Source organism: Ptychodera flava, chromosome 5 (assembly GCF_041260155.1).
Source record: "Ptychodera flava strain L36383 chromosome 5, AS_Pfla_20210202, whole genome shotgun sequence".
Classification (NCBI taxonomy): Eukaryota; Metazoa; Hemichordata; class Enteropneusta; family Ptychoderidae; genus Ptychodera; species Ptychodera flava.
In genome coordinates this window covers 47,840,629-47,984,628 of record NC_091932.1, presented here as the reverse complement: position 1 = coordinate 47,984,628, position 144,000 = coordinate 47,840,629, and the positions used below count along the sequence as shown (strand labels likewise).

The 144,000-nt window shown below is 36.8% G+C and overlaps 6 protein-coding genes and 2 long non-coding RNA genes across 15 annotated transcripts in view; 5 read left to right on the top strand and 3 right to left on the bottom strand.

Moving 5' to 3' along the window:
- Positions 1-15,235, top strand: part of LOC139133790 (uncharacterized) — a 24,551-nt gene extending 9,316 nt beyond the window's left edge. Inside the window, exons 8-24 of the mRNA XM_070700555.1 lie at positions 1,052-1,108; positions 1,485-1,598; positions 2,258-2,329; positions 2,704-2,789; positions 3,247-3,322; positions 3,598-3,654; positions 3,929-3,970; positions 5,074-5,123; positions 5,391-5,419; positions 5,740-5,826; positions 6,053-6,315; positions 7,402-7,645; positions 8,150-8,241; positions 13,263-13,422; positions 14,030-14,187; positions 14,628-14,811; positions 15,051-15,235. Of these exons, the coding sequence (XP_070556656.1) occupies positions 1,052-1,108; positions 1,485-1,598; positions 2,258-2,329; positions 2,704-2,789; positions 3,247-3,322; positions 3,598-3,654; positions 3,929-3,970; positions 5,074-5,123; positions 5,391-5,419; positions 5,740-5,826; positions 6,053-6,315; positions 7,402-7,645; positions 8,150-8,241; positions 13,263-13,422; positions 14,030-14,187; positions 14,628-14,811; positions 15,051-15,235 (1,956 nt within the window). The remainder of the gene's footprint in view (positions 1-1,051; positions 1,109-1,484; positions 1,599-2,257; positions 2,330-2,703; positions 2,790-3,246; positions 3,323-3,597; positions 3,655-3,928; positions 3,971-5,073; positions 5,124-5,390; positions 5,420-5,739; positions 5,827-6,052; positions 6,316-7,401; positions 7,646-8,149; positions 8,242-13,262; positions 13,423-14,029; positions 14,188-14,627; positions 14,812-15,050) is intronic.
- Positions 15,236-28,528: 13,293 nt separating this feature from the next.
- On the top strand, positions 28,529-44,649 carry LOC139134163 (ornithine decarboxylase-like). 3 transcript variants are annotated; one of them, XM_070701086.1, is made up of 13 exons: positions 28,529-28,726; positions 30,412-30,548; positions 30,839-31,010; positions 32,099-32,195; positions 32,776-32,889; positions 38,953-39,244; positions 39,820-39,954; positions 40,546-40,711; positions 41,079-41,256; positions 41,794-41,927; positions 42,347-42,473; positions 42,780-42,867; positions 43,601-44,649. In XM_070701086.1, the coding sequence occupies exons 6-13, from the start codon at positions 39,087-39,089 to the stop codon at positions 43,788-43,790; spliced, it is 1,176 nt and encodes a 391-aa protein (XP_070557187.1). In that variant the 5' UTR covers positions 28,529-28,726; positions 30,412-30,548; positions 30,839-31,010; positions 32,099-32,195; positions 32,776-32,889; positions 38,953-39,086; the 3' UTR covers positions 43,791-44,649. The 3 variants fall into 3 exon arrangements, with proteins under 3 accessions (XP_070557187.1, XP_070557185.1, XP_070557186.1); XM_070701084.1 differs by having other exon boundaries at positions 28,530-28,726; positions 32,776-32,852; positions 39,072-39,244; XM_070701085.1 differs by lacking the exons at positions 38,953-39,244; positions 39,820-39,954; positions 40,546-40,711; ... (3 more) ...; positions 42,780-42,867; positions 43,601-44,649 and adding an exon at positions 35,045-36,319 and having other exon boundaries at positions 28,557-28,726; positions 32,776-34,832.
- Positions 44,650-47,789: 3,140 nt separating this feature from the next.
- On the bottom strand, positions 47,790-65,631 carry LOC139134162 (KH domain-containing, RNA-binding, signal transduction-associated protein 2-like). 2 transcript variants are annotated; one of them, XR_011552744.1, is made up of 11 exons: positions 65,424-65,578; positions 60,906-61,030; positions 59,249-59,365; positions 57,902-58,048; positions 57,259-57,768; positions 56,783-56,853; positions 56,534-56,607; positions 55,694-55,828; positions 49,959-50,070; positions 49,403-49,493; positions 47,790-48,862 (listed from the first exon to the last, which is right to left on the bottom strand). XR_011552744.1 is itself a non-coding variant. In XM_070701083.1 (8 exons), exons 1-8 carry the CDS (start codon positions 65,518-65,520, stop codon positions 55,695-55,697), a joined length of 1,275 nt encoding a protein of 424 aa, XP_070557184.1. In that variant the 5' UTR covers positions 65,521-65,631; the 3' UTR covers positions 53,528-55,694. The 2 variants fall into 2 exon arrangements, 1 of the variants encoding a protein (XP_070557184.1); XM_070701083.1 differs by lacking the exons at positions 47,790-48,862; positions 49,403-49,493; positions 49,959-50,070 and having other exon boundaries at positions 53,528-55,828; positions 65,424-65,631.
- Positions 65,632-73,547: 7,916 nt separating this feature from the next.
- On the top strand, positions 73,548-83,406 carry LOC139134160 (KH domain-containing, RNA-binding, signal transduction-associated protein 2-like). Of its 2 annotated transcripts, XM_070701081.1 has the most exons (8): positions 73,548-73,796; positions 75,572-75,696; positions 75,914-76,030; positions 79,862-80,008; positions 80,534-80,926; positions 81,399-81,469; positions 81,648-81,721; positions 82,200-83,406. In XM_070701081.1, exons 1-8 carry the CDS (start codon positions 73,700-73,702, stop codon positions 82,322-82,324), a joined length of 1,149 nt encoding a protein of 382 aa, XP_070557182.1. In that variant the 5' UTR covers positions 73,548-73,699; the 3' UTR covers positions 82,325-83,406. The 2 variants fall into 2 exon arrangements, with proteins under 2 accessions (XP_070557182.1, XP_070557183.1); XM_070701082.1 differs by lacking the exon at positions 79,862-80,008 and having other exon boundaries at positions 73,564-73,796.
- A 2,352-nt stretch (positions 83,407-85,758) lies between these two features.
- On the top strand, positions 85,759-90,389 carry LOC139134161 (uncharacterized). The gene is made up of 3 exons (XR_011552742.1): positions 85,759-85,961; positions 86,524-86,653; positions 88,264-90,389. It is a non-coding gene; the product is annotated as an uncharacterized lncRNA (long non-coding RNA).
- A 1,388-nt stretch (positions 90,390-91,777) lies between these two features.
- LOC139133788 (tripartite motif-containing protein 2-like) lies at positions 91,778-93,940 on the bottom strand. Its single transcript, XM_070700554.1, has one exon. The coding sequence runs from the start codon at positions 93,938-93,940 to the stop codon at positions 91,778-91,780; it is 2,163 nt and encodes a 720-aa protein (XP_070556655.1).
- Positions 93,941-96,927: 2,987 nt separating this feature from the next.
- On the top strand, positions 96,928-134,731 carry LOC139134158 (uncharacterized). 4 transcript variants are annotated; one of them, XR_011552739.1, is made up of 5 exons: positions 96,928-97,160; positions 119,231-119,480; positions 123,014-123,083; positions 132,443-132,551; positions 134,246-134,731. It is a non-coding gene; the product is annotated as an uncharacterized lncRNA (long non-coding RNA). The 4 variants fall into 4 exon arrangements; XR_011552738.1 differs by lacking the exon at positions 96,928-97,160 and adding an exon at positions 105,765-105,974; XR_011552741.1 differs by lacking the exon at positions 96,928-97,160 and adding an exon at positions 105,765-105,974 and having other exon boundaries at positions 132,443-132,575.
- Positions 134,732-140,558: 5,827 nt separating this feature from the next.
- Positions 140,559-144,000, bottom strand: part of LOC139132641 (neurotrophin-3-like) — a 9,751-nt gene continuing 6,309 nt past the window's right edge. Inside the window, exons 4-6 of the mRNA XM_070698911.1 lie at positions 143,328-143,575; positions 142,384-142,568; positions 140,559-141,422 (exon numbers count right to left, since the gene is read on the bottom strand). Of these exons, the coding sequence (XP_070555012.1) occupies positions 141,278-141,422; positions 142,384-142,568; positions 143,328-143,575 (578 nt within the window). The 3' untranslated portion in view covers positions 140,559-141,277. The remainder of the gene's footprint in view (positions 141,423-142,383; positions 142,569-143,327; positions 143,576-144,000) is intronic.

The window sequence follows — 144,000 nt, the reverse complement described above, 5'->3', positions numbered from 1 at the left end:
GTATCCATGTATGTGTGTATATGTCTAATTGTCTGTCTCTTTATGTGATATCTGATACCTTGTCATACTTGGTCTTTAGTAACTTAGGCCATGCACATTTAGCTGTTACAGTATTGATTTTATGCTAATATTGACTGCTTTTTACTTGTAACTTAAGTAAGCTAATTGTGTGTTAACAAAAATCTAGTTTTTAAGTCCACGGAGCTAGGCTGCTTGCAGAACAAACCTGCCCCGAAGTCACTTTGCATTGCTGACGAAGACAATCTTAGTATCCGCTATCTAGCTACCCATCTTTCTTGCACACAGCACTTGATCTCAGCCTTGCTTCAAGCTCCTGGTCCAGATTCATTCATTCTAGGCCATCAGACTGTCTGCCACACAACCCCATCTCCTCCTTGGCTCCACTAGTCTGCTTCCCATTGTGGACACGCGTCCATACCCCCACTGGAGAAGATGGTCTCCACTGGCCCGGCGGAACCACTTTCACTTTTGGCTTTCCAAAGGTCTGCAAACCCAACTTTGCAACGCAAACCTTTGCCCCACAAGCAGAATGTCTGAGACCCAATTTTTGTCAAAGAAATTGTGTTCTCTGAAACCAATAGTCTGATTGCTTTAAAGTTTGTTTTACATGAACCTTAAAATTTGCATATTTGTATTTTGGGATAAATTTTTGCCATTGTTGGTCAAAAAAATCTTTTTGAACTGTTATCCAATTACTTTTAAATTAGATGTGCAGGTCATTATGAGGTGAAGCATCTCATATTTGATTAAATATAAAATTGATTTGCTGTGGAATTTCCTTAGTAACCATTCTGTCTGAATGCAATGTCATGTGTGTACTGGTATTGAGTATTTCTGTTAAATAGGAGCATGGTGTCATTTGCACCATTTTCTTATGACTATCACAATGTACAGCTGGTTTGAGCTGCAAACTAATTTCACAGAAATGCATTGAGCATATCATTGTCCATTTATTACTGCTTTACCAATTTAGTTCTTGTTTTCATTGGCTATTCAGTTCATGTATGTCTGGTTTCATGTTCTTTTCCAGATTATCAATTTATATATGGAATGCCTTAAAAAAATGATTTTTAATGGAAGTGAAAAGGTAAGTTTTGTGCTCTTTATTATCCTCAACCTTGCAGAATCATTGCAGTGTTATCAGCTAGATTTTTTATGTACATGGTAGCTAAGTTGCCAATATTACGTAGAACAACATAGTCAGGCTGGTTGGTTAAAAAGCATATTAGTTGCTAAATTGAAATTTTCTGTATTTATTTGAGAAAATTTATTTCTTGCCAGAATTAGTGAGGTTTGACTGGCAACAACTTGAAAGTCGTAACTGTGTGGTTCCTAACTTTAATTCCAAACATCTAGAACATAGTTATATCAAGTATCTGTAATAGTAGGATATATTGTTTATTTTCCATTTCAATTTGTGTTTTTGTAGCATTTCCGGCTGAATCAGCTTATTTTTCACACAGGTACCGGTATCTACCAGTTTGTGTATTGCTACAACATTTTTCTTGGCTTCAATTGCTTCCTTAATAAAATCCAATGAAATGAAAACACGAAGATACACAAAACATATGCGGAAGGTATAGTTGTTTTTCTTTTTAAGATTTTACGTACTTGCAAGGCAAACCTTGGAAGTTTTATTTTCCACTTTTTTGAACATTGACATGTATTGTATTCAACAAACATATCTTGATCCCAAACTTTGATGAATAAAGTTGATACTGATTTGTCACACCTTTATGTCTTTCATGGCAGATAAATGCTTATATGATCAAAATTTGTTGCAAATCTCATCTAATTCTCTGCAGTAAACAATGTTCTCATTGTTTATCTGTTTTTTTTCAAAAATCATTGATTTTGCAAATGATCATGAAATATGCAAGTCACATCCACCAAAAACTTATCAGTTCTTTCCATTATCTAAGAAAAACCACGCACGAAATTTGATTCTGATCTTATTAGTAGTTCTTGAGATATCAGGCCCACTGACAGACAGACATGTGACATTGCTTCGACATTAGCTCACGTGTGTGAACATGTGAGCTAAGAAAGGAGTCTCGTTCAAACAGTGAATGTCTTACATGTATTCTTCTATGGCATACATTCTGAGTTCATGATAATGAAGACAAAAATATCTTATTCGTGTACAGATCTGGGTGAACTGACTGTCAACTGTCTGACATTTCTCAAGGAAACTTTTTTCTCTTTACCTTTAGACTATCTGAATTATGTCTTCCAGGTGCCTGGACTGTTTGCCTTGGACAAAATGGTCGTTCCAGCACATGTAGATGGAGACCACTGGATTTTCGTGGTATCATTTGTCTTTCAAACTTTACGACAGTGACTTACCAAAAACCTATCAAAGTCAGACACTTGAAGAAATCAAGATATAAGGAATATTGTTATTTTTTAAAATTAACCTGAAACAGTATATGTATATTCCTTGCCTAACAAGCTGACAAGAAACTTTCTACTGAACAGAATATACTGATCTGTTTATACTTTTGGTGCTACAATAATTTTTCATATTGTTGCTTTAAAATGTTATCAACTATCAGTTAGCACATGGGCTTGATCTAGTATTTCACATATTAAACATAGCTGTTTTATACATTACAATTACTGTAAATGGTGAAATTAACATTTTTCTCCTTAATTTTAACATTAAAAGCTTTTTCTTCTCAGGTGATTGACAGTAAGGCAAAGACAATTAGTTTCTATGATTCACTAGATACATCGCCAAAGTATCCATTGATAGAAGAACAACTGAGGTACATCATCTTTACTACCGTATTTATTGGTCACATGATCATGAGCAAACTAAGCTTTTCTTGTGATAATAACAAATGTTTGTGCATGAATATAATGTTATATGAACAGGTGGAACAAAGAACAATATATTATCACTTAGCTGTCACATACTCAGCATTCATCTACTCTACACTAAGTTAATATGCATGTAAGGGGAGGCAGCCAAGTGTACATCACATATATTCTCTTAATCCACAGGAATCTCAAAATTTCATTCAGATTTCTGATCATTGCTTCTGACCCGTTCCATCACACTTCCGTCACTTGACCTAGTGATTTGAGATTGCATCATTGATTTTGTCAGTGTTTTTTTATTGGTTTTTAGGTATTATTTGACATATGGCAATTTGCTTGCCTTGTATAACAAAGATTAATGGAATTGATTTGATGTCATATTGTTGATATATTCATGTACAGGGACTTCATCAAAGAAGAGTGCAACTTTATCAAGCTTCCATATAATAGAGAAGAATGGAGTGTGGAATATGTGAAGGTGGTATGAAATTTATAAATCATTTTATTTTGCAACTGAAAATAATGCAGGCAATACATAGACACTATCAATAGTTGACTCTTTACTGTCATTTTGAAGATCAGCTTTTCCTCACACATGTTTTTTTTTTTTAAAAAGTGTAGACTACAGGTGACCATTTGTTTTCATAATGTATTTGATTTGGGAAATAATAACATTGGGTTAATTGACTGCCTGCAGACTAAGCAAAAATTCTGTAATTATACATTTCAAAAATAATATTTTTTGTTTAATAGGGTGTTCTGAAACAAGCAAGATCTAATCAGACAAGCTGTGGTCCATACATGTTGAAGGTATTTTTATTGAATTTCAAAATATGGTTTACAATCATTTAGTCAATGATAATTACAGTATAACTGTGAAGATAGACTACACATTGTGACTTGGACACGAAGTTAGCATCTAAATGGGATTTAATTTTTCCTTCACTCTTTCATTTTGAAAACATCCATGTCATTACAACTTAACCATACAACATCACAAAATCACACAGCTGACACATATACCCGATGCATTCCAATAAAACAGAAATCAGCAGAGACTGTAATCAATTACACTTTTTTTCAGAATATGAAGAATTTGCTAAGTGGCTCTGGGTTTATACACAAGGTATTCTGCTTTAATATGTTCCTGCCAGACAGTAATAACTGTATTACTTCCCCATCAGCCAAGTCAGTAAAAAGTGGTATTGAGCCAAAACATGACGTATTTTCACCCGCTTGGCTTGGTATGTTATAGCATCTTTTGTCCAAAAAAATTAAGTTTACAGTATTATGTTTTCAACAGCCTTCAAATGTACAGTATTATGTTAAAATAAATCATATGGGATACGTTGTGTTTCATTAATTTTATTCATCTTGTCCTGGTGGTGAAATATGGACTTGGCAGGAAAAGGGTTAATATGTCAATCCTTTCAAAATAATAGAAAGCCATCGCTTAATTGAACATATGTAAGCAATAAAGCACACCCAGCAATGGTATACCATGTTGATTTTATTCCGCACTAACCGCATGCATGCCTTCATTGCTCTGGGCTTAAATATACCATCAGTCCTTTATACTGTCTACCCAAATATCAAATTATTACGTCTCATTCAGAATGAGCAACACAATTACTCATGAAACAACACACTGAAAATATCATGCCAATTACTGAACTGATTGCACGAGGTCCCTTAACATGCAAGGGTTTGAATTTAAAATCCATCGTTTAACTAAATGAATACAATGTATCAGCGTACCTGAGAGAGCTTGCAACTTCACTCTTATGGATGCACTCTTGGCGGCCATCAAGTTTTGAATTTCAAATATTTCAAAGTGTCAAGTAATTTATTTTGCTGGTTCCGATCTTACATGATGACCCCCTTATTCTTATTGTTGACTTGATAAGAGGATGGTTGACAGTTTCATTTAGGAAAGTTTGAGTAAAAGTTTAAGTCTTTCCTTATTGAGACATACATACGTTAAGAGTATTTTTATGTGCTCAAAAATCTAAGTTCTATATTCATTGCAATGATTTCGAAACTTTTCTGTGGTCACATTTCAGTAAGTATTATTAATTATTGCATTAATTTGTTTTGATCCTCTGCTTTGAGAAAACTACAAACAGAAAGTGGGATTCAGGGACTGACTAAACATATCTTGGATCCCAGTAAAGATGAGCTCCTTTAAAGGAAACTTGTTTCACATGTTATTCCCTAATTGTTTTTCAGGGAGATGGTGATTGTATCAGGGATGAACTACTGAATGATATCAAGAAAAAGTTTGTATATTAAGATTTGTTTATTGAGAACATAAGAGGATAAGACCTTGATACTGTAGAGGTGTATAACAAGACAGTTCAGTTAACAAAAGAGATGCTTCGGACAGTTGTCGAACAATATGGGCATCACATCCTATTCAAAGGGGAAGAGTGCATTGTTGATTTTATCGTAAACATACTCGGATCACACATATGTTGTTTGTATTTGCAGTACTGCTAAATTATCTACTTGTTTGTTAAAGTATTTTCCTCTTTTTGAATTTACAGCACTACTAAAGCATCTACCTTGAAGAAAGGTACAGTTATTTTTGCTTTTTGAATTGTGTTAATTTTCACGTCATTCTTTGATTTGGTCTATAACAGTACAAAATTAATGCATCCAAATCAGCTTAATATTCGAAAGTACAAGATACTGATGAAAGAGGTGAAAGTTGAAATATTTGTGTCATGGTGACATTTCTTTGTCTTTCAAAAATTGATTAGATCTATGAAATAATTGAAAACAATCTCCTTTGATGTTAGGTAGGATTTTTCTCTTAAAATGTGTTTTGTAAATTTCTGTTATTTGATAATTTTTTAAGTGTATTATTAACATGCATCTCTGTTCATTTCTCAGACCAACATGTCAAACAATATGATGGTGTGTACAAAGCATGCAAGCTTCTTGGACTGACCACCGATCGGGATAAATTCTCCAGTGAAGGTAATCTACAATACTGTCAGTCAAATTGATGCTCCTTTCAAGAAATGCTTGATTAGAGCATGTATAAAGTAGTCAATATGTATATCTGCTTGCATGGTTCTGTTCAATAATTTGAAATCCACTCACTATTGCTAAATTAATGTAATTGCTTTTCACATTATGGACAACATTGGTGATTGACAACAGATATGACTGATGTGTCAATCTATGACTGTTTAAATTTAAGGGTATCATGACATCATGGAAGCTTTAAAGATCATACGAGAAGACAACTGTGATAAGTCAGAACGAGAAGCCCTGTACGAGAAGCTCGAAAGATCAAATTTACAGAGAACCATACCAGAAACACCTAGTGATGGGAACTGTCTCTTCCATGCGATAGCACATCAAATATCTATAACAAGGAACATACCCTGTGGTATTTTGGATCATTTTATTATGAGGCAACTCATAATACAATATATGGAAGATAATAAAGAGAAATTGAAGGTAATCTTTTGTGTCCAAGTTGTTAAAACTATATCTGACAACTTTTTAAGCATCTTTACTGTGTACATAAATCAGGATTAAAGATTCTACACCCCATGCAGATTCAAAGCTAAATTGTAAATTTGTTCAAATACCGGTATGCCAATGATACGGTACTTGTTGTTCTCCTCTTTAAAGAATGCAAACTTACTGACATGTATTTCAAGCATATTCTGACTTTTGAAAATTGGTGCAAATTAAGATTACGTAAATGAATGTGGGTAAAATCAAGCAATTAATAACAGAAACAAATATGAAGTTGATGGGCAGACAGTTTGCACTGTTGTTTTAAATATCTTGGATCACAAATTGACAATAGATTGAATTGTAATGTTCATACTGACTATATATTTCTTGAGAAAGATACACTGTAAGGGCTTTGATCTTAGTGTATTCTTAAAAGGTCTAAGAGCCTAGTAGAAAATGTGCATGTACTTACTTTTTTATTACTATTTGCTATGGCAGTTGAAGCATTGACAACAGATCCCAAGTCAATTAAATTGTATGGAGGGGAAAATAATCATGAAAAACAAAACTAACACAGTGAACTTTACAGAAATTTCATAGTCAAAAGAGGCCACTTAATAGGTAACTGGTCATGTCATCATGGTGCAGAAAGAAGAAAACACATCCAGTTATAAGGAACATAGAGACAATTATGTAAAATAAGTGAATTTTTTTCTTTATAGTACATCAGGCTAAAGAAAACTGTCTATTTCACATGAATATTTCTGGTCAGTTATGTATTGAAAAATAGTGTGTGGTAATGTGCATTTCATATTTTTGGTATTATTTTTCCCTACCTTGATGTTAAAAGCTCTTATAAAGGCTGTTCATTCTATGTGAAGAATTAGTACATTCTAAATTGCAGGAGTATCAAACTTCACTAGGTAACTAAAAGGTGACACCACAAAGTGCACAATCTTGTGCACTCTCATTTCTGCTCTCAAAGATTTTTTGTCCAGTGTATCTACTATATGAACAAATACTACTCCAGTAATATGATGATATTGGATATTTGAAATTCTTGTTTTTTTTGTTAAATAGGACCTTGTTACTGCTGACTTATTGGATATGGGTCTCACATGGAATGAATACATTGCAAATATGAAAAAGGTTGGAGAGTGGGGGGACCAAGTAGTTCTTGCTGTGTCAGCTATCATGCTACAGTGCAACATTGTGATTGTTGCCCCTAATTTCACAAGGACAATAGCAGCAGAAAGAAAAGAAAACCAACCACTGTATATTGGGTATATCCCAAATCTCCATTTCATGTCTTTGGAACACAAAGGTGACTAGAACTTTTTTCGCCATATAAACTTCCCAGAATATGTTCTCTGCTTAACATTATCTCTTGTCTTGCTATTACTTAACTGGTTTCTTTTTTATACACACTCCATTAGTATGTAACACTCCATTCAACCTGTTGTACATGGTAACTAAGACTTGGTTCAAGTCTGTGATTTGTGAATGTTTGAGTGTTATAAACGTGACGATTTGTGTTCTGTTTTAATTTGAAATGCATGAGTGGGGTAAAGGCTATACAGGGGAGTTTCTCCCGGAATCCAGCGGAAACAAATGACTGCGCATACTCAAAGGTAACGCGTTCAATTGCTAGGAAAACCTGGCCTGGGCTTCCAAATGCCAAATAGGTTTGTATGAAAAAAGGAGAGACACATGGGAAACAACTGCAAATTATTTTATTTTTAGAAATTCACGGACTTGAACCAAGTCTAATGATAACTTACAAAGTTACATACTGATTGTTTGATTATGCTCTTTTTAACTTAAACAGACAAGATTGAAGAAGCTGTGGAGGTTGAAGATGCTACTGAGGATGAAAAACCTGTTGAGTTTAATGAAGAGGTACATGTTCCACTTGTGCCGGTATGTTGTTGATTGTGTACAGTTGACCATTTATTACCAAGTTTGAGTTTTATAACTATAAACGTACATATTTTGTTTTATTCATTTGAAATTTTTATGGTACCATACTGGACAGACAAACAGATAGACATACATACATGCATACATTTATTTTTACAGATTTTAACCTCCAACAGCTGACCAACTTTTCAATATCAGCTTGTTTAACTTAATACTACTTCTTATAATAATATAAACAAGAGTTAATTACATTCTAATTAAAGTAAACAAGACTTGCTTATCAAGATTAACGTCATAAAAAAACAGCATATCTGTCAGGTTATAAGGAATCATCAGCTGGATATCTTTATCAGTATTTTCCAAGCACATTTTAACTTTCATATTAACATTGCAAGTAAGTTCTGTTGAATAAGTTGAGCCTGTAGGTACTCAGAGAAAGCACACAGAAGAGATGAATGTTTGCAACTTAAGAAGTTCAAGGTCATCAAAAGCATTATAAGGAATCATGTAACACTTTCATTGCACTTACACAGATTGCATATTGCACATGAGGAATCTTACAGCCCAGCTTTACCATAAAAACCCTATCATTTTACCACTCTTATAATTGACCACTCTATTTTTTTCCTCAAAAAGTAATTTTATTTTATCCTTACCAAGTCAACCATAAATGGAAATTGGAACTTTCTCTATCTCTATTTATTTAACCAATCTATCATGACAAACTATTATGAGAAATTTCTTTTAGATAACATACAGAGAACAATACATGATGGTACAGAATATGTCAAAGTTGGGATTCAGGAAAGTTGCCTTTACATGTTTTAATCCTCCAAGATGGTAAGCATTTCACTATGAACTGTCAAAAAAATTGAACTTTCAAATAATACTATACTAAAATTATTTTGGCTTTGTTGATTTCCTAATTAATTCAACTATTATTTTTTTCTGGGTGAATTGATAGGGTTTATACAGTACAAGATTTACATAAAACGCAAATCAAATTCAGTTAAAACATCAATTACGTACTGGTTAACATTGCATTCCTATAAAAAGCACCTCAGCCTGGAACAACACAATCATAATCTGGTCATTCACACAGGCAGTACTTGACTTTGAATAAAATACCTACTACATTTCACCTATGTAACAAATTTGAAGGCATTGGCAAAAAGACTGTACCACAAAATTTGCAAATTTCAGCTTGAGTTCACAGAGTCATCTTCAGGTCTCTCCTAGGAACTTGCACACCCAATTAGAAAGTAATGACATACAGAGTTTGAAAGAAGATTTTTTTAACCAAAATGGCAAAAATTGTCCAAAAATACAAATGTGCAAATTTTGCCATAATTTTGATGAATTCTATTTTGGGTTATCACAAGGCACCTGCACACCAAATTTTAAAGCGATCTGACCATTGGTTTAAGAGAAAAAGATTTTATATTCAAATGACAAAAAAGAAAGAAAAAAAATTCATTAAAAATAGAAAGCATCAAATATTGACATCAAATCTATATGTTTAAATGAGTTGGGCCTAAGGTACCTACAACCCATATATGACAATGATCAGATGAGTAGTTCCCGAGTTATTAATTTTTGACCATTTTCGCTGTTTTTTCTACCCCATTTACATATCTATGAGACAAAAAAGTTCATTTTAAGCACATCTACACCATGTATGGTATCATTAAACCTAAAATCAGCTTAATGTGTGCGGCGGTTCATGAGTTTTTGCGTTGGACAGACATACATACATACATCCATCTTACCATACATATATACATACATATATAAACATTCAAACATACATACATACATACATACATACATACATACATACATACATACATACATACATACATGCATACATACATACATCCATACATACACACATACATCCATAAATACATACATGTATATACATACATACATACATACATCCATACATCTATCCATCCATCCATACATACATCAATCGATCCATCCATACATCCATTAATCCATCCATCCATCCATCCATCCATCCATCCATCCATCCATCCATCCATCCATCCATCCATCCATCCATCCATCCATCCATACATACATACATACATCCATCCATACATCCATCCATCCATCCATCCATCCATACATACATACATACATATATACATTGTTACATACATACATACATCAATACATACACAGATACATCCATACATACATACATACATACATCCATCCATCCATCCATACATCCATCCATCCATCCATCCATCCATCCATCCATACATACATACATACATCCATCCATCCATCCATCTATACATACATACATACATACATACATACATACATACATACATACATACATACATACATACATACATACATACATATATACATACATGCATACATACATACATCCATACATACACACATACATCCATAAATACATACATACATACATACATACATCCATACATCTATCCATCCATCCATACATACATCAATCGTTCCATCCATACCTACATACCGGTACATACATACATACATACATACATACATACATACATACATACATACATACATACATACATACATACATACACAGATACATCCATACATACATCCATTCATCCATCCATCCATTTATACATACATACATATATACATACATGCATACATACATACATCCATCCATCCGTCCATACATCCATCCATCCATCCATACATACATACATACATACATACATCTATCCATCCATCCATCCATCCATCCATCCATTTATACATACATACATACATACATACATACATACATACATGCATACATACATACATCCATACATACACACATACATCCATAAATACATACATACATCCATCCATCCATCTATATACATACATACATACATACACACATACATCCATCCATACACACATACATCCATCCATCCATCAATACATACATACATACATCCATCCATACATCTATCCATCCATCCATAAATACATCAATCAATCCATCCATACATCCATCCATCCATCCATCCATCCATCCATCCATCCATCCATACATACATACATACATACATCCATCCATACATACATACATACATACATGCATACCATCCATCCATCCATCCATCCATCCATCCATCCATCCATCCATACATACATACATCCGTCCATACATCCATACATCCATCCATCCATCCATACATACATAAATACATACATACATACATCTATCCATACATACACACATACATGCATACATACATCCATCCATCCATCCATACATCCATCCATCCATCCATCCATCCATCCATCCATCCATCCATCCATCCATCCATCCATCCATCCATCCATCCATACATACATCTGTCCATACATCCATCCATCCATCCATCCATACATACATACATACATCCATCCATACATCTATCTATCCATCCATATATCAATCCCCCCCATCCATACTTACATACATCCATCCATCCATCCATCCGTCCATCCATCCATCCATACATACACACATCCATCCATCCATCCATACATACATACATAATTAATTTCAATATTGTAAAGTTATTTTCTTGCTAGCTGTCACTACATGACGTTCCTCAATAAGAATAAGGACATATTCTCAACAACTTGCGTGTAGTTTCCTTTGTTTGACCGTCTTTTGTTGCGGCCAGCGGGTCCGCTTGGGATTGTACCACTTTCATGGAATACAAGAAGTGGGATAAATCAGCAATTGAAAAAACTCACCTCAAATTTTGTAAGAACATTTTACAGTGTAATAGACAAGCTTGTAATGCCGCTGTGAGGGGTGAACTAGGACAATTCCCACTTCTACTTGAGATCAAACTTAATATTGTTAAACACTGGCTTCATATCGTACAACTGCCACATTATAATCTTGCTAAAGAAGCTTTTCTCGAGCAAATGATAAACAACACTAACAATATATCCTGGTTTAACTATTTAAGTGCTTTAATTTAAGACAATTGAATGGACTTTCTCCTTGATGAAGCTCCATCACCTAAACACCGCAAAGTTATAACTGGATTAATGAAAACAAATTTAACAAACAATTATGGAGTCTTTTGGAAAAATTTGATCACTGATGAAAATAGTAAACTAAGAATGTATGCCAAAATAAAACGTAATTTTAGATTAGAACCCTACTTAACACAGTTACAAGGTGAGAAAAGAAAATTACTCACCAAACTTCGCATTAGCAATCATGATCTAGCAATTGAAAAAGGGAGACACACTGTTCCAAAAACCCCAATTACTGAAAGATACTGCAATCAGTGTAACACCAACAGTATTGAAGATATAACACACTTTTTATTAGTCTGTCAGAAATGCAAAGTCCAAAAAAAGAACTTTTTCAGTAAAATCAATTTCCTAAATGACGATACTGAAAATCAGCTTATTTCTCTACTAACAAAACAAGAGTTGTCTTTTAATGAACAACTTGCAGATTATATTTTTACTTTATATAACCAAAGAAATACCTAGTTATATTTGTTATTAGCTACTATTATTATACTGTATTACTTTTTCTCTATTGAAGAAAAATTTAACTTTTTTTTGTATCACACTTTTATTGCCACAAATGTGATGTAAATCCTATAATTACAAGCAAGCAATAAAAATAATAATATTATTACATACATTATACAGACAGACATCTCACATATAGAGTTTTTTCAACCATATAACCTCCCAATTGCCATATACCAGTATGTATGGCAAATGGGAAGTAAAAATGGCATTTTGGCAAATTCTGACAATTTGCCCTTTGGCCTCCATACCAGTGATACTACTGCCTTCATTGGGATACTGATCTATTGCTTTAAAGAGGCAATAGCTGCAATTGAGGATGAATTTTTGTGCTTCACAGACAGCTAGAACAAAAATGTTAACAAAATCAGCAGTTACAGCTGCAGTCACTTCAATTGTTATTTACATACACACCTTTTGTGTGCCCAATTTAAAAGAAGAATTTATATGGCTTTCAGGCTATGTCATGTCTACCAGCAGAGATTATTACAATAATAATAAACTATGCCTGCGAAGGTAAAGAACAAAATGCAGTAAAATTGAGATGTGTATGCAAACAATGGAAGGAACTTATAACACCAGTCTACCTTGAGAAACTTCACATGCAAGTGATGATGAGTAAGTGTTCTCCAATTTTTTCCAAATTTTGTTGGGTAAGTTCCTGTACTACTCGCCTTGAAATGTTTTAAAAATCCACTGTTATGAACACTCGCATTGTGTACCTGTAAGTTGCAATATCCCATTATTGTATTTTAGTCTGGCCCATATCAACAATGTATTTCATACATAATATTTAGTGCATCACGTCAACGTAGCTGTAACATTTAAATTTTATAATATTCATTGTTATACAAACATGTTTTGACTTTCATCATGCTGCAATGTACTCTAGATACATGTGTTTACATTGATCGTAGGGGCCCCTTGCAACCTTTGAGGAGTGTTCTGACCACCACCTCCCTGTAATTGATACATGTACCAAAACTTTACTGTACACTGCTGTTATACTGTAACAGCTGTGTCATCATTGCTGTATCTGTGGAGTATATTTATATTATGGGTCCACACAGATACTGTATGACATGTAATTTTTCAGTTTTGACCATTTTTACCCATGGGTTTATTTTTGAGTTATTTGTAGAATTATATCTTATCTCAGAGAATGCACATACTATATATATATTCTTATCCTCACGGTGATTATGAAATTTTAATCATTTGTCAGAACCACTGGAACAGTTAGAACAGATTATGAACCTTGCAGATATTAGAGAAAAGGCAGGACAAGTTTCACACAACTATGATTTTGAATATCATGAGACACGATGTTTTACATTAGAGGAAGTTAAGCAACAACTAAGCAATAGAACAGATGTAGATACGGTAGGCATTGTCATATCATGATTGATTTCATAAATTCCATTTTGGAAGATCATTAATGTCACAAGGAATTCTCTCAAATAAAATTTTGTTCATTTAACATTTCTTGGCTTAAATGAGTAAGTTACTCTGATCTTGTTAGATTTGATAAGCTGCACAAAATTATTAAGTTACAGCTATTGTTGGTTTAACCTGTTGGTACCACAATGGTTTTTTGTTGTTGTTTGTGAATTAATTGGAAGTATGGAAAGAACTGAGAAGACAATTGCCCCTGTATAGTACCATACTGTGACTGAAAGCAACAATGCAAAGCCTGCACATGCTTTGAGTGTGTAATATGTACCATGCCTCTTATGGTCTTCACATGCAACTAAGTACAACTGTCCTCTACCTATGATATATCAAACACTTCAATTAAAGTCTCATTTGTTTTGTTTTTTTAGGCTGGTAACCAAGCTTGTGAAGACCAAACATTTCTTCATGTGGACAGCAGAAATCTCTGTTTTGTTTACTTTCTTCACCTCAAGGGAATAGAGATTGAAGTAGACAGATCTGGCCAATTCTTTATATTCTCAGAAGAATACATGAAATCATTTGATAGATATAAGGAGTGTATTTTCCATTCTTGTACAGGGTTTTACATGACGCGCATTTCTGCGTCCTTTACGCATAAAACCGGACGCAGGACCCCTCAAAAACTAAACCACGCGTCCCTTGGGACGCAGCAATATCTGTTGCTGGTGTACACCTCGCGAAGCTGCTGAACACGTAAAACACATCCCAGTAAACCTTACCGACCCCGTACTTTAATGGAATGCTCCATAGTGCATTGGCCTCCACTGTTAAAACACATGTTTATGCATCAGGGCGGGTCGTGTCAAAACAGGCCGATCTGCGAAAGTTTTTCGGCGGCCGCAGCAACCAGCACCATGCAGGTTTGGTCGAGGCCGAAACGGCAGCTACGCCATGCGATACTGATAATCAGGTCCCCCGACCAAGTCAGCAAAATTACGAACATTCAACAGAAGTTGACTCAATAGATTTACTATAAATGGCTTCGATATTCTGAAGAGCGAAACGTCATGGAGTGCGGTGTATTTTTGAAAGCAAATGTTACATGCCCGTTCATGGAAGGTTTTTGTAATTTTCAACATTCAACTCTCACTCGTCATCAGGACTCGAAAAGTCGTCTCACAAGCGTTAAAATCCTAAGCATGAGGACCGGCAGTTGCAGGGTAAGAGCACAGTTACGAGTGGAGTGATACGTAGCGGTAAGAGTAACGAACTCGAGGCGTACGCTGCACAATTACGTACTGTTTACCTGATCGCTAAACGTGACCTTCCATGCGATGTATTCACTGACATCATTCATCTGCAGAATCTGAACGGCCGGCTTAGACATTGAATATTACAAACGTCCTCAGATAGTTATGGAGTTTGAAGAGTGTATTCAACGTGCGATCGAGAAGTCCCTGATTGATAGCATACATGCAAGTGACGTCATCGGTATAATGTTGGATGAGACTTGTGTTGTGACATTTCATTCATAAGAAACTTGCAATATATGTTCGATATATTCAGAATGGCGAGGCGAATGTTTCTTTCCTCTGTAACCAGTAAATTACAGATGCCACTGCTGCAGAGATCGAAAACGCCTTGATTGAATTTTTGACTAGGAAAGAAATCTGTGACGAGCCGTGAACAAAATATATGGACTAGGAACAGACGGGGCGGCCGTAATGACCGGCCGTTTGAACGGGTTGGGTGCAAAATTAAAAGCCAGAAATCCCAACCTTGTTCAAGTGCATTGTGTTGCACATCGATTGAATCTTGCTGCTTCCAAGCAGGCAGAGATATTGAATATTGCAAAGAATATCATAATATAATCATTCATTGTATAAATACTTCATTGACTCTAGTGTGAGATATGACAAACTTAGGGAAATTCAAACTCTGTTGAATGGGAAAGCAAAACGAATTACTGAGGCTACATCTGTTCGCTGGCTGTCGGTCGAATCAGCTGTCAAGATGGTTTTCATCAGTTTTGAGCCAATTGCCTTGGCACTTGCAAGTGACAAAAAAGGGGGAAAGGCTGATGAGCTGTTGAAATTTATCTCTAATTCATTGTGTCTGCTATTCACTGCCTTATTGATTGATGTTCTTACTGTCATTGGAATTTTGAGCCTTACATTTCAGAAAGATTCTGTCACCTCTTATATCAAAAAAAGTGTTCAGTCTACTAGGGACACATTGAATAGAATGACTAATGATTCACACACTGTCAGAGACGTCTTTAATGATTTGGGTGATGTTCCTGTGAACTAGAAATTTCATGTAGGAATTATTTTAAGAAATATGCAACTATTTGCTGTGTGTTTTAATACTAATTGAACACAGTGAAGACCATGGCATTGATAAACTATAAAATATTTTTGTGAAATAAATTGGGACCCCCATATTTTGATGTAGGACTCCCATTTTCTAACACCAGGAGTCCCAGGGACTCTCAAAAGTAAAAAGTGATGTAAAACCCTGCTTGTATAATACAAGAATCATGCGAACATTTCTTCACTATCATCAAGTTAAATATGAATTGCATCGAAATGTGTTTCTGCTAAATGAAGATGATTCTGAAATGTTCAATGAATGGCTTTTTGATATGGAATGCTATTAGATATATGTGTATTTTAACCCCTTGACTACCTTGAACACTGGATATATCCGGCGCCATTTTGAATTACCATATACCTTTAGTGCCGGAAATAGGCGTATTTGCTTTGTGTTTGTCCCTAAAAATCCCGTAATTTCGGCATCGGCACACAGCGCGACTAAGATAAATGTATTCCGACCTGGCCTGAATGTGATTGCGCCCCCGTACGTCCGAGTACGGCCAAAGTCCGGAAGCACAGGTCGTGACCCATGACCTCGACCCTAAAATGGTCAAGCTGATCAGAGAAGCGTCCCGCTGATTGTTTACAGTTTTCAGAAGCTGGTTGATGTCATTCTTTGCAAGATTTTTATGGTTTTTTTTGTTTTTTTTTATAAAATGAAATGTTTATTTATTGAAAACAAATGATTAATATGTAAATATGTTCTATTAACAGCAATATTCTGTTAATGAAACTGGAGGAAATATAATTTTTTACTATAACCCAGTGAAATTTTATAGTAGCCATACTGTCAATATGACTGGCCACATGACTGGTCATGTAATTGGTCACGTGATATGTTGTTCCCTAAAATGTATTTTAAATATTGTCAATTATTTTTTGATAAATAATAACCCTTTTAGATGCAGGTTTCTGCAAGGACGACATAAAGAAGGTATTTACAAGTAAAATGTGTTGATTTTCAAATATAGAATTATGTCAGATGCTGATGTTTGTGGTTCATTTACTCTGCCTTTTATGAGAAAATTCTTAAGAAGGTACACCTTTAAATAAAGTAAAGGGTAGTTATTATTACATATATGTAAATTCAATGCCATGAAAATTGCAACTGTATTCAAATTTGAGTCATTTTATGGATTCAAAACACGTCTTGATGCTTCAAATATTCTTTCCCGGCATTTTCTCTGCCAATTCTGGTCACATGATGAGTCATGTGACCAGTCAAGTGACCTGAAAATACAAAACTTATGTATGAGAAAGTGGGAAATTCAGAAAATATATGGTTTATTGGTACTTACTCAATTTTTACTCTAAGCAATGTTGTTGCAATGACCACACCCCAGATTTTATCAATACACCCGTGGCCACTTAAGTGTTGATCGAGCCTGTCTGGTACAAGCAGAATTTCTGTCTGCAGAAGGGTGATAAAACGGTTACTTTACCCTGTATCAGTGGTGATAATGATCCTACTATCGTACCCCGTGGACACGCCGATTAGCCTGAAATTACGGAGTGATTATAAAATACACTGTATACAAATGATGTTGACCACAGCATTTGCCCTATCAGTACTCAGTATCTGCTAAAATTCATGTGTTTCAAATGTAGTCAGTGTTACAGAACATCACACATTTTGTGCCGATTTCAATATTGCAGTGAATGAATACAAACAATACTACAGCGTGTATCACAAGTGTCGTGTTCAGACTTTGTTCAGACGCGGGAATTGAGAAAATGCCACTTTGAAAATGTTAGCGATTAAATTACAGACATTGCCCGTCTTGACTGCAAAACTTTCGAAATAAACATTCAGTTGCACTAAGCCATGTTTCTTTCCTACAAACCGCGAATAAACGTACTCCAATTTCACTTGGTACGAGAGAAAGGGAACAAGTAAAGTACAGTCGGGGTAGCATTTTACATGTACATGTATTCACATGTGTGTAACCATGAACGACACTTTTCTCATCCCGGTTGAAGGGAACTTGTCCTGATACATGTATATCTCTTCCAAACTTTTCTGGCTCCCTCCACGCTTATCTTAAAACGCTTGCTTGTTTCTTTGTAAACTCCTCGTGGTACCTCGCTAGGTGCCGGATTTCCACCACAATCTCTTATATTTTGAACAATCAAGCTTGCTACGTCCTCACTGAAGTATTTGCCCCTATGATATTATCGACCGTTGTTATTGATGTTCATCGTCGGAGTGCAGACTTACAGCATGTCTACAGTGCAGTGTTGTGATCGATTTGAATTGGGCAGGCGAGACATTTTAGTAGAACGTTATCTCAATCGTAACAGTGGGGTGCCGATAGTGAACCTTACATTTATTACACCGATCACCACTTTGTTTCGTTTATACAAACAGAATTTCTGCTTGCTGCAGACAGGCTTAATCAACACTAAAGTGGCCACGGGTGTATTTACATAAGGGGCCTGGTACACGGTATAAGAATACATTGGCCTTGGTAGTCAAGGGGTTAATTACATATGCAATGAACTTTGAATCAAATTTGATGAAACTTTGTACAGATATTGATCTCATACAAGTAGTGTTGTAAATACAATCCAATGACAATTTAATAGCGGATGAATATTTGTTGTTAGGGTGAATGTCCAGAAGCACTGCATCAAACTTTATATATGAAATATGGCATCAGTGATAATCTGTCAGTATTATGATAGGATGCAAAACTGTTTGGCGACATCCTGTCAATTAATTAGTAATTGACTCATTTAAGGACCTTTTGTGGAGAGGATGGCAGCCTCTCCACTTGTTTTATGTTTTCATCACCATTGAGCTCATTCTCGGCCATTAATGATTAAGCCCCATCTGTATCGAAGTATTTTAATTACAGTCATAGTTAATGAGGAGGTCTCTATCCTCTCTCAGGACTTGTATTTACAATATCCATTAAAAAGTGGGGACTGTGTCATCAATGATAACTTGTTTTATCATAGATCTGTATCAAAAAATATTGTGAGAAAGACCTACTGTGTTATGGTAATTATGTCCATTGGCCACATCTTGTCTCAGTGTCATGTGGTGAAAGGAATAATAGGATGGCTAAATTTTGAAGTGGGAAATGATTATATTGGTCTACTTTTAGAAACACAATTTTGAAGTGAGAAGTCGGAAACTTTGAAGTGACAAGTTGGAAATTTTGAAGTGCGAAGTACATGCCAAAGTCTACATTTAGAAATGAAATTTGAAGTTAGAAATAAGTAGTCATCATTATTTGGCCAACCATTTTTTCACCCTGAAATCAGAGAATGAAAGTCAAAATATGAGAACATTTCATGATTTCATCGGTTTACTTGACCATTTACATTAAAATTGGATCAAATTTTGATCTTGAGTTTGCTCTGTTAGCATTCTATTTCTGAATTAAGAATGACACATTCAGCGCAGTATCATTTGCGGCCAAACTTATTTGTAATCAATAATGCAAATGGGAATTACGAATTGGGTGAAATACTAAATTTGGTGTTGGTTTTCCTTAATATAATTGCGACTGCAATGACGAAATTATAGTTAAGTAACATATTAACAGCTAATCGAAATTAGAAAATAGCTCCACATGATTTCTTCTGACCCATTATCAATATCACTTCGTAGGTCCTTGTCCCAATCAAGATTAATATAAGTGACACAAAGTAAAGCTACTGGACACGATGAGGACATAATTGTAACTTTAACAATCTTTTGAAAGACCCACACTAGATGTGACAATTTTTTGAACCTTATGGTAATTGTTAGCTGTAATATCGCAGCGGTGCTTGTGGTGTCTATCAAACGCGTTCAGGTCCAGGGTCACCGCCATCAGTACCGCTGGGCTACAGGCCAACCCATACCAGCCCGGGTCATTTCCAAAATTGGCGATTCTATACCATAATATTTTTCCCTATCATTAGCCAATCAGTGGCCAGCGCGCCATCAGTTAAAATTGTATTTCTTGGCAACCCCCGATGCGTCCATGATTACGTACATCATACTTTGTTGAACGCTGCACAGTCTTGCTGTACACTCTCCCGCTGCACCATTCACACAACTTTTCTATGTATTGTGGTAGATCCGTATCAAAAATATTGTCAGTTGTGAAAGGGTAGGTTTTGCCAAAGACTTAGCATTGTACTTTTCATGGGAATAGGGATTTTGTTTGTGAAATAAAATCACACTGTATTCTGTCATAATCTCAAACAGTTGTGTGGCCACTCTGTCAACACACATTTTCAAAATTGTGTACCATTTTCAGTCTGGCTCACACATATATTGCTTTGATGCCAGACCCCAGCCTGAAGTCCTGCGAAATATAAATCACATACCCACACAGATTGTTCAGTAAACCCCATTTATATCAGAGATGGCAGCTAGAGAGATGAAGGAAATAAGGAAAGGGGTTTTTGAAATGATTTGGTTGCTGTATTGATGATCTTATTGTTTGTCAGCGTGTTCTTGTAGAACATAGGATTATGTTCTAAATGAAAGTAGTGCGAAGTTTTGGATTTACAGCCAAAGTGAAGGCCAAAAGTAGCTGATAGTGATTCATACAATGCTGGCGAACATGCACTAACGGCAGTTAGCATGATCTTATCAAATGATTGAGTCTTACTTTGTATGCTGGTTTCAATACACTGATGAAAATTTTAATTTCACCAGTTCATTTTGTATTTTCATGAGAAAATTATTGATACATAGTAAATTATGACACATTTGTTGCATTCTTATTGTAAAACAGAGAAATCAAAGATAGATCAATGTTCAGATCACTGAAGTTCAGAAGAAAATGAATCTTGCAGTATCTAGATGTGTTACCCTCTGTCCAATTAAAGCAGGTTGGGAAACTTGATTGCCTGATGTGATGTTTGATGTTAGTTGACTCGCTGCTGTTGTCTTTGATTTCCATTTTTGTACATAGCTGAAAGCAATAAAAAAAATCAAAGTCATCAAATTACAAATTAAATGTTATAGTTACATTTGCAGGTATTACTGAGACCATAAAAATTTCATACTAAAGCAACAGCATCTATGAAGCCATTGCAAATGTTGCACATTTTTAATAGAAAACATAACAATATCCATTGTGGATATGACTATGTATGTCATGAAATCTCCAATTCCAAGTAGGAGTTACAATGGGTTGAATTACTTGAAGATAACATACATTGGTAATTTTTCACAACCTTTGTTCAAAAAAATGTTTTTGAAAGATTACCAATTGCAGCATAGTTATTGTGTTTTTAATAAAAATACCACAATTATTCGGTGTCGCTCAAATTTGATCAGAATTGGTATATACCAGTATGGGTTACCAATGATCAACAATAAATGTTGTTTCTATCTGTTCAGTGGACAAAAATTCTACGTTGATGTTATGGCAATGATTTCTGCACAGTACAACCAGAAAAACAACAAGATATGTTTAAACCAGAAAAACAAGAATGACAAAAGTAATTAAGGTCTAACTTTAGGTACTGGAGGTCAACTTTAGCAACATGCATAGCAGAAACAAGCCCCTCTTAGTCTAGTATAAACAGTCTTCCCCCATCTACTGTCTATGGTTGCAGCTGGTCTGTTAATATGTAATATTTCATAAACAATGACAGAAAATGAGTCAAGATCAGTGGAGTTTGCCTGTTTCTCACTGTCATCACTCCTGCACATTTGCAGGATTTCACTTTTTCTTACCTCATTTGCACATTTTTGACACTGAAATGTTCATTTGAACAAATTCACATCTCAACCCCTGCATCTACCTGTACACCAAATACTGAGATGGTAGCTTTGGCGGTATGGGACATACAGCCGCACATACCAACAAATATAAAGACATACAGACATGCAAATCAGATGCAAATGAACTGATTCAGCTTATACGATAACCTCACATTGGTACACCAAATGTGAGCAAAAAAATGAATTCTTTTCCTTCAAGAATCTGTCCTCCTTAGAATTTTTCCTCAATTTTTATCAACTCTGTATTCCTTTTCTACTCCGTTTGGCATGTGGATTGATTTTACTTAGGATGTAAACATAGTCTATACATGAGTAATAGGCAATATTATTGTTATTGAATTCAAGTTCAGCGATGATTGAATTCCCAAAAATAATCTTGTGGATTGTACACACAACAGCTGTGTAGACAAACCTGACATTAAACCATCTTCTAGGGAGTCAAACGAGAAACTGCAGCTCCGACCAAATGTTCAGAAATATATTATCATATGCCTAGATGAACATGAACGTGTCCAAAATCCTGATCTATACTTTTTATGCTATCGTTTTCAACAGTGTTTTCTGTGTAGCAGATTCAACAGTTGTTGACTACATTGTACACCATACAAAACTGTATTTTGAAGTAGGATACTGATGATTTGATCTGGTGAATGTCAGAACTGTCAGCATCAATCTATCATGAATTGTCTTTAGCCCGGCTGGAGTGCCCATTTCAAGAGCAACAGAATGTAAACAAATGGTGGCATATTAATGTAAATCCACAAGAGCTTGGGAATACGGCTCTGAGCTTTGTGATTTATTACTTCAAAGCGGCAACTGAATAAGCGATATTTGCATTCCAAAATACTACAGACTATGTAAAATATTAATTCTACTGTTATCTAGGCAGTATAAGGCATATGATAAACCTTTACAGCCCTGATACAGCTTTTGTGGACGCCCCCCCCCCCCCCCCCCGAGCGCCCTCAAACAACAGGCTTTCCAATTCAATTTAGAGACCAACGCTAATGTTGGAGGATGATTTTGGGTCCAAAAGAATGACGATAACCTTACATTAACAGTTGACATTGTGCACATTTAGGTCACACAAACTACGTGCAAAATGTTAAATTATTTAACCACATCATTTAAGTCTGTAACTAACATTTACACATCAATGTGAAGTATTGTCAGAAAATCGCTATTTAAAGGCACATCGAACAGCAACTTTGACATCAGTGTTTCATCCACACAGGGGGATGGGGGATTCCCCTCTGTTGACATGTTGGCACCCCTAGTAATTTGTCAAGGGGTCACAAGCCCACAATGTAATTTTCAAATCTTTTGCCATACTGTTGTGGGGTTGTTATTGAGTGGTATGTTTTATCAACTTTGTAGTACTACAGAGTTGCTCTTTTAGTGCACTTTGTAAAATGTGTTTTTCAGGCATTTTGTACAATTATTTAAATTGAGCAATTTCTGGTTTAACTTAAGGTAGAACGCGCATCGGGGACAGAAATTCAGGCCTTCAAATTTTATCAATTCTCTTCTGAGCTACCACTTGTGGGGGCTCATTTTAAAGCTCTTGGTAAAAAAAAAGTTTTCACCGTCTTAGTTTTTTTGAAAATTGAAAATTTTATTTTTTTCCCATAGAGTTAACACAGGGATGGCGGCCATTTTGAATTTCAAATATCGGGGAATTTCAAGTAATTTGTATCTCTAGTTCCAAAGTTTGCATGGTGACCCGTGATTTTTCTTCTTGCTTTGGTAGGAGAATGGTCGAAAGTTTCATTGAGGAAAGTTTGAGCAAAAGTTTAAGTCTTTCACTTTCGAGGCGCATATTACTTTAAAAGTATACAGTCACCTGTAATCTAAATAGGCTCATATATGGTCAAAGGGGTATTCCTTAGTATTCAAAATGCCCCTGTGAGGGCACTGCTTTTAAAAAGCAGCCAGCTGCTTCAAATCTGTGATTGGTTAGATTTTTTCTTTCCATGGTAACTGTGGCAAAATTGGAACAGGTGACAGTATACCTTTAATGGTTTGTTGTTAATAAATTCTGAGCAAAAATAAAGTAATCTACAGTGACAAATGTGTAGGATACATAAAAGCTTTTAAACAGGAACTTCCCCTATAAAAGCCGGATTATCATAAATCTATGCAAATGTAAAAAAGCCACGCTACTGATTGGAGGTGGCATGTTTTGTCCAAGAATCTCATGACTTTCCCATTTTTCAGGCATTCATTGTCATTGAGTCTTACATATGATGTCTGTGAATATGTAGCGACTATCTTGAGTCAAAAATTAACTGAAAAAATGTTCCGTTTCTTGTCGGAAAACACATATGTTTCAAAATGTGTTCCCTTTACGACTATTTGCATATGTCCCGAAAGTGCCCATCAGGATTTCTCATACAGTCAAAGCAATGCTATGACAATTCAAAAACTGAATTCCATCTGGTACGCAAATGGCTGGGTCATCAGTAATCTTCCTATTGTGTGCCCACGGTCTTGTAAATTCCCGTTCAAGCAAAGATTAGATCTACATTCAAGGATTGTGACATTGATGTAAGGATTCACATTTCCATAATTCTCTGGTGTTTTGATGATTTCACCTCATAAACTATAGCTTGACAACTACAAAGGGACATGTATGAAGATTATCAAACCAAAGTTTGGATTCAGATCCAACCTTATTTCTTTTGAAATATTTTGAAATGTATATTCAGAGTTAATCTTGGTCTCCTGTCCCGTTTCTACCGCTGGCTGCACTGTTCAGTAATGTAGTCAGGTATTGTAAGCATGGCTGTCATTGAGTGAGAGTACAACCTCAATGACTGCATTGAATTTATTTCCAACCTTGAGTTATCTCCAACATTAGATGCCATTTGCACATGGAGTAATTTTACCTCCTTGGTTTCCCAAACCTAGAATCCTATGTGAAAATTGAATGAAAAAAAACTCATGTCAGAATCAATGCCGTAGATTGGAAAAGAGGGATAGTCTGTCATGTCTTAGAAAAAACCATATACCATAATCCTCATTTCACCAGTAAATGCCATCATAGAGGTACAAAGTCAGAGGCTTAAAAGTGAAGACATCCAAATAACTTCAAGTTTAAATGTTTTGTCTAATTTCAAATCCAAGCATGTCACTATACACATATGCTGATCACATGATCTTGTCAGGTGACTGTGTTCATTTCAGTCAAAATTCGGACGTAATTTGCTACCCTAAAGTAGCCCATACCTAACCCTATTTTTGTGAGCAGCACAGCAAGCAGTAGAAATGGGCAGGGGACCAGACTAAATCGGAATAACAATCAGAACTGAAGTTTTTGGCTTAACATTCAGAGAAAATTGCAGAGGCGAAATAAAGAAAACAATTCGCTCGATTTCTCACTTTTCGAACATTACAATGTGTTTTCTTATAAATTAATGTGCCAATGTACAATGCAGCAGCCACATTTATTGATCTGTAACATGGGAAATTTTTTCTTAAAAAACAGCTGCCTGGCAGTTGTATCAAACTTTGTTGAGATATAAAATAAAATAGTAAAGTCAATGTAAGTGGTAATGCCATGGCTAAGTTTGGAAAAATTTCATCAAAATATATTTAAAAATTCTTGTCCTATCTACACTATCTTTGGCTCAGGAATGTATAGTTAAATTTCCTGCAAAGTTCATATTTCACCATCAGGTCAAGTTGGTTAAAGCTAGTAACGCAAAACATGTCCCATATAGTGTATTTTAATGAAGACTTGAAAATATGACGGTCCCTGAAGACAGAGATACTGTAAACTATGACTTCTACATACCAAGCCAAGTGAGTGAAAATACATATGGTTTTGGCTCAATACCACTTTTTTCTGACTTGGTAGATGGGGAAATGATACTGTCTGGGAGAAAGAGGGATTTAGAAACAAATGTAAGCTGGCTCCCTGTCCACTGCTTGTAAGCTTACTGTCTATGTATATACCAACTGTTGCCAAGGTATTATCAAGTAACTAAGGTATTAGTCTGATACAACACTGCGTACTTAAGACTCCATTACCTAGCACACAGTGGAGGGACCGTGCCAAGAATCTTTCTCTTGGAAGTAGTTATCAGGCATTGGCTAATTTTCATTACAATATGATTAATTTTTATATTAATGAATTTCATTTATTTTCCCAAAATTAGAGTACATGAATGGGCTGATATTCTTTTATTGCTATGGGGAGAATGCTGAGCCATACTTGGTGTCACACGATAGCTTTAATATAGATATTACATAGACAAAAATACAACAGGAAAAAAGCATTCAGCAAGAGCTGGTGGCCATTCATTGACACGTCATTAGATGTGAACTGTTTGATATCCTGGTTGGGGAAGAAGAATGTGGGAACGATTCCTCTATTCTTACTTCACTTGTACTGGTTTTTTAAAAGCTGAAGTAACACAATTTCTTTTAATATTTTCCCAGTGGTACTGTTTTGTGTGTCAACTCCAAATTCCAATTCTATTCCACATAGAATGGTGGAATGCCCTGCAGTCTTTGGAATCTCGAATTGTTTTAGTCTTGACATCAGAAAAAGCCATTGTTATTGTATACAAAAGAATTCAAAGTCCAGACTATAAATTCCATTTTCAACAATAATATTCATTGTACACTCAGTGTGACAGTTTTCAGACGACTTCAGTTTTCGGATATTTAATGACATGCTGTTCATTGTACTCACTTCACTCGGTATTGATACTATCAGTACTGATTGCTATCAGTGATAGCAATTTACAAGTCATATAACTGCATATTAAGTTAGGTGATGCTGCCATCCCATTTTGGATATTTTTTTTAGGTGGAAGCTATTTCGGGATACAAACTTGGCAAAGGTAGCCAAGCTGTATGATAAAAGGTGCTGAAAACAACACACAGAGACAGCCCATGTGTCTGGTAGGTAAGCACCACACGCGTTGAAATATTGTTGAGTCGTCCATGGATTAACTTAACTAATTATCACAAAATATATACAGTTTATAAACAGTTTCTAAACACATCAAAATTGAAATTCAGGGTTTTGAAGTTTCAAATGATCAATATTTAGCCATAATCACATTCCAAATACGACGTCGGTCGGGTTACAGTGATAACAGTCTTATTTTTATGCACTTAACATGGGGTCAAAATTTGGCAACTTGATCCCCCCCTCCAAGATAACACTCAAGTTAACAGTTTGAGGATAAACACAATAATGTTTCAAAAGGTAAGATTTCGTAGTGCTTGTCATTTATGAAACAGCATTGGGTGAAATGCACTACGGTACCCAATATGAAAACTGTCACACTGAGTGAATAATAATGACCATGCAGCGAGGTGAAAAAACTTGGTCATTAATCACACTTAAGAGAGTTAAATGGGAATATAGAGTTGAATGCACCAAACAAATTTGTTGGAAAAAATACTCAAAATTTAGTGTTACTGTGGCTATAAACTCTCTTGGAGTAATTTGTTCTGTGAACTTCTCTCATTATGGTTGCTCTAGTATCAGCCGCCAGGCTCGCTCACTGTAGTTGAGACACTACATGCTTCACTTATCTTCTGCTTATTAATGTAAGAGACAGGATGCACTGAGACAAGTGCAAGATAAAACGGAAACAGGCTGAATCAAACACCAACACTAATGCTGTCACTAGAGGGCTCACTATCGCGGGGTACCAAAATGACACAATTTCAAAATTATCGATTCTGCATGTTGACGCTGGCGAGTCGAGTTAAATTAAGGTCCATCCATGCATAATATTAAACTTATAGCATGTATATATACTTACCTGGTTCACTTTGTCACAAAGCGAAAAGTACCGTATGCTTTATCGATCATTATCGGCTAACTCCGATGGCATAATACCACCATGTAGTTGCAGTGATACATATGGCAGAGAAGTGCACTGGCTGGCTAAGTGACTCCCTAGGCTATTGGTAAAAAGAGTTTTGTTAGATAAGCACGTTTTGTCAGATAGGCGCCGTACAGTCGTGGCTACGGCTGCTATTTATAGCTGCCGCAGACTTGGCAATGTAAAAAAGTAGTTTTGATATTACGAGGTATATATATTTTACACACATGAACCTGAATTTTTTCAAAGTACTTGAATTTTTTAATATGAATAAAAATATTATTTTGGTGAGCATACATTCTGAAATAAATGTTAAAATCGTCTTCTTCCCACACAGCGATGCCGCGTATTACGAATATTTATCGCCTGAGTGAGCTGTCTTACTAATCGGCGCTACATGATATTTCTCGTTACCACGCTGTCATTTACGCGCCGCGGCAATGAGTAACTGCAACTACAGCTGACTATCTTTTCAGAAAGAATTTGAAGATTATTCGCTTTTAAATTTCGCCAAAATTCCCCCGAAAAGCAGAAGGAGCTACCAAGTGCGGGAATTACCTGTCCAGGTGAGTTTGAATGATGTATAACATGACTATAACTGCCATTGAAAATTTTGGAAAATGTGGCGACTGCATGTTCATTGAAAGCATGACCGCAGACATTACTCATTTTTGTACGGTCTCGAGAATGTCGCACGATATTTAATACTTTTATATAACTGAAACCTCAAATTCAGTGTATCAACGGGCTTGTTTGGCATTTTTTCGACAAAGACTCATTTAAATGGATATATTCATTGGAATGTCGTTTGTTGTGTGGCTTTCCGTTTCACACTCGTATGGCTTCTTGAAATGTTTGGCATTATCATTGGACCAGCAGAGGGGTCCTGTTGCCACGTTTGAATTGTGAATTATAAATTTGGAGTATTACATTGCACGATTACCATAATCTAGCTTTATCATCCATAATTCGCCTTAGCTTTCAAGACAAGCTGTTACCGCTGTCGAGTCTGTCATGACGCCATTTTTTCGAACGGGCATGTGCAGGCTTCTTTCGCATGGGGTTGGCGCTTATCCAAGCATGTTTCAGCCACTGTGAAGGCCCATTTACATCATCAGTATTTTCTTAACGAGGGGACTCTGTTTGTCAAGATGTTGAGACTATTTCACAACCGAGAGAAATACTGTGAAAGAGTCTAGCTTACAGCCAAAACCAAAACGTGCTCGCCCGGCGGGGGCGTGGACACAAATTTAATACATTATTACATACATAGCTTCTCAGATAACCACTGTAATAGTACTACATCGAAGACGTGGCGTTGTATCTACTCTGTTATCGTTACGGTAAACACAAGCATGCAGTATGTAACATGCATTTAGAATAATTATGTAAGGAGATGGCTATCTTTCTTTCCAATCTAGAAGAAAAAGTATTATGGAACTGTAACATTCTAAAACTTGTAGATTTACGGTATTTTGGATTTGTTGCATAATACGTTTGCATGGACTTGGGAGAAGAAATTTCAAACCATTCTCCATGAGATTACAAACAAGTACAACTGATGAAATCATACAAGACTTTATTAATATTTTGCAAAAATTACTTGCCATGGTCTCACAAATGTCTGGTTGCTACAGGGTTTCCCATAAGCAGTAGTCAGACATGTACTTCCTGGAATACTTTCCTCTGAATCAGAATTTCAAGTTCATGGCAGAGGCCTAAAAGAGGCAATGGAATGTGACGTAGGAGGGGCACCTTACCTAAAAATGTCTGGATTCTTGAAGCAGGGAATAAAGATCACATTATGAAGAAGGCAGAATTTCATATGCTGTTTTTTCCAATGCTATGCATCGAAAAACTCACTTTAACCCTAATCCTGCCAGACAGTAATACTTTCTACTCTGTCAAGTCGGTAAAATGTGGTATTGAGCCAAATTTATGGGTACTTTAGCTACTTGATTCCATGTTATGACAGGTTTGGTTTGTTAAATCAATCAACAGGATCTACTAAGTATTCAGGGGGCCTACAGATATTCAAGTTCTGTTTGATTCATCATAATGGATCTGGTATGCCTCACAGTTTTTAACCTACTTTACCTGGAGATGACATATGAACTTGGCAGGGTTAAGACAGCAGTTTGGTATCAGTATAACATGGGAAAATTACAAATGTGGAATATTTGGGCATATTGACAAAGTTCAAAGAACTCTCTGGCATGCAGTTTTCAAGAAATTTACATTTTCTTTCCAGGGTGGGCACTGCAGTAAACTATACATCAAGCATCCTGAAGGGCTGTGCCTCTACCGTGAGCAGCTAGACTGCAACTTTGAAGCACCTTGGGATCCTAGCTGATATTTGCTGAAAACCCAACTCTTTGAGTTTGCTGTGTAAGTAGTTTCATTACATTGACATAGTTTATCAAAAATAGTTTCCCATCATTTGCATGTTTGCAATTTATTACTTATAACTGCAACAGTGTGACTAAAAGTTTTAATTGATTCAGGTGTATGATCTTCTCAAAGTGTGCAAAGTTAAATGTTCTTGCTCTAGGAAATGTCTGTATCGGTACCCCTCTCCAAATAACCAATTTCATGAACACTGGTATGGTTCGCTGCTTTTAAATCAATTAAAGCTGTTCCTAGAATATTTCTAATGAACATACTGGTTTGTTTTCCAGCTTACTGCGTATTTCTTAGATTCCTGGACAGGGTCCCCACTTATTTTTGTTTCCATCTAAAATACTCAAAATGAAGAATATGATTGGACAAAATATTGGTGTTGATGTTACCAGTGATTGCACTTCAGTTCGGGATATTGTGGCTAACAAGGTGGCCATCCATACAATGGAGGTAAGACAAACAGCAAGAATTGTGCCAGTAGCTGTAACCTTTTACTTTTCCCACTATTTTTGTTTCATACGTCAATTGCAAGTCATTATTTTCCCTAAAGCATGTTCAACAGTTACTATTTAGTTTGCCAACACAGTGCCTATATGCACACTGTCATTGATTATACATTGAAGTCTGGTCCTGACAAGAATTCAACAGTGATAGTGCAATCTACATGTGTGCAAATTCGGTTGGCAAGCTGAATACTGTGCATCTCAACATGCTTTGGGAATAGAACAAGAAACTGTAGTTAAAAACAAAGATAATGAAAAAAAAATAAAAAATTACCGATACTGATCCTCATAGTTTCAAATACACTAACTTTCATGTGAAAGAACATAAAAAATTTAAGTTCAGAAACAAAATTGTTTTTACAATGTTATATGTGTGTATGCATACATTTGATTTTGTTGTATTTGTAAAATGAGAGAAGCCCCAATTTTTACCTGCTATAGGCTATTTTTTTTGGAAACTTGTTAATTGTGAAAATGATATATGACAAACTGGTATAATGCCTTGGGCATGAAGAGGGAAGCTGTTGAGTTCTACGTATGATTCACACTATAAAACAATTTTCTACTTCCCAATTTAGCCATAATAAATTTCCAAAGTGCAATATTTATTCAACACAGCTTGTGATATGCAAATGATGTTCTTGTTTCCATATTGGAAAGGGGCCAGGTGCTGCACCAGTCTCAATTTCCGTGTCATTTCCCAAGTTCCACTTTGACATATCACTGTATTTGTTTATTTGAGGACATTAACGCAGCAACTGTTAAAAATAACAAGATTGAGCACAATACTTCTTTAACTGAATAAGAGGTGTGTGAAGGGGCCTATGAATACCAAAGATGAATATACGAATAGGTGGTGTGTTATTGTTGATCCAAAATGTACCACCTTTTGGTAGAGTTTGTCATTTTATGGGCCTATACTCACAAGTGAGAATTGAATCAGTAAACTCGTGTTTGTAAGACTTCCACTTCTGATAAACAAGAGTTTGTCAGTCAGTATGAATAAATCATCGTGAAATATGTCCATGTTTACAGGAAACTGATGATGCCTTCTTTGTATTGGACCTTGGGGATATCGTACGAAAGTATGAAAAGTGGAGGGTATTGCTGCCTCGAGTGGAACCTTTCTATGGTAACTTTTCCTTTTAATTTGCAATATTTACCATTGTGTGTTAACAACTTACGGATTTCTGACCACTCTTGGTAGTCTACAGATTATTATTTGAAAAAAGGAAGTAAAAAGATGTGCGGATTGTGCAAGCTTTTTGTCTTGAAAGAGGATAGTTAACAATTCACTCTAAACTCAGAATCAAGATTAAACAGTTTAATTATGACTGCCCATGAATTTGACACTTGAAATCATAAACCCATGAAATTTATCATATTTTGGGGCATTAGGTTTGTTTCTTAGATACCTCTTGTAGATCATTGATTGCAAGTCAGTACTCTCAGATTGTATCAGACAATAGACAACAAACTGATACATTTCATGGAAGATCAAATAGGCTTCCTGTGAACTGATGAGGATTGGTTCATCATTTGTTAGACTGCCATGTGTTTTATGAAAATTGTGAAAATCTGGCCTTAAAATTTCCATGTTTTTGAGCAGGAGGCTAATTTAATGCTACATTGTAATTTTCACTTATATACAGGTTCACCTTAAAAAGTGATTTCAGTGTTCTACATGAGTTATTTGTCTTTCTTCTAAATAGCTGTGAAATGCAATGAGACTCCTGCAGTTCTTCAAGTTCTCGCTGGTTTGGGAACTGGTTTTGACTGCGCGAGCAAGGTGAGTTGATCTTTGATATGTTCTTCTGCAGAGGGTTGTCTTAATCTGCCTTTAAATATAGTTTCCAAAAAAATGGAGGAAAAGGGATGAAATTTGAAAGAAAAAACATTCTAAGCAGCTGTGTGTATGGACATTGTCAAAACTTTGAGTATGCACATTTACCTGTCATTTCTTCTCTGTCTCCTTATTTTAGGTGAATGAATTTAATATCAAGCAGACTTTTTTTTTCAGAATAAGACCAACTGCGGGTTTTAATCTGTTCTTATTGATCTAGTAGTTTTCTCTGTTCACATTGTTTCATAAAACGTCCATTGCAAACAGTTTGCTTGCATTGTTTATTGTCATTTTACGACTTATCCGGACACCAAACTTGCTAATTACCCAGCAATGTCGCTGACGACATTGAGACTTTGTTCGGTAATTACCAAAGCACTTCGTTGATTCAACGTGAAACCAGAGTGAAGATCGGGTTGCATTCGCTTCATGGGCGCCAGGGAGTATGCAGCTGCTGATAAGATAATTTTCACGATGGCATAAACTATTTTGTTACAGGGGTTGATGAACCACACAGCACTTGGGAATAAAGCAATGTTTACGAGATAGTTTTATGCACTAAATAATAGTAATAACATTGTAAAAACAAAATAAAAGTAGTTGCATCCGTATAAAATTGTTTTTGTGTCCTCATTTTGATACTGAAATACTTTGTAAAAAACGAAGAAAGGCATTTCTGCCAAACTTGTCCCAAAACCTCCTACATTGAGAATGGTAAGTTTCCAAAGATTTACCTACAGAGCTTTCACTTCAAATTTTGAGCGGTAAACGTCTGACTTTGGTGTGTCTCACACTCATCGCATGCATACTTCAACACTTCATATTTCCTGGAAACATGTATCAGTTTCAAATATCTTATCGTGGGAGAACGCGGCAGGTATACACTGAGGAAAACTTCAAAAGTTACACCGATCTTTTGACGTTTATAGCCGAGAAAATACCATCTCTCCAAGGTGCGACCTTTCAATTACAGTATGTGAATGACGAAGGAACTGTCATCACACTAAGTGACAATGATTACGATTTGCAAGATGCTTACAGATGTGCTGTACCGATCCCAAACGCGGATTATCTACGACTGAAACTTCTCGTAAGTGAAGGCTGTTCTCCAGCGGCAGGTCACATGGTCGGCAAGACGGACAAACGTGAAGCTCGATCCCGCATCAGTGAATATCAAAGTGACGAGCACACAGAAAGCGGAAGTGGACGAAGTGTACGCGCTAGAGAACTTGGTCCTCAGTTCGAGAAAGAGATTCAGTCCAAAAAGTGGAAGGAAAAAAAGGAAGATGAACTTCTCGATGAATTAGCTTCACTAAAGAATGAAAAAGTTGCCGTAATCGCTCAGAAAAATGAAATGAACAGGCCGGTAACTGAAGCTAAACCAGTTGGACGCAACCTGAGGAGCACGTGTAACCTATGTCATCGCCGTGGTCACAAATCCACCGGCAACAGGAATAGTGAAGGGTGCCTTCTCGGCGAGCCATGCAAGGGATATATTCTGTGGCCGGCAGGATAAACATAAACACGACTTTATGGCCCGATTAAAGAAACTCAAAGAAAAAGAAAGCCAACTGACGAAGGACATAGCACTAAAAGAAGACGAAGTAAAACAACTTCACGACTTTCAAAGCAGATCAACAAGTGTGTTCACTACCACGTTAACACCGAGAATGATTGCCGCCTTCCCAGAACGTTACAGTTGCCGAACCCAGTCGGGAAAAGTCTCACTCCAGCGTGATATCAGTATTTTGAGGCAAGGTTATAACAACAAAGCGAAGAACATTCCTGCTCCTTCGACCATTCAAGCTGATCGGGAAGAATTTTCTAGAGTTATCAAAGAACAGATGAAGCTCATGAAGTTAGAAAACGACACTATTACTAAATCGGATGAAGAGTCTTGCACTAAAATTTACAACATTTTAATGAGTAAGTACCTTTCATGTTTTTTATAACCATTTTAGATGGCAACGCAAAAAAGTTGGCAAATCTGCCGCGGAAAGTGTATTTTTACTTGTACGTATATATCAGCCTCGCCTCGGAAAGATGTTTGTTTTTTGAATGTGTCAGTTCACACGGTTGTCAAGAACTATTTGTCTGACAGATTACTCAACTAAGCTTACATGTTTCATTTTCATCAGCATCTCCTGTGAAGAGTGGTGAAGACAATGTAGTTTCTGATGTTGAAATGAAAGCAAGCTGCACGGGCAAGCGCACCAAAAAAAGTCTCAGGAGTACCTGCAAAGCCGTCGCCCGTCCGCCTCCCAGCGATAAGACCTGTGCAAATGACGCCAATTTGCCGTCCTCATCGGATGAAGACGAAGTTGTACCTCGGCGAAAATCGAAACCCGATCGGAATTTTGCAAGTCGAGACGATCCCAATTTCTATCCCTACACTCCACCATGGTATCCGTACGGCTTCCATACACCAGTAGGATACATGTCGCCGCCAACAGCTATTCACTCTCAATTTGACTACTTTCATCGGCCCATGCAAGTTATCCCGCCCACAAGACCATCGCCAATGCCTTTTCGGGAGGGAATTTTCCAGGCTATGGAATGGGATTTTTGCACAACAAGTCACTGGACATCAAATACTGGGAACGTAATGGGTAGTCAGTTTGTCGAAAATCCCCCACCTCCGGCCCCAGAAATTTTGAGTTCATTAACAAGGCCGTCCCGTCCCCGCGACAACCAGCTTCAGAGTCGCACCAGCGAAACGATGACTGCTGTTCGTCAGTTTACTGACAACACGGGTAATACGTCTGAAGTGGGGTCAAGTGATTATCAACGACAATTAGGACGAGATCGGTTGACGGAGACGCTTACTACCACTGCGCCCCAAACACCGCCAACCATAACGAATGTATCTCACAACAGTGACGGAGCTCATGAAAATACGTCAAATATGAACGCACTGTTTGAGGCCGCGTTGCTCCTTCAGAGTCAGACACCAACTACGGTACCAAAATAGACAAACACACGCGCTGCGTCTCAGTTGATCAAGTTCATTCTCACGTGGTTGTTCGCGATATGTAATTTACTGTTCAACGAAGTCGCACTTTTGTGGGACGAGAGCTGGGACAATGACAGTTACGTGCTTTTGACAGACAAGGTTCATTTCTTTATAAAGGCTATTATTATTGAAGTTGTTGAGGTTTGTTGGAGGAGTTTTTACATGTTGTATTTACTAAGCGTGTTTCGTTTTCAATTTCTTGCCGAAAGAGTCACTTGTAGTCGTATACAATACTACAATAGGCATTTTACATAGTTCAGATATCCACATTCTCAAAAGTATCCGGATGTAAATCCAGTGTTTCTCTACCTGTAAACTGGTAACGGAGTTTTTTGTTGTATTAGTCAATGTTTGTCTGGGTTTTTTTTTTTCATTAAAAGGTTGTTCCTTCTCTCTATTTTATCAAGTGCTTTATAAGTGTACTCTATGACATGTGATGAGTGGTTCTGTGTGAATGGACATGGACGTAAAATACATGTAACATCCAAGGTGGGAGGGGAGTGCAAATTTAGGATCGAGATATGGAACATTTTTAAGTGAAGCAGTAACACTGCCTTATTTCAACCAAAACGAAACCAAAACGAAATTATTACAATTAAAATACTTTGTCATGTCAATGACAAATTTTATTCTCATCACAAGCTTTGAAACAACATCGAGTCGAGCGTATCAGTATGTGACGCGAGCATTACGGAACATGTTCACATTCTCGTCTCTTCCTGAGATAGCGCGGCTAAATATGCCCTAGCCTGCGTACGATGCTGTGTGTTCCGCTACAGCTAATAGCCCGATATGAATAGCCCCGGGGCTATTAGCTGTAGCGGAACACACAGCATCGTACGCAGGGCTAAATATGCCCTAACTATTTGTTACACATACATGTAACACTGCAAGTCTGCACAGGTTTCAAAAGAGTGGAAATCCGCAACATCTGAACAAATTTCGAGACATCTGTGGTGTGATTTCAGAAACTGCTTCAATGATGGCAGTTTCGGTGAACTCTACGGCGAAAATGTCATGTTTACGCAGATATCCTTTGATGGACCGAAAGCACAACTCACAAGTATTGAACTCAGGGCAGTACGGTGGTTGAAATACCAAATTAACCTGCCGCTCCTGTAAAAGTTGGCGCAAATAGGGTTCCGCCAATCTGCCGTGATGGAAGCCACAGTTGTCCATTACAACTGTGTCGCCAGGGATCAAAATAGGCTGTCCATCTTCATCGGTGACTTCCATTGCCTCCTCGAAAAAATGAATCATTTCGAGTCCGTTGGACGGTCCGTCGAGAACATTGAAATGATCTACTCCACGCGCACAGTGCAGTAGATTGATCGTGTAATTCACATCGGAAGTGTAGCGTTGAACTTCCACGGCGGGACGTCCCCTTCGACTGTGACCATATTGTCTGTTTGCAGTTGTTTTTTTGACACCAGTTTCGTCGAAGAAATGTACGGTTTGAGGGTTGAGTTGAGACATCGCGTCGATATATTCGAAAATTCTCTGCAAATTTCTCTCCGTTTGCTGTTCTCTGGCAACGTTCTGTATCCGCTTGAAAGAGTAATTGAGATCATCGCGTAGGATTTTGCTTATCGTGCACACTCCTGGAAGATTTTCGTCATTGCACAATCCTTGCCGAAGTAATTGTCTTCGGATTTCCGAGGAAGTAATCGATGGTTTGTTCCATTTCAGAAACTCAACAAATTCAACAACGTCTGGTCGTCTTTTAGACCGTCGCCTTCTACCTCTTTTCCAAGCTTGAACCAAACCTGTTGTCTCAAAATGAGTCCGGATGTCATACACTGTGCTCTTCGGTATATGCAACAGTTTAGAGATTTTACGTATACTGTTTCCGTCCGCGGACAGTTCAACGATCTTCGTTCGTACGTTTATATCAGTTTCCTTAGACATACTGAACTTCGAACCAAGAGCTGCAGTCACCGTCCATGCACTAGGAAATAACGGATTCAAACACACACGCTCTCTCTCGCGAATGACAGCGTACTAGCGTGTGGAGAGCGGCAAATGCAGACGGTGCGTGTAATGCTATGCTGAAATGCTATGCTGAAAAACCGTTGAATTTTGCCGCGTAAAGAACGATGAACACAGTGGACAATTCGAACAAACCATTTGAAATAGTTACATATAAAGCAGAGCAAACGTGTGTGTATTTATTTTTGTTGTACTGAAACGAAGAAGACCACGGAAATCACACATCACTAGTTTTTTTCTGATTATTACCGGTCATTATTTTTTTGAAATATCTATATGTATAATACAAAAGTGTTGAGGGGTGCATAAACCCCTGTAACAAAATAGTTCATGCCATCGTGAAAATTATCTTATCAGCTCCCTGCCACCAACGAAGCGAATGCAACCCGATCTTCACTCTAGTGTCAACTTGAATCAACGAAGTGCTTTGGTAATTACCGAACAAAGTCTCAATGTCGTCAGCGACATTGCTGGGTAATTAGCAAGTTTGGTGTCCGGATAAGTCGTAAAATAACAATAAGCCTTTCTCCAAGAGTGCTATAATTATTCCCTTAAAAATTCTAGTGCAATAGTTTTCCTTTTTTTTTGTAACTAAAGATGATAACTTTGAAGCAAATGGATAACTTTTCATAGCCTTCAGTTTTTGATCAAAATAGTGGGGAAAATATGAAAAAAATAGTCTGTATTATATTTTTTATGGTGACAGAAATTGACTTTAAAAAAAATAAATTTGTGTTTAGCTAGTGACAGTAATCCTCAGATAGCTGAAGTAAATTGTTTAAGTCTTAACAGAGAAATATTTCAAAATCTGAACTTACGTAATATGTTCCGTGCAGTGTACTTTTCCTTCTAGACGTACAGTGAAACCTGTACTTACGGACACCTCTCTATTACGGACAGGTTTATCAAACCAAAATATTACACTTTGAATAGAATTTAACTTGTCTATTATGGACACCTCTATATTAAGGACACTTTCCCATTCCTGAAGGTGTCCTTAATAGACAGGTTTAACTGTACTCTAAATTGGTTCATTTCCATCAGACAAGCCTCCAGGCACTGCCTATGAAACCTGTGCATTATTCTTGTTTTTCATTAACATTTTGGTTGTCACATCAATACTAAGAACAGGTTTGAAATTATCACTTTTTTGGGCTTCACAGAAGGAAATCCAGACAATGACTGACATGGGAGTAGAACCAAGCCGCATCGTGTATGCTAATCCATGCAAGCCAAACTCTCATTTGAAGTTTGCAGCCGAGAGAGATGTCAGTCTCATGACATTCGACAATGAAATGGAACTCCAAAAAGTGAAACGTCTCTACCCTGATGCTAAGTAAGCATATACATCTATTACTTCAACAGTGATTACATGTTGGATTTGCCCAAAATAGGTGTGCTTTTCAATTATTAGCCCTTTCCCAGTGCTAGCATCCACCTCTTAAAGCTATATTACGTAACACAACAATAGCCAGAAGAGCATCAAGAATCGACAAATTAAAGTTACGCCCTCCAAAATAATTTGCTGATAAAAAAAAACTGATAAATACTGTTTGTACTCCTTGAGTCAGATCTCTCTGCATTTCCCAGTTAGAAGGTACTTAGACCGATGACAGACCGTTTTTATCGGCAATGTATTATTAGAACTTTGACATTTCAAGCATTGTGTGGCATATGGTGTTTCTGCTATTTCAATTTCCCTTAATCAACTGGACATATTCACTTGATGTCAGCTTTCCATAAATGTGACAGCAGTTAAAGCCATTCAGGAAGAGCTATGTGTTACTTTTCAATGGTACCTTGTGGTGTACATATGAACAGCGGAAATTAACTCCAGATAGTTTCCTCGCATGAAAGAGAGAAATGTTGTGATGACGTGATGATCTGACACTGGAATGTGATTGATTTCAGGTTGGTGTTACGCATCCTTACTGATGATTCCACTGCACAATGTCAGCTTGGCTTGAAGTATGGATGCCACCCTCATCATACACCCCATCTCCTCAAAGTTGCAAAGGAACTTGGGCTCAATGTTGTGGGCGTCAGGTAATTTTTCCTAGTTTCCTTTCCTTATTGATAGTAATTGTTAGGCTGCGTCATCTTTTGATGATGTTTCAGTGCAGTACATTTTAATATTCAGTGAAGTACAATACCTCTTACAAAGTCAGCATGTTTTCCCATCATACATATCTCATATCACGTAGCGAAAGGGGCATCTCACAAGGTCACGCTTTCCCTTTTCATCCAAACCAAAACTTTGACAAATAACAGGAGCTATTGCCAAGTGTTTTGTGTTGTACGCATTAATCCTCTTTCTACCGGGCTCCATAGACAAACCATAGAAATAAATACCACTTGGGAGAAAGAGGATTAAAAATGCGACAGTTAAGGATTTAGAGTCAAAAAATTTCTGATCATCGACATACAAAGTTCAAATAGACAAACTTTTTTCTTAGATTGGCTATGATGACAACTTGCCCTCATTGATGAACCAATGAAACGAACTTCACCAGATCCTCATATGTTCTGAGCCAAATCTTTACACACAATCTGACAGCATGGTAGATTTGCACCAGATATGTACGTGTTACAATTGATATGTACCAGCTCTTACTGATTGAAATCTGCGTTTTTCAGCTTCCATGTCGGGAGTGGTTGTAGAGAGGCTACTGCATTCTCTGAAGCCATCCAGTCTTCTAGAATGGTCTTTGACTATGGTCAACAGCTTGGTTTCAACTTTGAAATCTTGGACATTGGCGGTGGTTACCCTGGCCAAGTATCTGCTGCAATCACATTTGAAGAGGTGAAAAATTCTATAAAAATCTTGTTTTCAATGTCGTGTAAACAGGTAACGCGGCTGCAAGGCTCCGCATTACAGGCAAGAAGACTGGCTTGGAATATTTTACAAATTTTGCATCCTTTGAAACATTGTTTATGTAATTATAATATATTATGATTAACTGTGTACCGTCTTGTTCAACTGGACACCTTGTTCGTATGATTTAATGTGTCCATACAAATTAAGTCCACTTGTAAGTGTTGGATGTTTTTTTTGAGAAAGTAAGTTTGTTTACCCAAGAACCTAAAAAGTAAGATTGACAAGAAATGACAAGATCCAGCCATTCTTGAAACCTATAAGATGGTAATACCTTCTTCTCTTTCATCACTAGATGGCAGTGTGCATCAACCAGGCTCTGGAGGAGTACTTTCCCAAAAGCTGCGGTGTTCGTATTATTGCTGAACCAGGACGTTACTTTGTAGCTTCTGCCTTCACACTTACCGTAAATGTTATTGCAAAACGTGCCGTTGCTCGCGATATCAAAACTTTCTGCGTTCCTGGAGCAGAAGGTAAGGGTCTCCTGACCCTAGGTCATTGACTTATTTATCCCCTCTGTGGTTGTTTACTGTATCTGGAAGAAATGTTGACACCTTGCCAAATATGTGTGTGTTAGGAATGCTGAACATGTAGTGCCCAATTCAAGGTATATGAGTATGCTCCACATGCACGTGTTCATTATGACTCTGCTCCTGATATATTCATACTTAAACAATACTCGTTTCATTCTCTTTACTTTGATGAATGCTAATCTGTTGGACTTTGAATTATATATGATGAAGAATAAGTACTGATGACAAGCTAAGTTGTAGATCGGTGAAGTACTATGCCGCTGTACACTTTCCAAGCCACTTGAACAACATTTCAAGAAAATCCCATAGAAAGTTGTCCTATGGTTTTAATTTTGTAGACAATTCCTAGCAACCAACCCTCAAAGTGTGCTTCAAAAATTAGACTTACGTTGTACGTTGATTGTATTGAAGCAATAGATGCGTGATGTACAGCAATTAAATGCATTTAATACATGACTTAATTTATATTCTGTACAGATTTAGTGTCCAACACAGTTGCACCAAGTCAGAGTGATGAGCCAGCTTTCATGTATTACTGCAACGATGGTGTATACGGTTCCTTCAACTGCCTCCTGTTTGACCATGCCACTGTCATACCCTCACTTATCAAGGTTTGTTGGCAATTCTCATACAGAAGATTTTCCTAAGAAAGTTGCATTGTTCCATGAAAACCTGTTATGATAACAGAATCCTGTAAGGCTTTCAGTTGATCTCATTGTCTCTCAGCATAGTACAGCATACCGACAGATAATACTACAAAGAATGTTCTCCTTGCTTGTCAGCTGTCAGTTTATATTTGTGTATATTGTTGCACTACAAATTGATTTACTTTTGAATGGCATCATACTGCTAAGTTGAGTTTATCAAAATGATTTTTGTGAATTTTCATGATGGTATACCACCTAATTCGCAAAATTAGATATATAGAATGCTAGCTTTATTGTCTCTATTTTCCACAAGCTAAGCATTCATCACCCACTTATACCATGCTGCTCTTAAAATTATCATATCTTCCGTTTTCTGATTACAGAAAGTTGATCCAGGGGTACCCAGGTACTCCTCCAGTGTGTGGGGTCCTTCATGTGATGGCTTAGATCGTATCATGGAACACTGTATGTTGCCAGAACTTGATGTTGGCGATTGGATTGTATTTGAAGGTAGGTTGTAGCACAACTCATTGGTTTTGTGAATTGTATAGCAGGTAAAATTGCTGACATGCGTGGGTTTTTTGCAGTTACTGCACTGCAGTAAAGTTGTCAGGTTGAAAGTGACATCGCTGTCATAATACAGTAGCTTTACGCATTATAATTTTGAGAGAATTAACAATAAATATCAAAGATCTTACAAATGTAAATCATTGGAATAAAATTTCTTGTGAAATTACCTGAATGTGTGACAATATTCATGAAGCTGAGATGTGAGAGACAAGGATATCTAAACTATAGTACTTTTTTCTGTTGCAGACATGGGGGCCTACACCTTGTGTGCTGCATCTACTTTCAATGGTTTTCCGAAACCCAAGTGTTACGTCATTGCAACGGAGTCAATCTGGTAAGTCCTGCAAAACAGCTGTCTGTAACAGCTGTTTCATAAAATGTGTACATAACCCTTATCCTGTTGAGCCATGTGTTCCAGCATGGTTCATTTGTCACTAACAACTTAACAACACAACATATTCCAGCATAACTTGTAACAAACATCAAACAACTGATCTCCACAAGAATGTGGGCCCTTCACTAAAAATGTCCATAAAGACTCTAAGAGTCTTTTCTCATTTGTACAGAATGGAAACTTGTTTACTTATAACAGTAATTGTCTAGGGTCCTTACATGTGTTGAGGAATTTTGAATCACTTGACTTTAAAGATTGAATATGATACGTCAATTTTACATTTTCCGCTGAGAAAGTATACAAAGCCATTCCAAGGGGGTTGGGGTGTATTTTTCTTATTTTCCCAGTTTCTTCATTATGTAAAATAATCCTTCAAATTGCCCATTTCATCAAAAAATACAACACTCTGCCTGATAGTACAGCAAGTATTACCCTATTGTTTTACCTGTCCTTGTCCAGCTGATCTGGTCAGTGTTCACCCTTCAAAAATCAGAGTAATGGATTAACCTGTAAAGTAGTGCATTCCAGTTCACATGATTGATATGATGGACAAGCAACTGAAACCTGGTGTAGTAAAATCGGCTCTACCCACCAAAACATGTATTTGGTGTATTTTATTTTATTGTTACAACTGTTGAACCCTTGCCTTATGTTGTTATATTATTTATTTCAGGAAACTGCTGAAGCCACTCCTACCAAAGAATGAAAAATTCCAAAGAAGCAACAGCATTAGCTCTGAGACTACTACCTGTCAAATGTTGAAGAGTGGAACGGATATGGTTATCCCAGAAAGGGAACTCCATGGAGCATGCAACCTCCCCACCCTGGCTATGACGCCAATTCCAATTGGACCAGAATTCTGACAAACATTTAGCAAACTGAAATCCAATTCCAAAACTTGTTTATCCTCCCAGCTGACATGCCTATCTGATATTATCAAGTTATACATCTTTCAGATCTTTTAATCTTATCATTTATATGTGCAAGTCTATGGTCAATCTGCATCAGTATTGAAATGCTTTCGACTTCTAAGAAACCGGCCTCCAGCCATAACCTGATTGGGTTTTTGTATCTGCTGAAATATGTAAGTTTACATCAACATTGCAACATGTTTGAAATTTTCCCTCCTTGTAAAGAGTACATTTTGATTTCCATTGAAACTGTCATTACATGTTGAGATGTCATAATATTTCTAAATCGACTGCAACCTACATACAATGTACCAGATATTACCAGTAAAATGATCTTTGTCACCATGAAAGACGTGATGCCAATGATTAGTTGTGGAACATTATTACTGAAAATAACATTCATGACAAGCGTATCAGCTACATAGTGCTTACTTATTCCAAAGATTAAAGTTGTATTTTACAAATATTATTTTACAAATATTTTCACCCAAATTAAGATTATTTATTATCAATTATTTGGAAATTCCTCTGATACAAGTAGTTAAAAGACTTTATTGTTGATAAATGGTAAAACTTTAAAATGTTATGGATCCCTTAAAGAAGGCATCAGTCTGCTTGTCAATGTTGCTTTGCTATGATGAGATGCAAATTTCATTGTAGCAAACTACTGCATTCAATATACAATTTGAATCATGAATTACAAATACAAAACTTACCCAGTTTGTAATGTTATATATAGTGCATGTCAAATTCTCTTGATACTTTGTTTTGGTCACCAGGTAATTGAATAAATCATTTTTGCATCATCAAACATTTTGGGTTCCGGTGTTTTAATAAATAGAACCTGAACAAGCAAGGTTCAGTAGACGATAATGAAGGGTTTCCCGGCTAGTTACAGGTAAATTACTACACTTATGTCTGACTTGTGAATTTAGTTGTGCATTTCCATATAATTTGGCATTTTTCTCAAAAATCTGCAAAATTTGTGTAATTTTCATGTGTAATAAGACATTAAACTGGTCCAATCATTTCCATTCAAGGTAATACATTACCAGGTCCATGGGACATTGGTGATTTACAAATTTAAGTAGGACCATCCTGAACCACTGACAGTTAGTGGTGGTACCAGGTGTCCGGAATGGGTAAGCGTAGCATGCTACACCCATCCGGATTGGTCCCAAAATTGTCTAAATATTGTATGAAATGATACAGTATATGAATCACTTTAATAAGTCAAAGCCGGGAATGCTGTCGCTAATCATTTGAGTGACTGAGGTGTCATATTTGGCCACAATGTCGTTATATCGACCATAGAACTTTTTGAAAGTCCCCAAGAGTCTTTGGGATGTGTATCCCTGTCTGCAATGAGCGGTTTCTCATTTGAAAATCTGTAGGAATCACAAGCCCTACAATATCTTATTTCTTTACCTATTACCATATACCACTCTTGAATTAAATCAACCGATATTGATAGTTATTGGTAAAGTTTACATGTTATTATGACTACACTTGTAGAAGTGCTGTTTGCTTTTCCAAATTTCTGTTACATGTACATGACAGTCTGGTTATCATGCAACCAATGTCATGCATGATATGATGGAACATCTAAATTATGTAACAATCTGTCCATTAAGCCATGGATACGAATTTGTAAAAGTTTCTGGGTCTCTTCCAATTTACTCGCCAGTGAATGAGATAATAAAATGAGGTTATCCACAATTCTCTGTTTATGCCCTCTGACCTTGTTTGCCGGAAGGCTTTTTTGATTCAATTTCTAAACAATTTTAAACTTTCCACATTCCAGATATCTTTGCCAATTTTGAATTTTTGAAATTTGAATTGAGGAATACATTTGACAATGGCAGGCCACTTCAGGCACATGCACCTGAAGAATTCTGGTCCCATCTTATGATAGCTGTAGAACAGCGCTTGGCTAAGGGTGCCTTTTACAAAAATACCCTCTAGAGAGTCTTTTTATTGTATTGCTGCTTGTCGTAAGTCTAGTGTGTATCAGTCTTGCAGTCAAGTTAGCCAAGCAGACAACACTTCTGCAAAGTGTATGGTCACCAAGACATCATCTCATAGGTCAGGTAATGCAATAGTTTCTCATTCTCATCATGTGGGATCTTCAGAACATAATCATGAGCAGACAAAATACTTATTGGGAAAGCTCTGTTCATAGGATCCTTGCTGACAGGTAACCCATCCCCCCAAAGTTTGTATTTCACAATTTGATCAAGTTGGTTTAAAGTAGTTTGGCACAGTACTTGAGAAATTCCATGATTTACTCTGATTTGTACCACCTAACTTAGATTTCTCAGTGAAATCTGGCCTGTCTCCAATGTGTAGACAAATTTACAGACTAGTAGTAGTAGAAATTTTGAGCACTTACTCGTTTCTTATCTTAAACAATATCTCTTGATAAAGGGGTAGGTGTTTTTGTAAAATCATATGAGTTTTTTGTCCTAAGCCATACAGAATAATAATAGAAAGGAAATCAGAGAGACTGACTGCACCTGTTTAGGAAATCTGCATGTTAACTTTTGTTAATGGTACACGGTCACCGTAAATTTGCATAGTCCATATATGGTAAAGGGGCGGGACTTAGCGTACAACCCCCTAACACCTGTGGCTTTCGGTCCTCCATATTCGATATGTCAAAGGACATGCGGACAACGCTGCTAAGTATGCCATGGCTGGTCGTTTGGGGCGCCCTTTTTAAAAAGCGGCCACCCGAGTAAAATTTATGATTGGCTATTAAAAACAGGTGACCGAATACCTTTAATGGTGGATGACTACTTCAGTTGGCTATATTTAAAAAGCTCAACATTCATAGTTCCTGAAGACCATGGCATTTTGGGTTTTTTATGATAAATTTGCTATTTTTTTTTAAATATTTTTACATACTCTTTAATATTTGATATAATTAAATACTTATTTAGATGCCTCATATTGCTGTTGAAATTTAGAAGGAAAGAAATCGTTAAAAAGGCAATCTTCAATGGTACAAATCAAAGAGGATCATGGGTAATTTATAGTACTGTGTTAGGGTGTACATTTAACTGCGAGTCCAAATACATGTACCGTACCATTATTTTTACTGACTGGACCTACTATAACATACAATGGCAAGTATTAAAGTGAAAATAAAGTTTTTAGAGAAACTGTGTTTTCAATTGGCAAAGTACCGCCACTTGATGGCTCGGCTGATGGGGAACTGATAGTCTTGGCAAGATACACACTGTGTCCAGAATTTTGACTGATAACAAGTCCAGAGTTATCTACATGCAGCCTCTATATTCTTTCATTCTTGGATATCTGGCATACTTTTGCAGCCTGTGGATGGGAATTTGAAATGGCTTCCAAAAAATGTTGATTTCTCTGCTAAGCTAAGCCTGCACTTCCCCACTGGTGGAAAACTTGAGAGGTGCATAAACACTGAGTTATCAAGTTTGCAGTGCATGGACATATGAGACAATAGACACTACCCATTGAAGTTACAGAGAACGCCACATTAACGCGTCAAGCCATTTAGCAAAATGCCTTGTAAAACAGAGAGTCATTTGGCCAGATAACAAGTAAATTGGCGGTCAACTTCAGTGGTCTGGTACAGCGATTGTAATACAAAAGTCAGCAGGAAGCCCAACTCTGGCCATAAAATTGATACTGATACTACAGGCTGCGTAAACATCGCACAGTGGTACAAACCATTTCTCTCATGGTGTATCTTAGAAAATAAACTGAACGAATGAAGAATAATTCACAATTGACACCGATTGAGATTACCCGCTGATTTTGGTGCTTGCAGTTGCTGTACCCAACCAGTGAAGTTGATCGCCAATTTATTTGTTATCTGGCCAATGACTCCCTGTCTCACTAGGCATTTTGCTAAAAGACTTGACGGGTTAATGTGGTGCTCTCTGTAAAAAAAGGACAGAATCAAATCATCGGTTCATTAAAAATATATGGTTTGCAACTCTTTATTACTAAAAATATTTAGTTTAGTCTAAAATCTCAAAACAAAATTTTCACTCTCAGCTACTCCAATTTTTTCCATACATTCCATTCAAAACCAAACATAACCATTACGGATCTTCACTAAAATGCTCTTTCAGTAAAATTACTTCTATAGACAGCAATCTTTCATATATTTGCTTAGGGGAATTTCCAGAGTAACTGCTGTTCAAATTCCCCTTGCATAAAATTTTTAAAGATTTGCTTCTAGCATGATTAAATCATGAACTGAAGTATTCAACAAGGCTTCGACAATCACTGTTAATTTGGCAAATAATTGGTGAGGAAAGACGCTTTACATCAATTTCTGATGGTTTCAATTAAATATTTACATTGTATTAATACAAAGGCGACTTACTAAAATGGATAAATTCTACACTGATAATAGTATGAATGAAGAAAATAATTATCAGATATGCATTTTATCTGTACCTTTTTGAGTAGAAAGTAGAATTTCAATATTTTGATACAAGTGCAACTGGTCATGTCGGCACATTCAACAAAAGTCGATTACAATAAGTATCTGGAGCAGTAAACCAATTATAGATATCTGGAAAAGTTAACTAGTAGTTATGTTCTTCATGATTCTCAAGCCACCATGCACAACGAGTTCTAATCACTCAAATGATAGTTACTGGTTAGTTGTAATACGTTTACGCACCAGGAGTGGCACTCAGCTCTGAATTTGTACCCTGAGCAGTTCAAACAATAAAGCACTGCAATTTTTCTTTTAAAAAAAGTGCTAAATGTGGAGTCAAAAGTTGTGCTAAAAGGAGGTTGGAAGTCTACATTTCATCTAAAGTTCCACAGTCAAAAGTCTACATGGAAAGAAAAAGAGTCAAATGTAGAACATGTGTTCATACCACTCAAACAGGAGTGATTGCCACATTGATGTCAGGAAAAAGTGCAACTCCAGAAAAAGTTCATTTCATATTTGATGGATGTTTGAAGTAAATGCGATGCTTGGAGTAGTGTTCCTGGATGAACTGTAACCTGTAAACATTTTCACCCTGCAAGGAAAGGAAAAGTAAAATTTCTGTTTGTTTACAACAATTCATCAGGTTTTATTGACTCTACCTGACTGCACTAAGGGTAGCCATACACCAAAATCCACACCTACATGACATTTCTCACACACCATTTACCGTACATATACTAGCACTGTATTTGCCATATCATCTACAAATATACAATTTGTAACGTTGCAGTTGTTATATCATATACAAATTGTAACATTGTATTTGCCACATGTGCAATTTGCAACATTGCACTTGCCAAATCAGATACAACATGAAACATTGTATTAGACCTATCATTTCAAAAAATGCAACACTGTATGTCATGTACAAATTATAACATTGTATATCATGTCAAAAACAAATTGTAACATTGTTTGTCATATATACAAATTGTAACATTGTATTGTTATATCAACAACTGCACCATCTTTTTATAGATGCAAATAGTCACATTATTAGCCTTCTTGTTTAGATTGACAAATTGCACTTTCTCACTGTATAAATTATTATTGTATCTCTGTATTTGCTTACCTCATGGGTGGCTGTCAAAATAGCATCATTACTGAAAGCCTCTCACTCAGTTGCTTCTTCATGTCCATCAACTCTATTTACAACTTCAGTTCTGTTGGAGGATACAATAATATACATCACTCATATTTCATACATATCGGACAACTTATGTATTCCTTCATGATACGGCCAACTCTCTTTTTTAAATCTATTTACGTAATTGGAGATGTTCTTATGGAGTGCTTACTAGTATTCTACAACAGTCTCTAATTCTCTGAACATGGATGATAATAGCACTTACATGTCCCTGTGAAGTATATTCGGACCAAAACAAATAGATTTACAAGCATAGGGTTGTAACATAAATAATAACATCCTCACTGCCAACAATATTTTCCGGATTGAGCAGAACTACTTTCTACAGATTTTTATACTTTTTGTGCATTTATGCTGTTGCAAAATGATCCAAATATTTTGGATAACTTGCTGTTGCTTTTCTACTCACGGCCCTTCAGTCACTTGTCACAATTTTGAAAGAACAAAGACAAGATTTTTCCAAGAAACTGATAATACTTACATCTGGCACATTGCAAGTTATGATTTCCGTATTTCACTGATCTCACAGTACACATAACTGTTGGCTTCATACATCACAATACATGCTATCTCAATTTCCAAAGCAATAGAACCTGCAGAAAATACAATGAGTATTAGAATCCTGATATTCATGGTCATCATATTCCATATTCACAGTTCCAGTAAAAATATTCAATAAAAGAAAAACTGCATTGCCTTAATATTTCCATTATTTACCCTTCAAATTTGGTCTGCCAGTACTTTATTCTGTGTGGTGTGGTTGGAGCAATAAATGTACAGCTGGCATGATAGATTTTGGTCTTTAATGTCACTCCTATTACAGATACATCATTTAAGTGAACAAAAATAGAAGATAAGTGAACATAAATAAATTGCTCTTCTGGTGCTTCATTATGACTGGCGAGAATTATAACTTCAAATCAGTATGTCAGCTATCTAAAAGTGTCAAGATAGTACAGAACTGTGACTTTTTGAGATTAGAATTTCCAAAAAATGTGGTTAAAAAGCATAAATTACATGTAATTACTCAGCAAAATATTTCCAACATTGTAATATTGAGGACTTCAAAAAATCATAGAAAGATCTCTAAACCTGCTTTGCTGAAAATGTTATAATATTTTAATGATTGATACACCAAGTTATTACAATAATATACAATAATATTATAATGTTTTAATGACTGATACATGATTTAAAAGCCATAGGCTTTATTATTCTTGAAAGCTATCCAGTGTATTATAGTAGTAATGGAAATATTAAGAAAATACCGAAGCCATTACATTTTATATTTTCCACTTATTTCCTTTTTCACATGAGATTTAAGGTAGAATGTGCCTCAGGGACAGATATTCAGACTAAACTTTTTTCAATACTTTACCGGTCTACTTCTGGTGAAGACTCATTTAAAAGGTTTTGAAGTCAGAAAAATTTCTCCATCTTAGTTTTTGAAATTGAAAATTTAACTTTTCATCATTGAATTAACACGGGGATGGCATGCAGCCATTTTGAGTTTCAAATGTCCGCAACTGTATGGCAATTCGTTTCTCCTGTAACAATATTTGCATGGTGACCCATGATTTATGCTTGATCTTAAATTCATAGGGGAAAGTTTGAGCAAAAGTTTCAGTCTTTCAATTTCAAGGCACATACTAACTTAACTTTGCCATGGGGAGGCGAAGCAGTTTATTACATATATCGATTTGTCATTGACAGTGATATCAGCTACAGCCTATAGCGTATAGCATTATTGGTCCATGAACATGTAGATGTCCAATACAAGTTGTTTTATACACATCTGCTTCTATTATTATTATATTTTTCCCATTACAATCAATCAATGTACATCGGAAGCAAATTCCTGCACATTAATGTACAATTAAAATCTAAGTGGCTGGACACAGTAGTATAATTTGAATGCAACTACAAACTACTACCTCCTACTTGAAAGGTTTTACGTCATGCATTGTATTCATGTGTAAATTTGGTGAAGAAAAACATCTCACAAATATTATTGAACAACATTTTATAAGAACATTATGAAGATTATAGTTCACATCTTAGAATGAAAAATACCATTATAAAAATGTACATTACCTTTAGTAGTTATACCTGGTACCTGGCCTCATGAATTTTAAATCAATGTCTGTGACATGAGTATTGTTCACTGGTGTGAATTAAGTCCATTTATCTCTTCTTGAAATGACTGCTTCACTTTTTAAGGACCTCGGTTTATAGTGCCTTGCGGCAAGCTCCCTCAGTATTAGGAGGTTTACATTTACGACATCCATCAGCATTTTAATGCAATATACATAAAGCATTACGAGTGCAGTCTTTCTACACATTACCAGAAAACCATAAAATATTGCTACACCTACTTTTAAACAAACAGTTCCTAACAGATACATGATTCATTAAGAGACAGGGTTACCAAAGCATATCATATTACATAGGCCATTCTGCGTGAGTAAACAGGATTCTATTAAGTTGCAATTTTATCATTGTAACTGAAAGAATATTTTAATATTTCAAATGTATCAATGCCATATTATAAAAGAAGAAATTTGAATGTTGGTCACATTAGAAAGGCAATGTTATAAATGATATGCAGGTAATACTAAAGGGCATGACTTTTCTGGTTTTAGGACGTGTATTGGATCTTCAAGTTTATTCTGTATCCATCACTATGCAACATGCTATGGTCTGCATCATTCTTAATACTCCAAGATTACATCCAAAAAAGAAATCAATTTCTTCTCAGAGAGTTAAAATACATCATTATTGACCCATAAAATAGGTAGAAAAATGTTAGAAAAATACATTCACATGTAGCAGTATTTAACCACGGTCCCTCTATCCCGGACCGTGATTTAACAGTTGTTACACTGTGGCAATAATTACAGTGTAATTATTACACCAGCATTTGTGACAAAAAGTACAACTACTTTTAACCATCTACTGATTATTATTCCCAATATATCCACTGTTTTGCAAATGGTTCAAAATCTGATTTGCTATGTATGTTTATTGTTTTAAGGATTGTTTCATCATGTTAGCTTTAACACGAAGATCTACATGTCTGCCAGGCTAATATAGCTGTATGTAGCAAACTTCAGTATTGCAATGCAGCACATCTGAAGAAACTTGGCACCCCTTCAATCAAAACAAGTCATTGTAAATGATACAGTCTCTACTTGGTTAGTAATAAATTTGGAAACCATTGAAGGAAATGGTGGTTTAAGATTGGTAAAAGCATATCGGGAGAATAGCCAAGAAAGAATTAACCTTGTATTGATGTGTATGTGCACTGTTGATGTACCAAGTATGAATGGAATTAGTTTAGCCAAATCTGTGAAATAATTGGGTAATAGATCTTGCTGATGTGCAGTGGCTCAGAAGGTTATATCTGATTGGTCAATTGTCACTATTCACAGCAACTTGGGCAGTCTATTGTGTATAATTCAATGATAACAGTAAGATTCAACCAACCAATTGGATAACAGCTTCCAAGATGCTGCACATTAGCCCAATAGATGTGGCTATATATTTAATAGAGTACATATGAAAAAGTTAGAACAAAATGGCCACGTAGCAGTCATATTAGATTGTGTCAAAAAAGAGTCTTAATACGTTGTCCTTTTGCCATGTTCAAATTTAATTGGTCCAGGCATAGATTTGGAAAAATCAGAATCAGTGGATGATATTGCTGAAAATATGAGACATTCATATTTACGTCATGGTGTGTTGTCCTTGTAGCAAATTTGAAAGAAAAGAGTCATTACATGTCTGTGTAATGGCTTGAGTAAAAAAAATTGAACAAAATGGCCACCTTGCAGCCATATTGGATCGTACCTCAAAATACTTCTATGTGCATATGTAAGTCACAGTGTATTGTCTTTGTGCCAAGTTTGAAAGAAATCACTTGAGGCATATTTTAGTAATGGCTTTAGACATGAAAAAATGGAAACAAAATGGCTGCCTGGTGGCCATATTGGATCATATTATGAAACTAATCAACTTGCATATGTATGGTGTAGTGTATTATCCTTGTACCAATTTTAAAAGAATGCTAGTGGGGCATGTCAGAGATATCAGTGTAGACACACACAGACACGCAGGACAGACTTTGTTAAACGGGGACAAGAAACAGTTAAATTTGATGTTTAATTGGCAAACTGCCTTCAAAATGCATCCAATAGTAATGAAATATTAATCATTCAATAAGAATTTTTGATTTCCTAATGGGAGTATATAATAAGTGAAGATAATGGAAAGAAGTTAAAATATCAAAAGAATTTAAGTATAGCCACAAATTTTTCTCTACCTAAAAATTGATATTTCAAACTCTGATGCTGCTGAAATAAGACATGCATTCTACCTAGCTAAGATACAGACATAGCAAGAAAACAATTTTATCAATGAAAGAGGGCATTAAAATCAGTATCTGGTGATTGACTTGAACTGTATTTATTTCAAGTACATTCACACTCAAAACAGTATGCATGTTTTACACAGCCTGTTCTGCTGGGAGATAAAGCTTAAAATACATTTTAACAGCATGTGAAAACTGTTGGCAGGTTTGTCACGAGTTAGAAAGGAGCACATGTCAAACAATCCTTGGGAAACTGTACATCATATTTGAAAACAATTGAGCAGGTGATTCCAGGAAGGAAAATTTACACAAAAAAATTAAATATTCTCCAGTACATTATTGCTAATTTGCTATTAAAAATTACATAAAATAATTTAAAGAATATTATCTTGTGCAGTATGTTTTGATCTCAAAATTGAAATTCAACTATGTTATTATTGATGATAATTATTTGAACAATTTTTAAACAACAATTACAGGTGGGTCATTTCACTCCCTCTATGCTATTTTTGAGATTTGCATTCTATTTTAACAACAGGAGCTTATTATCCCATGGTGTAATTTAGCTTTATGTAATGGAGGGAAAGCCTGCCATACGCACACACAGATATACAGACACTGAATTTTCCACCTATCAGACACCGTCTGATTGTCAAAGCATGATAAGATGTCAGCTAAAAATTACATAAAGTAACCTGGTCGTGGAAATAACCACAAGCAAGGAAAGCAGACTTGGGTAAACAAGTTAAACAAGATTTTCATGATAAATTATTACATTCAGTTTAGAGGCAAAAATATTAATATTGCAAAAAGACTTTATTCAACTTTCCTGCAAAAGCAAGATGATTATCACAGGATAAAAAGAAAACATCAAGTGTGTAGCAGTTTATACTAAGTACTACTGCAAAAGATATTTAATGTATCTGCTGTACGTTCTTTTAAATTCATGAAGTAAGTTTTTGTTATACAAAGAAGTAATAATACATGACATGTTCATGTTGTACATTGAACAATAAAAAATCAATAAAAGGTTTACATTTTTTTGAGTGGTTGAATGCACAGACTCATTTTGTGAGTATCATAAGATTCATAATTAAGAAATATTAATCTTGATGTAACGATTTTTAACAATGCAATTTTCACTTTTTTTATCATGGTTATTATATCAAACTAAGTGTTTGTAACCCATTAAGCTACTGCGCATTAACCACCTGTCTGAAATGAAAAACATTGAAAAGATTTAAGATTTATGTTTGTACTCTTGACTACTACACTTTTTAACCCAAATGAAGAACAAGATAATACACATCAGTGGTAGGTATTTTAAAAGTTATAAAAGATTACATACTCTCTATTGCCATTTTATGGATTAAACTTGACAAATACAACCATACAACTAACAAATTTGACATCCTAAATGCTGAAAAATTTCTTTGCAAAAGGCACAAATAATTTTGTGATCATTCCATTTTTCAAATTATGGAGACTACGGAGCATATGAGATACACCATTCAGCTGAACAGACTTCTTTTTAAAATTTATTCACACAACTAATATTTCAATAAACATCACTTTTAGGTAGAGCTTGTCAGAGTTATCAAATATCCATTAAATTCAAACATCAATGGGTTTATATCTCGCTTGCTTGGTCTACGACAGTAAGTGTTATTTTTCTGGTACAGAGCTGTCAGCAAAGGTGAAGAGAACTAGTAAACTGTGAAATGTTTTTGGATGGATGATAAAGCTATCAGATATTGTCCATGTCATTGTTGAGACACTGTCCACAGATGGAGATTTACAGGTTTGAAAGGCAGTTTATTCAGGGTGTTAAAAACCTTTCAGCTTACTTTAGAATTGGTAAGGGTGACTCCTGCCCACACCATGTTTCATGGCTGGTGATTTGAAACGAGAAGGCCCACCACCACGTGCACTGACTCCACCGGTTGAAGTGCCACCACTGCCCCATCCTTGGTTGCCACCACCTACAGAAGAACACAATATCACAAATTTAGTTTGTATTCGTTTAAAGTGACATTAACTTTAAGATCTTGGAAACACATTATTTTAATACCAACAATTAACGTCACACCTCGCAATTAGGTACAAATTGTGTGATACCATTGAAAAAACAATCATGGAAAACGTTGCACATCTTAATAAGGTAACACTATTTTAACAGGAATGACATCTCTTATACACATAATTGGCTGGAATAATTACCCAATTTAAAGGCTAGAGGGTCTCATTTCAGCAAATGTTGTGGTCTCTGCTCGGACAATTATATAACAAATCCAATCTTTAAAATTGATTTTGACAGAACCATGGTATAATTTTGCAAGTTCAATCAAAATCATACAATATTCTGTATAAAGCCTTTAAAGGCTTGCTTATAATCCTATCCACCAACCAAACTTATTCCAACAATTTATACTTCACTCTTTGTTATTCGCTGTGCACAACATTTGTACTTAGGTTTTTCGATACTAGCTACAATTATGGTGACACGTGGATTCTTGTAGCACTATATAAACTTGTGAACACTAGACAGATAGTTCCACTCCAATTTTTGAAGCTCAAGCTCTTTAATGACTTCTAGTTGTAGTTCCTGTGAAAACACAGTGTGTCCTCATAGGAACTACAGTAATGACTGTTTAACACTGGATGGCTGTTTAATACTGGGGACTTACCAAAACCTGATCCATAATTTCCACTGTTATCCCCTCCTGTACCACTGTAGTCTTCGTAATATCCTTCATTACCACTGAAAGAATACAACAACACATCAATACAGCCCTGCATGTGTCATTTATCATGATTTACAGGACAATGGGACCCAAGAAAGTACAAATTTATCGTCTGACCGAACAGTCTGGTTTTCCCGGACCTTTCCTGACTGGATTTACTTCATGAATAAAGCCAAAATGAGAGTTACTCACCCACTGGTGTCACCATATGACTGATCATAGGACTGGCCATAACTCTGATTGCCATAGGATTCATCATATCCCTGAAAACAATGAAATATTCGTCACTTGTCATCCCATTACAGTAAAATTTTTTTGCTTCACACAAACTTTTCCAATGATTTTGCAAACTCATTAAGAACAACACTGTCAATTATCAAATGCAATCTTGAGTGATTCCAGTTCTTCTCCACGTAAAACACAATCCCCGAAACCAGTGTACATATATGGTACCATGAAATACTGCATGAAGATCACACAGTGACCTTTCACATACGATTTCATGTATCACTCAACATCTTTCAACGCTTTGCTATACCTTTCAATATCTAGTTTTGAGTCCTGATTTCTCGAGATAACATAATTTCACCAACATGGTAACTGTTGATATATTTGCAGACTGTACTATCAAAGGAAACATTACAAACTGTGAAATATTTGTTACTTACATAAGATTCTTGATCTGCCATCTGTTGGTTCATAGCTCCACCTGTGTTATCATACTGTTGAGCACCACTTTGTCCCCCTCCCATCCCCATCCCCATACCACCTCCAAAACCAGTTCCTCCTCCCATGCCACCGCCACCACCACCTCCCATTCCCATGCCTCCCCCCATGCCACTGCCACCACCTCCCATACTACTACCCCCTCTCATACCAGTTCCTCCCCCCATGCCTCCCATACCACCTCCCCTACCTCCCATTCCTCCTCCCATACCCATGCCCCCTCTGCCAGATCCAAAGCCTTGTCCCCTTGGTCCTGATTGTGCTTGACCCCTCATTGCCATCCCTCCTCTTTGGCCTTGCATGCCTCCTCGGCCCATCATGCCGCCTCTTCCTCTCATACCCTGACCAGGGCCGCCTCTTCCGCGACCTCTCATATTAGGTGGTGCATCTAGTGTACCATTGATAGCTGCTAGCTCTCGTAACTGTTCTTGCCTGATCTCATCATTATTATCCTAGCAAGAGAAAGTACACACACATTTAAGTCGTTACTCCTATAACAAAAATATCAGTCCACTGAAATTTCAATCGCTATGACAATAACCAAACTACCTGATCTTTTCACACAGCAGAGAACAGCTTACTTACTGGTGTGAGGTATTTCTTGATTTCATCAAGTGCATAGCCCATTCTGGTATGTGCTTCACCAGGCAAGGCAAAGATTTCAACCATCACATGCAAATCTTCATTCAAATGTGCGTACTTTGACGAAGACTCTTTCCTTAGTTCCTCTTCCTGTTGGGTGACAAAACAACAATGAACAGTGCTGATCGCAATGTTGTTTTTTTCTCTCATTAATATGCATAAATAAATATTTGTCTGCATTTTCCGTATAAAAGATGAAAATAACCTGCTACTGTTACAACGCATACTAAACGTATTCATGAGAATTTATAGCTCAGACTTAAAGCTGCAAAAACAGCCGCACATGCATTAACAAAATTTGTCCAAATTTTAGGCAGCGTTGTCTGATGTCACACACATGCAGTAAGGAGCAAACCTGAAATCGCAATCAGTGCTATAATTGTACATATTTTAGCTTACATTTTTTAGCTTACTTTTAATATATTTAAACCTTCAAGGCACAGATGATTTTTACATGAAAGTTGGAATTACTTTCTTTCTCAGAAAGAAGTGCAAACATGAAGAAGTGTTTGTGTTTTTCACACTGCCAAGGAGTTTATGCAGTAACAGTTGTACAACTCACAGATTATGATAGAATACGACTCGGTTACAGACATTTAAACTCGAAAGCTTTACAATACTGTTTTGGTCTGCCTCTTGTATGGGCTCATTTTGCAGCTCACGGAGCAGATAAAGATTTCACCAGCACAATTTTGTGAAAATCAAAAATTTTATGTATTTCCCCATAGAGGTACATGTAACATAGGGAAGGTAGCCATTTTGAATTTCTAGTGTTTGGTAAATATTGGGTAATTTGACTCCAGTACCAAATTTTGAATAGTGACCCCAGTTTTCATTCTTGACTACAACTGGGAATTATTTAAAGTTTTCTTATGGAAAGTCTTAGCACATGTTTAAGTCTTTCAATTTCAAGGCACATACTGTCTGAATTTAGCCATGTATGCCATTTTCTGTTTTGGGTAGAGTTCAGGCACACTCTTCAATATATGTTACTTTCCTTGACATGTAGGACTTCAAATGGTTTACATGAAAAAAATCTGACACTGAGCCTTCAAGTTGGCTTTCCTAGTGGTAGGGAATGTTTGTTTATTATTACAACTTAATGTGAAATAGATATGTTTGATTATACATGTACTCAAGTCAGATCCTACATGTATGCAAATATCTTGGCTGAACACCCTATAAAATGATCTTTAATTAGCGCTTTTATTTCTGTGGCTTCAATTCGTTTTCAAGTTATTTACTCTAGGTCTGCAGTTGATGTTTGAGTTGATCATGTCATTAACTTACTTTGTTCTTGTCCCTCATAGAACCTTTACCCAAAATCATTATTCTTGTTCCAGTATCTTCTTGTAACCTTTTAAGAGTGTTTCCTCTTGGTCCAATAATCTTTCCTACGAAATTAAACTGCAAAAGAGAAAGAAGAATACCTTAATGAGTAAGATAGGCGGCCTATTTCTGGTATGTTGTAGGGACAGCAATTTCTTGACAGGAAAATAATGAACTAAATATAAAGGCAAAGTCATGACAAACGGTTTTATCATGCATATTTTATTTGTTGTTTTCTTTTTTGAACATTTGATAAGATTACTTTTTTTATAATAGTCTTCTTACTGAATATTTTACAAATTTAAAACAAATTTGCGAAGTGCAATGTCCCAAAAACAACTGCACAATTTGTTTAACTATCGTCATGTCAGACCAAACTTCAAGGCTGCATATTACATCAGAAAATCAGCAGCAACATTTTTTATATTTTACAGATTTACAGTGGCATTACTTTAATCATTAGTAACACTGTGAGCAATCATCTTTGTGTAAGTCTACAGAAGCATAAGTCTGGCCCTGAGTTGACAATGAAATCTCTGTGTTGTATTTATGGTTTATCTTTATTCATCAGAACGTCAGAGCAGTTTGTCTCATTGATCAAATGAGTGCTGCATACATTCTGAAAACATGATGGCAGCAGAATATCCAATGATACCACCTTCCCCTGTGTTTCAACAACTACACATGTGTACAAAAACCTTTAATATCTAATCTTAAAGGCATGTGTTGGCACCAGATTGTCTCATCAGAAAATTTACCCACCAGATTACAATTTCAATGGAAAACAAAAGGCTATCACACTTCCGTAATCTCTTACAGACTAGAACAATCTTGATCCCAGGGATCACAAATAGTGCCTTTAAAGGCGGAGCCTCCCTTTAAAAGGACGCCAAGCTATGGCGGCGTTCATTGTGTAAGTGGACACCAAACAGGCAACACAAGGGCACACGCTCCAGAAAATGCCACTTTTTAGTTTTCCCCGGCCGCAAGCACAGATAGACAGCCAAGCGGTCAGCGCAAAGTTGCTGCCGATCGAACTCTGTGGTTATATTCAAAGTCTAACGCGACTGGAAGACAATTTTTTAGGAAATTCAAGCGTTTGTGGTGGGGAATCAATGACCGTTGGCGATTTGAACCGACCGTCAATCAAAAGCTTGCATAAACTCTGTTTGCAGGATTAGCAAAATGTGACAAAAGGTTGAGATCAGTTTGTGTAATTAATGTTATAGAAATCAAACATCGTACTGGCCAGGTGTTTGACTGGGAGGAGAACTCCACTAATGCGAGAACCTGGGATTGAAAAGTGCGGCTTTAAGTAAGTCTACTTTCAAAATTATGACAGTAATATCAGGGTTTTTCTGCCGATTGAAACCATTTGCCCTCACATCATTCCACATTTTTTTCAAGAAACACAATGAAATTTTATAACTACTCTAATATCATAATTTGTTGTCAGTAAGCATTGTTTTCATCAAGCCTTGTAAGATGAAAAACCCTTCATGATTCCCCATTCATTTTGTACAACAAATCAGTCACATTTGGAGACCATAAACATTTAGCTGTCAATGTTATTGTCATAAAACAAAAAAGGTTTGCAATCTTAAACATGTACACTTACCTTTGGAAATTCTTTGACAGGAATCAAGATCTTTTCAACAAGTTTTAGAGCCTTTTCTTTTGTCAACTCCAAATACTTGGATTTTGCCTTCTCTGGGTCTTTTCCTTCCTGGACCCTCTTGATCTCTGAGGAATAAATACAGTGTCTTTATTGGTTGCACTAACACAGATAATTGTGGAGAGGAATTTAAGTGTAATTTAGGCTGTACATTATATGCCAATGAGAGCTTGCAATACTAATAAATACCTTCCCAGATGTTTGACAACATCTAGGGTGAACAACTTATTCTCAACACTGGGCTAGCTTGATGAGGTTCATTCATAAAAGTCATCTGACTACAACACCACAAAAATACTACTGCAATGCCGGGAATCAGAATTTCAGTGTAGATAACAAGCGATATTGCTTTGAAGCAAGACTATGTACAAGTCACTGCTGCAATGCTGAGTAAGAATTTCAGAGTAGTTTGCCTTCTAAGCGATACAACATAATATTGCTGTGTATGAGTGATACTGGTAGGTGCAATTTGAACTGCACCATTAAATCTCATGTTATTGTTCATATCACAGATGGATTATTAAAATGAAGTGTGTAAACAAGATTTTAATTAAATTTACACTCATACAGAGACAAATGTGCCTCTAGTTGAAACAGATCTGACGTCTACACTGTAGCTGGTCTCTGAACATTTATTATAAGACTGTAGTTTTAAATAAAATACAAGTCATTGTCAATGACATAGTCCCAACTTGTAAAAGGAGTATTAGTCTTGATGGGGCAGGGAAATGTGGTCATTAAAAAGTATCGCTGGAGTGTATAAGTTCACATCTATGGGCACATAGGTTTATGTCATTTTTCCCAATTTATAACAAGAGGCATGTCTAAGTTATGGTTCTAAATCGGCAAAAAAGATCAGACCTCTAGCTGTATTGGCCAGCCAAGAAATACATAAGTGCATAATAAATGAGGTACAAGATGTGACATCTTAAGGTCTCATAGCCTATCAAAATTGAAGCTTATAGAACTTGTGGTTACTGAGTTATGCATATATATGTATAATCAAGGTCAAGGTCATCAAGGTCACGTGACATTTTGAAAAAAAATGGTATTGCTAAGTTATCTATATATACCAAAACTCAGACCTCTAGCTCTATTGGCTCGCTCAAAATTAGATATGTGCATAATTGATGAGGTACAATATGTGGCGTCATAAGGTGTCCCATCATACCATATATGAAAGGTTTGGCACTTGTGGTTACTGAGTTGTGGACAAATATGTATATTTGAGGTCAAAGGTCACCAAGGTCACATGACATTTTGTCAAAAAAATTGTATTGCTAAGTTATCCCTATATACCAAAAATCAGACCTCTAGCTATATTGGCTTGCTCAAAATTAGATATGTGCATAATTAATGAGTTACAATATGTGGCGTCATAAAGTGTCCATCATACCATACATGAAGGGTGCAGCACTTGTGGTTACTGAGTTATGGACAAATATGTATATTTGAGGTCAAAGGTCACCAAGGTCACGTGACATTTTGTCAAAAAAATTGTATTGCTAAGTTATCCCTATATACCAAAAATCAGACCTTTAGCTCGATTGGCTTGCTCAAAATTAGATATGCACATAATTAATGAGGTACAATATGTGGCGTCATAAGCTGTCCCATCATACCATACATGAAGGGTGTAGCACTTGTGGTTACTGAGCTATGGACAAATATGTATATTTGAGGTCAAAGGTCACCAAGGTCATGTGACATTTTGTCAAAAAAATTGTATTGCTAAGTTATCCCTATATACCAAAAATCAGACCTCTAGCTCTATTGGCTCGCTCAAAATTAGATATGCACATAATTAATGAGGTACAATATGTGGCGTCATAAAGTGTCCCATCATACCATACATGAAGGGTGTGGTTACTGAGTTATTGACAACTATGTATATTTGAGGTCAAAGGTCACCGAGGTCACGTGACATTTTGTCAAAAAAATTGTATTGCTAAGTTATCCCTATATACCAAAAATCAGACCTCTAGCTTGATTGGCTTGCTCAAAATTAGATATGTGCATAATTAATGAGGTACAATATGTGGTGTCATAAGCTGTCCCATCATACCATATATGAAGGGTGTAGCACTTGTGGTTACTGAGTTATGGACAAATATATACTATATTTGAGGTCAAAGGTCACCAAGGTCACGTGACATTTTGTCAAAATATCTGAGATATCTGCGTGAACTGATGGACTCACGGACAGACATGATCCAATGATCCAATCTATAAGCCCCCTGGACTTCATCCATGGGGACTAAAAACTGTGTCACTGCATCCTTTTTGCAATATGAATGCGATGAGAAACTAAATGTTTATTTTTCTTGGCCTTATACATGGGAGTCTATGTACCGCCTTATACATGGGAGTCTATGGACTGCCTTATACATGGGAGTCTATGGACTGCCTTATACATGGGAGTCTATGGAGACTGCCTTATACATAGGAGTCTATGGAGATGAAAACTAAAAAGTCCTCTAACTCGGCCAAATTTGATCGCATTGTGAATCAAATCGACGTGCATCTGTATGGGGTAGGGTACTATCCTTGTGCAAAGTTTGAAAGAAATTGACCTGCGCATGTCTGAGATATCTGCGTGAACGGACAGACGCACGGACGGACGCACACACGGATGACATGACCAAACCTATAAGTCCCCCCGGACGGTGTCCGTGGGGACTAATAAGTCTGTCAATGTTTTTGACCACTTCAGTACCCATCAACAGCTGCATTCAGCTGATCTGGGACCAATACGACAATCTTAGAGCTTGTATAGTACATTTGTAAATTTTTTGCGCTGAGCATCAATGTTATATGGTGACCTCAATCTGTCCATCAAATATATTCTTAATGCTTGCTGAATGATTTTCTTGTAAAGGAAAATACATAGTTTCACTGAAAATTATAGACAATTCATCAATCTGTGATGCTAATTTATTTTCATTCAAACCTAAATCCCATGCACAATACTCTGTCAACAGGCCAAAATCTGCTTGATTCTCCACTGATTTCATGTCATTTGTCACAAGGTAGCTGGCAAGTTGTAGCTCTACGATGAGGCGCTCAGTATTTTTGGGTCACTAGTAGCACTACAATGCCAAAGACCCTATAGACTGGAAAATAAGCATGACATCAGTGTAGTGCACCCATTTGTACAATATGCAGATACAGGATGTGTTCAACGCAAAGCGGATATACGCGTAATGTTTTGTTTTGTCAGTGATCTTTGTCGAGTGCGATTGCTGTGTCGCAGGTGATTTTTAGCGTCCAAAACGAAAAGATTACTGTTGACAATTCTGATGTGTTTTTTTTGATGGATAGGTGCAATGAAAAACAGTAGAACAAATATATTTGGTATCTTGAGTGCGCTACACTGATGTTGCGCCTATTTTCCAGTCTACAGGCCCTTTGTCATTGTAGCTACTGCTGAGCGAGGTTGCAAAGCCAAAAATCACCAACCGCCCTACTGTAGAGCTACAATTTGCAGCTAGTTAAAAGGAAAACCTCAAAATCTTTACACTTGTTATAAAGTGCAGGCACCTATTGTGTTCAGTCATCTCAAGTTGTGCCAAGTTTCATCCAGCCAAGTGCAGGAATGTTTTAATTTATTTCAGGAAGTAGTTGGAGAAAATTGATGAGAATTTATTAGTATGGTATCATGCGGGTATAAATTGCTGAAATTTTGTTCATTGGTAATTTGTTTTTGAAGTTTAACCAAGAAATAGTTCAGTGTCATGGTATACTGACAGCAGGCAGCAGCAGATTAACTGTTGTGGACATGACCCTGAATGACCCCATTCCGCTCCACTGTCAGGGCTTGCTGCAAACCACAGCAAACTACAGCTACCTAAGGTCTCTTGATTCATCATGGGTGTAGTACCCCTACGGATGCAGATATGCATATCCATGCTAGCCGGACAACCCTGATCTGCAGTACAGTACTGCAGTACAGTAGTTCGACGTTCGGCAAAAGGTTGCTGGTCGGATGGTTTTGCCGTCAAAATCCACAAACACCAAGCAAATCCTCGAGCTACTGCACTGCAGCATGACTGCAGCAACTGATGAAAGTGTTGATGTCATGTGTAGACCGTTTGTAGCAACAAGGAACATGTGCTACATTTATTATGTAAGGTCCTAAAGATACGTTCGATAGAAGGTTGGGATACTTTCAATAAATTCAAAGGTATGGGTCGTGTGGAGTCGCGTTGACTGTTTATGTTGACACGTGGCCGCCATCTTGCATCCGCCATTTCAAATTAATTTTGTTTGTTTATAATCCGCGTTACGTTCTAAAGTGTTAAATTTCGCAAATCTTTCTTTCCTTCCGTCTTTGATCATGAAAAATGCCAACTGTGTTGCAAGGGGCAGTTTTTCTGGATCACTACGTGTTTGATTTTCCCGGAAATATTAAAGCCACTAAATCTACAGTGTACCACCCGTAAACAAAGGAACATGCTTTACCTTCTGAGACTAGTTTCGACGCATTTGTGTGGCCAACTTTATCTAATTCCACTTTCTCTTTGTATAACTCTTCGAGATACTTTGACTCGTCGGCCATTCTTAACGGTTGTGACAGGGTCGATTGCTGTCTTAACTGCTTAAGTACGATAAACTTTGCCAAGATTTACGGAGCAAAGCACATTCACGCTAGTCAAACGGAAACTGATTCTCCCTGCTTGGCCAGCCGACGTACAAGTACTCTATTCAATATATCCATCCGCTGCGAGTTCAACATGTAAATAGTCCATCGGTAAGAGGCACTGGGTGAGAGGTGGACCATTTAATATCCTATGGGGGCGACTGGAAGATTGAGGGAGGGGGGGGGGATTCCAACAGAGAGCCTATGAAAAGAAATCTAGTCAAGGAAGGTAGAAAAAAATAAAACAATTTAAGCGGACATGAAGTAAGAAATGGCACACCGACAGTTATTTTCAGTCATTTTTGTGTGGGCCTACCCTTTTTCATGATATCCTTTATTTTCGGCGCGATGATAGTTATTTTGGATCTGATAGAAGTTTACAACATTAACGTAGTAAACGTGCTGCTGGGGGATCTGCTGTTGTATTTAAGTCGTGCCTTAAGACAGGTATTCATAAGATAAAATCAAAAATTTCAGACTTACTCAGAGTAGAACTTGATAAGGATTTTTTCTCATTTAGTACTAGTAGGATGTGTTGTGTATATTTACCTCCACAAGGGCCTGTCATGCATGTAAATAACGATTATTTTGAAACTATTCATTCTGAGATTCTTGAATTTTCTAGTTTGGGAGACATAATTTTAGTAGGAAACTCTAATGCTAGGACAGGTAATTTGCAAGATTATATTCAACATGACATAAATCACTGTCCTACACCTAATGATTATATTCCTGACTCTGCACACGATAGAATTTCAATGGATAATGATAGTTGTAGTATCAATCCTTTGGGAGACAACTTATTGATCTTTGCATTCAAAACGGCTCACAGATTTTAAACTTTGTAATAGAATGTCCAAAATACAGAGCTTATCGAGATAGTCTATTTTCATCCATAAGTTTGTATAATCCTGGCTTTCTTGATTTGAATGACTGAGAAAAGTTCATGTATAATTTTACTCACGAAGATAAATTACATCTTGCCAAATTTATTTCGTGTACGTTAGTTCCTCCCCCAGCAGCAGCTTCATCCAGTGTTTGCTGAGTTTTGTAATTTTTGCCTTACCACACTCCTTGAGTGTGTTGTTGAGCAATAAAGTAAAGTAAAGTAAAGTAAAGTATATAATATGGAAAGCTTTAGGTTCCTACCTGACAGTAAATGACAATACTTAAAGTTTGATAAGATGTCCATGTCGCTTTGACCGGCTTTAATTTACAACAAAACAATCAAAGTCACGGGATACGACATTTTTCAGCATAAGGAAAAAGAAATGTTAATTTTATTTCTTTTCTACTCACAGTTAGGCCTACCTACAACATAGTATGCGATTACATGTGTAATCTTACTTTTATGCACAGGCTAATTGGACATTATTTGTGTTGATTTTTCCAGTTATGATCAAAAATTAATCATGAATATTGATAATTATTAATATGAATGTTACAGAATAATAAAATCTTGCTTTCTTACAAATAAAGTCGTCTATTTTCTGTAAATACCTTCTGGAAACCCCATTGTTATTATAATTATGATTATTAATAATTATGATTTTGATTAAAAAATAATCCTTTACACAGTGCAATCTGCTTATGTAAACAACCCTCACAATCTCTGCATAAATATACAAGTGACACTATTACCCATTTTCAGTGTACGGCGAAAGTTACTACATGTAGTGTATATAATTATTATATATACTCTATTATTGATATCACACAATATCCTTTGATTCCGTTATTCCACAATGCTTACCATAATCCATCTCTCCGAACGCTGTCACAAGCTTTCCTGAATGCTAAAAAACGCAGGATATGTGTAATTATTTTAATGTTTTCGAATCGTTGTTTAATCGTTTTAAAATGAAAATTTGGTTAATAGTTAGCATATTTTTCCGTAATCCTCTAGAGTTTCACCTAAAATACCCGTTGATACGAATAAATTTGTTACATATTTTTTCTATGATTCTATTGTACATTTTTCCGATAACTGAGCTCAATGAAATACCTCTATAGTTATTTAGATTTCTTGTGTCACCCTTTTTATGTAGTGATATAATGATTTTTTCCCCAAATTCTATTGGAACAATTTCTAAACTGTACAAATATTAAAAAGTGCAGTCAATAAGTCAATTATCACCTGCCCACCACCTTTACACATGTAACGATTTCATGTGTTATTTCATCTGGACCACATGCCAAATTATTTTTAAGATTTCAATTATGCAACTGATGGTTTCACTTGTATTGTATCTGTGTTATTACCTACAGATGAGGTTACCTTTTCCACAAAATTCTTTGATTCTTGGTACAAATTATTGCTTGGAGTACCATTTTGATTGCTTCGTTCTCCTAAACGTTGCCAGTACTTTCCAAGGAATATTTTTAACTTTGTCTTTTTCATGTAAAAGGTTTGATTCTTTATCAAGTATTACAGTTGTGCAGGATCTTTCTTTTCGTTCCTTTCAATAATGACCAAAAATAATGTTTATATCATAACTTATATATAATCTGATAATATTTCTTATCAACAATGTTCATATTTATAAAAAGTGTTACACTAACATTTTACATGTGTCTTTGTTATGCACCCATACGTCAAAGTAGTAAACTTGGAAAGTAGGCCTATAGTTCTTCGGAAATTGTGCTCCAGTTACTTTTCAATATGTGCATCATCGTCACCAGAGTAAAGTTCTTGCTTTCGTATGTGATTGTTTTGTACAGTTTCAAAAGATTTAAAGATATTTCTCCCAGATCGTCTCTGCTTTTTGTTCATTTGTGAGTTCACCACATGTGATGTTTTCTTGTTCACCATTGTTTGCAGATTCCAACCATATTCACTGAATTACGTACTGAGCTGAAGCAACGACTCTCTTGAAATCTTTCATTTTCACTAAGATACATTTTCTCGTGGAAAACTATTTCGAAACTGTCCTCCTCATAAAAAATACTAGAGTGTAATTGTAAGTCAAGGAAGGGCTCATTGCCAATAACACACACCTTGGTATTCGCTGCCTCATGGCAAATTGAAGTCTAAAGAGAAATGAAAGTGCCTTACTAGCTAGATAACACTCGCAGAAAATAGCGAAGCATAAGGGGCCGTCGATAATAAAAGCTGACGCACAACAAACGTAATTCTCTCGTTTAGGGGGGAGGGGGTAAAAGCTCATTTCGTTTTGTGTGCGTCAAAATCGCATAAGGATTTTCGTCTATTGTTTTCGAAGTGCAACTTTGCAGCGAGAACGAAATACTACCTTCGCGTTCATCGAGAACAGAATGACCACAAAATACGGAGACAGAAAAGACAACGAAAAGATATAAATTTGAAATAAAAACCTGTACGCTTTTTCAACGTGAAACATGTACGTGAAATATTTTCCTACGTGCGAAATGCATTAAAATGTTCTATGTCTTAAAAAGTGGAACGCGTAAAAGGGAGGTTTATTAATTAATGTGTACTTCCGTATTTTTTTTAATGAGCGTGCGGGTCGGAGAGGTGCGTGTGGGTTTGTCAGAAACGGCATCATAATACGAAATTGATTTCGCATAAGAACTTTCGTTTTGAGGGGGAGGGAGGGGGTTTCAAGTAAAACGAAGGAATTACGTTTCTTGTGCGTCAGCTTTTATTATCGACGGTCCCTAAGCTTATAACGAGAAATGGGGAAGAGGTGCTCTCTGGTGTACTTGTGATACTTGTGTACTTGTGATACTGAAATATATTTTTACAAGATTTTATGGATTTTATATTTAGAGGCATTTCCAGATATTTTACTACGCACTCAGATTATGTTTGACAGGAGTTAAAAAGACCTTTTTGTTTATTTATTTGACTTTATTTCTGACTTAATCTGTCCATAATCTCTGATTTCACAGGTAAGAATCACTTAGAACATTATACTATGAATATTGAGTTTCAAACGTCATAGATGAAATACCGACGACCATGGACATGTATCAGCCTCACGATAATATTTGTTTTTACAATTAATAATCGAGGAAATTTTTCGTTCAACTCTTTTTTTTTTTGGAATAACAGTCCGGTAAGCTTATCATCAGTAGGGGCCTACAGATTCCAGCTTTGCTACGGCACAAAATATAGTCTTTATTTTTTACTAGCTGTGACTGTCAGTGTCTTGCATACCACGCCAAAAATCCATCCAGAATTTCTATCAATAATACTCTTCGTTGGATCGCTGTGGAAGTAACTTTTCAACTTTTCTGTCTTGGGCCAGCACAATTATTCTTTGAGCTTAGGCCCTATCTGTTTTCTGTCATACTTCTTTTTCAGTATTTTGTACGTCATTCTGCCTTGCAATCAGAAACATCCATTCTTTTACGTTGACTCTACACTGAACACTCCACGCGCCTGTGATACAGTGTATGCATATAAAACTATAAGGGAACTTAGTAATATGATTTTTATTGTTGTCTATGATGTTAGGCCTATTTGCTCGAAAAATTGCTGACACCTCTTTGGTATTACTGTTGAAATAAGGACTATAATTATCATAAAGCTACTAAAGCTGAGAGTACTACTCGGGGGGGGGGGTACTTTGATATTTTCATATGGGGTTGTGCCGCCGAAGTAACCAAGTTGAAAACATCATCCATGAATATAACAAAAATATGACCCATCGCTAGGGATTTCTTTGACAAATTTTGGGAATTTTCACTTCTATTCTTTTAGATGTGACGGTTTTCTTAAAGCAGGGGATATGGCCTAATTGCTTTGTTATCAACGAATGTCTAGAGATTTTCCAGATGAAAATCGACCTTTGTTTAGGGATATTTTCGTGAAAAAGTGACCCATTTGGGCGGCACATACCCCGGGGGGGGGTACCTGGTCTAAGGAGTGGGAGGGGTGTGCGGCCGCACGTTAAAAACCCGGGGCCCATTTTAGACCTAAAATATCGTTATTTTAGGACCCCATTTTAGACCTTATGACCTTTGACCCAGGTCAAAAGTCATAGTGTCAAAATTTGCAAAAATGTAATCGGGTAAAAAGCAAGCATTTGCGTGACCGAGCTACCGGCAGAGCTTACCACTATACTGCATTTACGGTTTTGTTGCTGGCCAAGCCATGATTTCCCAAAAACATTTTTGGAAATACTAAAAAAATTGAGTGAAAAAAACTATCTTTCACCCTCACCAAAGTTTTGTCCAGCTTCTGAAATTATCACTTATCTGCAGTTACAGTCTAACTGGTAGTTTTTAAAATTCCAAACTACAAGCAGCCTCGCCGTACTTCAATAAGGCACTGCTAGTTTTCCCATGGTCGACCTGTTATGAGAGTAGTAGTAGAGCCACTTTGTTTCGATATTTTCTATTGGGCAAAATTCTTCCATATATGGAATTCTGACCAATTAGTGACAGTGTTTTAAAACAAAGTCTACATTTATTTTGGCTAAAGCCAGGGGGTCTCTTTAATGGTTCCCCTGCCACACAAAAAGATATCGATGCTTATTGAGTGCAGCTCAAAACCCTGTACCAGGAAGATGGGAACTGACAGTTGGAATTGTTCTTGTGTGGCACTCAAAAATCGACCCATTTTAGACCCTGGTTTACTGTGAACTGATACCCCCATTTTAGACCAAGTTGCTGAAATACCCACCCCTTGGGCGGCACGTATACATATTGGCAAGTAATGGAAGTACGGCGAGTCAGAAAACCCGGACCGAGACGAGTCGAGACGAGACCAAAAGACCTCCTATCTTACTGATAGAAAAGTTACGGGTTTTTTTGCACAAAGGCAGCATCTGTACCAATGCCACGGGAAAAAAAGGACGTTGATCCACTTCTGTCTTAGTCAAAGAAGTGATATCCCACCCCTACCATCGACTAATGCTTGTTCATTTTCGTACATTCTAGTCAGTGGTTGCATAGTTCTCCGAATTTGAATCTTAATCTGAGGCTGCCTCAGATTCCATACACATAACATACATGTACTATAGTATCGGTAATGTAGAAAAATGGTGCAGAGCCACTATAGGTGCCTGTCATATAGACAAAAGTTGGCTATTGACACGCGGGACGTTTTTCTTCATAATTCACCACATTTTAGTGAAATAAACTGCTCTTCTTCCACGTAAATGAAGAACACATTGTTCTGCCATGTAGTAATTACAAAATAAGTTCTAATACGTCGGAAAATCAATATTTTGCAATGCTAGCGAAAACCGTCACGCACGGTACGTCGTACACGTTCACCGTGTCACTCTAGCATAACCACGGTCCTGCATACGCGTATTTTGCCGATTGGTGATACTTATTTGGTACAATGCCACCCTTTAGTGATGATGAGGTCCGTTTTGCATTGTAAAAGTCGGAAAATCTTAGTAGTTCACGTCAGAGAACTGTCATTACAGGCATCGTGATTTCCGATGGCCGCGACATTGACAGCTTGGTCGCTTTCGACATAACTCCGCATGCCTGCATTGAGAAACGACTATTACCATGGTGACAACATTCTAAAGCTTCGTCAGCTAATCCAAAATAGCAAGCAAAAACACCCGAAGCGTAACTTCACGGCCTAGAAACGGCGCAAGGCAAGAGCCAGAGAGAAAGATACAAGGAGTCTCAACACGGGGAGCCGACATTTTAACCTTGACCTCCAGTTCGGGTCAGCACTGGTGTGCTGCCTCCATGGTATAGTAAAGCCAATGACCTTGGGTACGACAAAACTGTACCCGGAAATTAAAACATTTTGGTAAAAAAATTTTCTCGCTTAAAACATCGTAGTAAACATTGCTATCACTAATGTCTTTCCTTTTCAATGTGCAAAAAAGTTTTCAATATGGATCTATACTTGACAAATAGGTTTGCAGGGGAAGCAAAGTCGCCCTTGCCCCCACAAATTGATTTTTTTACCTAATAAACGTTTTGTTTACTTTATAACATTATTCTCAGAACTATTCTTAAAAGATGATGCCATTTAGGAGAAATTCCTGACTCTCCAATTGCAATAGCATTACCTCTTATCCTCATATTTCGGCTTTTCCTTTGCAATTAAAAGAACCGTGGACGACGACTTTGTTCATTCTTACGAAAAAAAATGGCAGAGGAAAACATTCTGAGAAGCATGAGGAAGTTTATTTCGCTAAAATCCGGTAAAATTTGGCTAAAAAAGTCCCGCGTGTCAATAGCCAAATTTTTTCTATTGACAGGCGCCTGTCAATAGCCACGGCATAAAATTAAACCTATGAGCCTCCAGTTTACTTTCCTATAATGTGTTTATAAATGGTGAATCTAATTTCTAAAAAATGATTACTTAAATCTCCTGTATGTATGTTTCTAATACAAGGTTACCTATTTTGAATTCACAGTAGATATCATAGTAGAATCTGAATCTGGCGCTTATCGCTTAGCCTAGGCCAAAATGCCGACGTCGCATCGCAGTTCGCATGTTTCGAGCTCGCCTTGAACTCAAGTTGAAAAATCCTCAACAAATCTTTATTCAGTTGTTCCAATCGTTGATTGTGCTATCTCTTGCTTTGTGCATCGATCTTTGACACTCACAACAAACTGCAAGCTTTCTGTAGTATTGTATATATGATGTATTTACAACGCCTGGCCTGAGGGGTCATTATGGTCTCGTCTCGACTCGTCTCGGTCCGGGTTTTGAGACTCGCCATGGAATACCCCCCCCCCCGGGGCACATACCCGTATACCTTTTCTATGGGAGTACCTCCCCTCCCCCCCGGTGACCATGTTGACAGCTCGTGTCATCATCGCGCATTGATTTAATGAATCCATGTTCTATCGTGGTTTACAATTAGCAAAGATCAAGTTCAGATGGATGAAATAAATATATCATCATGAAACAGTTTGCCCTTATCTGTATTTTCTTTTGATGGACCAGAATCTTCTTTAAAGAAAAGGATTTTAAATTATATGTTTACATGTGATATCGAACTACATTTTCAAGTTGTCCTGAGCGGATGGACAAATTGAATAAAGCGGGGTCATAAGTCAGCCCGGCTTGTGAGCTCAGTTGTGCGTGCAGGACTACCTATCAAGCCCCAACTCGTGGACAGTTTAGCGAACTACGGTAACCGTCTGTAATATATCGTCTTATAAGGGAGAAATTCACATAATTACAAGAATGGCAGACGATTCAAAGTATCTGGAAGAGTTGTTCAAGGAGAAAGAGGAATTAGACAAAGCGGGCTACACAAATGCGTCAAAGCTAGTCACAGAAGGTAAAGCACTGCGTTCTTTGTCTCATTGCACACGGTCGTATTTCCTGTGAAATCAAAGACTTTATACTTTTGAAGCAGTACCCAGTGCTGTACAACCGGAACTAGTAATGATGAAAGTAAGGGGGAAAACTCAAAATTCGCGTCAATACTACCATGAAGGTCTTCTGTGATGATTCTAACCTAACAAAATGTAAAATGGCGTACGCAAGATGGCGACCACGTGCCAACAATTTACTGTTTACGCGATTTATTCATCCGATATTTATGGAGCGTGCTGTGATGTTAAAGTTCAAAGATGTCGAGTTTTTAGTTTACTCCGTGTTCCTACAAACAGTTGCCATCATAGTGCTATTCAGATTTTAATAGCAACTAACTTGCATGTATCAGAAATCCACTGCTTGTACTGTGGACTGGCATTGCAGTGTTTCAGAAGTCGCATAGATCAACATGTCGTTACACTTAGAGCACCATAGCTGCAAAATTGTAGCTCTACGGTGAGGCGGTCGGTGAGTTTTGGTTTTTGCGACCTCGCTCACCAGTAGAGCTACAATGCCGAAGGCCCTGAAGCATACAAAATAAGCACGCTGCACATGGCATGGCTTTTTGATGTAAAATCCCATATATTTACTGCATTTGGTCATACTGATTTATCACTACTGAAGATTAAACACTATACTACACTAACCTTGTCGTGTATGGGGTTTGGTATTTGTTCAAATACGTCGATCGCGTTCCAAAAACATTTCTTGGAGCAGCCATTACCAACTTTCGGTAATGGCGGCTCCCAGAAACACGCTCAATGTTTATGGATCGCGATCGACGTGTCTGTGCTAATACTAAACCCCATAAACGACACTGTTAGTGTAGTATAGTGTTTAGTCTTCAGTAGTGTTAAATCAGTACGACCAAATGCAGTAAATATGTGGGATTTAACATGAAAATGCCGCGCCATGTATGGCGCGCTTATTTTGTATGCTACAGGGCCTTCGGCATTGTAGCTCTACTGGTGAGCGAGGTCGCAAAAAACAAAACTCACCGACCGCCTCACCGTAGAGCTACAATTTTGCAGCTAAGAGCACCATTGACACATGTATGCCAGTATTTCAATTCGTTGTGAAGTTGCTGTGCATGTATATGCAACTATGAAAGTCGAGGTGCATGCACAATGTTCAACTACAACATATCACCGCACAATATTAGTAGCTAAAGTAATTGAAGTCCTATCACTATCAGACCAGCACTGGCTATGCCCACTGGGCCATAGGACTACAATTATTGCAGCAATTATGACAGCGGCGGAAATAGGAAATTACTTGCCCTCCACATCCTGTCTTGGCAAGACTTTCCTGTAATGCGAGAAGCCGCCATCTCCTTCCACACCCTGTCAAGACTTTCTTCTATGTTAGAGCCCTCCTGAAATATTGAGGGGCATTGGGTGGGGGGCACCCACTCGGGAATTTGGAACTAATGCAGTGCATATAAACATCACACACTGTCCTTCCTGCAAAAGACACTTTGGGAAATCAAGGTGGGGTAAGGGCTTCCTTGAAGTCTGTCTTCCATATTTTTTATGTTTTGCTACCAGATTTATGAAGTGAGATTACATAAGTAACTGGATTGTTCCGTGTTGAAGTTAACCAGTTCCCATGACAACTTGGCCTGATTTATAATCTAACATTAGCTTGTAATTCTTAATTAGCTGTCAGCCTTGCACCAAAACTTTCATGATTACCAGTAGTAATGCAGTTGATTGTGACATTTCATTTATTCCACAGAAATGACAAGAGTGCAAGACGCAAAAGACCCAGAGAAGGCAAAATCAAAGTTTTTGGAGTTGACTAAAGACAAGCCAATGAAACTTGTTGAAAAGATCTTGCTTCCTGTCAGAGACCATCCTAAGGTATGTGTACTTGCTTAACCCTTTCACCACCATGGTGTGGCCCAAACCTATTGTTGTCAATGGTGATTGTGGACCTGTTTACTAGCAATTGGAGGTGAACATGTTAAGATCGTGAGAGCTTTTAGTTTTTGGGAGAGTACATCGGTTTTAACAGCTTGTTTTAAGGAAGAAACCCTTATCTTCCTCATTAATACTTTTTTTTCTTTGTCTTTTGCAGTTTAACTTTGTAGGAAAGATTCTTGGTCCAAGAGGAAACTCACTGAAAAGGTTACAAGAAGATACCGGATCAAGAATTACTATTTTGGGTAAAGGTTCTATGAGGGACAAGAGCAAAGTAAGTTTATGACATAATAAAATCCAATAGCAACTGAGCTAGAATAAATAACTTGAAACTGATTTAAATTCACAGAGTGAGAGATTGTTTTATAGATAATTATTGTTAAAACTTAGATTGCCTTTCAATGGGTATCACACTGAATTTAAAGCGGCACTTTTCAATCCCTGGTTCTCGCATTAGTGGAGTTCTCCTCCCAGTCAAACACATGGCCAGTATGATGTTTGATTTCTGTAACATTAATTACACAAACTGATCTCAACCTTTTGTTACATGTTACTAATCCTGCAAACAGAGTTTATGCAAGCTTTTGATTTACGGTCAGTTCAAATAGTCAATGGTCATTGATTCCCCTCCACAAACGCTCGAATTTCCTAAAAAATTGTCTTCCAGTCGCGTTAGACTTTGAATATAACCACAGAGTTCGATCAGCAGCAACGTCACGCTGACCGCTTGGCAGTCTGTCTGGGTTTTTGCGGCGGGGGAAAACTAAAAAGTTGCATTTTCTGGAGCGAGTGCCCGCATGTTGCCTGTTTGGTGTCCACTTACACAATGAACGCCGCCATACCTTGGCATCCTTTTAACCCTTAAGACGCCATAGACTTTCATGCAATATAGCCTCCCATGCCAAGAACTTTTTGAACCAATAAACTTGACATGTTACACTTCTTTTTAGACAGGTACAGTGTTTTCCTGTGATTGGAAGCCCAGCCAAACCACTATGAATTTCAAAGATCAGGAAATGGAGAAGCTTCGAGAAGTCTTTCCATGTTTGGTTTAGCAAATGGGGGGTGGGAAAATGGGCTTAAAATGCACATTTTTGGTTCAAAATGTATTGAAAATGAATAAAAGACTCTAAAAATAGATCTTATCATCCAAAAACCTGCAAACTTTTACACATTTTAAATGTCATGAAAAGACACATATTTTGGTGAAAATTTTCAGCAGCGGAACTTATCAAATGTAAATAATAAACAAACAAACAGTTGTTGATATTTGTCAATAATACAAATACCACATACCCTTCAACACAGCTACACAAAAGCATATAACACAAGTGAAATACAGCCCAAGACAATTTTAATCAGCAACATGATTGAATTTAGTAAACAACATCTTTTATTCATTTGTCGTTTATTTATTTATTTGTTTGTTTGTTTGTTTGTTTGTGTATTTCTTTCTGCATCAAAAGGTGAAACCATGTAACCAGGAAAAATCTTTGTTTTATATTTTTTATTTGGATTCTGATTGCTATCAGATATAATTCAGTTGTTGTTCTGGAATGAATGTTGCCATTAAAGTTAGAGAGGATATGTTTGAAAGATTTTGGCATTGCAAGTAAACACAAACAACTAAATTTGATTGATATCATGAACAAGCTGCCATCTTACAAGGCAATTCAAATCAGAGCCTGTATTCAGCTACGAAATTAGCTACCCTGTGATTGGCAAACGACGAAAAATTTCACCACAAAAACGCACTACCTGAACTTCTGAGAAAATAAATTCGATTCAAGAACTAAATAAAATAAGTTTGAGGTACAATAAGAACGACATTCGCCTCTGAACGCTTTCGATAACCGTACTGGCCCTGACGTTTGATCGCGACGTCTCCGTAAATCATGACAGTCAATGTGAACACATACGAAAGTTTGATCACGTATTTTGACGAGCACGCAACATAATTCGCCAGTAAATGAACAGAAACCAATAGATATGATATAAATAATTACATATCGGGTATATTTCGACAAAAGAATATGTTATAGACGTAGGAATATGACCCGAGATCAACAGTTCGGAACGTGCCGTGTTGTACGTTTTGTACACACAAACCCGTGATCGGCGGCCATCTTGGCCGTCTCGATACACGGTGAAGAATGCCGCGATACCAAAGTTTACTTGACATAAACAGACCTGATCGCACCAAAATCACAGATTAAATTAAGATTTCGTGAAAATCCTTTCAAATTTCTTCATCATTAGTGTTTTCGGCCTAGAAAACCGAACTGACATACTCAAACTTGAGCTTTCAGAGAGGCTGGTCAATGCGATGCTCCGTGGTGACGCCATTCAAGCCGCTGTTCAACTTCAAAATCACGTTCGGCCGATCAAAAAAAGTCTTCATTTTCTCAGAGATTATCCTCAAAAAATACCAAAATATGTCATTTCTATAAAGAAATGGCCAATAACTTGTCACAAAACGATCGTCTTTAGGATGTACAGCAGGAAAAAGCGTTCAGAATGTCTCTCACTTCGGCGAAGTCAGCGACCAGATCTGATTAGATATTCACGGTAAAAATAGTCGACCCGATTTCCTCGAAAGGTCGCTCAAATTACTGGAAATTGCCGTGGCTACAACTGATGATGTCATTATTTTAGTCCTTATATGGACCTGAAGTGGGTTCAAAGGGTAAGGAATGGATTTATTTGTCAGGTGACCTGTTAAACGCGGGAAATCAAGTTCCAAACTTTGCCTGAGCGAACCTCAGGCTATGTACGGATATATCCGTGCATGGCGCTGAGCGTGAGTTGGCGTGTACGGATATATACGGGCATGGCGTTTTAAGGGTTAAGGTAAAGGGCGACGAATTCGGACGCGCACACGCTTTAGAATGTTTCTGCGCAGATTTAACTCCAGCCTGTCGCAAATGGGTTACTTTGTAGCGCATGTATTTAACATCACCTGTCATTGTTGAAATTGCGCTTTTACCTAATTTTTTGACCCAGTCTCTTAGAAATATATGTGACCTATAACCTTGTCATATTTTGACCCCCTAGGAAGCTGGTTTTTATTCAATATGAGCGAAAAATTCACATTTCTCTCCCATTTATATGGCGCATATTACCCATTCACTTGGAGATATTGTAAAAAGTAGCATGGTGACACCCTTTTATTAAAAGTGTAAACTAAATGGCATTATGTCAGGATTTCATTCGCCAAGTTTGGTCAAAATGACACCATTCAAAGCGACAGGAAGAAAGTTCGAAAATTATGTAGTGATATAATTTCGATATCGTCATTTTGTAATCGATACTTATGTAAAAATTTCTTTACAAACATCATGAAAACTATACATTCGATATATATGGATCTTGAGTCTTGGTATTTATTAAAATAAACTCATTTGCTACGCTTTTTATAATTGCTTTCTTTAGTTTAAGTGAATTATATCATTTTTATTTATTTCTAACGACGCCATTTTAAAGTCCGTTTCCATGGAAACGAGCGTGGTGACCCCCTTTTTTATTTTATTTTGCACTTGCACAACTTCCAAGAATATTTGTGCAAAGTTTCAAGAAAATGACACCACAGCTTAATTTTGACGTAATTCGTCGTACTTCACCTTAAAGGGAGGCTCCGCCTTTAATCATTCATATCTATTTCATATTATATTGACGGATATCACAGAAACATCACCCATCAGAAGGCAATCATACTTCAAGGCACATTGTTGGTGTCTTCCATGTTGTCTATGTCTTGTCCATGTTGATAGGGAAAGGCACACGCACTGAAAAGTGTTTGAATCATACCTGCAACAGAAAATGCAGTATAGGAATTAAGTTTTTTGTAGAATCTTTGTACAAGTATAAATGCTTGAAGTTATGGAAACTCTTTAACAGATTGAAAGTGTTCTTGCTGCTTCATTGAAAACAAAATTGCAGAAGGTTGGTTATCTCAAAATCCAGGTCTTCTTTTCGGAAAAGGAACATTGCATAGGAAAGTACTCCCAAAATTCATATATGTAAAAAAGTTCTGTACCTGTAAAGTGTTCATAAATTCAAAGTGAGATTAGGGTGTGTAATGCACTGTTACTATGTCAACCAACAGGAGGATGAACTCCGGAAAGACAGTTCATCCAAGTATGCTCATTTGAATGAGGATTTGCATGTGATGGTTGAAGTCTATGCCTTGCCTGGTGAAGCACATACCAGAATGGGCTATGCACTTGATGAAATCAAGAAATACCTTGTACCAGTAAGTACTCAGTTTACCATAGCTTGAAAAAGTTCATGAGTGGCATGGTTTTCCATGAGGATTTTTAGAGATTAGTAACTCCTCTGTTTTTAAGCAATCTGTTCATATTAGAATAAACATATAAAAGAGTATCCTTTCACATCAAAGGGATATGCTAATTATACATTGTTATGTAAATGTGAAGCCCCTCAGTTTTCCCAAAGAGTAAAAACACCTGTGGGCAATTTACATAGGAAGGATAACTTTCATTGACTTCTCTCAATGTGTCAGGTTATTATTTTTTTCTTTTCTGGAAAACACTGTATGGTCTTACCATCTAAGTCCTTATGGAGAAGTCTGAGCAGGAACTTTGATATTATTCAGTGTTCTGAGTGTTATACATACGAGGTCTTATTGTAATCATTGTTCTCTGTAGCAAATTAACATATGTGCACAAGATCAAAACTATTGAATTCCAATTTTGGTGATGACCCAAAAATTCTGAAATCTAAAAAGTCTGAAATAACTTTGATTTTCCTCTTGAAGGACAATAATGATGAAATCAGGCAAGAACAGTTACGAGAGCTAGCAGTCATCAATGGTACACTAGATGCACCACCGAGTGGAAGAGGTCGAGGACGAGGTGGCCCTGGTGGTCAGGGTATGAGAGGAAGGGGTGGAATGATGGGCCGAGGAGGCATGCAAGGCCAAAGAGGAGGCATGGCCATGAGGGGTCAAGCACAATCAGGACCAAGGGGACAAGGCTTTGGATCTGGCAGAGGGGGCATGGGTATGGGAGGAGGTATGGGAATGGGAGGCGGTGGTGGTATGGGAGGAACTGGTATGGGAGGTGGTATGGGAGGGGGACAGCGTGGCCCTCAACAATTTGATAACACAGGTGGTGCAAGAAACCAACAGATGATGGATCAAGAATCTTATGTAAGTAAAACTTGTTCATTTGTTTGTAATAATCCTTGCAGTAGAATTTCAGTAGGTTACATCAGTAAGTTAAATCTTCTACAAAAGTAGGATGGGAGGATCTCAATTACGTATTTTTCAGTATATGTAAGAAGATTTTACAAGTAATGTGATACGATAAAATATATGCATCCAAACATTTCACCCTGTGATATTGGGTAAATTCTAAAATCAAATGTTGCTCTCCAACTTTGATGATGTGCTATGCATATGGATAAGTATGCGTGCATTGATACACATAGTCTTAGGTATACGGTATGTCTGCATGTTGTTATTTTCATTGCCTGAGTCCATTTAAATTCCAGATTTCACGCATGGACCATATTGTCCTCAATGATTTTTGATAAATCATTCAAAATGTTCAATATTTTATAAGAATAAAAAATAACTGCTGTAATTAGACGAAGATTGACAAATATTTCATTGTTTTCAGGGATATGATGAATCCTATGGCAATCAGAGTTATGGCCAGTCCTATGATCAGTCATATGGTGACACCAGTGGGTGAGTAACTCTCATTTTGGCTTTATTCATGGAGTAAATCCAGTCAGGAAAGGTCCAGGAAAACCAGACCTTTTTATCAGGCAATAAATTTGTACTTTCTTTGGTCCCATTGTCCTGTAAATCATGATGATAAACGACACATGCAGGGCTGTATTGATGTGTTGTTGTTGTCTTTCAGTGGTAATGAAGGATATTACGAAGACTACAGTGGTACAGGAGGGGATAACAGTGGAAATTATGGATCAGGTTTTGGTAAGTCCCCAGTGTTAAACAGTCATTACTGTAGTTCCTGTGAGTACACACTGTGTGTTTTCACAGGAATTACAGCTAGTACTAGAAGTCACTGAAGAGCTTGAGCTTCAAAAATTGGAGTTGGCACTATCTTTCCAGTGCTCGCAAGTTTATGTAATGCGATAAGAATGCACCATGCGTCGTCCTAATTGTAGCTAGTGGGGCTTGGATGTCTTCTTTCCGGGTGTCAGTATAATAAAATAATCTACTATTATGAAAAAATAATTAGCAACTTTTGTGTATGCCGAATAACAATAGGTGAGATATATATTGTTTGAATAGGTTTACTTTTAAAAAAGTGTCTTTTAGTACGTGTTTTGTGCATAATGACATGGTGTAACATAAAATTTTGGTATTGAAATAATGTGTTTGAAAGATCTAAGAGTAAGAGCCACTTCAGACATACAAACTAAATTCATGATATCATGTTTTTCTGTAGGTGGTGGCAACCAAGGATGGGGCAGTGGTGGCACTTCAACCGGTGGAGCCAGTGGTGGGCCTTCTCGTTTCAAATCACCAGCCATGAAACATGGTGTGGGCAGGAGTCACCCTTACCGATTCTAAAGTAAGCTGAAAGGTTTTTAACACCCTGAATAACTGCCTTCAAACCTGTAAATTTCCATCTGTGGACAGTGTCTCAACAATGACATGGACAATATCTTCTAGCTTTTATAGCTTTTTCATCCATCCAAAACATTTCATGGCAAGCTGATTCTTTACAGCTTTACTAATAGCTCTGAACCACATTGTAACATCGACCATCATAAACTGAACAAGTGAGAGATAAAATCCTTTTGCTGTTTGAATGTATCCGACATTTTATAACGTTGATTAGAAATGCATAAAAGTAGATATGTTTGTTGACAAATTTGTCTCGTGAGCATATTTTAACTTAAAGATGTAAAGTTGAGGTGAAATGTGTACTTCATATGTATGGTAGTCCTAATGAGTTGAAAAACGAGAAGATCACAAATTTTACATGTATTTTATCTAAGAAAAATTTTTGTTTTTGTAGGATATTTAAATGTTACGTTTTAGATAATATGGCGATAACTGTCAAGTTGAACCCCTCAAGTGACCATTTAGTGTTTGTAATCTTTTATAACATTAAGTAATACTTACCACTGATTGTATAATCTTATTTCTCACTTAGGTTAAAAGTGTCTAGGTCAAGAGTTCAAACCTTATAAAAATCTTAAATCATGTCAACATTTTTCTTTCAGAAAGGTGGTAAATGTATTGTAGTTAACAGATAGAAAATTCATATGCAAGTTAGACCGAACTTAGTTTCATCTCATGACCTTGGTACATTGAGACATGTGTTGTCTAAATTGTTGTCACATCATTTAATCTCCCAGATATTTCAATAATTTTATCACAGATTAGGCCAGTAGGGCTTTGCCCTGAGAAAAAGATAAACCAGTGTTGAATTTTAATTGTTCTGTATGTAACATGAACATGTTATCTGTTATCATAAAATAAAGAGTTACTTTTTCATGAACTTAGAGGGAACATAAAATAAATGCATTGAGAATCCTTTCCAATAGTACATGTATAAACTGCCACACACTTGATGTTATGTCTATTTTTACTTGTCTCCAACTTCTGGCTTTTGTGTGAAATATGAATAAAGCCGTTTTGCCATATACTTTGCCTCCTAATTGAATGTAATAATGACGTCCTTCCAATTAATTCAAAGTGTGCCTCCTAAGCATAGTTGTGATTGCTGTCATTAATGACAAGGTTAACATCCATCTTGTTATTCATGCCTTTGGCTATAAACATATATGATAAACCTACTATGCTGTCGTAGCTGAACATGGTACATTATTTGTCTCCTCAGCGTCAGAAGTTTGAAAGATCAACTCTTGGTTCAGAAAAATGAGACCCTACAAATTTGATTTTGTAATCTCCACTCATTTGTACGTGAAGAACTTGAAAATGCTGTCATATCATAATTTAATACTCTGTTGAATATACTTGTAAGTTGTTCTGTCAAAGGGTTTCTTCAAATATACTTTTCTCAAAAGCCATATGGTAATAACAGTTTGCTGTTGCATAAAATGTGGATTTTTTGTTGAAGTCCCACATGCATTCCAAAGCCAATTTTTGCGCCAGTACAATTTGTACTCTGGTAAAAGTGAATTCAGTGACACGTAATAGTGGGTTTCAAGCTTTGTTACATGTAAACATTGGTGCAAGATGAAAGATACATAGTGCTACCTGGATTTTTTCGTAAGACAGAAAATGCTACCCATTTTTCTCTTCAAAAAGCATGTATTTTAATATGTGAAAAGGACTGCAATTTTCTTTGAATGCAGTCAAGTGATCTGAATTACGAAGAACGTAGAGGGCCACATAACCATTGATATGGAATACACCTCAAGAATCTGGTTCCACTTTCCTAAAACCTCAAACCACACACGTTTTTTTCCCCGCATATCATTTATAACATTGCCTTTCTAATGTGACAAATATTTCAAATCCATCTTCATTTGCTTATTTCTGCAATATTTAATGAAAGGGCACTGATGCTTTTAGAATATTTTTTGTTTTGACAGTAAATTTAAATTAACATCAACACAATGTGAACCCCAAATAGAATCCTATGTATTCACGCAGAATGGCCTGTGTAATATGATATGCTGTGGCAACCCTGTCTGTTAATGAATCATATATATGCACAGAAATGTTTGTGTGTTAGAGTAGCTTTAGCCATACTTTACTGTTATCTGGTAAATGTAGAAAGAACACCCATGAAATGCTGTATGTATACTGCATTAAATATGCTAATGGATGCTGTAAATATAAACTTCCTAATGCTGAGGGAGCTTGCCGTAAGGCACTAACCGAGGTCCTTAAAAAGTGAAGCAGTCATTTCAAGAAGAGATAAATGGACTTAATTCACACCAGTGAACAATACTCATGTCACAGACATTGATTTAAAATTCATGAGGCCAGGTACCAGGTATAACTACTAAAGGTAATGTACATTTTTATAATGGTATTTTTCATTCTAAGTTAGTGTGGCATGTAACGTTAGATGTGAACATAATCTCCATAAATGTCCCTAAAGCTGTATATATATTATTGTGAAAGTTTAAATGGTTCATTTGCCAAACTGTTCCGAATATAATCTAGGACATAAAAATTTTCCAAGAATGTGACAGTAGTTGGCATTGTTTCCAGCTTCTATTAAAATCTCACATTTCTAAGAAGTTTGCTTCTGATTTTTATTGATTACTCTTAAATGGGGGACAACAAGATAATTTTACAATGAGAACTAGCAGATGTGCTTCAAATAAACAGTATTGAACCTTCAAGTATTTGTAGGAGAGTACAAGCAACCAAAATATTGCTATGAGCAACAAGTTTAACATGACCTGATTAAAGTAATTTTGACTAACCGATAGCATTTTGGTAATCAGTTATAACTGCATTGTCTCCGCATATCAAACCTTTGGGCAAATCACAAACGAATGAAATTTCAGCACAAGGTAAAATGTGAAAGAAAATACGTAAAGGAAAATGACAGAAAGCATGAAGTTGATCAAGGTATATACCAGACATGTACAACAGACAGGAGACTGCTTGGAAGGAGTATACAAATCAGTTTATTTTTGTAACCGTGTATTGTGAAGATCGTTTCTGCAATGGAACTCATTCAACAAAATTTTACAGTTGGAGAAATCTCTGATATTAGTATGCTGGTAGTACCAAGATTCTCAGAAAATATATTAAGCGAAAGCATTTGATGGTTTTCATTTTTTCTCACCATTATTACTGATTTTGCTCCATCTTTCTATGCTCTATCGAAGGCTATTGTGCTGCAAAATACTGAATTCATGAAGCTGAGCTTAAATTTCAGCAAGGCATCGCAAATTGTAATATCTGCAACAAAAGCCATCATCACTTTTTCATTGTTATTGCTCCTGCCACAGAATGGGAAACCATGTGTCCCAGACCAAATTGGCAGGGAAACTGAGGAAACACTGGAGGCAATGCAGTTTTCTCGATTTCTCATCGTTTGTTGTAAACGTAATGTGAAGCAGGATCATAAGTATACACACTCTAATACTCCTGTGTATTTCCTGCAGGTTCTGCTGCTTAAAAACTCCAAGATGACCTGTGTAATGGTATATGCTGCCAGCATTTCTGTATGCTATGATTGCGTTAAATACATGGAAACCATATCTTGCAGGTATGACTTCTGTAAATCTTCTCTAGCAAACCATTTCCCGTGTTCTTGTTGAGTTCATGATTACTGTTAAGAGCTACAAGTATAAAAAATCAGTCACTAGTACAGCATTTTGAAACCACATATTTGTATCATGAAGAAGCCCAAATGCAACATACCACTAAAACCAGCTTCAACCAGACAACATGCATGTATAAAACAAAGTGTGCAGGCAGAAGAATGATACAGTTTGAAACAAAAAATTGGAATAAGCTTGTGTCAGGCTTGTAGCCAGTAGACCCTGTGTATGTTGCATACAATGGCAGTTATAACAATATACACTTCACATTTTGACTGTGATGGAGGAAGGCATGTGTTATCTACCTGCAAATTTTTTAAACTGAATTTTGATGGTTATGAAGAAAGTGTTTTATAATCGTCAGTCTTCATGAATCTTTCAGATTGATTTACGTTAGGGAGAGAGTTACATCAGACCAAAATCTGGTGGGAATGTAGTTGAACGAGAAATGGCAATAAAGTACATTTCATCTTGTGTTAAGTTTAAATGATCTACTTTTCAACACAGCTGAAGTTGTCCTGAATGAAGTTTATGGATCAATGTGGCAACCTAATGAAAAAAGAGGGCTTCTACTGATTGAGCTAGTTTCCCAATCAACCATGTGATTAGCAAATACAGTTTCCAAGTTACATATAGAGTAAGTACAGGTTTTTCAAATACACAGATTTCATTGTTAGAATTTGCATATGGGTTAATACATTGTTGCAGTTTATTCATGTAACAAATTCTGTGTTATAAGTTTGGATAAGCCAGTTTTCCAGCTATACATTAGGTTAAGGGGATACACTATTACACTCTACACATTGATTGAGTAAATTGCAAAATATAAACAAAACAGTGAAATGTTACATTGTTGCAGTTGATGTGTATGGCAAAATCTGTGTAAAAAGTTTGCTTCACGCTGAATAATCATCAAGAATCTGAGTAAGTGTAGGTTAGGTCCCCAATTAAAATTTGACCTGGCCTATAATCATGAGGATTATTTTAGCCTTTGCCAGGTGCTTGTCAAATTTTTTGTATCATCTCAACAAGAGTTTTGTTAACAATTCGCATGGTGAATACAGTCACAGTTGTAAATGTGGGAAATACAATATTACAATTTGTATACTATGTGGCAAATACAACACAACTTGTATGTGGTATAATTTTACAATTTTGCAAATACAATGTTGCAATTTGCACTGAATATGTCACAATTTGTACTGGATATGGCAAATACAATATAACAATTGTACAGGAAATGGCAAATACAATGTTACAATTTGTATACAATGTGGCAAATACAACATTTACAACATGTATGTGATATAATTTCAGTTTTACAATGTCCCTAATACAATGTTGCAATCTGTACTGGATATGGCAAATACAATATAACAATTGTACAGGAAATGGCAAATACAATGTTACAATTTGTATACAATGTGGCAAATACAACATTTACAACATGTATGTGATATAATTTCAGTGTTACAATTTGTACATGATACAGCAAATACAATGTTACAATTTGTACATGTGGCAAATACAGTGTTACATTTTGTACTGGATATGGCAAATACAGTGTAACAATTTGTATAGGATGTTGTGGATACTGTATTACAATTTGTAGAGAATGTACAGTGTTCTCATATACAAGCTGTTGATCTCTTGCAATGGACCTGCCGAATACCAGTCATCAGAAGGCCATTGTTGCTAATTTGTTTCACAGGTGAATGTGTCTTAGCCCAATCCAACTCCCCATACTTCATAGTAATATTTTGTTGTCCTGTTTCCTTCAGCCTTTCCACAATAGTGTTAGGTATTATTATGCAAAGGCACTACATATAATTGTTTGTTTTGATTTACATTGTTGCTGAACTTCAGACCAGAGCATGTGACTTGTTACCTCAGGTCAGTTGCTATTCTGATGATTCATACATAAATACATACAGAACCATAATTGGTTTGTACTGCCCCATCTTTTACTGAAAAATCTTTCCCATTATCACCTCTACACAGTGATTTTACCCACTATTCTCCTTGATCTGTACACTCTTAGATCACTTTTATTGAACTAAATCAAATTTCTTTGGTGCATAGAACAGCTTGGTCCACATTTCAAAAATCTGACAGCATTGTTTTGATGTTCATATCTGAGTGCACAAATCAGGGACTTGTAGGTAACCTCACTTATTGTGCTGTAGTGATATGAATAAAAACACTTTCCAAAATCATCTGCAATTTCATTTATTTTCTTTATCGCAGGATGCAAGTGTTTTCATGTTACAGTTCAAGCAGGAACATCACTGCAAGCATCACACACTGACTTCAAACATCCATCAAACAACAATGAATGAAGTCCCTTCTAGAGTTACATGGTTTTCTAATAACAATGCTTACACCCATAAGTTATTCGTAAACAGTCAAACCTGTGTGTACATGTAGAGGTCACCTGAGAAATAGAGAGTTACCTCTTTGTGGAGGTGACCTTTCTACAGAGGGATGGCTGTGGTATTACTTCCAGGGTAAATAATGCCCTTGATGGAAATATGGAAAATTATCTGTACAGTTGTACTTTCAGAAATAAATATCCCGATTCTGCTATAAAATCATTATATTCATTTCTGGAACAACATTCAAATGGAGATATAAGAAAAGTGAAAAGCAATCTGTCATTTTCAGTATCAATTATGTATACTATTCAATTAAAAATGTTTACCAATATGTACAAGTTTTCCCTGAAAGTAGGGCATTCACTGACCATGTAAGAGAGATGGCTGCATTTCAGAGGTCAGTAACATGTAAAGTCAAGCAGTACTGCCAGAACTAAGCACCATAGACGGGTGACCACCGAGGAAAGGTTTTTTTGTGTACATAGCATGTCAAATGTATTGATTTATCTCGACATACTGACTTGAAAATCATTTAGACCAACTTAGCAACTAAGTAAAGGACAACACATCTATAAGTTCAACTCAACTAAAGATCTAATTGGTAATCTCGTAGAGCAATCAAGGAATGTCTTTTGTTTCTCAAGATGCTTGTATATCAAAAACATCTTTCAATATTTCCTAATTGAAACTCTGGTATACATTTAATAATGACCAGTATTTAAATTTCATACTGATATACTTTGTCTTGAAAACCTACTTTAAGATAAGTTTACATTCATTTTCAAATGATTACATTCAATAATTAATACCATTTTTAATAACTTTATACTGATGGACATCTGAAATTTTACTTTCTACGTGTAACTATACTGGATGTATTTACAGAGAACACCACATAAACCCGTCAAGCCTTTTAGCAAAATGCCTAGTGAGACAGGGAGTCATTTGGCCAGATAACAAATAAATTGGCGATCAATTTCACTGGTTGGGTACAGCAATTGCAAACACTAAAATCAGTGGGTAATCTCATTCAGTGTCAATTGTGAATTATTCTTCATTGGATTCAGTTTATTTTCTAAGATACACCATGAGAGAAATGGTTTGTACCACTGTGCGATGTTTACACAGCCTGTAGTATCAGTATCAATGTTATGGCCAGAGTTGGGCTTCCTGTTGACTTTTGTATTACAATCGCTGTACAAGACCACTGAAGTTGACCGCCAATTTACTTGTTATCTGGCCAAATGACTCTCTGTTTTACAGGCATTTTGCTAAATGGCTTGACGGGTTAATGTGGCGTTCTCTGTAATAACGACTTGTATTTTAATGTTATACTGTTGTGCAATCTCTTGAAATTCTACTTGAAACTGTACTTTAAAATTATTGACATTTTAATATCAATCTGTTGAACATCTTGAAGTTCTTTCTTCTTGAAACTGTACTTTAAAATGGACACATTTGTTAATGACCAGTATTTTAATAAGTCCACGCTAGATGTAGTCGGAAAAGCGATTTGTTTTAATTCATACTCTCCTAAATCATCTTGAAATGCTACCCTAAACTGCACTTTAAAACATTGGATCTGTTTAATACTCCTACATCTGATGATTATTCATTTGATCCATCCCAGAATGGTGGATGTTAAATGATGTTCTCTTTGTTCTGCCGAGTTACTGTCATAGCTGTCTGATTTTTGGTCACATCAATATTGAGTTCACAAAATTTGATTCATCATTAAATTTTCGCAAATCTTTCATCAAAAAGTGGCAGAATTAATTGCTCTGTGTACAAAGTGAAGATACTGTAAATTTTTATGAAGAGATTACACATGTATTAAGTAAAGACTCTACAACCTTGCATTGTATTATGTGTTGTATATATTGAGAAAATTGTACAGTGAAAGTTCAAATTCTGTCATGATCAACAGTTTTTTAAATGGAATGCAATATGCTTGGAAAGGTTGATAATTTTCAAATCATTAAAACCATTTTCAAATGATTTGGTTCTGTGTCTTATTTTTTGTAGCCATGTGCAAGAGTGTCAGCTATAAACTATCAGTGTGAAATGAAAATTTTGTAGTAATTTATCCCAGATATAGATGTTGATAATTGTATGGTTGCGAGCAATGAGTTTAATCAAGCAAGCAATGTGGGCATTACGCAGAAGAACTGCCACAACTTATATGTTCCAAGTTATGTTGTTTAAAATATCTGCATAGACTTGTGTTCAACCTTCCATATATTTGCGCAATGTGGTAGATTTGGCCAAATTGAAGCTCAGTATTAGTTGAGAAAATGGTTACATTGGTACAGTATTACACTGGCTCCATTCCAATGTTAACTTTCTTGCAGCTTGGTAATTGATGGAATTGTGTATGGCACCAGCTCTTCGACTACACAATTGCAAGTTTGGGCTTTTTTTTGGGGGGGGGGGGGGGAGGTTGCAGTTGACTGCAGTGTCACCGCCTTTCTGACATACTTTGTAAGCAAAATTAAAACTTTATTAAAGTAAATAGGAATGCTGTCATGTGTATTAATACAACAATATCTAAAAACACCTTTGAATAAATGACAGTTATGCGAATTATAATAATGAAGAATGAAAAGTAGAACACTTTGGAGACATATTTGAACTCTCAAACTTTTACAATATCTTTTTGCCTACCACTTGTGGGGAGGAGGGGGCAGCTCATTCTGAAGCTTATTGAGTGAATTGCTTAGTTTTGTGAAAATTGATAATGTTATTTTTCCCATAGAGATAACGTGAGACAGGGATCGTGGCCATTTGAATTTCAAAATTGTAGGTAATTTGTTTCTCTTGTATTGAATTTTGCACGGTAACCTCAGATTTTGATTCTTGATTTTGAAGAAGAATATGGTTGGAAGTGTGCTTCAAGAAAGTGTGAGTAAAAGTCTAAGTCTTTCAATTTTGTGGTGTGAATTACCTTACCCAAATGTAAACATTGCAACTTCCACTCACATGATCTGACTTTAATGTGATGGGTGGAATGGCCACTCATACAAACAGAGGCAGTATTGCAAAAATTACAATTTTGATAATACTTTGCATCTATTCATATCTAGGCATTTCAACAAAGAAGATCTTCCCAGCACAATTAACCTTTTTATCAGGAGACTGAATTAAGGTTTAAAGTCAATTCATTGTTACTGCATAAGCAAAGTGTCTAAGTCACAGTGTAATGGATAAATTTGAAAGTAGTTCTTTGACTGAGATTAAAGTAATCTCTCATCTTCATCTTCAGTCTCTGTTCTTTTCCTAACAACCTGAACTTCATAATGACTTCAAAGTACAAACTCTTTGATACAGTTGTTGTATCTGTCTGCAACAAACATCTTCACTGGAACACTGTCAGTTATTATCAGTCCTCACGGGTAGTTCAATCCATCTTCTTTTCTATCAAGACGGCGTATGAATCTTCCACTGCTGTCAAATTTCTGAATGCGATGATTACAATCACTGATGTACACATATCTGTCTGGGTCAAGACATATGCCACATGGATAGTACAGCTGACCTTCCTTTTGTCCAGGGATTCCAAATTTGTACAGGAACTGATCATCTGCATTGAATACCTGGATACGATCATTATCACAATCTGCAACAACTAGTGTTCCTTGGTTGTCATGTACCATCATGCATGGTCCCTTAAATTCTCCATCCTCCAGACCATATTTACCAAATGATTTGATGTACTGGCCATCCTGTGTGTACTTCCTGATACAGTGTCCTTCCTTGTCAGTTTCATCTGCAAACTTTCCATCCCAGTCTGACACATAAACAGCGCCATCTAGTGGACTGATACTGATACCTCTTGGGTGTTTCAGTTCATTTTGTCCAAAGGTTGTGATGACTTTCCCATCCTCATCACTTACAACCACTTGTTTGTTGTTCAAATCTGTCATGAAGTATCTGTCATCAGCTGATACTGCTACATCTGTTGGAAGAAAGCTCTTCTCAAACTGTGTGTATTCAAAAGTTTTCTTCCAATTTCCATCCAAGTCAATAATTTGTATTCTGTCGTTATTGAAGTCAGTCACAACCAAATCTCCATTTTTTGTAATCGCCAAACCATGTGGTTGATCAAATTCTCCACTATTGTTGCCTTTCCTTCCCAGTGTTTTCACCAATCCTTTGATGACAGGAATTTCAAATGGTGATCCTGGTACTTCCTGATCTCCTATTGTCATGGCAACTTGATATTTACCATCCATGTCAGTGTTACCAGTCACAGTGTGTGTGCCATCTCTGTTGTCTGTCACATCAAGGTTTGTCTTTGATCCATCTGGTTTTGTCAATGTCACTTCCACTGCTTGTCTTGGAATCACTGGTTTTCCAGATCTATCCTTGGTTGTGATCTGTAGATTTATGGATTCACCTTTCAGCAGACACTTTGGAATGTTGTCAACTGTACACTGTGAGATACAGACATCAGATCTCAGCAATCCCAGGATTCCATCTGTTGTGATGTCATCAGAAGGGAAGAACTCTACCAATTCCTGTTCTATACTTGGTTTGGTATCTGTGGAAACCATCTTTACCATTTTTTCTATAACACTGGTACTTCTTGAGACAAGCTGAACTGTATTGCCATGGTGTATAAGTGCTTCAGTGTAACTACAAGTGCTGATAAGATTTTCATATTTCAACTCAAGGTCGCTGATGTCACTTTCAAGACCCTTGATCTGCAGACTACAGTTGGTGTCTAACCTTTCTATCAGCTTTCTTTCTTCTTTCTCTATCTTGTCAATGAGGGCGTCTCTCTGCTTCCTGACTTTCTGTTTGTTCACCATAAATTGTTCTGTCACTTTCTTACATGCATCCTTGACCTCTGCTCTGCTTTGGTCCACTTCTCTTGCTTTCACTTTCAACTTCTCAACCAGCACTGACAACTCCTTGTTGCATTCATCTGCCACTTCTTGAAGATATCGATGACTATGGTCAGGAATACGATGGTCAATGATGGTACACTCACTGCAAATGGGAATCCTACATGTATCACAGTAGTATTTCATCTCATTTTTTGGATGAACTTTGCAGTTTTCAGTTGCTTTTACACTTTGTCTTTTGCTTTTTCCTTTCTTGTATTCTTCTGCCGTCAACACTTCATGCGTGGCTGCTTGTTTCAGCTTCTTGTGAAATTTCTCACAGCACACATCACAGTAATACTGCTCACAATCCACACAAAACACTGAAGCTTCAGTTTCTTCACAAAACTCACACTTTCTTTCACTTTGGTCCGAGACCTCTCCTGTTCTCTTCATCACAACTTCTAACATTGAGTTCATGAAGAAATTATTGTCAAGACCAGCCACTCCATTACCAGGAAGTTGTACTGACTTCTGACAATTAGGACAGTTCAAAGTCCCTGTTTTGTTCACCAGTTTTTCCAGACAAAGTTGGCAGAAGGAATGGTGACACGGCAAAACTTTTGGATTTTGATATTGTTCCAGACAGATAGGACAAGTTAAAAAATCCTCACCGATTTCGTCGAGAATTTCTTCTGGTGTTGCTTGTGTAGGGGTCGCCATTGCTAGTTTTGCTTTTCACTCCGTATAGAGAGAGGCTGTCGACGTCTGCAGGTGATACAATGGCTGCTCTGACCTGAAGCGTAGCCCATATATTGTCACGTCACATGATACACAATTCGTAGAAAATCTTAACCCGACCCCATTCCCTCCCTAGCTGGCATGATCATACTTTAATGAACCGACCCATATGAATGACAGCATCTGAACGCTGAACCCTACATATACACAATGAACAACTCATTGTAGGCCTAAGGCTGCGTTCAAAAAAAAAACAAAAAAAAACCAACAGATAGGTGGGATTCGAAAATTTTCGGGGTAGTAGAGGGGGACTTGAAAGTTTTGCTCTACCTGTAGGGGAGACCTGAAAAGTTTTTGGTTCCCTTTTACTTTTTACATTTTCCGATTCCAAGGATGGAGGTAATTCAATGAAAAATGAATAACATTTTTATGTCATCCAATTGTTGTAATGTTAGTAATAATTAAACAAAATCTAGAACAATTTTGTCACACTTCATGAACTTTATCTCGATCTGAACATGTATGATTTTTCGTAAAACAAATCAAATGTATGGACCTGGTAACGGGGCAGAAGCTGCAACTGTTGATAATTTTTTTCAATATTTCTATACAATATATCAAATACAGTATCCCTCTCTCTGCCTACAGCAAGCTGAAACACACCATTCAGTTTGTCAACAAAGCCTGTCTATATAAATATGTATTGGGTGATAATTGAATTAGTGTCCAAACTGAAAGTCATTTAATCGTCAATGATATAAATGCACGGTAAACATACACATGCCGTTTTGGCAAGCTGAATGCTGCACAGTTAACATGCTGTAGAGAGTAGAACAAGAACACAGTCGTACAAACAGAACAAAAAAAATGAAAAAATGTGCGACTTATGGAATAATTTGTTTTTACCATATTTGCCATTTAAACCAAAGTTTCAGATTAAAACGTTTATTTTAAGGAATATTTCAACTTTCCAGTATTGTCAATTTTGAGCAGCATCTAAGTCACATATGTCTTGTACTTTTTGAAAAAATATTTTTTGGTTAGTCACTTTGATCAGTTTTTTACAATTTGGCAAAATGTAGCCAGGAATTCACAATTTGAATACTGTCTCATGATTGTCATTTTGTGCCTTAGGAGTATGGTTCTACAAACTGCTCGTAATAGGTAGTGTTGAACATCTGCTAGCAGAACTGCTCAATATACAAGTTTGTTTTTACTTTGCGTGCATTCCCAATAAATATGTAGCTATATGATATTGGGGGGACATAAAAAATATTGATCATATAGACGGGGAGATTAGAAATTTTTGAGGGTATTGAGGGGGATCTGAAAAAATACGATTTCAATGTCGATTCCTCCAGCCTCCCCCTTCACCGTTATTTGTGAACGCAGCCTAAATGATGATCCAACATGAAAGAACGATAGACGTCTATATGGAGTTTTGTCGAACGCACCGAAATTGCTTCTTTGAAAAATCTGTTTTAGTAAGCTTATGGATTTTTGTATGCAATAAAGTAGAGGTTCAGCTAGAAAACTACAGGCAGATTTCAGGACATGCCTGTAACAGGGTGTGTGCAGTACCTGTAACAGGCCCTGAGAAACAACTTCTGTTACAGGACCTGAAAAACTGGTCAGATTTCAGGGCTGTGTGGACAGGTCTGATTCAGGTCTGGTAGTACAGGACTGTACACAGTGTGAAAATTTCTGACTGTATCCAGTACTGTGAACACAGCACTGAAACATGGATGTATGCACATGACTGTGCCCAGTGCTGAGTTCACAGGGCTGTTACAGGACCTGAAAATTCGCTAGATTTCAGAGATGTATTCACAGGTCTGAATCAGAACCGGTAGAACATGACTGTATACAGAGCGAAAATTTCTGACTGTATCCAGTGCTGACTTTGACTTTGATAGTGGACATTTCCAGTAGGTTTACATGATTTGTTTATTTGAAAATTACCAAGATATTTATCGAAATTCCAATCAATATGATGTTCGTTTTTAAGCATTCTTCGGTGTGCTGTACAGATAATGCAATCATCATGTTCAGTACAATCAAATAGATCATTTCATAAGGAACTCACAACATTCACATTTGCACTCATCACACATTTTCAATGTTAAAAAACATCGACCATCAAAGGTATGGGGAACAATAATAAATATTTATTAAAATGTTGCAAATTACAAACTATAATCAAAATAACATCAGACTGGTAGAACCTTTCCAGCTCAGTGACGCTGGCGGCCAGACGCGTTCTCCAAACACTGTATGACCTGAAAAAACCGTGGTGGCGTGGGTTTTTCTTCTCTGATGAACTTGAGAATGAAATGGAAAATATTATGCAAACTACCAACAAAGGAAGGTCACATTGCTTCATGCATAATTGTAGAGATACCTAAAGGTAATAATCAGTGGTTATTACTATATGAACATGATGCGAAAGTTTATATACATTTATTAATCTTATGGAATTTCCTGTTTAAAGATGGACAATCGTTGAAATTGAAAGTAATGTCATTTCTCTAAATCGTTGTAATTATTATCAAAATGTGGAATAAAATATAGGGGTTGCCGTGTTTGTGAGATTCAAGACTATGAATTTTAACATTTATGAGAAAAAATGCCGAGTCAGCATTTTTTTTACTGATGCATTTTCCATGGACGAAATTCGATGCCGTTTGTCTCAAAATCAAGCGCGGTGATAGTATCATTTTTATTTGATGACAATTAATCTTTTTTTGACTGAGCTTTGTACAAAATTTCATGAAAATGACAATAGTAGAAGTTGCTTTTCCAACAATTTTCAATGTAATCCTATGGAAAGGGACAAATTCCATGCGCGCGTAAGGATCATGCATCCTCAGGCCTAATGTCTTTTAAAATACATTTTCTATAAACCCGACCGCAAGTTATGCCTTCATCAACTCCACTTGGTAACATTTTTTAAACACATTTTTTTAATGCCAACGGTCGATATTTGACGGCGACTGCGTGCGGATCACGAGATATCAATAAAAACATGTCATTTCCCGAGCGTATTTTTCACATCCCGAAGTTTTACGATCGTTTCTGATTATGATCCGAAATCCCCCGAAGGTTTGTTGTGGTGCTGATTGACGATATTCTAGGGAGTCCATAATAAGTTCGAACGACGCAATTTTACCTCCCACTGCGAAGACTTTATGCTTCACTTCAGGTAAGTTTTTTTTAAAACTTCTCCTTAGTATTGTCGTTTTCATTATTCTCAGTCAGTTCGATTATATTTTTAACCAATACCACATAGATATTAGTTTTTACGTGTAAAATATTAGCCACCCCTGATGACTACATTTTGTCGTCTGCCACACAGTTATGCGTGGTTCGATACGCGGCGGCCGCTATGTATCAACCGCACCACGGTCCCTCCACGGGACCGTGACCGCACGTATCTGTGCAAGTCACCTATGAGAATTCTGGTGGAATCAGCAAACTTGTTTTCCTTTTTTTTTTTTCTCTGAGTCTGTAAGACTCGGCTTTGCCCACGGGGCATGACCGATCACCGACGCGAGTGGTACTGCGGCGTACAGCAGCGTTAGCATAGACTGTTGCTGCGAATCCGTACGACGTAGCCTTTGCCACTTGGGTAGCTTGGTCATTGGAGTGGCTACTCCCCACTCCCAAAAGAACATGTCAAGGGGTGGCAGGGCTCGTTTTCGACGATGCTGAAGTTATTTTCATATTCGTTTTCGTATTCGTTTTCGTATTCGTATTCGTATTCGTATTGGAGTCACTGACAGAAAATGTTATTTTTAGTCCAGGTTTCAGGTATGAAACGTGCAATATACGATATTTACTGAGGTTTAAATATTGTGATAATTTGATTCGTAATTTCATCTGCCAAATTTGGTTAAATTTACATAAATTTGCATTTGTAGATTTTAAAGAATTTTGTTCACCTCATTTTATTTGAAAAAAACATACTTAAAAACGGTTGGGATCTGGTAGGCAGCATCTTCGCTTGCCATGTCTCTTGACCGGGCAGCTGGATGCACCCCGAAATCAGGTGGTCAGTGCCAAGTAATGGGACTCGTGAGAGCGGATGCAAAGGAGCTGCCCTGGACTGTACCATTGTTTTGCGGGGAGGGGCAGATTTTTGTGAGGCGCTGCAAAAACGGGTGACTGTTGAAAGCTATGATGAACGGGGGACTTGTCCAGGACAACCATCTAAATAAAAAAATGTGAAAACTGTTATATCCGGTCATCCTTTTGGGACTCACTTTAGAATACTGATATTCATTTACAATTTGTATTTCAAGTATTTTACTTCATTTTGACATGGCTCTACGTAGACCTGAAATAAATTTATAATAACAATACAATACAATACAATATTTACAAAACTCAGTGAGTGCGGTAAGGCAAAAATTACAAAATTGCAAGTTACGACAAGTTGTACGTGCTGCTACAGGGTAGAAAGTAACAGAAATCAATCACAATAGGTAGTTTAACTTCAGAGAAAAGATGTGAGCAATAATAACATAAAACCCGACCGACCGATAATTCATGTATTACATTCAATCAGGGCTCAAAGTAGCGACCATTTTCAGTCGCATAGGCGACCAAATTTTATGAGATTGCGACTGAATTTTTTTCAAGACATTTCTCCATACCGTATACGTGATCAAATTGTATTCGCTCAGTGTTCACGGAGCATTGTCCCGAAAGGCCGCGACCCCAAAATACGCATTGAATAAGCATAGCCGTTGAGCGGAGTTACTCAGAGGTTTGAGCGCGTTCTCTCCACTGCACAGCGCTGCCAATGTGTCTGCTGATGTTATCTTGAATGATCTGTCAAAATATCCCAATCCAATCAAGTATCAGAAGCAGTTTTAGTGCTGTCACATCATTTCAACTGAACCAATCATAATCCCAGCATAAAATGTCATCAAAATATAGCTGACAAGGGAAAACAAGCAACCAGTAACTGCAACATGTTTCATGCGTTCACGTGCGTAATGAATATTTGTGTTAGTGGCATGTGACCGGGTAGACCATTTCCGGAAATCGTCCTTTGGAAAGCAGATCAAAGCATCGATTTCATCAAGCTTGGACTAGATTAGCATGTTTCATAAAGGTTCTTGTTTTCAGCTAGATCTAGATAGCAAGCAACTTTGTTGAAATATCATGGCAAATCTGCCTGGTAGCGACTGCAATTATGTAGAACAGACCATGGATGTAAAAACTTCCATGAACAGACCATGGATGGGACTGTGGCGATGACCTCAATGACCCGAGCGAGTTCGATACACGCCACAAGTACCGCTGCGATATCACAGCTAGGATTCAATGCGCATATACGTTTGAGTTTTGTTCTCTTGCCTACAAAATATCTATCGAAAGTTGATAGCTGCTGCATTTCTATTCAGAGTTTTTGTTGAAAAAAGTAGCTATCTACGGCTAGCGGCTTAATTGGTCCCCCAAAATAGTACTGCTGAAAGTTTTTGGAGTGACCTGCAGAACGGAGTTGCAGAGCGGGGCAAACTGCGTAACACTAAAACTGGATCGCACAGTAACAAATGACGGAAACCGATTGAGCCAGTTGCGACAGCTACTAGACTAGCTGAAGCCTATTTATCATAGAATACAGGTGTTTCTCGATATTTCGCGATACAAATTAATTTCCATGCATTCTGGTGTATCTTATCACAACGCAAGTTGATTAACATGTTCTGGCAATGACAGTTGACGCAAACGCAAGGAAAGAAAAAGAGATGGGCCGTACTCAAGTAAAGACTCTGACAACAGCTCACACATTAATTTAATCTTTATTAGGGAAACAAATGTATCGATCGGGACATAGGCCTATGATGCCATTTTATTCATCTCGTTTTCCTTTGCGACAGCAGTCTAAATATAGCATGTCATATATATATAATTTTTAAGGTTTTCGTGACACTACAAAAGCCTCTGATATTTTCAAGGTCCAAGGTTTGCCCCTAAAATTTCGACTTACGGGCATGCGATAACGTTGAGCCCTGCATTCACTGTCGTTATGACGATCACTTTCTCAGAGATATCAGTTTAAAACAAGAAAATTACCTTTTAAGTTTACAACTCGTCAAATTGGCGGGTCAGCTAAATTTCCATTATCGATACTAATGATGTCAACAGAATGTTGAAGTTGGTTGTTGTGATAGAAGTTAATACGAAAACGAATACGAATACGAATACGAAAATGATGTTTGTTTAAAAAATCTTTCATCCAAAGACTACTGGCCCACAGGCGCTAATAGTTTGGTAGATTGCTAAATAGATCGATTTTCGGCTCGATCTATCGATCCCGTGGTCAGTATGCCCGCCACTGTAACCTAGTGAGTATTTTGGTTACAATGGCGCGCACATCGACTACGGGATCGATAGATCGAGCCGAAAATCGATCTATTCAACAGACTGCCCAGCTGAGGAGTGCCTGTTACTGGCCGTTTGTTTTTAAAATCTCTCCTCTAATGATAGCAACGATATCTTTCAATCTAGGGCCTAAAAAGATTGGATCTTTTTCAACTTACATTCTCAAATATTGAAGTATTGATATATTGTCATATAAAAAGCACTTTAACTTCTGTAAAGACAGAACTTTTATATAATACGTACGAAATTTGGACTAAAAATAAAAAATTTTGTCAGTGACTCCAATACGAATACGAAAACGAATACGAAAACGAATACGAAAATAACTTCAGCATCGTTCGTTTTCGCAGCAACGTAGACTCGTACTCCGTAGCTTATTTGACAATGGCCCCAGTGCCGAACGTTCCATGTTCGGAAGCTGAATTTAGGTGGGCCACTGGAATTCAAAGTTTTACTTTTTGAGGACACGTTCTTATCGATCTTAGACGTATTTCACACGTGCTTGCTTCATTTTAAGTAATTTTCACTGAAACTGTAAATGGAATCACTCCCACTGGTCTTGGGTTCATAGTTGTGCTGGTTTGTCCGATTTCCGCGTCTTGTAGCCTACGTGTACGGTAGATTGCGCCACAGGTTATCGTAACGTTGCTTGGATAGTCGTTCGAGGCGGGCGGCCGCAGGTCGCCGTTATACTTGGAAAAAACAAAGTTCCTCTATCTATGGATAGAGGGACTGTGGAAAAAAGAGACGGCGACCTGCGGCCGCCCGCCTCGAACGACTATCCAAGCAACGTTACGATAACCTAGTACCTGTGGATTGCGCTACGTGCCGACAACTTTTCACTATCATTTCAGTTCTCATGTACAAAGCCGCCTACTCAAGACGAGCAAAAGTAAATTTTAAAAAAGTAATATATACTTGTATTTCATGTATCGTATTATGCAACTAAGCTCCGTAAGGAAATTTTATTGCTCTTTTTTTGACATTTTTTGAAAGAACGATCACTATTCATATGATATTGCTGCCCTCCTTTGTGATGGCAAAATTACGTCATATTGCACATGCGCATTCCCGAGCATCCTCAACGATGAAGGATCGACCCATGCAGGACACCAGGACATACATCAGTCCGGGTCAGCTCCAAAATTGGAGACTTATTATGATAATGCATTCCGGCATTCAGCCAATCATCGACCAGATTACATCATTAATAAAGGACAGGTCACGCTGGGTCACAAATTACCCACCAAGTGTGATCGGCAGTTTTGGGCCGCTTATTAAGCCCCTGTCTTGTGAATTTCGACGAATTTCGACAGTCAACATAATCCACGTGTTCTGCAGAAGGTCATGTCCAACAAGGAGTCCGATTAGTGAACAAATATTCGAAATATGACGATTCATTTCTACCCCAGTTTATCGATTTCGCTCAAGTACCGAGAATCATTTTGTGGATGTTCGTCGTCTCTATTAGAAATACTGTTATAAAGGTTATTTGTGTAGGTACGCGTATAACATTTTGCAAGGAAGAAGAGCAATGTCAGAGCTTTAAATGATACTTGTTTTGTAGTTGTCAAACGCAGACTAAAAATGGTACGCGATTTTGAAAATGTGTTGACAGAGTGGCCACACAACTGTTCCCCATAATTTGTATCGCTGCCATCACCGATACAAATGGGGTATTCTGAACGATCTGTGTAGGTACACGATTTATATTTCGCAGGACTTCAAGCCAGAGTCTAGGAATCACAGCGATATATGGGGTTGGTTGTCTTAGCCAGAATAAAACTGGTACGCGCTTTTGAAATTGTGTTTTGACAGAGTGGCCACACAACTGTTCGACATTATGACAGAATACGGCGCGGGAGTTCGACACAGTATGGCGTACGTAACGAAGGACGCATGTGAAGGTTGCCAGGAAATACAATTTTTACTGATGGCGCGCTGGCCGCTGATTGGCTAATGAGAGTGGGGAATATTATGGTATAGCGCTCCAATTTTGGAGCTGACCCGGACTGTACATACTACATGTAATTAGTAGTACTTCTCGCTCATGACTGTCAGAGTAATTCCCAAGCGCCCCGCACTATGGCAAGCCAAACGTTACAATATTCTAGAAAAAACTGCTTTCTTTTTATACAAAACATTTTCTTTGTGCAAACACCTATTTTCGTTTTGTGAATATGCATTTTCTTTGTGTTATAACCCATTTTCTTTGCATGAAAAGCTATTTTCTTTGTGTAAAATCCATTTTCTTTGTGTAAAAACCCATTTCTTTGTATGAAAACCTATTTTCTTTGTCTAAAAACCCATTTTGTTCGTGTGAAAACCTATTTTCTTTATGCAAAAAAAACATTTTCTTTTAAAAAAAAACATTTTCTTTTTAAAAAAAAACATTTTCTTTTCGTACAAAACATTTTCTTTTTGCAAAAAACATTTTCTTTTTGTAAAACCTATTTTCTTTTTGTTCAAAACATTTTCTTTTTGTACAGACCTATTTTCTTTTTGTACAAACCTATTTTCTTGTTGCACAGCCTTCATTCATGTTGCAAAACGTATTTTTTTGTTGCACAACCTTCATTCATGTTGCAGAGCCCATCCTAGTATTCCAAAGCGACCATTCGTATTGGTCACGTGTCACATCTGTTTGTGCTTGTTCAACTCACGTCTCTCTTTAAAAATGTGTTATTTTTATTTGAAATATCTTCTTCTATATTAATAAAATAACATACGCAAGTTTGTAAAACTTTCATTCCTGTAAGTATAACCTATGCTTGTATTCCAAAACGGCCATTCGTATAGGGTCATGTAACCTTCGAACTATGGCATTTTGGTCAAAGGTTATTTGCAGACGCCACCAGTTATGTGCTATCTGTGTTACCGCAGTACTGGTCGGCTCTTCTATGCGCATCTTCGCTCGCCAAGGTCTCGTGTCAGGGCAGCTGGATGCTCTCCGATGAGGTTGTTATTGGGAGACGCTAGTCGAAGTAACGGACCCGTGCGAGCGGACGATGTGTTACGCGTGGTCAAGGTTTCGTGTGTTCCGTGCCACAGTGGATAGAGCCGGACTGTGTCCGTGCACACCGTTCGGTGCACGGTATAATTATTTCTTTTAGCGTCATTATTTAACTTTTTGCGATAATTTCGTCTCATCGCAGATGTTGAAGTCCAATGACTGTATCATTACGTTGAAAGAGATAGTTTCACAGTGGGACATGTCAGAAAGAAGGCTGTCTTCACGAGGCTTCGGCAGCATGATTATTGTTTTTTCAACCATGTCAGCGATTTGAGAAAGCCTATAGGAGGTGTGTGGTCGGCGTAACACGGTCCCTCCTCTTGTGGACCGTGGCAGTGGGACCGTGTCTTATACGACACTGTCATTTAATGCTCTGACCTCGCGTAGCAGAGCCGCTAGACTTACCAAAAGTCAGTGGGCTTGATAATGGCGTAATAGGGCCTAATATAAAATACATTCCAGCAAAATTTGTCTTGATTTAATTTTACGTGAGAAGTGCCATTGCGTAAAGCTGCGTTCACAAATAATGGGGGGGGGGGGGGGGGGGGGGGAGGAACCGCGATTGAAATCTTTTTCAGTCTCCTCAATATCCTCATAAAAAAATTTCAAGTCCCCTCATCTGCATGTATATGGTCAGAATTGTTCAAGTCCGCCTCAAATTATCATCTAGCCGTATATTTATTAGGGATGTACGCCCAGACAAAATAAACATTTGCGCAGTTCCGCTCGCTGATGCTCGACACCGCCTGATATGAGCAGTTTGTAGAGCCATATTCCTATGGCAAGTGTAAATTGATTCATTTTCGAATGCATTAGGGAGTGGACTTTTGGATTTATCAATCTAGGCTGACCTGAGTTACTCTAACACTGGCCAGGTCAATGACACCTGAAGAGCACACAAGAGAGAGGCAAACTGTGAATTCCTGGCTACATTTTGCCAAATTATGAAAATACTGAGCACAGGGACCTACCCAGTGACCGATTTTTTTTTCAAAAGTACCAAACATGTATGACTGAGATGCTACTTAAAAAAGTTGTATGAAATCGACAATACTGGAAGGTTAAAATACTACATCAAATTAACGATTTCATCTCTGAAATTTTGGATGTGATAATGGCGAATTTGGTAAAAATGATTCCATTTAGTCACACATCTTTTCATTTAAATTAAAGTCTTTACTTTTCAAAGTTTTACTTTTGTCATTGTACGATGAGAATGTGAAACTTTCATTCACAGCATGAACTTGCAATGAATGGTTTTATATTGCTTTACGCGAATTCATGAAAAACAATTACTTTTCATCGTACATTTGTAAAAAGTCAAGCATGGTGACCCATCTTTTTCTTTAGTATTTTATTATTCTAGTATGCCAGAATTCAAAAATCTTTGATAAATAAGGACCCAGTCAAAGTCGTCATAAAGTATCGTCCAGTTGGAATACTTAAACGATACTAGATGATAGTATCGGATAGTATCGATATTAATCATAACTCGTATTATGTAACGAGTTCTAAGCGGTCATATTAAACTATACTAGACTCTAAGATCGATATTTTCTAGCATCGATACTAGACGATACATATCAAATATCGCCATTAGATGTGCAATTTCGCACTGCCCTCGCGCTAGGTAGGCTGGCGCTTAGATCGTGGGGTGAAGGAAGTCTACTGTAGGTGGGAGTGACCGTACGCGTCATTCTCCAAAGCGGTGTCGCTCGATCATGTGACCTGGTAAAAACTATATCCGCAACGTAGGTTAAAACAGTTAATACGAATAGGGGACAATTAATTACTCAATAAGTTGAAAAATATTCATTTAAAAGTCAAAAACAAAGATTCTAAGCGACTGGTGGGCTAATCTACTCGTGGCATCTGCAAATAACCTTTGACCAGAGCACATTTCACTAGAGCGCCATCTTTATTCGAAGGTTATGTGAACAATACAACATGAATGAACGTTGTGCAACAAGAAAATATGTTTTGCAACATGAATGAAGGTTGTGCAAAAAGAAAATAGGTTTGTACAAAAAGAAAATATGTTTGTACAAAAAGAAAATGGTTTGTACAAAAAGAAAATAGGTTTTACAAAAAGAAAATGTTTTTTACGAATAGAAAATGTTTTTTTTTTTTTGCAAAAAATGTTTTTTACACAAAGAAAAATAAGTTGTTATACAAAGAAAATGGATTTTACAAAACGAAAATAGGTTTTTATGCAATGAAAATAGATTTTTACACAAAGAAAATGAACCATTACAAAAAGAAAATGGTTTCCTACACAAAGAAAATGTTTCATGCAAAAAGAAAATGGGGTTTCAAGAATATTGCAACGTTTGGCTTGCCATACCGCACACACCCGTAGTCTCTGACCAGGAGCAGTGTCATTCGCTGGGGAACTAAAGTATGTCGTCAGCGGTCACGACTGCAGTGGCTTATGCTACTTGCTAGCTCCGAGTTAGCGTCCTGCGTCGCGTCATCGTCGTCCGTGGCCCTGCGTGCGCGTACAGGTACCGGTCTGTGAATTCGGTCTGTGTGTTCCGGCAGACAAATAGACATTGATTTTTGACATAGAAATTGATTTTTGACTGTATGATGTGACAGTGAAGGGACGAGGTAAGCCTATGCGTGAATCCACAGGGAACACACACGTCCATGTTTTTGTGATGATATCGATTGTGGCTAACAAAATCAAGCAACACAACATTACTTCGGTGTTGTACGGTGGCCCCTACACGCCACGGAACTCTACTACTTTTGAATATAAACTCTAATTTTTCTTGACAATATCTTTAATATTTGTAAGAGATTTTATTTCTCCACCGCAAACTTTTAATTTTGTACGGGCAACTTTATCTTAACATTATCTTAACTTTAACTTCTCGAAAGTAGTTTTAGTTTTAACAATAAAGAAAATATGTTTCTCAAAAGTATTTTTTATTTTGTAAAACAAACGTAAATTTTTTTCAAGATAACAAACTCCCCTACACGTCATGGAAATTTATTACTTTTGAACATAAACTCATATTTCTTGACAATATATTTAATATTTGTAAGAAATTTTATTTCTCCACAGCAAACTTTTATTTCTGAACGGGGAAACTTTATTTTTGGGGTAAACTGTTTTTAAAAACTTTTAACAAAAACACTTTAACTTTTAAAAAATAACTTTAACTTTGAACAAAATATTTGTTTCTCAAAAACGTTTTTTATTTCGAAAAGAAGTAAAAATTGTTCACAGCAAGAGTTTAAGATTTTTGCTGAGCGCGAACTGAGTTACTTAAATGACATAACCTTATGTCTTTAGAGCAGAAAACTTAAATTCTTAAAGAAAAGTTTTATTTTTCAAGAGTAAAATTAATTTCTTTATGGAAAAAAGATTTTCTCAGAGCAGCAAATTGAAATATAGTGAATAAAACTTTTTTCTCAATGGAAAGAAATTATTTTCTGAAGACAACAAAACTAATTCCTTCAAGATATATTTTCTACATATGAGTGTGGTTTAAGAATTTGGTAAAACTGAACTGAGAAAGAACGAAAAAGGGATGAAAGAAGTCAAACTTACTTTCTTCAGAGCGAAATTTATTTCTGAGAGGAGAAATATTTCATGTGAGGGCGCAATTACCTATAATGCATAGCAACATACTCTTTCTAGCGAGAGTAAACATATTTTTGGGAAGAGTAAAACAATATTTCCGACGAGCAAAACTATTTTAACGGCGGCGGAAGTTAAAGTATCCCACCATGCAACATCCAAGTTTGATGACCCAGAGTTTCCGAGTTGGTAGCCGGTATCAGACAGTTCGTGTTCATTTTGGCTACATTGACGATCTGCTCTCCGAGACAACCATGACTGACTTCATCGGCGATATGGGCACGCCAGCCCGGCCCTATCCTGCCTGCGTACGATGCTGTGTGTTGGGGCCGTTATAACGCCGGGAACTCACAACATCGTACACAGGGCTACGGGCACGCGGGTCAGTTCAGTCACTACCACTTGTCTGAGTCCCCGAAGAACGGTTTATGTTTGAGTGATTCGTCCTGACGGCAGACGGTGTGCGCGGGACCGCGTTGGGTTCTTCATTAGCTCTGCATGCATAGCCTGCATGGCATAGCCCTGCGAACAGGTCTGTGTGTTCCCGGCGTATACGCCGGGAACACACAGACCTGTACGCAGGGCTATGCATGGCAGGGATGTGTGTTACCGGCGTTATACAGTCTCCCACCACATAACACCGGTAACACACAGCCAATGTGTGTGATATTCATCTTTTCTAAGAGGAGAAGCCAGATTCGTAATTTATAGAAACTGAAACTGAACCGAGCCCGCCAGATTTGACCACAGTGGCGGACTGGTTTTGACTTTCACGTACGTGTGGTTTGCGGGGTCAAAAACGTGAAAGTCAACCAGCCCGTAAAAGGCATATCCGATTCCCGTCCGAAAACACCACAGCTGTGGACCCACAACTACTGTATTGAACCACGCTCGACTGTGGTCAATCTGGCGGGCCAGGTTCAGTTTCAGTCGAAGACTCTATCAATTACGAATCTGGCTTTATAGAAAAGATGACTATCACACAACATAACATTTAACAACACAGCAACTGATGAAGGAATAGCTCTGCATGGCAGGGCTGTGTGTTACCGGCGTTATGTGATGGGAGGCCGTATAACGCCGGTAACACACAGCCCATGCAGAGCTAATGAAGGAACCCAATGCGGTCCATCCCGTCGCACAACGTCTTTGGACGAATCACTCAAACACAAAACCGTTCTTCAGGGACTCAGACAAGTGGCAACTGTTGAACTGACTCGTTTGCGTGCCCGTGCCCATAGCCCTGCGTACGATGCTGTGTGTTCCCGGCGTTATACGGCCCCAACACACAGCATCGTACGCAGGCAGGGTAGGGCCAGGCTAGCTGCAGTACAGTACGGCAAACCGTCCGACCCAAATACCCAGGTAAAAGCTCGAGGTACTGTACTGCAGCTAGGGCCGGGCTAGCGTGCCTGTATCGCCGATGAAGTCAGCATGGTTGTCTCGGAGACTCTGGGTCATCAAACTTGGGTGTTGCATGGTGGGATACTTTAACTTCCGCCGCCGTTAAAATAAAGTTTTGCTCGTCGGAAAAATGTTTTACTCTTCCCAAAAATATGTTTACTCTCTCTAGAAAGAGTTTGCTATGCATTATAGGTAATTGCGCCCTCACATGAAATATTTCTCCTCTCAGAAATAAATTTCGCTCTGAAGAAAAGTAAGTTTGACTTTTTCATCCTTCCTTTTTCGTTCTTTCTCAGTTCAGTTTTACCAAATTCTTAAACCACACTCATATGTAGAAAATATATCTTGAATGAATTAGTTTTGTTGTCGTCAGAAAATAATTTCTCGCCATTGAGAAAAAAGTTTTATTCTCTGTATTTCAATTTGCTGCTCTGAGAAAATCTTTTTTCCATAAAGAAATTAATTTTACTCTTGGAAAAATAAAACTTTTTTTTAAGAATTTAAGTTTTCTGCTCTAAAGACATAAGGTTATGTCATTTAAGTAACTCAGTTCGCGCTCAGCAAAAATCTTAAACTCTTGCTGTGAACAATTTTTACTTCTTTTCGAATAAAAAACGCTTTTGAGAAACAAATATTTTGTTCAAAGTTAAAGTTATTTTTTAAAAGTTAAAGTTTTTTTTTGTTAAAAGTTTTTAAAAACAGTTTACCCAAAAAATAAAGTTTCCCCGTTCAGAAATAAAAGTTTGTTGTGGAGAAATAAAATTTCTTACAAATATTAAATATATTGTCAAGAAATATGAGTTTATGTTCAAAAGTAATACATTTCCATGACGTGTAGGGGAGTTTGTCATCTTGAAAAATTTTTACTTTTGTTTTACAAAATAAAAAATACTTTTGAGAAACATATTTTGTTTATGGTTAAAACTAAAACTACTTTCGAGAAGTTAAAGTTAAGATAATGTTAAGATAAAGTTGCCCGTACCACCACCACCATATTAAAAGTTTGCGTTGGAGAAACAAAATCTCTTACAAATATTAAAGATATTGTCAAGAAAAATTAGAGTTTATATTCAAAAGTAATAGAGTTCCGTGGCGTTTAGGGGCCACCGTAGTGTTGTAACTAATAGTATTCCAGTGCTTTCTCGCAAATGGCATTGATTTATGTGGTTTGTCTATGTGACCCGGGAAGAGGAGAAATGCTACTGTACTGTACCGTACTGGACAATATTCTTACACCGGCCGGCCACGCCTCGTCCCTCCCACCATGGAATATAACCCACACCAGAGACTCGGCTGAAGCTAGCAGCCAAAACCTAGCAGCCAAAACTATGGTGTGGAAGCTAGCAGCCAAAACTTGCAAGCCACTTTCCTCCTATGTTTTGAAGTCAAGTGGACATCAATCTAACATACAAGGTTCTTTATACATGTATCAACACAAACACATCATTTACTAATTAATTTATTTGCATAAATTATCTCCATTCTAATTAGCACCTGGTATCCCAGCTAGCCTATGGCTATAAAGCACAATGCATTGTCTGCTGGAATGAAAGAAACAGTGTGCACCCATTACACCTAGCATGTTTACACTTATACATCCATACTAACAAACTACACTTCTCTCATTTCTTAATTAATTCTTTGCATAAATTATCTCTGTTTTAATTATCACCCATATGCTAACCTATGGCCATACAGCATAATATAGTGTCTGCTTGAATAAAAGAAAGAGTGTGCATCCATTTCACCTAGCATGTCTTACACATATACATCTATACTAACAAACTACACTTGTCTCATTTCTTAATTAATTTCTTTGCATAAATTATCTCTGCTTTAATTATCACCTATAGCCAATGGCCACAATAATATAGTGTCTGCATGAATGAAAGAAAGAGTGTGCATCCATTACACCTACCATGTCTTACTCATATACATCCATACTAACAAACTACACTTGTCTCATTTCTTAATGAATTTCTTTGCATAAATTATCTCTGTTTTAATTATCACCTATAGCCAATGGCCACAAGAATATAGTGTCTGCATGAATGAAAGAAAGAGTGTGCACCCATTACACCTACCATGTCTTACTCATATACAACCATACTAACAAACTACACTTGTCTTATTTCTTAATTAATTTCTTTGCATAAATTATCTCTGCTTTAATTATCACCTACATGCTAGCCTATGGCCATACAGCAGAATATAGTGTCTGCATGAATGAAAGAAAGAGTGTGCATCCATTACACCTAGCATGTCTTACACTTATACATCCATACTAACAAACTACACTTGTCTCATTTCTTAATTAATTTCTTTGCATAAATTATCTCAGCTTTAATTATCACCCATATGCTAACCTATGGCCATAGAGCAGAATATAGTGTCTGCCTGAATAGAAGAAAGAGTGTGCATCCATTTCACCTAGCATGTCTTACTCATATACATCCATACTAACAAACTACACTTGTCTTATTTCTTAATTAACTTTTTTCCATAAATTATCTCTGCTTTAATTATCACCTATATGCTAGCCTATGGCCATACAGAAGAGTATAGTGTCTGCCTGAATGAAAGAAAGAGTGTGCATCCATTTCACCTAGCATGTCTTACACATATACATCCATACTAACAAACTACACTTGTCTTATTTCTTAATGAATTTCTTTGCATATATTATCTCAGCTTTAATTATCACCTATATGCTAGCCTATGGCCATTATGCATTGTCTCCTGGAGTCAAAGAAAGAGTGTGCACCCATTTCACCTAGCATGTCTTACACATATACATCCATACTAACAAACTACACTTGTCTCATTTCTTAATGAATTTCTTTGCATAAATTATCTCTGTTTTAATTATCACCTATAGCCAATGGCCACAAGAATATAGTGTCTGCATGAATGAAAGAAAGAGTGTGCACCCATTACACCTACCATGTCTTACTCATATACAACCATACTAACAAACTACACTTGTCTTATTTCTTAATTAATTTCTTTGCATAAATTATCTCTGCTTTAATTATCACCTATAGCCAATGGCCACAATAATATAGTGTCTGCATGAAATGAAAGAAAGAGTGTGCATCCATTACACCTACCATGTCTTACTCATATACATCCATACTAACAAACTACACTTGTCTCATTTCTTAATTAATTTCTTTGCATAAATTATCTCTGTTTTAATTATCACCTATAGCCAATGGCCACAATAATATAGTGTCTGCATGAATGAAAGAAAGAGTGTGCATCCATTACACCTACCATGTCTTACTCATATACATCCATACTAACAAACTACACTTGTCTCATTTCTTAATGAATTTCTTTGCATAAATTATCTCTGCTTTAATTATCACCTACATGCTAGCCTATGGCCATACAGCAGAATATAGTGTCTGCATGAATGAAAGAAAGAGTGTGCATCCATTACACCTAGCATGTCTTACACTTATACATCCATACTAACAAACTACACTTGTCTCATTTCTTAATTAATTTCTTTGCATAAATTATCTCAGCTTTAATTATCACCCATATGCTAACCTATGGCCATAGAGCAGAATATAGTGTCTGCTTGAATAAAAGAAAGAGTGTGCATCCATTTCACCTAGCATGTCTTACTCATATACATCCATACTAACAAACTACACTTGTCTTATTTCTTAATTAACTTCTTTGCATAAATTATCTCTGCTTTAATTATCACCTATATGCTAGCCTATGGCCATACAGAAGAGTATAGTGTCTGCCTGAATGAAAGAAAGAGTATGCGTCCATTTCACCTAGCATGTCTTACACATATACATCCATACTAACAAACTACACTTGTCTTATTTCTTAATTAATTTCTTTGCAAATATTATCTCAGCTTTAATTATCACCTATATGCTAGCCTATGGCCATTATGCATTGTCTCCTGGAGTCAAAGAAAGAGTGTGAGTCCATTTCACCTAGCATGTCTTACACATATACATCCATACTAACAAACTACACTTGTCTTATTTCTTAATTAATTTCTTTGCATAAATTATCTCTGCTTTAATTATCACCTACATGCTAGCCTATGGCCATACAGGGGAATATAGTGTCTGCCTGAATGAAAGAAAGAGTGTGCATCCATTTCACCTAGCATGTCTTACACATATACATCCATACTTACAAACTACACTTGTCTCATTTCTTAATTAATTTCTTTGCATAAATTATCTCTGTTTTAATTATCACCTATAGCAAATGGCCACATGAATATAGTGTCTGCATGAATGAAAGAAAGAGTGTGCATCCATTACACCTACCATGTCTTACTCATATACATCCATACTAACAAACTACACTTGTCTCATTTCTTAATGAATTTCTTTGCATAAATTATCTCTGCTTTATTATCACCTACATGCTAGCCTATGGCCATACAGGGGAATATAGTGTCTGCCTGAATGAAAGAAAGAGTGTGCATCCATTTCACCTAGCATGTCTTACACATATACATCCATACTTACAAACTACACTTGTCTCATTTCTTAATTAATTTCTTTGCATAAATTATCTCTGTTTTAATTATCACCTTTAGCAAATGGCCACATGAATATAGTGTCTGCATGAATGAAAGAAAGAGTGTGCACCCATAACACCTAGCGCATGTCTTACTCATATACAACCATACTAACAAACTACACTTGTCTTATTTATTAATTAATTTCTTTGCATAAATTATCTCTGCTTTAATTATCACCTACATGCTAGCCTATGGCCATACAGCAGAATATAGTGTCTGCATGAATGAAAGAAAGAGTGTGCATCCATTACACCTAGCATGTCTTACACATATACATCCATACTAACAAACTACACTTGTCTCATTTCTTAATTAATTTCTTTGCATAAATTATCTCAGCTTTAATTATCACCCATATGCTAACCTATGGCCATACAGCATAATATAGTGTCTGCTTGAATAAAAGAAAGAGTGTGCATCCATTTCACCTAGCATGTCTTACTCATATACATCCATACTAACAAACTACACTTGTCTTATTTCTTAATTAATTTCTTTGCATAAATTATCTCTGCTTTAATTATCACCTACATGCTAGCCTATGGCCATACAGGGGAATATAGTGTCTGCCTGAATGAAAGAAAGAGTGTGCATCCATTTCACCTAGCATGTCTTACACATATACATCCATACTTACAAACTACACTTGTCTCATTTCTTAATTAATTTCTTTGCATAAATTATCTCTGTTTTAATTATCACCTATAGCAAATGGCCACATGAATATAGTGTCTGCCTGAATGAAAGAAAGAGTGTGCACCCATTACACCTAGCATGTGTTACACATATACATCCATACTAACAAACTACACTTGTCTCATTTCTTAATTAATTTCTTTGCATAAATTATCTCCAATTAATCAACATATATATGCCAAACCATGGCTATATACAGCACAATGCATTGTCTCCTGGAGTCAAAGAAAGAGTGTGCATCCATTTCACCTAGCATGTCTTACACATATACATCCATACTAACAAACTACACTTGTCTTATTTCTTAATTAATTTCTTTGCATAAATTATCTCAGCTTTAATTATCACCTATATGCTAGCCTATGGCCATTATGCATTGTCTCCTGGAGTCAAAGAAAGAGTGTGCACCCATTTCACCTAGCATGTCTTACACATATACATCCATACTAACAAACTACACTTGTCTTATTTCTTAATTAATTTCTTTGCATAAATTATCTCTGCTTTAATTATCACCTACATGCTAGCCTATGGCCGTACAGAGGAATATAGTGTCTGCCTGAATGAAAGAAAGAGTGTGCATCCATTACACCTACCATGTCTTACTCATATACATCCATACTAACAAACTACACTTGTCTCATTTCTTAATGAATTTCTTTGCATAAATTATCTCTGTTTTAATTATCACCTATAGCCAATGGCCACAATAATATAGTGTCTGCATGAATGAAAGAAAGAGCGTGCATCCATTACACCTACCATGTCTTACTCATATACATCCATACTAACAAACTACACTTGTCTCATTTCTTAATGGATTTCTTTGCATAAATTATCTCTGCTTTAATTATCACCTACATGCTAGCCTATGGCCATACAGCAGAATATAGTGTCTGCATGAATGAAAGAAAGAGTGTGCATCCATTACACCTAGCATGTCTTACACTTATACATCCATACTAACAAACTACACTTGTCTCATTTCTTTATTAATTTCTTTGCATAAATTATCTCAGCTTTATTATCACCCATATGCTAGCTAGCCTATGGCCATACAGCAGAATATAGTGTCTGCATGAATGAAAGAAAGAGTGTGCATCCAGTTCACCTAGCATGTCTTACTCATATACATCCATACTAACAAACTACACTTGTCTCATTTCTTAATTAATTTCTTTGCATAAATTATCTCAGCTTTAATTATCACCCATATGCTAGCCTATGGCCATTATGCATTGTCTCCTGGAGTCAAAGAAAGAGTGTGCATCCATTTCACCTAGCATGTCTTACACATATACATCCATACTAACAAACTACACTTGTCTTATTTCTTAATTAATTTCTTTGCATTAATTATCTCTGCTTTAATTATCACCTACATGCTAGCCTATGGCCGTACAGAGGAATATAGTGTCTGCCTGAATGAAAGAAAGAGTGTGCATCCATTTCACCTAGCATGTCTTACACATATACATCCATACTTACAAACTACACTTGTCTCATTTCACAGTTAATATCTTTGCATAAATTATCTCAATTCTATTAGACTCCTTATGCTAGCCTTATATATATGGCTATACAGCAAAGTGCAATGCCTGCTGGAATGAAAGAAAGAGTGTGCACCCATTTCACCTAGCATGTCTTACACATATACATCCATACTAACAAACTTCACTTGTCTCATTTCACAGTTAATATCTTTGCATAAATTATCTCCATTTTAATTAGCATCTATATGCTAGCCTATGGCTATACAGCACAATGCATTGCCTGCTGTAATGAAAGAAAGAGTGTGCACCCATGTCACCTACCATGTCTTACACATATCCATCCATACTAGCAAACTACACTTGTCTCATTTCTTAATTAATTTCTTTGCATAAATTATCTCTATTATAATGGGCATGTGCATGGTGGCTAATTGCTGTAGAAGTGAATGCATGGTCTGCTGGAACAAAAGAAAGAGTGTGCATCCATTTCACCTGCCCTGTTTTCTGCACGTACATCAATACTTACAGACTTCATATACCTCAACTCTTTAATTATTTCTTTTGCATAAATTATCTTTATTGTAATTAGCATCTGTATACTGGCTTGAAACAGAATGCACGGTCTGCTGGAATGAAAGAAAGAATGTGCATCCATTTCACCTACCCAGTCTTATACATACACATCTATACTAACAGACTACTCTTCTTCCATTTCTTAAATAATTTCTTTGCATAAATTATCTCAATTATAATTGGGACGTATATGCTAGTTTATGGCTGTAGAACAGAGTGCATAGTCTGCTGTGAAGTTTGTTAGTATAGATCTAAAGACACAGGACAGGCTAGGTGAAAAGGATGCACACTCTATCTTTCTAGCAGACACTGCATACTATGTATAGCCATAGGCTAGCGATTATGTGGTAATTAAATGGAGATAATTTATGCAAAGAAATTAATTAAGAAATGCGAGAAGCCTTATTTGTTAGTATGGATGCAAGACATTGGTAGGTGAAATGGATGCACACTCTTTCTTTGAATCCAGGAGACAATGCATTCTGGTCTATGGCCATAGGCTAGCATATATATAGGTGATAATTAAAGCTGAGATAATTTATGCAAAGAAATTAATTAAGAAATGAGACAAGTATAGTTTGTTAGTATGGATGTATATGAGTAAGACATGCTAGGTGTAATGGATGCACACTCTTTCATTCATTCAGGCAGACACTATATTCTGCTGTATGGCCATAGGTTAGCATATATATGTTAATTAATTGGAGATAATTTATGCAAAGAAATTAATTAAGAAATGAGAGCAGTAAAGTTTGTTAGTATGGATGTATATGAGTAAGACATGCTAGGTGAAATGGATGCACACTCTTTCTTTCATTCCAGTAGGCAATGCATTGTGCTGTATAGCCATAGGTTGGCATATATTTATGTTAATTAATTGGAGATAATTTATGCAAAGAAATTAATTTAGAAATGAGAGCAGTAAAGTTTGTTAGTATGGATGTATATGTGTAAGACATGCTAGGTGAAATGGGTGCACACTCTTTCTTTCATTCCAGCAGACAATGCATTGTGCTGTATAGCCATAGGTTGGCATATATATGTTAATTAATTGGAGATAATTTATGCAAAGAAATTAATTAAGAAATGAGAGCAGTAAAGTGTGTTAGTATGGATGTATATGTGTAAGAAATGCTAGGTGAAATGGATGCACACTCTTTCTTTCATTCCAGTAGGCAATGCATTTGCTGTATAGCCATAGGTTGGCATATATTATGTTAATTAATTGGAGATAATTTATGCAAAGAAATTAATTTAGAAATGAGAGCAGTAAAGTTTGTTAGTATGGATGTATATGTGTAAGACATGCTAGGTGAAATGGGTGCACACTCTTTCTTTCATTCCAGCAGACAATGCATTGTGCTGTATAGCCATAGGTTGGCATATATATGTTAATTAATTGGAGATAATTTATGCAAAGAAATTAATTAAGAAATGAGAGCAGTAAAGTGTGTTAGTATGGATGTATATGTGTAAGAAATGCTAGGTGAAATGGATGCACACTCTTTCTTTCATTCCAGTAGGCAATGCATTGTGCTGTATAGCCATAGGTTGGCATATATTTATGTTAATTAATTGGAGATAATTTATGCAAAGAAATTAATTAGAAATGAGAGCAGTAAAGTTTGTTAGTATGGATGTATATGAGTAAGGACATGCTAGGTGAAATGGATGCACACTCTTTCTTCTATTCAGACAGACACTATATTCTGCTCTATGGCCATAGGTTAGCACATAGGTGATAATTAAAGCTGAGATAATTTATGCAAAGAAATTAATTAAGAAATGAGACAAGTGTATTTTGTTAGTATGGATGTATATGAGTAAGACATGCTAGGTGAAATGGATGCACACTCTTTCTTCTATTCAGGCAGACACTATATTCTGCTCTATGGCCATAGGTTAGCATATAGGTGATAATTAAAGCTGAGATAATTTATGCAAAGAAATTAATTAAGAAATGAGAGCTGTAAAGTTTGTTAGTATGGATGTATATGAGTAAAACATGCTAGGTGAAATGGATGCACACTCTTTCTTTTATTCAGGCAGACACTATATTCTGCTCTATGGCCATAGGCTAGCATATAGGTGATAATTAAAGCTGAGATAATTTATGCAAAGAAATTAATTAAGAAATGAGAGCAGTGAATTTTGTTAGTATGGATGTATATGAGTAAGACATGCTAGGTGAAATGGATGCACACTCTTTCTTTTATTCAGGCAGACACTATATTCTGCTCTATGGCCATAGGTTAGCATATATATGTTAATTAATTGGAGATAATTTATGCAAAGAAATTAATTAAGAAATGAGAGCAGTGAAGTTTGTTAGTATGGATGTATATGAGTAAGACATGCTAGGTGAAATGGATGCACACTCTTTCTTTTATTCAGGCAGACACTATATTCTGCTCTATGGCCATAGGTTAGCATATAGGTGATAATTAAAGCTGAGATAATTTATGCAAGTAATTAATTAAGAAATGAGACAAGTGTAATTTGTTAGAATGGGTGTATTTGTGTAAGACATGCTAGATGAAATGGATGCACACTCTTTCTTTAATTCAAGCAGACCATGCAGACACTATATTCTGCTGTATGGCCATAGGCTAGCATATAGGTAATAATTAAAGGAGAGATAATTTATGCAAAGAAATTAATTAAGAAATAAGACAAGTGTGGTTTGTTAATTTGGATGTATATGTGTAAGACATGCTAGGTGTAATGGGTGCACACTCTTTCTTTCATTGACACAGACACTTATTATATATTCTTGTGGCCATTGGCTATAGGTGATAATTAAAACAGAGACAATTTATGCAAAGAAATTAATAAGAAATGAGACAAGTGTAGTTTGTTAGAATGGGTGTATATGTGTAAGACATGCTAGATGAAATGGATGCACACTCTTTCTTTTATTCAAGCAGACAATGCATTGTGCTTTATAGCTATAGGCTAGCATATAGATGCTAATTAGAATGGAGATAATTTATGCAAAGAAATTAATTAAGAAATGAGACAAGTGTAGTTTGTTAGTATGGATGTATATGTGTAAGACATGCTAGGTGTAATGGGTGCACACTCTTTCTTTCATTCCAGCAGACAATGCATTGTGCTTTATAGCCATAGGCTAGCTGGGATACCAGGTGCTAATTAGAATTGAGATAATTTATGCAAAGAAATTAATTAGTAAATGATGTGTTTGTGTTGATACATGTATAAAGAACCTTGTATGTTAGAATGATGTCCACTTGACTTCAAAACATAGGAGGAAAGTGGCTTGCAAGTTTTGGCTGCTAGCTTCCACACCATAGTTTTGGCTGCTAGGTTTTGGCTGCTAGCTTCAGCCGAGTTCACCACAGTCCTTTGGTCGAGGGACTGTGCCCACACATTGTTCCCATGTACACGTGTGGCTTTGAAGTGCTCAGACCGAAGCTTCCTTCTATTTACATAAGTTACATATCCTGCCACTGTCTTTGGGATTCATAACTATGGCATTATACTATAATGTTTTCATTTAAATTTTTCTAACACTTAACAGGTAAACATTGATTGTAATGACACGGACCATCCATGGATGCTTTCTGTGAAATTTGCATGAAGAATTTCCCTACCCACAGACATCTAGTCAGACATCTAATCTTTTAAGTGTCACTCATCAGAGGCAACTGGAATTGACTGCATTGGATGATGTACCGTCACCTACCAGCTCTAATACTCTTTCCCAGAAGTCATTATCTCCAGATATTTGCACCGATTGCGAGATTTATTCTAGCAGTGTGATAAATCCGGTAAGATGATTGTGGTACAGTAATATTTTCCACGTTAGAAGATATCAATCCACTTAAAGATAAATTATTTTGTCTCGCATTTTAATTTCATGAAGTAAACCTGCATAGTAAATAGCATACCTCACATGACTCATCAAAAAACACCTCATCAGTCATTTTCTTAGTTGGCCTGGACACATTATTTTATTTTTATTACTGAACTCTGTTTATTTGTAAGTTTTGAAATCAATTCCTGCAGTGCATTCTGTTTGGTTAGGCATGTCCCACTGTGCCTGTCAAACCCCAAACTTGAACACATTTCTTTCTGTTCATTGCATGCTCAAAGGGGATGGTGGCAGTGTCAGTGCAGTGCTAGACTCTTACGTCACTTCGGCTATAATCAATGGTTTTCAAATTTACCAAAATTATACATGTAGAAAATACAAATATACTATTTTATTTTAGGGGCAGTTGATTGTCTTAATTGGGCAATTTTTTCTTCTAAAAATCACTTTTCATAGTAATTATATTGATATGTTGCAATGAGGATATTTATTACTGTATTAGACCTGAAAATTTTGATAAGTAGGTTGGAGAAAAAAAATGGACCAAAAATCACAAAAATTGCCCCCAAATGAAATGCATGTAACTGCAAACATTTGTCTTAATTTCAACATATTAGAAAGGTAACACACATTTCTGTCAATGTTGATTCAGAAATTTCAATTTTCAAATTTACATGTCGTACATATCTTTTAAAATAACCGTTTAATGACATGATTTAGATATGATCAAATTATCATGTAATCTAAAAGAAATTTTGTATAGAACAAGCCAATCAAGAATGCTATTATTTCAACTATTTTTCATACAGTTGTTACCTCGTTTTGATTAGGTACAATGTATATGGGAGCTGACAATGACATCATATTGTCACTATTTTTACTAAATTTGATAGATTTGTACGGAAGTGCAAGGATGTGAGGTCATGAAAATGGCTAATTCCAATCTTTATTTCCCATTCTAACTGGAAAGGCTTTTTTGGGACCCATTTTTTTCTCAGAATTGGATTCAATTTTCAAACATTTTAGTCATGCTGTTTGCTTCGATTTTTCTGGATAGCTTTCTTAGGTATCATGACAAATTTATGATAGCAGGCATGAATTTTAACTTTGACAATAGTAAATATAGTTTTTTATATTTTTTTCAGAATTTCATGCAGTACACTACATCATTAGTTTGTTATGAATTTCATGATACTTTAAATTGTAAATACTAGAAATTTACCAAAAAGTGCACTCCATAGTTATCATGATTTGATAAGGGGCTTAAATGTTGAAATAATAATGAAAAAATGTAGTGTCCAGACGTACTAGTTTTCCACATTCGCTCCCAACTACCCATCTAGCCAAGATCACTTGGTTTGCCACTCAGTGTTCTCCCTAGGATCAAGGGCAAGCATGTCGGAAATTTGCATAAAATTTACATAATTAATATGCATACATTAACATATATTTAAATACATACACACATAAAAACAGTCACTGCAAATTGTAGTCATTTAATATGCCTTTTATTCACTTACACACTGCTGCATGAACATACATATCAGGGGCACCATGAACTGAAATTAATTCATACAACAGTCCAACTTCAGTTGTAAAAATTCAACTCGTACTCTCCTTGCATGGAGAAACATTTGCGATGAAACATTGCGTCACTTGTTTACGAAATTATACAGAGCAACGAAGCCACACAATCAGGGCTGTGTACCCCAGCGAGTTTTTGAGCACATATAACACATTACAGTCACGGTCCCCATGAATAGAGGAACTGTTACGGTTTACCATAACAGAAAATTCAGACGTATTTACACGGATGATCGTCACCAAAATCATGAAACACCTGTCGTTTTAATAACTTGCCTCCTTAGCGAACCTGAAACGAGACCTGAACTTGAAAACAGCGCGAAACGCTCAAAGCCCACACATCGACCGCCATCTTGGAAATCGCCCGACCTGTTTACGTCACATGGCACAGTAGACATCATTTCGCGACCAAAAAGTTAATCCAAACTCATATTTTTAAAAACTTTGCGCGAAATAAAAAAAAAGACGACAAGAATGCAAAAGAACGATTGCCGAATTAGCCAAAAAACTTGTAAAATGACAGTGACCCCAACATCGCGAAACTAGGTCAAGTCAGCGTAGCGTAATATGACGTACACGTAACGTTGCAGCCCACGAACTCTACCGTTTGCTTGCTCTGATACTTTCACCGTTTGTCTCAACAACAAGAACAGAAAAATAATTAAATACAAATTTACATTCGCAATGCTGCCATGGAGATTTCATGTAACAAACCGTCATCAGATATAGACGCCTTACAAACCTTTTTTGAGGGTCGCTATTTTGTCCGATAGCTTTGACCACCAGCATTTTCACGGCGTCTACGTCACTGTAAATTCTCCCACGATAAACGGCCATTAACACGGCGCTCAACCAACATGATCAAAGTCACGGCCACAACCGATGTGCTGCTCGTCGGTGTTTTTCAACACCTATGTACGTGTCAATTGATTAATGTAAACCCGTCAATCGACATGAAAAAGTCTATTCAGACTAAAAACAATGTTGATAAGGCTAGTTTTGGCAGATGTCCCATGCCAATGAATACACTGAGCTGTCAAGTGGGGCTGTCAATCAAGGGTGTCGGGAAAAATCTGAAGCGTCACGGCATTGTAGCAAGCGTCACGGCGATCAAGGCAAGCGTCACGGAGACGTGATGCTTGAAGGGCCTAGGGAGAACACTGCCACTGATATCATGCTGAGATTATGCAACTGTTTTAATAAACCAGGCAATCATATATAATCATACTGCTAATAAACATAAGATCATATTCTTTGACTGCAGACTTCCATGCTATATCAGTTGCAAAGTCTCCTCCGTAGCCGGGATATCTCTGGTATCACAGATGCTTCCAGTGTTGCATAGATAGTAAGTCTGAGGCCAAAGGCTGAGGGTGCACTCTGACACTGAAGGTGGAACCTCGGTTTGTAGTACTAGTAGGAAGGTCAGACTCGAAAATCGCAGATGCTTCGAAAACCAACAAAAAAAAACATCCACCCACCCAAAAAAGACAGGCTGTTGGAAATATCATTGATACCTCAAATCTTTACTTTGGTTGCTACATTTAATTTGTAAATGCCTCAACTGAGCGATAATTCACTGACATCAGATTCTCTGCATTCATGTTGTCAATCTGCTGTGGTTGTCAAGCGTTGATGCCCAAAGGATTGTTTGTGTAGAGGGAAAAAATATTGTAACTGATAAAATTTAATGATGTTGATCAATATTGTTCAAAATATTAAACAAAATTTGCCCCTTTCTCGTGTATTATGAGATTGACAGTTTGTACTTTGTTAACTGTTAACATCAACATTTGCTTGTACATATATGTAGAAATTGATGGCTGAGTAATTTGTTTCACTTGTTTTTAATTCCGTGAGTTTACAAATGACAAATAATCTCAGAATGATCTTATCTTCTGCTAGACTCCTCAAGAGGATGACTATGTTGAAGAGAGAGACGTAAACCAAGAAGGATGCTCAAGAGATCAATGTGGTTAGTGTGATTTTGTGGTTTATGGTATATAACAAATACTCCAGTACATTTGTGAAAGTAATGTTACAAATTATGATGTACACTCCATCATCATGTACATCAGCATACTGATTTGACTCAAACCATGGTGGTGAAAGGGTTATTTGCCACTCTTGTGAAAGGATGGCTGCTGAACTCACTGCCAGCACATTGTGCACACTGTTCCAGTGTATGCTACCAACTGCTCCGATATTTCTATCACACATACATGCATTTTTTAACAGCATACAAAGACATTAGTTAATACAAATTTATACATAAATTTGCAAACTTTTTCCAATATTTTATTTTAATCCATTATCCAATGGGAGTATAGCCCAATCACAGGGTGAGATATCCACCACTCCTGGGTTAAGGTTTGGTAGGTTAAAGCTCCATGAGCTGCAACTTTTGGGATATTTTTCATGAAATGTATTTTCAAAATAACATTAGCCTATACAGATGTACTCACTGAATGATGATAATGCGAGTATTATTAGCCACTAAATGTGACTGCAAATGTAAGTTTTAACTTTATAAATAATAAAACAGTGGTGCTGGACCCAAATATGGCCACCACCAAAATGATAAACAAATAAGATGAAAACAGTGCATTTACCTTTGATTCTCTTATCCCATCCCCTATAACACATGGAACTTAATATATACTTCTGAAACATTTCGTTTTCTATTTTCATTGCATATTTCACATTTTTTTAAATGGTGGGAAATTTCAAATGTACCGATATTTCCTTTTTAGCGTTTTGTCTCAAATAAGTGTTAACTTGATATAATATCATGCTATATAGGTATAATATCATGTAATAAGTGGAGTCAAAAGCATACCCTAAATTATTATAGATATTTGAAGCTTCACAAATTTTATCGACTTACAGCTCATGGGGCTTTAAAATTAGGGTTAGTTGGGTTATTGGAACCACATAATTTTTTTGGTTTTTATTACTGCCAGAGTGTTTTTGCACTTGTATTTGTGGTGACAGATACCACATTCACATTTATAATTTGGGAATGTTTAAGTGGTAATGGTTGTGTTCTTTCAATTCCAAGGTTAACTAAGCCAACTTGTTGGCAAAATGAAATGTTTTATGATTAGTACTGACAGAATTATTCTTTAATTAAATTGTAAGCTTGTCTGATTTTAGGCACGGTTACTCTAACAAACGTTTTGTAGAGTAACCGTGTTTTGGGTTATCTGCTACAGCCTTTCACTCTACATTTGAAAGCGACATGTTTGAACTGATACATTCAAGACAGTTATTGTTAGAATTTTTGTACACATTGTAGGGTGAAAGTTTACAGAAGTATGTGTGGTACTTATTGAAAAAGAGAGACCCATCTGTTCCACCAAGGTATAAGATAAAAAATATTATTGATAGTTTACCAGGCTTTGAGAAACCTTACAAGGTAATGATATTAAAGGGACAAAGTCACCCATTTTTGACATAATTTTGGTTATTTTAGTTTCTTTTGAAATATTTGTAGCGTTCTTCTCACTGAAGTTGGCTCAATCTCTGGTAAAAACAGCTCAACTCACACCCTGTACATGAACATAATGCATGAATATTGCCATCATTTAATTTTTGGTATGTACCAAAAAATGTATTGTAGAAGAATTCATGTATTATTATCATGTGCAGGGTGAGAGTTGACTTGTCACATCTGGTGATGGGGCAAATTTTCGTCATTACAGTAGAATGAGAAACAAAAAATCAAAATTAAAGCTGCAAGCAGCGTTGTAGGGGCCGAGCAGCTCGCATAGTTGATGAGAAACATAATGCGTCACCTTGAGATCTGCAATTATACCAAACATGAAGGTTTTTGTACTAATTGTTACTCACGTTTAGGTATATACGTATATTTGAGGTCAAAGGGTATAGCACTGTTGGTTACTGAATTATGGACAAATATGTATATTTGAGGTCAAAGGTCATTGAGGTCACGTGATATTTTGTCAAAAAAATTTTTATCCCATACTTATCCCCATATACCAAAAATTAGACCTCTAGCTCTATTGGCTTGCCCAGAATTAGATATGTGCATATTTAATGAGGTACCGGATATGGCACCATAAGGTCTCCCATCATACCAAATATGAAGGATGTAGCACTTGTGGTTCCTGAGTTATGGACGTATATGTATATTTGAGGTCAAAGGTCATGGAGGTCACGTGACATTTTGTTAAAAAAATTGTATCCCATACTTATCCCCATATACCAAAAATCAGACCTCTAGCTGTGTTGCTTTGCCCAAAATTAGATATGTGCATATTTAATGAGGTACCGGATATGGCATCATAAGGTCTCCCATCATGCCAAATATGAATGATGTAGCTCTTGTGGTTACTGAGTTACGAACATATATGTATATTTGAGGTCAAAGGTCATCGAAGTCATGTGACATTTTGTTTAAAAAATTGTTTTCCGTAGTTATCCCTATATACCATAAATCAGACCTCTGGCTCTATTGGATTGCCCAGAATTAGATATGACTCTTACATAGGCCAGAATAAGCCATTGGTATAGCTTAACTGCAGAGGTATAGGGGAGGTCAAAGGTCATTGAAAAATCAGAAAAATAATACTTTAAAAATCTTCTTCTCATAAACGGCAAGGTGAAAATTCTTGAAATTTGGTATGTAGCATCTAGGTAGTATGGCCTATAAAGTTTAATTACTGTCAACTTAGCTTTACTACACTCTTTCTAACCTCACTATTCTTACACTACTGTTATACCTAATAACCACAAAATTTCAAGAGATGCATACATGATTGTCACTTAACAAACCTTTTACAAATATGTCTTCTGCTTTTTTCTCCGTATACATAAAAATGGTCTTAAAATCACAATGTGAAAAACAGTCTTTCAGCTATATGTTGCACATTGACTTTGGAGAATTATGTTTTGTAAGTGTTCAGAGAAAGTTTCACATGGTTTATATTTGTTAGTTCAAGAGATTATCCGAATATATTTTCATAAAGAAGTGGATTGCCTAAACAGGTATATGCCAAGTTGTGGTTTCAGGTCAAGGCAAACCTGAAACAATGATTTATGCATGCACCACAGTTCAATAATTTGAAGTGTGTCAATACTGTGGTTAGCTAGGGAACTGTTGTTGTATACTGCTTGTGTATTGTCTGTAGCTTTCATCTTTCATTATGTTCATTTTTAGCTACTATAGACTATAGTCTATAGAAGCTATTGGGATGGGTATCCGTCCGGCGTCCGTTGTCAGTCTGTATGTATGTATGTATGTATGTCCGTTTGTGAGGCGTCCGTCCACTCGAATATCTTGATTTGATATTTGTTGTGTAGATGAAAAATATGATTTTGAGAAACAATTTTTTTTTATTTTTTGATATTCTTGAAAATATGCAAATTAGCGCCAAAAAAGGCGTTTTTGGTAAAAAATCTTCTTCACAACTGCTGGTCAGACAGCTTTGTTATTTGGTATACAGGTCCCTAGGGATAACCCAACTTAGATTTGTTCAAATTGTGATGAAATATGCAAATCTGTATTTTTAAGGAATTTTTTTGTCTTTTTTGGTCAAAACTTTATTTTATCAAACCGCTCGTCTGACAGCTTTGATATTTGGTATGCAGGTTCCTACAGATGAACTAAATATGATATATTGAATATATGACGAAATCTGCAATTTTGTATTTTTGGTGCAATTTTTGCCATTTTTGGTCAAAAATGTGTTTCTCAAAAACTACTTGTCTGATGTCTTTGATATTTGGTATACAGGTTCCTAGGGGTTGTCTCAGTATGATATATTGAAATTTGATGAAATCTTCAATTTTTGTATTTTTGGGTCAATTTTTGCCATTTTTGGTCAAAATATTTGTTTCTCAAAAGTTACTCATCTGATAGCTTTGATATTTGGTATACAGGTTCCTAGGCTTTATCTTAATGTAATATATTGAAATTATGATGAAATCATCAATGTTGTATTTTTTGCAGCTAATTTTGCCATTTCTGGTCAGGCCATCCTGAAATGAGCTATCAAAGATATCCACATTCTTCATTTGAACTGGTTGGTTACCGCTCCAGCATAAGTTCAAGTGTGGATTCTAAGTATCAACAACCTTGATATGAACCATTGACTAAAAAACATTTGCTTGTTACACTCACCACACTTGTACTTAGTATTTGGAGTGTACACCTATCTACAATACAATGATAAAAAGTTTGGACTCTGTAGGTCAACAGTGCATCTTTAATGTATGAGACTAAATAAGCTTACCCCTCAAGTATGTATAGGCCAAAAACAATATTTAATTTTGAATTATGTAGTGCAGGGAAGGACATACAATATGGTGAAAAGCAAACTAAATATAAAAACTGAATATACAATTATATGGAAATGTTGTTTTACAGTCATGAGTATCTGGTGTGTGCCGAGAGACAAATATTAAAATTGGACAGTATCATCCTGACCACAGTTTGTCTGACTGGTTGTTTCCTTCTGATTTTCTGACACAGTGATAGGTACAAAATATTATGCTATTCACGATAGTTATACAACATAGCTTGCATTTTGTTCACAGTAGAACTGAGTTTTACATGTAAGATAACTTTCTCGTAAACTGTAAATTCTGGCTTCTAGCAGCTCAAACGTCGCAATACTACATTTTTTGATATGATATGGAGACACATGCAGTGACAGTCGATATATTCATAGTATGAGAGTCTACTGTACATTAAAGCATAGTGATGTTGACAACTACATGCATGCCAGTGCACGATTTCAAAGTAGCCAGGAGGAAATTCTAATGGTCTTTAGTGGAATATAGGTATTAAACGACAGTGAAACAAACAACATTAGTTATCGTGACCTTGCTAAACTGTAATCTCGGATCATGTATGATCTGATGATCATGCCAAATTACCATGTCGGATTTAGGGACTGGTCAGTTTCTTCGGCCTGGGGGGGGGGGCCGGTGGATTATTTTTTGCCAACGTCAAAAAGTGGCTGACCCCCCCTATTCCAAATTTCGAAAACAGGGTGACCCCCCCCCCCTGGCGCGCGACATAGGTAAAACAAAAAGGTGGACATAAATTTATATATATATATATATATATATATATATATATATATATATATATATATATATATATTTTACATTTTACATATATTTATATTTTAAATAGTCATGCTATATTTTAATGAAATTGTTGACATGTCAGTTGTAAGATAGGAATTTCAAAGTGTCAATTTTAAAGTTTGAATACAGTACATTTTGAATGAGCTGTATTTTGAATGAGCTGTGAATGTATCTCACACTTTCTATGCTTAACCAGATGTCCTGAACTGTTGTACAGAAATGGATGTCAATCATTAATATCAAAGAGGAAAAAGCAGTGAATCAAAGACTTTGATGGGTGTTAAGACTTGCCAACCATCCAATTAAATCTCCTGAGGAGCCAAAGAGAGCTTTTTTAGCCAAATCTGATGTGTACAGTGTCTGAGAGGACCTTTTCTTGTAACATTGAAACCATAGAAGCACAGCTAATAATGACAAAAACTGCCTTTTTTAACTGTTATTTTGTTCATAAAAAAAGCATCTTTCTACAGAAAACCTGTGACAAAAAGGAAAATAATTGCATTAATGAGAAGGAAAGATATCTTGTCATTTTTCTATCTCTAAAATAAGTCACTGTATCAAATATATATTGTGAAATATTTGTGCATGTTGCTTTCTCATACTGAATTCTCATAGAGAGAACAGAAAAGTATCAGGATTTTGTCATCCTTTTCATATGAAATGCAGACTTCATAACGGTACACTTTCACTTAGCAAACATCAAGATATCTCTGATTTATTGAAGTATGGCGCCCGAAGGGCGCGTCGAAAAATATGAAACATCCTGATATCTCTGATATATATGCCTTGTATATTAAAGTCATGCACCTGAAGGGCATGCTGAAAAATGTCTGATATATTAAAGTAATGAGCTTGTAGAGCACACTGAAAAATATGGAACGTACAGATATCTCTGATGTATGTATGCTTGACATGTTAAAGTGGGGCGAGCTGAAAATATGACTGATTTTTAAAGTTACGCGCCCGAAGGGCGCGCCGAAAAATACAACGAATGATGAAATTTGTGGCTGACACTAGCATTTTAGGCAATGATGAGCCTGTGTCAAAATTCAAAAACACACTGACCCCCCTATTGGGCATTTCAAAACATGGTGACCCCCCCTATCACCAAAGTCAAAAACAGGGTGACCCCCCCCATGAATCCACCGGCCCCCCCAGGCTGAAGAAACTGACCAGTCCCTTAGCCCTGCGTACGATGCTGTGTGTTCCGCTACAGCTATTCGCCCCGCTCACCACAGCCCTGCAAAGACCCGTACGTAGGGTCGGTGACTTCAAATCCATTTTGGGACTTGACGTAAAAAGCCAAATTACTGCCGAAATTCAGCGTTCTTGGGCCCAAGTCGTATCCCTGCCCGCCTCAGCTACTCGATCGCTTCCAAAATGCCAGTCTTTTATTCACTTTTCATAAATAACCGTCGATGTCGGCAACTCTCCAGGTGCAGCCAACGGAGCTATTCATCGAAAAAGCTATTCCAGGAGCAATTTTTGAGGGCAGGGAAAATTTTAATTTTGCTAGGGCAGGGGACATATTTTAGGTGGTAGGGGAGCAAATTTAGTTTTTTTTTGTAGGGCAGGGCGGATATCGGTTGATTTCCTGGGGACAGGGCTTGGCGAAAAACTTTTTGAGTGGAATTGTTTCCAGGGCAGGGAAATTGGCAAGTTTTTTTTCGCTACAGGGCGAGGGAGCTTCAAAAATTCACAGTGGGGAGGGGAAACAGGCAAAAATAAGTGGGGAGTGGGTAAAAATGAAGTTTGAGTGTGGGAGGGTAAGTCAAAAAACTTTCTGTGGGAGGGCAAATTATGAACAGCTAATTAATTACCCTCTTGACTTAAAATTAGTCAGTTCACATTATTTGTCATCCACAATATATCTTATCATAGTAAGGACCTTTTTAAAAGTGCATTGTTCGTTGGCTGCACCTGACTCTCTCGCTCGCTAGCCCTGCGTACGTACGCAGTGCATTCCCTGTGTGCGTTCCTAACACACAGCATCGTACGCAGGGCTAGCGAGAGAGTTGCCGACATCGACGGTTATTAAGTAAAAGATGATGTCAAAATCAATGCACAACTGTCGAAATTACCCAAAATAAGCAACAGAAAACTAAAAGTTATCGCTGTGTCGAAAGGACAGTATATCAACATAAAAAGACGCTAGTTTGTTATGACATGGAGGCCGGAGGTAGAAGGACAGAGCATTCCCTCGCTCTCACCCAGCTATTAGTACGGCCGCCGGTGGGATTGCCTCGCTATTAAAAGCAATGGATTCGCCGGTACTGGGGAGTACGGAGGCCATCATTCTTCAGTCTATCGAAGGAGCGGTTCGTGCCAAAAAATACATGACAGCAATCAAATATACGCTAAACCTTTGAAACGTCAAAATTCGCAACTGACCGAGAAACATAACTTGTTATGTGTGCATGCGCATATTAAGGGGAGACCCATTTGATTTCGGGGGGGGGGGGTATGCAGGAAGTGGGTATGGGAACTTTTTTTTGTTAGAGAGACAGCATTTTTTTATTTCTACAGTCAGACCTGCATCAATTTTTTTTTCAAATGGAGTAGCAGTGCAATTTTTCAAATTTAAGCCAGTGTTTCACATATCACAGGATGTTTTTATTTATTCATTTTACATTCCAACAAATGACAAACAAAATGGAAAGTCTATTATATATACAACTTTAAAATTATAGAACACTTTTTTGGCAAATCAACTGTGATCAGTACTATACGTGCTTTTCTTTAAAACAGTCAATTCCTTTTAAGTTCTCAGGGGAGATGTTATCTTTTGTGGTCAGAGAAACAAGACTCATACATTGTATTTAATTATATTTGTTGTTCCTCAATTTTCATTGTCAACTTGTAATCTTTCTAACATATTATATTGAGAGAATAATGTATTGGTTTTAACACTAGTTTATTGACTCCTATCTTGTGTTTTAAATTTTCACGATTTAGAGAAGTCAAATAGTCCCATCTAGATATTGCCTACACCATTGAGATATTGCAACAGAAATCCTGAAACATGATTTCTTGGGTCAGAAAAGGGAAGGAAAACATCAAGTGCACCGAGGTGTACAGTAGTGAATGCTTATATCATAAGTGCTGAAAAAAAACACATAAGAATTACTTGTGGTAAAAACATTTGCGTGCCTTTGGCAGCATGCCAGCAAAGAATACATGAGAATGAAGTTTCCAAAATTTTGCTTATTTCAACAGCATTGTGACAATTCCTTTTTTATTTCTGTCTGTTATGAGAATATTTTTCTTTGTCTTTTATTGTACCTGGTGACAATTTTTTTTCCTCGAAATCCTCCATACCCCCCCCCAGAAATCAAGTGGTTCTCCCCTAAGTGAGCCCCTGACCTATACGGGCCAGTGGATTACTTCCTCAGTAGAACTGATATGCCTGCCAGTACCGGTGTTTATCGCCTACGGAAGCCATCATTCTTCAGTCGATCAAAGGCGCCTTTCGTACCAAAAAATACACGACAGCTGCAAAAGTGCATCACTGTCAACTTCATAACTATAGAACATGTTGAAATACACAGTGAAACGTTCACATGTAAAAAATGTGCCCATACCGAGAAACAAGATGGCGTCAGTTTCGATTCTTCAACTCAGATTTTGTCCTACAGTTGTGCGCATGCGCAGACGGTAGCTTTAGCGAAAGTGAGGCAAAATCAAGTAAATATAAAATAAATGGATAAAATATTGTTTAAAAATAATGTAAGGCATGTATCACCAAATTTTGAACATTTCTGACGGTATTTCAACTATACGAACACCCATGCCAAACATCACAATAATCAAATCAGTGGTTTTGAGGAAAAAGTGAAAATAGTGGTTTTCAGAAAAAAGCTAAAAAAGTGACTTTAAAATGATTCAATCAAAAAAAGAAAAAAGACCGTTTGAGATACATGCCCAAGTGACCACCAGACCAAATTTCAGAAAAAGTTACTGAAGCGTTTCTGAGATACCTGCGTCCACAGCATACGGCCCACTATGTCAGCCCTATTGGGCCGCGCCATCACATTAGTACCTTGTGCCCACAGGGCACAAAGTACTAATAAAATCAAGTGGATTCAATGTGCAGAATTATTCATGAAATCTTAAAGACAGTGTGCCTGACAGGCTGTTTTGTAGTTTACATGTTAATTTCCAACAAACTTTGCGTGTGTAATTTCTGAAATTTTAAAGTTCTTCCTATTTGCACAGAGACTTTGGAGAAAAACAGGCCACTTTTTATGGAGGCATCAGTGAATCTGATGGAGGTGGTGTAATCCATTGTGGAGAGTATGCCCAATTTGCAGACAAGGATGGAAAGGTTGGATAACATTGATGTCCATTAGTGAGTCATTGCAAGTTATGTGTATGTAAAAATATATCCAAGAAATAATCTCTCCAAACAAGAGAAAAGAGTTAAATCACCAACTTGGAGATAAAAATATCAGTGAAACACAAATGGTAAATAGTACTATCACCAGCTGCAAATATTTAGAGGGGCGGCTCAGTAGAGTACATGGATAATAATAGGTCGTGCAATAGGCCTTCAAAGGCAAATATTTTTTTGAAACCATCATACTTGTTGCCATTACTATCCCTATGGGCATTATAGGGCATGGCATAGTCTTTCTCCAGGCACAGTTCTTCATGCTTGCTTCCGATAATAGAGCATGCAACAGGAAACTCCAAGCCTGGCTAACAGGGCCAGCCCAAACATCAATATTTCCTTTCTTTTAATGTTTTAAGCTTAAAATTAAAAGCTCAAAATATTGACCTATATCTGCTTTGCAGTAGAAACCATAACCCCATTCCATAGCAGCCATGATACCTTATGTTGAGTGGTTGCTGTACGTATGTAAAGCACACCGGAGTAAAGTTCAACCCTCTAATAATGATGTATATGGTGAGAGGATATTACACTTGTAGCAATCTGCTCATTTAAATACTTTATTGTGTCTGCACAACATTTCATCCCCAAAAGTAGGATTTTCTTGGGTGCTACAGAGCAAACATTTTCAATGCAGAGTTATAATTAAGCAATGAAGCACACCCAGCGATGGTATACCACGAGATTTTGACCAGTTCACGACATATATGCACGAGCGATAGCGAGTGCATATATGAAGTGAACTGGTCAAAATCGAGTGGTATACCGTCGTTATATCATAACAGTATATTGAAATTCTGGCGTGGAACGTCAAAAATGAATTTTTGCTCAAGCTGAGAGCTCGCGAGTATGCCAGCCGTGGTATATCGCCAATATACCACGGTTCTTTTCGCGTCTCGACCAATCAGATCGCTGTATTTGCGCCATCAATATACTGGTATGATATAATTGTATTTATCACATGATAAGTAACGTGTCTGAGTATGTGGAACTTGTGGTGGTTACCCCTATAGTTTGTTGCATGCACTGGGAAATCATAAGATCTCCTGATGATTTTACCAGTGCAAGAAACAGACTGTATAGGTAGCACCACAGGTTCCACACCCAAATATATCTCTACCCTACAGAAACATATTGAGCACTATGCATTGCCTGAATTAACACCTAACTACCGTTTGTTAACTATTGCTAAATTTGGTTAACATTTTTGTTCAGTTTGTCAACTGCACTTTCTAGTTCTAGTGACTGAATAGATGTCCTTTTCAGTACAGCTCATATATGTCTGAGATGCATTGTTATTGTTCACTTATGAATTTTACTAGACTAAAATTCATTTGTCAATTCATGTGATATACATACATTATACAGGCTGTGTTTATAAGATGAATATTTTGACTGGCTTTGGGCAACAGAACAAGCAACACCACTTGATACAAAAATAAAACTACTATAAACACACCAAAAGTTACATCTACTGCCCTTTAATCCTTTCACCACCATGGTTTGTCCCAAATCCATTGTTTTCTATGATAAAGTGGGACCTCTATACAGGGAACTGGGGGTGGAAGGGTTAAGGCCATTTGATTGTCATACTGATGTAACAGGAATTTTGTGTACTTTCATTTCAGGATCTGTATGGAATACTTCTAAGTCTTCAAGATAGAAGATGACAGCTGGTGTCTCTTGAAAACCTTTCACCCAATACACAAATATGACAAATTTGGTTGCTCTATATTTAGATTGTGTGGTTGCAAACTGGTAGCAGCATCCACATTTCTGGAGGGTGCTTCATTTCACCACTGTTGTGAAAAGACAATTTGGAAAATGGACAGTTTATTTTCCAATATGACACAAGTTATCCGTACTATCGCTTGAATAATTTCATATTGTAGTGACACATTGGAATGCCTTGACTGCATATTGCAGAAGATAACTGATACAGACTCTTTTGGACAGTTGATGAAAGGTGTATTTGATGAGGTTAGAATGACCAGTGTTTAAAAAGACTGACAATATGATGCAATCCAGAAAGTTTATACAAGTAAACATAGCACCAGTTTCATGTAAATACTTGTAAGTGTATTTCTGTCTGAATAAAATTTCTACTGGGAATATATCTGTGTCGTTTGGTTTTTGGCTGATTAAAAGTATTCAGGCTTTTTTCGACATCTTTAGTGAAAACATGTTAATTCCTGTTCAAAAACAATAAGAACATTAAGCATTCTGTGTACAACTCAAGTCATAATAACCACAGCATTTTCAGACTCTGTTATACCACTGTGCAAACAACACCGTATACAGTCCTGTGGATACAGATGCTGTGATGGGCAAAAATTTCAGATCCTGCCACAGAGCTGTGTACACAGCACTGTATACAGTCCTGTGGGTACAGGTACTGTGACAGGCAAAAATTTCAGGCCCTGTTACACTACTGTGCACACAGCACTGTATACAGTCCTGTGGGTACAGGTACTGTGACAGGCAAAAATTTCAGCACCTGTTACACTACTGTGCACACAGCACTGTATACAGTCCTGTGGGTACAGGTACTGTGACAGGCAGAAATTTCAGCACCTGTTACACTACTGTGCACACAGCACTGTATACAGTCCTGTGGGTACAGGTACTGTGACAGGCAGAATTTCAGGTCCTGTTACACCACTGTGCACACAACACTGTATAACAGTCCTGTTTATCAGATACTGTGACAGGCAGAAATTTCAGACCCTGCCACAGCACTGTACACAGCACTGTATACAGACCTGTACATCAGCCCCTGACACAGCAATGGGACGTCTTTGCTGACACAGTCCTGTGCCACAGGGTTGGGTCAGGGCCTGTGCAGGGCATGTCACAGGGGCGAAATTTTTTTTGCTGTGTAGAGATGGTTTCAACAAGTTTTCACGTACTGGTGTTGGCTCAAGTTTTAATAGCGAGCAAAATTCAAAATCCTCACGCATCGTATAGGGAGTTTCTTTCACAACTCTAAATCACTCTCTTTTCTCTATCGTACAACGGAAGCTGGAGTTTTTAGTCAATTAACAAGACTTGATATGAAAATATGTCTTTATGAGGAAGATATTAAGATTTCATCGATGCATGCGAAATGGAGACGGTTACAGTTTCTTTGCACGGCACAAGCTACATGATCAAATGAATAGCGTGAGAATAAATGGACAACATCATTGAGGTAAAGAACATTTCATTCTCGGGTTGTTGCCAGAGAAACTTTGAATAATATCAATAATTGTACAATCACATTTTTATTTACATTTTTTCTCCCAAAGAAGACTCAGTGGATAAACAGTGATAAAAAGGCGTCGCTTTGATTTTTGCCTATCTGTCTGCAATTCAAATTTATGATTTTAATGTCATGTGTAACGAATCAAGGTTAATATTTTTGTCAGATACGGGCAGCCGACAGACTGATTTCGAGAAAGTAACCACGGGCTTTTTACATGCAAAATTTGCATTCTCCTATCGCATTTATAGCAAGTTAACAATTTTGGAAGGAAGTTAAAAACTGTTCGCCCTTCAGTTACTTTTTGGAAAAATACCATCCGGCCAATAGTCTCTCCATCACCATCTCAACCAGGAACACTTCGCTGACCCTTTCTCCTCTACAAAGCTTTCCACCCCCACCCGCCCACCTTACCTCATCCTCGGCAAACAGCTCAAAACGACCGACAAATACATGACACATTGAAGAAGAAAAAGAAATCTTTACGAACGATCAGAATTAACGACAGAAGGGCTGGAAGAGACAATATTTTGTCATTTTTTTTCCGTGGTCCCAAAAAACATCGGCCAGTTAAGAGCCCCCACTGCCCCAACAAAAGCTGTTGAGACCCCCAAAACATAAATTCATAAAGAAATGAGTGCTGACTGATTCCAGAAGCTTCAACTGAGACAATATGTGTACATTCATCTATACATCCATCAACCTATGTTTATTATCTTTGATATGTAGGACCTATACACACACGGACACAGACACACATACACACACATATATATTCATTAACGGACACACAAACATCACACAGACACATGTACACAAACAATCGTGTTCACACATAATGAAAGCTATTATCAAGAGGCTATACAAGTTATGAAGTTTCATTACATATATTATGAAAAACTGTAAAATTTATAATGTAATCAGTAAAGTTGCTGTAAAAAATAACAAAAACATAATAAAATATCAGGTATCATGCATATTGCCTTCACCCCTGCAATACTGACTCGGATGTTAAAGTAAATATTGCTGTACGAATTGCCATTAAATTTGACTCTAATTAAATATGTATTGTGTCTCTGGGGAGAGAGTAAGTGTTTTACTGTAGAACAAGAGCCCATGGTTGCCCTGTGAAAAATCATCAAAAGTTGAGACTGAATGTGTTTCTGAAAAATTGGGCCTTTTGAGACTGAATGTTTTGATATGTTTTCAATGGAATATTGTTACGTGCAGAGAAAACGAACAAAAGGGTGAACTCAGCAGTTAACGTTTAAACAAAATTTATTACGAAAATAAAACTAATTGCTAAGTCAGGATAGAGTACAAGCTTTAAAAGTGTACAGACTACTTATCTCAGCTGGGACGGCAAAGCTCCAGTCTCAGAGTTGTAACAGTCAGTCGGATGAATGAACAGTCCTTGCAGGCTTGAAGCTGCACAAAGTCCACAGTATAAATCCAGGGCTATTGACAAAGGTTGAGACGACCCAAACTAGCCAAAATTAGCCAAACCACCATAAACCACCATAAACGACCCATATCATCAAGTAAACGACCTAAAATAAGCACAGGGATGAAATATGTCTCAGATTTCTGGAGAAACCGCCCCAAAAACGGCGAAAACCAGCCGGCATTTTCGATCATTGCAAATTCCTATACATGCCATCAACGAGTTAAGGGGTTCGGTTTGTTTCTTCAATAGAGGGCGCTGTGCAAGATTGTTACTGCTTTTACAACGTAAAGTGTAGCACAGGGAATTTCCCCGTTGTCGTGTTTAGTGGCTTACCAAGGAATGAGATCAAAGTTTTTAGTTTATTACATTTTTACAGCTCATTCACATTTTTTTTGATACCAACATTAATTTATTTGAATAAATTCTACAAACCAAATATTAAGATAACATGTGCCGTGGCCCTGGTTCCATACATGTACATACACATACCTGCATATATGTGCATGCATGCATGCATGCACACAAACATATATATGCGTGCATGCAGGTTACCATGGAAAGTTGAAGATCTAGCAAATAACAGATTAAGTGGGTGGTCGCTTTAAAAAAAACAGCGCCCTCACATGGCCATATTGATACAAGGGCATATTACAGGAAACATGCATGTCTACATACATACATACATACATACATACATACATACACACACACACACACACACACACACACACACACACACACATACATACATACATACATACATACATATTGGCCGGTGAATGAGAGTCTGGAGACCACATGTTTTCGAAAATTCGTCAATTATGCCCCACTAGCACTGCACTGCACAAAGTTTGAAAAAGCGCCCCCCTTCGGTGAGCCCAGTTACGATGCTGAAGTTATTTTCGTTTTCAGTTGTGTCATCGAAATGAGCCCCACAACTTGGTAATTGATAGTACCAACAACATGGCTGCCCGCAATTCTGTCGACGGTTTCTCCAGAAGGTGGAGTTTTATTGTATCCCTGAATACCTAGAATGTTTGTTTTAGGTCGTTTACTTGATGATATGGGTCGTTTTTGGTGGTTTATGCTGGTTTGGCTAATTTTGGCTAGTTTGGGTCGTCTCAACCTTTGTCAATAGCCATAAATCCAGCGTTGGCAGTGAAGGTCTTGAAAGTCTTGAGAATGACTACTGCTGGAGTTTAGTAACACACAAGAGACACGATCCCAAAAGTCTGACTGGAAGCTGAGCACGTCCCTTTTATAAAGGCATATAAGAACAATCTAGAACTTTTATTGACATGCTAATTACTGTTCTAAATTATCTCCCTTACACAACTAATCAACTTTCCAGAACATTCCAAACATGACTAATTGAATTCAAGGTTGTTAGGTCATCAAGGGCAGTGACCTTGAGAATGTTCTAGACTAATTGAACTCAGGTCATGATGAGTGTGGGGGAAATGACCTACATAACAATATCAAGACTTTGGTAGATACAAAATGAAACACTAAAAAAGAAACGCTAAAAAACATCAAAAATTATGTCGATTGCATATTCTAAGATGTGAACTCTATTCAGATTCACTATCTGATATTCACTGTTGTGTGTTTTGCTTTCATCCTTTCATTCTTTGTGCTTACAAGCACAAGCTGCTGTCAATGAGAACATTGACTCATGCAAAGATGAAGTGATGCTCCACCATTGAATAATTGTGCTCGTCAGTCATTGAAATTCATTCATTCAAGTGGTTAACTTTGGAAAATAGGTTTCTGAAAAGAACCCCAAAAAAACTGTTTTCTGTCTAATTAATATCCATATGATTTGCTCAAAGCTTTAAAAAATTGGAAACCCCCTCACTGTTCCCTTGAATTTTCGAGGTCCCCCTTGAACACCCAAACTTTTGGGGCCCCCTCCCAATCTCTTCCGGCCCCCTGCCGTTTACTGTGCACGTTCACTAGGATAAGACCAGGACACCAAGGTTGGTAGTGTAGAGTTTTGTTAGCAAATATCATCTTCCGACGTATTAAAATGAAATAAACAACAGTACTGAGAAACCTGAGCCGAGACTAAGACACCTCTACCCCCGCCCATCCCTGGGAACGGACATGTAAGCATTTCCCTGAATATTAGGCCAAACATGGTTAAGGGGGAAAATGCAGACTATTTTCCGTTAGGGTTATGATGGCTTGTCATATCCCTATCACTCGTGTTCCAAGAAGATCGTAATGTTGACTAAAAGGAAGTATTTTACCCATTATAGCAACCAAAAAAGCCCCTGTGTTTTTGGTTATCATATCATCACAAAATTACACTATACCGCTGTAATTATGTAGTCGCCAGATTGATACCTTTAACTGCTCAGATCACAAACAAATGCTCGAAATCGAACTATCAAATGAGAGCGCAATTTTTCAAAAGAATTCAAAACAGTCATGAAAAACTAGCCATCATAAATATCCGACAAAGATGGCACTTTGTTCAAGCCTATTTTTCAAGTATCGGAATTTGAATTCTGAATTTTTGATTTTGAAGAACTCTCTTTGCTATCAATACGAACGTTTTCTGTGGACTCATTGGCTGCCAGTTGAACAACGCATCGTGTACAAGATAGTTCTTGTAGTACGTGCAAGCTCTCTTTGTTCATGTTTTCAGTGGAGTACAGGTGTGCATTCTCTACAGTCCATCAGGCGTTTGCTTTTCGTGCAGGTGTTCGGCTGAATGTTCAAATTGCCTCTCCCTTTATTTAGCAGAATTTGAATTTTGGCAATGACACAGTTCAGTTCAGCTCGATAAACTTGTTTGTATGGACATCTCTGTTGTGTACGGTGTACAAGATTTCAGTTTTTTGCTGTTCTTGCACAACTGGCTGTCGTCCCCTGAAAGTGTCACAATCCGAGGTAAGTGTTCTTTTTCTATGTATCAAAACTTTTCTTCGTCAAGTGTGCAGGTCACCGAACATTGTTGCATGTTCTGTTCGATCACGTGGCATCTATGTTCTAAGAGTATGGCCCGGCCAAGTGATTAGCTTCAAGGAATTTAACAAGGGCAATTCAACATAAGAAATATTCTGTTCTGCTAAGGAACCTGCTTCAGACGTAATGTAATCCATCGCCCCGTAAAAGTTCATTCCCGGACATAGTGAAGATATCAAACTCGATGTAATTCTACATCTGTGACAAATTCCCAGGATAACTACACTCACATTCACATCGTACAAACATCCATCGTTGTCCAACACATTGTGATCTCATTATAAGCTGCTCTCAGAAAGTTTAATCACAAAATAGTTCTAGGAACAAAATGTCCCCTTAGCATTTTACATTGCGGAAAAATCGACGATAGTAGACAATGCCAGCAGGCTAAATAAAGATGCAATGCTGTACATGAATTGCAAATTTATATGAAATTTTCCAGCGGCATGAAAGACTATATAGGTAGCAGATGAATACGTTTAGACAATCATTAGTCGGCGATATGGATTGACGAGTCTACAACTTTGTCAGAAAAAAAGCAAAGTCAAAGTGCTCTGCCAACAAGTATCATCATGGCCAACAAATGAAAGAAACATGGAATATGGCAAGTAGAAGGCGATGGGACAAGACACAGGAAATTCAAAGAAAGAAAGAAAGTAAATCCAATCACATGCAAACTGAAAAAGCACCCAGCTAAAAGACATACGTCCCTTTAAAATGTTAGGTCTGCGGCAAAACCAAACTTAAAGAAATAGTTGATGATTGTGTGCTGTCATCAATACTTTCCAAGGAAAATTTATAAATTCTTAAGATCTGCAAATGCAATCAATTGTAGAGGTTATTTGTGATATTTTCGTTGTGAATTTGATTCAAGATGCTGTATTTCACACAACCAATGCTTATCCAGTTACTATAATGCCACATTTCCTGTCGAACCCACGGTAACATTAACGTAGGACTACTTGCTGAGTCGGTCTAAAAGGCTAGTCGGAGGAAAATTCATTGTCCATTTATATACCGTGTATCGATCCCACAGACACAACACGTACTTATTTTTATGGCATCCCACACATACTTTTGTTTCGTCTTCGACCAAACCAAAGCCTTGGTCCACGACTTTTTTTCCATACATCGTGAAGAAAACCTGAAGGAAAGAAGGAGTTATAATAAGAGTGGAGTCTATTCCCCATTTTCAAGGGCAAGTAGCCGTAACTTTGATTGATTCAAGTTCTTGTTCTACTCCCCGGAGCATGCTAAAACACTAGCTACAATAACTGTAACCCTGGGGCCAGAGTAACAACAGCCAACACGAAAGAAGCCGGCCGCATGGCCAGAACGCTACAATTATTGCAGCTAGTTGAAGCACCAACTATTTAGCTTGTAAATACTGCATCTATATGTGTAAAATGCACTATTATTTAGTATGTTTGAATTTTTGTCCAGACCGCGGAATTCACTTCTTAACAATAACAATTCGGTTTACACATGTACAGGCGTAGTTGACAAGCTGTATACTGTGTCTCTCAATGTGCTTTAGGGAGAAGAAAAATGTGAAGAATAAAAATAGAGAAAAGAAATCATAAAAAGTTACAGCTAGTGGCCCTTTAATCCTCAATCTAAATATCAATTATAAATGTTCATGGCATTCAACAGTTATCTTGTGACCTCGCGCAATTTTTGTTATGCTGCTTTTCTTATGGGTAGGAATAAGCTTTTATTTAAAAATTGAAGAGATAAGAAAATTTTTAGTTTTTCAAAGAAATCACAGATTTCACGAGTTTTCTACACAACAACTGGCTGTTATCTCATTTGCCATATAAAATTATTCTACTCTAGGTATAATTGAAAGCTAGCTTACACATAGACTAGTTTTGTAATTGCTTGCTTGTTCTATCGCGAGTATTTACCAGTGAAGCGAACAACAGACGGACAATGGTATATAAGCATGACGTTGCCCACTGGTGATGGTTGTCCCGCGGGCGACCCTCTGGAGGTCGAGAAAACAAGTTTATCTCAGCGAGACGTGTCATACAATGCCGATCACACCACTTCTCCTCGTAATTGACTCCAAAGGAAAAGGAGGGAAAAGCCTTGCGAATACTCACGTGCTATCGATACCAGAACAGGATACAGTTCTGAGACCACCGCGTTCACACTCCGTAATGTAGAACTTTTGGCCAGGCTGTTTCAGTTTGACTTCCTCGCCTCTCATATTAATTCCAGAAGCTATCTCTCTGACCTCGGGCACCTTACTTCTGCACACTGTGTGGAATGGGGGATCACGTTTATTCTGATCGAAAACAAAATATTAAACGAACCAAAAATTCAATGAATAACTAGAGTGGATAATTATTTGAGCAACAATATTTCTTAAAACAAATGTTATTTATTATCGATATTCTTACGATGCTATACGTACTAAAACGTGTCACCATTGTGTAAACGGAGACTTCCATAAGGCCATGAAGTCAAAAGAGCTTCCAGCATTTAAATTGCTAGTTTAATTTTGATGTCATTTACAGTTTCTAATGGTATTCTCTTACGAAAATACATGTTTAAATACACGTGTGTCGAGCTTGTCAACCCAGCCTATACAGATTTAGACTTCAGTGTATTGTTGACATGTGAATTCTGGGCCGGACTAGAATTCAATTGTAAACAACAACAAATGATTTTTACTCATATATAGATGCTGTACTGACAAGCTATACAGTGGGTATTTCAATATGTTTTTAGGGAGTAGAACAAGAACTTGTAATTGACATACGGAACAAAAATAATGAAAAAAATCATCAAAATTTATAGAGTTACAGGCCTTCTTGGAAGAAATACTGAATCCGCATTCTAGGTAATAGTGATTAGATTATGTGAGTTACTAAATTTTAACCCTGATCACTATTAAATAGTGCCTGATGACATTAATTTGCTCTTTTCCGGTTCGTATTACTGTTTCTTCATTGAACTATGTTTGTTTCATAGCGATTGTTGTGCGCCTCAGAATATCAACGTCATATTTCATCATCCACAAGATAGGCGCGATCACACTTACCATGTTGAATTCTTCACTACTGTCAATGACGTCACTCTGGTCTTCATCAAACATACCAGATTTGAGATTTTCTGGTTCGAAGTCAGATTTCTTTGAAGAAAATACAACGCGATCTGACAGTATGGCAGGATGCTCCTCGAGGGTGTCATAGAAGCCGTTAATACTACGCCTCATGTCTTCGGTTTGCATGTCAGTTGACTTTGTATTTCTGCTACTTGTCATGTCTTTGATCACACGTTCAGTTAAATCTGTGCAGATGAAAGAGTAAAGGGTCAGAAAGTACACACGAATGTTTATTGCATGTGTCCATATATGGTTCTGCACCTATAGTAATTGATATACATACGTATGCTTACGTCCTTAAAGGGAAATCGTCGTCGGAACTGCGCCTGTGCGAGTTTCTTGTTTACAAATAATGTATTTCGTGCTTGATAACTACATGCACCTCATTGTCATAGCTGTAACATTTAAGGTATACGATGTAGATTACCACAGACATGTTTTAAATTTCATCAAACACCATCGTACCTTGGATACAGTATTTAATTTGGTCGTATGGGTCCCATACGACATTTGAGCGAAGTTCCGACGACTGTATCCCTTTAATACATAATTTCAAAAGTAAACTAACTTTTTTAATTTTTAAAGCGTACAGTACTAATAATAGCCTCCC

Coding starts and splice junctions, on each gene's coding strand:
- LOC139134162 (XM_070701083.1), bottom strand. CDS start 65,520: ATGGCCGACGAGTCAAAGTATCTCGAAGAGTTATACAAAGAGAAAGTG. Junction 61,031..65,423: donor GTCGAAACTAGTCTCAGAAG/GTAAAGCATGTT, acceptor TTTATTCCTCAG/AGATCAAGAGGGTCCAGGAA. Junction 57,769..57,901: donor TCAAGAAATACCTCACACCA/GTAAGTAAGCTG, acceptor TTCTCTTGCTAG/GATAATAATGATGAGATCAG.
- LOC139133788 (XM_070700554.1), bottom strand. CDS start 93,940: ATGGCGACCCCTACACAAGCAACACCAGAAGAAATTCTCGACGAAATC.
- LOC139134160 (XM_070701081.1), top strand. CDS start 73,700: ATGGCAGACGATTCAAAGTATCTGGAAGAGTTGTTCAAGGAGAAAGAG. Junction 75,697..75,913: donor CTGTCAGAGACCATCCTAAG/GTATGTGTACTT, acceptor TGTCTTTTGCAG/TTTAACTTTGTAGGAAAGAT. Junction 80,927..81,398: donor TGATGGATCAAGAATCTTAT/GTAAGTAAAACT, acceptor CATTGTTTTCAG/GGATATGATGAATCCTATGG.
- LOC139134163 (XM_070701084.1), top strand. CDS start 30,909: ATGAAGAATATGATTGGACAAAATATTGGTGTTGATGTTACCAGTGAT. Junction 31,011..32,098: donor TGGCCATCCATACAATGGAG/GTAAGACAAACA, acceptor CCATGTTTACAG/GAAACTGATGATGCCTTCTT. Junction 39,955..40,545: donor CTCAATGTTGTGGGCGTCAG/GTAATTTTTCCT, acceptor TGCGTTTTTCAG/CTTCCATGTCGGGAGTGGTT.